We start from the raw sequence: 117,950 nt of genomic DNA on the forward strand, positions 1-117,950 counted from the left end.
ATTTTTATAATTTGTATATATTTATTTTATCATAAATGCAAAACACCACCACAGAAAAATCAGTTTAAGCTTAAATAATAAACCATGATAGGTGAACTGCAATATGGCAAGGGATTACTGTATAATTATTTTATGATATCTGTTCTTACTAGCAAGCAGATCATCATCATCGTTTAACGTCCACTTTCCATGTTAACATGGGTTGGACAATTTGACCGAGGGCTGGCAAACCAGATGGCTGCACCAGGCTTCAATCTTGATCTGGCAGAGTTTCTACAGCTGGATGCCCTTCCTAATGCCAAACACTCTGAGAGTGTACTGGGTGCTTTTACATGCCACCAGCATGGATCCAGTCAGGCGGTACTGGCAACGACCTTGTTCAAATCTTTTACACATGCCACCAGCACAGGTGCCAGTACGGCATTGCTGGTAACAATCATGCTCGAATGGTGTCTTTTAAGTGCCACCGGCACGGAGGCCAGATAGCTGCTCTGGCAACGAGTATATTTTGGTAGCAATATTTGTCATGCTTAAAAAGTGAATTATTTATTAAATGTATTAAAATATTTAAAAAGAAGTGCCAGCACCATGTAAAAATCACCCATACTGGCACCACATAAAAAGCACCTGTGCCGGTACAATGTGAAAATTACCCATGTTGGCATCATGTGAAAAATACTTGTGCTAGCACCACATAAAACCCATCCATGCCAGTACCTGTGAAAAGCACCTATGGTGGTGCCATCAGTAAACATTGTAAAGTGGTTGGTGTCAGGAAGGACATCCAGCCATAGAAACCATGCCAAAACAGATGATTGGAGCCTGGCGTTACCTGCCTTTCTGACTTGTCAGCTCCTGCCAAACCATCCATCCATCCCATGCCATCATGGAAAACAGATATTAAATAATGTTGATTAAGTTAATCCTATATTCAGATGACCTAATTCTTCATCACAGAATCAACTTAAAAACACAGGGATGTGAAACATGCAAGATTACAAGGCATTTGGTTGAATATTACATCTGGATTTAATGGATTAGTTAATGGTAGGAAGATCAGGAATATGTCCAAATTTAAGAAACTAAATAGGAACTTGATAGTGTATCAGCCAATAAGCTGAAAATTTGGGGGCAGTTTCTTTTATGCCTGTTTGTAGGACAGTTCTAGAGCAGTGATTTCCAGCCTTTGCTATCCCCAGCACTACTAGGAAATGTTTTTGCACCTCTTTCAAAAATAATTTTTTAACTAACTGGCAACAATAAAGGGTTCCAGTTGATCTGACCAATGGAAAAGCCTGCTCGTGAAATTAACATGCAAGAGGCTGAGCACTCCACAGTCGTACATACCCTTAACATAGTTTTCAGGCAGATTCAACATGACACAGAATGTGACAAAGCTGGCCCTTTGAAATACAAATACTACTCATTTTTGCCAGTTGAGTGAGCTGGAGCAACATAAAATAAAGTGTCATGTTCCAGGACACACCACACCACTGGGAATCAAGCTTATCACCTTATAAGTACAGGAAGCTAAGTGCCCTAACCACCAAGCCATGCACTTTCGCAAAAATAATACTATATTTAAAGATGGAAAAGTCAATTTACTAATAATGAAGTTATTCTGTTTTTTAGTTGAACCACATACATTACTGTGGAATAATAAAGTTCTTGTGCTTATTAGGACAAAGTTATGTTTAACCCATATATATCCCTGGTTGCATTTTTGCAACGCAAAACCTGCTCCTACTTGTTTGGACATGAACTTGCCAGGAAGCATCTGACTAAGCATACAAAATGTTCAGTTGGTAGTCGGTACCTGTAGTTAACAGTTGCATACTGTCCTTCTCTTCCAGATTGTGAAAGCTTACCATAATATTTAATCTAAATACAGTGAAATTTTAAGACTTCATTTTTTAATGAGCATATATGGGTTAAGAGTAAGCCAAAAAGCTATTACAATAAAGTATATACTTTCTCTTTGCAACTCCACCCCCTCCTGAAATGCTATCTTGCACCCCTAGAGTGTATGGGCACTCCAGGTGGGGAACCCCTGTTGTTCGTGAACAAATAAATTTATATCCAAATAGCCCATTTTTGGCATTAAAGGATACGTTACCGTACCATATCTACAACACTAGATTTACTGAAATTAAGTCAACAAATGAGTTTCTATGTTGTTAGTCAACTGCTTGATAGAGTAACTAAATCTCCCTCAGTAAGTGTTCAGTTGTCTTTAAAATGGGAATTAAGCATTTAGATATAAATGTTTAGATCTTTGGGAAAATATCAATTGTAAGGATGAAATAGCCACAACTAAGTCACCAGAAAATAACTGAAGTATTGAATATCTAAAAATATCCCTCTCATGCTATAGACTATTCTTCTTTATGGGTCAAAAACTTGGAGGGTTACCAAAGCCATAAAGAGTAAGCTACATGAAATGTCTGTGCTACATGCTCAGGATCTGGAAGTCAGACAAAATTTCAAACAGTGGGATAGAACGAACCAAAACTCTCAATAATCAAGAAATTTTGGAAAGGAAATGGGGCTGGATTGGTTACACTTTGAGGAGACCCCCAAGTAGCATTTCAAGACAAGTGTTAAACTGGCAACTTGAAAGAAAGAGGAAAATTGGATGACCTAAGAAGACTTGGAGAGGATGTGTGGAGAATGAAACAAAAGCAATTGGTCTCCCTTGGTCTGAAATCAAAGAGGTAGCCCAATATTGGAGCACCGCCTTTAGTCGAGCAAATCGACCTCAGGACTTATTCTTTGTAAGCCTAGTACTTATTCTATCAGTCTCTTTTGCCAAACTGCTAAGCTACGGGGACGTAAACACACCAGCATCAGTTGTCAAGTGATGTTGGGGGGGACAAACACAGACACACACACACATACATATACATATATACGACGGGCTTCTTTCAGTTCCCATCTACCAAATCCACTCACAAGGCTTTGGTTGGCCTGAGGCTATAGTAGAAGACACTTGCCCAAGGTGCCACGCAGTGGGACTGAATCCAGAACCATGTGGTTGGTAAGCAAGCTACTAACCACACAGCCTCTCCTACGTCGAGTTTATTTCAGATATTCTCACTATAAAAATCATCTCTTGCTAATCGTTGAGAGGACATTGGTGTTGTCTTGGTGGAGGTTTGCGCTCTCTGAGTGCCTTGTTTATTTTTAGAATGACAAGAATGTCCACTTTACAGAAGTTACTGGGTTCAACTATCATGGAATTTAAAGTTTTGATTATATTCTCCTCATTTGTCTGCTATTAATATTTGTATATTTGGCCAGACATTGAACCTGAGACTTTATTTTATCAAGTGGGTCTGATGTTCTAACCACTGGACTAAGATCCTTAAATGATAGACTGAAAAATTCTCTCCATATCTGTTAGTGTATTAGACTATGTTAATAATATCCAATACACTTTTTGATAAAATAAAGGATCTAGGTCCAATCTATATCCTAGTTCATGAATATCCCCTGAAAATAATGAAAGAAAATATGAATTAAAATTTTGTGTAGATAGTCAGGAAAACAGACATGTCTACAAACACATCTCAGAAAAAATATATTGACTGCACTGTAATCCACTCCTTGTATATCACCACCATATTACAATAATATAAACAGTACATTATACTATCAATATACCATTAAACTATTCATTCCTGGTCTATTCTGTTTCCAATGACCTGTACTTTCTGATTAGAACTATTCAACAACAACCCTAGTTATAACAGCAGGATTCACAAGAAAGATTATCTGAGTGGCTGTGTGGTAAGTAGCTTGCTTACCAACCACATGGTTCCAGGTTCAGTCCCACTGCGTGGCACCTTGAGCAAGTGTCTTCTACTATAGCCTCAGGCCGACCAAAGCCTTGTGAGTGGATTTGGAAGATGGAAACTGAAAGAAGCCTGTCGTATATATGTATATGTATATATATGTGTGTGTTTGTCCCCCACAACATCGCTTGACAACCGATGTCCCCGTAACTTAGCAGTTCGGCAAAAGAGACGGATAGAATAAGTACTAGGCTCACAAAGAATAAGTCCTGGGGTTGATTTGCTCAACTAAAGGCGGTGCTCCAGCATGGCTGCAGTCAAATGACTGAAACAAGTAAAAGAGTAAAAGAGAGAGAGTAAGAGAGTGATCACTTGATCTGAAAAATCAGCAAATGTCTCTGTCTCTCAACAAACATCTGAAATCATAAACTCTATATTAAGTTCTAAATTTTAGAACATGTCCTACAATAAATATGGTTAGACCACTCATAAAACTTTCTAGTTTATTTTATGTGCTACTCCAGCTTTGCTATGCCTGTACATCAGGTTGATAATCCTGTTTGTTGAGTAATTTATCTTTGTCAGACTGATCTGTTCTACCAGATTTGATCATTAGTATTTAACAATGTTATCAAGAGAAATTCCGAGAATAACCTAATTTCTATAATCATTCAGGCAATATTATCATTCTTTTAAAATCTCTTTTACAGCTTCTCAATGTTGGAATTTTTCTATTATTCAAAGAATATTTTGAGAATAATATGGTTGATGTATTCTTGTTAATATTATTTGAAAGTAAGGCAGCGAGCTGGCAGAAACATTAACACACCGGGCGAAATGCTTAGTGGTATTTTGTCTGTCTTTACGTTCTGAGTTCAAATTCTGCCGAGGTCGACTTTGCCTTTCATCCTTTTGGGGTCAATTAAATAAGTACCAGTTACGCACTGGGGTCGATGTAATCGACTTAATACCTATGTCTGTCCTTGTTTGTCCCCTCTATGTTTAGCCCCTTGTGGGTAGTAAAGAAATAAGAACTACTAGCACAATGGACAAAATGCTTGGCAGCATTTTGTCTGTGTTCAAATACCACTGGGGTAAATAAAATAAGTACCAGTTGCGTACTAGGGGCGATATAATCAACTAGCACCCTCCTCTGAAACTGCTGGCCTTGCGCCAAAATTTGGAACCAATATTATTTGAAAGTGACAGTTGGGTGTTTGAAATGTTAGAATATCTGACAAATTGCCATGACAATATTTAATTTTATGACCTCAAAGGTTGGTGTACAAGTTCCATAAGAAATCAATAGGTTTAGGAACAAGTGAGGAGAAAATATAACTGAGAAGATTGTCATGACATGGTTTCAGTCCAAAGTTGAATTCCTCACACATCTGTAAAATGGTTAATGCCCTTGAGAAAAAAACAGGAATGCTATATAAAAATGTTGTGTGTTCTCTGAGACTAAATGTCTTGCATTATTCAGTTTTGTTTCTCTAGATTCTAGCTGCCAATCAAGATTAAACCTTGCCTTTCCTCCCTCAAGAATATAATAATAACCATAGAAAATAGAATCAATTCTTTCACAAAAACTGATACGGAAATCAATGCTTTTCAGGGGAAATAAAAGTTGAGAAAATAACATTAAGGCTAAGAATTGTGAATTTCCATAACTTATTCTTTTTACCAAGTACATCTTTTCAACAGCAGGGTTAAATGGATGTACTTGTTAAAGAAGTCAGGAGCAACAGTTTTTTTTTTTAGAAGTCATTGATTGAAATTCTTTCTTTATTTCTTTGCTTGCATCTTTGTTATATTTCAGTTCAGAATTGTTAAAAAAAGAAACTTTGATTCTTTTGAGTATTGCACTTTGTCTGAACTCTCTACAGTAAACACAATGTTAAGCTATTAATTCTTGACTTAAGAGCTTGTATAATATCACAATATCACAAGCATTTAATCTATACCTTTAGGCCAGTCACTCAACTACCACTTTCCTCAAATTATCAGCCTCCAAAATAAAGATATTTATGGCAGGGAAAATGTGTGTGAGAGTGCTATGAAGGTAGTCTATAAATGTTGAAGCAATCATCTAAAAAGAGTTTTTGACTCCATGTTGAATCTAGAAGGCCTTATAGAAATAGCATTATTGCTGTGTAAATGTTAAATGAAATAATAATGATTCGGGGAAGAGAAAATAAAATATGTTCGTTAAAAAATTCTTCCTAGTTGGCATTTTGGAGAGAAAATTTAATCAATTTATTCATTCTTGAAAAAAAATCCTTTTTACAACAGCCATCTTTTTTCCCCCCAACAACCGTCTGCTGAATATTTCAGTAACAAAGAAACATCTGGCAGAACAGCAAACATTGATCTGCATTTCATTTGCTAAAGACGTATATGTATTCGTTAGGTTTTCCTAATACCCGTTCTTGAGTTTTAATACCGAAATTGAAATTCAGAAGAGACGAATTAGAGAAGGGAAATAAATAATGGTTATTAATCTTTTCCCCCAAACCTAAAAATAACAAATAGTCATTTGTCTAACAAGGGAGACAACTCTGAGCCTGTTAGATGGCGGCAAGTGGTGGTGAAGCCATTTATTATATACGTTCACCAGTCACTCCTATTAAAATATCGTTTTATTACACATTTTCGACTTTATTCGGTCGTTTTCCCTACTCTTTATTATTTTCAAAAAATAAATCATTAATCTAAGTATACATATGAGAAAATAAAAGACAATTTAAGAACGATTTCAGTTGCTTTATGGTATTTGTATGTGTGTATGTTTTTTAGATTTTAGAAACTGTTTTTTAGAGGCTGACGACATGTGTTCTTATTACTCACACATTCTGACTGAATTTCTGATTAAGGCGGTTAGGTTAGAGGAGAATAGAGATTGAAGTATGGAAGCTAGGAAACATTTTTTAAAAAATAAAATAATCGAAAACAGGTCATTTAATAATATTTTATATAAAATATTCAAGAATGAATACACATTTTTTAAATATAATTATTTATACCAATATATGCTTATATATATATATATATATATATATATATATATATATATATATATATATTATATATTGTTATATTGTTCATATGAAAAATTTCATTATAATTCTGAAGTCTGGTTATAAAACCTTGATGGAAAAATTTGACCATTATATTTTATTTCTACATATTTTCTCCCCATCTGCCTTGAACAAACAAGGAAACATATAAAGAAGGAAGTCTGTAGTTTAATATATGTCGATTAAAAAAAAGAAATATTTTCAGCAAATAGTCTTAAAATGTAAAGAAGTAATTTATGAAGGAATGGTTAAAGGGAACGAATTATTACAGGATTTTAAACAGATTTACGCAATTATAACGTGTCACTTTAGCTCTATTCTAGTCAATTCTTTTCTCCCCTTCCTTTTTTGTTCTCCATCTGGAGATTACCAGACTAAATTTACAGTTTGAGGCAAAAAATAAAACTAAATAGAGGAAGGAAGTAGCTTTATTCTTACTATTATCATTATTATAATTTTGAAATTAAGAGAGGATGAGTTAATTAATCACAAAGCACACAGACACACACACATATATATATATATATGTAAATTTATATATATATATATATGTTTGTGTGTGTGTGTGTGTGTATAAATGATTTCTGAATCCCCAATTTATTGACTGATTAATTCTAGTTTCGCTTGAGCCCCTTCAAAGTTTTGAGCTCTTGCTGACCGGCGACAAGCACAAAATATATGTATGTGTGTTTATCAATAAAAACGGTGTGTTTATGAATTTCGTGTCTTCACACTTATAGGCGTATGTGCTGTATGTGTATGTATATGTGTGCGTGTGTGTGTGTGTTTCAGCGGAGCCACATCGGCCCAGACACATACACACACACACACACGCATATACGCGCAAAGGCAGCAGATAGAAACACATGAGTTACACACTAACACACACACTAATTGACGCACATGCGCAATTTCATATCCTATGCGATCATGGCGTCGATGGAATGACTTTCCTATTTCATTTTGAGGATATTTGGTAAGTAATGTTTGTTTCAAATCGATATACAGACTTAAGAAAAAACAAGTAGAAACATTGACAATTCAGCGGTGCCCGGTCTTATAAACTATTGTCCAGTCTGACATTTTTTCCTTTTCAGTTTTTCTCTGCACATAAGACACTTGGAAAAAATTTTTTTTGTCTCCCTTCCTACCTCTGTCTCTTTCTCTCTCCTCTTTCTTATTTATCCTTATCTTCATTCCCCCTCTCTCTTATATATCCTTATCTCTATTTTCCCCCTCTCTCTTATTCATCTATCTCTCTTTTCCCCCCTCACTATCACGCCCTTTTCTTCCTATCTCTCTCTATATTTTCTTTTTTCTCTATTTCCGTTTCTTATCTTTGTCTCATTTCTCCCTTTTCTTTGTCTCATTTTTTCCTCTCATCTCCCTCAATATATCTCCACATCTATATATCTCTTCCTCTTTTTATCCTTTGTCATTCTCCCCTATCCCTTTCAGACCCCTTTACTCCTTTATTCTTTCCGGTGTTTTGCTGTTTCCCTCTCTCATACTTTCTTTTCCTCTCTTAACCATTATTAAAATCTATCCTCTCACTCCTCCCCGTCTTTCTCTCTCTCTCCCTTGTGTCTCTTCTCCAGCTTTGTCTCTACTTTCCTCCCTTCCTCTCTCTCACTCTTTCTTTGTTTCATCTCTCCGTCTATCCTTTCCTCCCTCTCTCTGTCTGTCTCTGTCTATCCTTTCCTCCCTCTCTGTCTGTCTCTGTCTATCCTTTCCTCCCTCTCTCTGTCTATCCTTTCCTCTCTCTCTCTGTCTGTTTCCGTCTATCCTTTCCTCCCTCTCTCTGTCTGTTTCTGTCTATCCTTTTCTCCCTCTCTCTGTCTCATTCTCTCCGTCTATCCTTTCCTCCCTCTCTCTGGTTCTTTGTCTCGGTCTATCCTTTCCTCTCTCTATGTCTCATTCTCTCCCTCTATCCTTTCCTTCCTCTCGCTGTCTTTCACCCTCCCCGTCTCTAACCTTCCCCCATGTCTCTTATTTACTTTCTCTTTCTTTCCTTTACTCTCTTCCTCACTCTCTTTCTGGTCATTACCTTTCTATCTCTTCCCTCCCCCACTAATTCTTTCATCTCTCACCTTTCTCTCCTCACTCTACTTGTCCTTCTCTTCCTCTTTCACTCTCACTCTCTCACTCATTACCCTTTTCTTTCTCTCTCTATCAATTCTCCATCCTCCCTTCTTCTCCCTCTCTCTCATTATTTATCATTATATTCGATCTAGCGCCTTCACATCTCTTCCGTTAAACCCACCCTTCCATCGTTCCATTCCAATCCACCTTAATCAAATACCCACCTCCTCTCCTACAGTAGCCCCACCAACTAACCGGCCGCGACTCCTTCAGATCGAACCTTTGCCGTTTCGATCTTCTTGACAACGGTCGTTACTCTTATCCCCCTCCCTATCTCCACTGTTGCTCTCTTGTGTGTGTATGTGTGTGGTATGTATGTATCTATGCATGTGTAATATATATATGTGTATATATATATATATATATATATATATATATATCATACGTAAGACTCCAGTAATCATTTATAAAACGACTCCAGTCGAACATCATTACCACCAGCCACCAGGAGGGGACGACCAACGGACTCACTCCTACCTGGTACTTCACAAACGTGTTCTAATAGTTGCAGCAACTAAAGCTGGTTACTTTGTACTTTGTCACTTGTTATCTCTCACACCTCAGTCTTCTGGCTTTTGTTTTGATGACTGATTTTCTCTCTTATTCTATCTATCTATCTATCTATCTATCACATACAAATGTAATATGTATATATTTGCATATATATATATATATATATATATACATACATACATATATACATACATAATATATACATATATATATATATATATATATACCGGAGTAAACACATAAATGTGAAACAAGGTGGAAAAAAGAGTACTCAAATATATATATATATATATTATTACATTATATAAAAGGGCTTAGTAAAATAAATTACTTTGCCACATACTGAACTCATTAGAAATAGTAGCTAAAAAAACTTTTTAAAAACTATATATATATATACGTGTGTATATATTTGTATAAATATACACGTGTATATACGTGTGTGCATATATGTGTGTGTATATACATGTGTATCTGCGGTACACTACACACACACAAATATTCAAACAGCTCACATTAATCTCCGGATATATATATATATATAAGAAAGAGCGATATATCAAACTGAATTTCTCATGACCAATATCTAAATTCAACATCAGTTATTCCCAATAAGTTTACAAGAATCCTGTGTGTGTGTCTCTATCTGGCTGGTCTCTGGGAAGTTATCTGAAGTTAATCCGACTGTTAGCTAACCACAGCTGTCAATAATAATAGTTACACTATGACAATAATGTCAATTATAGCATAACGAAAACATCAGCTACCGACTTCCGCATACATCATCCAACGACCCCCACATCATACACTTCACTTCAACGTTATAAAATACCCCCTTATATCTTTTTGTACGGTATCGACTACCCCACTACTGCTGCTGCTCATATATCTTACTTCTCATGAAGAATCCAACCCTTATTTTTTATTATTATTACTAAAACATCGCCTTACCCACACATCAGTACTATGAAATCAACTAACCCCTCAGACATCTCTATCAATTCAATTTATACAGTCATGGGGAAATTTGCGGCCCGTGGGACTGTCTAACATGCGGCTCGCTTTTCGTAACCTGAAATACTCCCTTTTCATACAACAGTAACTGGTACATTAAATATCCCTGCTCAAACATCACCTACACACCATACATAACTATTATAACATTAACCACTTCCCCATACACCAACTCTTTATAATCACCTACTTAATTGCCATACATTTGTAGTATAACATCAACTGCCACCCATACATTATTACTTTAACATAAACTAGTCTTAGTAAGGCAAACTGCAGCCCGCTGGACTTTCTGAATAAGCACGCCTAACGAAAAATTTACCTTGAATTTTTCGAGAGCCCTGTCTCAGGCAGCCCGCTTCTCGAAAAAGGTTGCCCATATCTGAGATAGACGATTCCTCTACTCATTAATTACCGTTAAAACAAACTACCCCTCACATCACGAACTCGTTTCCCCATACACATTTTATTATAACATCAATTACACCTCATACATGTCTACCACATTAACCATCAACTACCCTCTTCATACATTACTACTCTAACAATACTGGCCTATTCTCATTCATCACCATGGCAAATAACTCCCCTTCGTACCTCACCATTATAACAAACTATCCCCACATATATCACAACTGTACACACAAAAACTATAGCATAAACTCTCCCATTCACTCACATTTACTGCTCCCCACACATCAGTACATCAACTATTCCCCTATCACTACAAATCAGCTATATGCTCACATATATACATACACCACACATATCTCACTTCAAAATCAACTACCCCTCCCAACAAATATATTTACAACATTAACTATCTCCCAAACACATTACAACTACCTCACACGCACACTGTTACACCAACTACATCCCATATACACCACCCTATGTACCATACAACATCCCCTACCTACCTACCTACTTAGGGGACATCTGAGGGTGCTCGTCCTATTAGAAATAACAACCAACTATCCCCCCAAATAGCACCCTACTTTTTACACGGATAAAAGGAAGCATCGCATAATGTAGTCATGAACTTGGATGGGTTGGTCGCGGCTAGATCGCTTTTGCTCCTCACATGGCTACTCGGTCAGGGTATATTTAGGGCTAAGCACATTCTCTAACATCAGTTTAGACTCTCCCGCAGGCTATCGTTACTTTCCTCACTGAAAATCCAGCCGAATAGTCGAGCTTCTCATAAATACATGTTGCTTCCCGTAATAAACGTATGTTTTATATAATATAATATATAATAATATAATCTAAGGAATTGGGAATCGATCCCCAGCCAGCTAAGATTGCGGCCCGGTTTCCATTTCCAGTTAAATATATTTCACCCCAAGATCTCAGTCCTGTCCTTTAGATGCATGTATATGAATAAATTCCATTTCCCTGTGTACCTTTAAAATGTTGAGGTTTTGTGTGCCTGTAATAAAGGAAAGAGGTTTACATATCGTAACCCTAACCTTTTTCGTTTCTGAACACAAAGGAAGCAGTAAAAAAAAACGAAAAAAACCTCTAGCTATTAGAAATAATCTATAAAATAAATTGTTTGCTGAGAATGTGTGTGTGTATATATATATATATGCGTGTATATATTATATATATATATATATATATGCGTGTATATATATATATATATATATATATATATATATATATATATGCGTGTATATATGTATACATATATATGCGTGTATATATATATATATATATATATATATATGCGTGTATATATGTATACATATATATGCGTATATATATATATATACATATATATGCGTGTATATATATAATGTATATATATATATATAGATATAATATATATATATATATATATATACATACACGACGAAATCAGGCTTTGAACCCGTTTCAGCTCCCAATTAGAATGGCATTCATTTCCGCTTCTCATATTTTGGGGAAAGGCATAAACGTTACAACAGCCTGTTTTCTGTTAGAAAATATCTCAAGCTTTTCAGAGGATTTTTTTTAATTATCCATTTATCTTTTTTTTGCTTCCCTAAAATTCATATGGTTTATATATTTTTTAATTTTTGCTTCATATTAAAACATTCTTTATGATGTATAAATATATATATATATATATATCATATGAGGAAAAAATATCTTGAAAGTCTTTCTTGTTTTATTTATTAACTTATTAAATTGCGCGGGTAGAAGAAGACTTGTTTTCCTGCCTGCTATTTTTCTCTTCTGTCTTTCCCCTGCTTTGCCTTGGCTGTGTATGAGTAAGTTTTGCGTGTGTGTCTGGTGGGAATGTGTTTTGAAAAGCCTTGCTCTACGTACTGAAATGAAAATGGGTCATCACTGACTGAACTGACATGAGTGAGAGCGTGATCCGAACCAAAGCTCTTTCTCTTTCTATCTCTCTCTCTCTTTCTATCCACTTCTCTGCTTCAACCACTGTTAACTACTACCACCATACTATTTCCTGCTATTCCTACTCCTCTTTCTTCACCTTTTGTTCTTCGTACGTTCGCTCGATCGCACATTGTTTTTTCATTAAAACATTTACTAATTTATACAAGTCATGTGTGTGTCTGTATATACACTGCATTATATATATAAATATATATATTTATATATACCTACATATACATATATATATATATATATATATATATATACACATACGCACTCAAATGCATCATATATTATATACATATATTTTCTATATATATATATATGTATATTTTAAATAAATAAATATATATATACACACATAAATATATACGTGTGTGTGTGTGTGTGTATATAAAATTTATAATGGAAAATATCCGAGAGAAGCCCGCCCGGGGTAAAACAATTTAGCGTGTGTGTGTGTGTCTGTGTGTTCTATACAACAGAAACCGACGAAAATGGGTCAGGCTGAGATATAACCAATCGGCACGTTTTTTTTTTCCTCCTATCCTGCTTTTGTGTTGGTTATATTTATTTATCACACACACACATACTACACAATTATATATATTATATTATATTTATATATATATAGGCGCAATAATAGGTAATATATATTTAATAGATATTTTGCTTCGTGAGATCTGAAGTGTGTTTCAATTAATTGAGGGAAAAATACTGTGCGACGGGGAACCCAAGTTACAGCAGAGAAAAACCCTTCACTTCTCTGCATATAGAGAATAATGTGGTGATAGTTAGTTATAAAGTAAAATGCACCCTAAAACATGTTAGAAAGTAGGGGTTGGTGGTGGTTTATTATTAATAATTGTAATTATATTTAATAATAAAAAAACAAAAAGGCCCTTCCTCTACCCACTCTTAAAGTCAAAGTGAGTGCCGAGTCGCTTCCGTCGATTGATTTGTCTTTCTCAACCATGTGATATGGTGAAAGCTCTCTGTGTAATGTGTGTTTGTGTGTGTGTCGGTTTTTCAGAAATGTGGCCAATATGTTGGCTCTGGTTGCTGACTGTTTGATAAAGAGATAGCGACTGAGTGCGGTAGAGGCAGAGAAACAGCTCGATATATAGTGTAAAGTATGGTGGTGGTGGTGGAATGGACTGGGAGAAAGAAGAACCGATAAAGAGAAGAGAAAATAGCAAGATTTACAGGCACACACACATATATATATATATACACATATATATATATATATATACACATATATATATGTATGTATGTGTGTTGGTTAAATGGAAAATAAAGATTGAGCGTTGTTGGAGTAGATTAGTAAACAGTGGTGATGGTGGTGGTGGGGGGAAAGTAGGTAGAGATAGAGTGAGAGTTTGTTTGTCGGCAGCGAGGGGGGGGAAGGAAGAGAGAGATGTGCTTGCCGATAGACAGAGAGGTAATAAGAGAGGATTGGTGGGAGAAGTAGCTAGATAGAGTGATGGTTAGTACGGAGTAGTGGGAGGAAATAGCTAGATAGATGTTATGCTTGGTTATATAGACAGCTAGATAAATAGGAAGGAGTAGTAGTGAGAGAAATAATAATAGCTAGAGGTAAATAGTGACGAATAGATGGTAAGTGTTGGTAACTGGAGATAGCGTGAGTGTAGTGTGTATGTATCTATGTAAATATTATATATATATATATATTTCGTATTACTCCTTAATACATATTTTACGAATTTAGTAAGGGTGATCGAAGAACAGTATGAGGGAGTAAAGTATGTAAGATTGTTAGGGAGGCGGTAATAGCTTGAATCATAGGTAATGAGTGAAATAGCTTGCTTATTGCCGAATTAGAGTGAGTGAGATATCGTCTGCAAACACTAGAAAATATGAGTGAGTGAGAGAAGGAAAGAGTATAATAACAGATTGTAGGTGAGATTTTATATGAGGGAGAGAGAGAGTAAAGCTAGATAGATAAGGTAAGACGGTAGAGAAATATTCTGAGTGAAAGGGTTTTGAAGCAAGAAGGGAACGTAGAAATGTGCTGAGTGACAAGATAAAGAGAGCGGAATGGAGACGTAGTATGGGTGAGAGAAAGAATAGTCTGAGTAGGGAATGTATGAGAGAGAGAGAGAGAGATTAAGAAATATGTTGCTGGGAATTGAATAAATAGTTGTTAGAGAGGAGGGTGTGTTCACATAGAATAAAAAATACTATAAAGTATCTTGAGTGAGAGTTGATTAGAGATAGTTAGAGAGGATTATCTACCTATCTATCTATCTATCTATATATATATATATATATATATATATACACATACACGTACATATATATAATCTCACCCCTCTCTATCTCCAATGTGTATTGTGTGTGTGTGTGTATATATATAGATATATAGTGAGAAGCGAGAGAGAAATAACACTATATTATGATAGAGAGGTAGGATGATAGGATGAAAGAGACATCAATCAAATAGAGTGATTAATGAAGCATTAGAAATGAGAAATATAAATAGAGACGAGGAGAGAGATAGCATTGCTTGTAGAACTGGTAAGAGATAAATGAGGGTGCCAAGGAAAAAGATTAAAAGTAGTGCTGAAAGGAGGGAGAGATAAAGAGAACATTAGCGAGAAAGAAGTGGAAAGTGAGAGATTACAAGGAACGCTAGAGAGAGAGGATATATAGAGTGAGGGATAGAGGAGGAGAAGAGAAACTCGATTGGGAGAGGAGGAAAGAGTGATAAAAGTACGGAGAGAGAAGGCGGATTACAGAGTATACAGAGAGAGAGAGCGAGTGGATGTTAGAGAGTATATAGAGAGTGAGAGCGAGTGGATATTACAGAGTATACAGAGAGAGAGAGAGAGAGAGAGAGAGTGTGTGAGTGGATGTTAGAGAGTATATAGAGAGAGTGAGTGAGTGGATATTAGAGAGTAACAGATGTATAGAGCGGGGGGGTTAAGGAGAGTGCAAGCTAGAAGGAAGGGTGATTAAGTGAGTGAAGCTTGCCTGCTGCTTGGCTGGCACGTCGGGAACGTAGTACTAGTTTATAATAAAACACCAAGGTTGCCTTAGTCGACGACCAGACAAATGGTGGGTTGAGTGGAACAACACTTTATACTACTGTTACTGACGACGACGACGTTGCTTCTACCTTCTCGCTGTGGAAAGTAAGTTTGTGGCTTGCTTTGACTTTTTTCTATTTATTTATTTATTTTCTGTTCCATGTATCTCTCCTCTCCTCTCTTCTCTCATTCTGCTTTTCTTTATTGTCGCCCTTAATAATAAGAAGTGGAGGAGCAGAAGGCGGCGGCGGCTTGTTGCCGGCTTGTTTTAAACGGTGATCACAAGAGATCTGTGACAGAAAACGGTCATTTATTATCATCGTCACCAACAAGTACCACCACTAGCACACGAACATCAACAACAGTACCACTAGCATTACCGACCACCACTACTACCAACTAGCACCAACACTACAATCTCCTATCTCATCTGTCCCAAATTGACCTCTCTCTCTCTCTCTCTCTCTCTGTTCCCTCCATGTTGGTCCTCCATGTGATGATGTGAGCTACATAACAATGTTGCATGTATACGTGCGTGTGTGTGTGTATATAGTGGGGTCTATCGAAACAGGAATATGTTTTAGCAAAAAAGTCTAAGTACGCAGATTGATTTTATATTTTTTTACAAACAGTCTTGAGACAGAGAGAGAAAGAGAAAGAGAGAGAATGAGTGATGTAGGTAGCAAAAAGCAAGACTTAGATATATTTAATATTTAAGGGGTTGAAAAGAAAGGACTGATTTCTTTTAAACGAAAGATGTTAATGAACAAGGGTGCCGGAGGGAAAAAGAAAGCATGTTTTTTTCTTCCTCTCTCTCTCTGTAGCGTGGTGGTTCTATGATTTAGTCGTTTTGATTATTTACAACGAATCTCTTTATATATATATATATATAATATCGCTTCTCTCGTCTTCCTCTCACTCAATCTTCTCACTCTATCGCTATTTCTCTCTCTTTCACTTCCTTTCCTCTCTCTCTCTCTCTCCGTTTCTTTTACATACTCCCATCCCTCTCTATCCTCCCACCCTCCGTCTCTGTCTTTACATACTCCCATCCCTCTCTATCCTCCCACCCTCGGTCTCTCTCTGTCTTTATATATTCTCATCCCTCTCTATCCTCCCACATTCTATCTCTCTTCCTGTCTTCCACCTCTACTATCTACCCTCTCCTCTCTCTCTCTATCTCAGAGAGAGACAAGTACTATGTATCTGTGTCTCTAAGTTCAACGAGTTCTTGTTTTGTTTATTTAAGATTTTCTTGAGTTTTTCTTTTTTAAAGTTTCGGGGGTCTGTTTTATTGTTACTCAACTCCTCACACATTCCGTACTTAAATATTGTGTGTCACATATTGGGAGCAGTGGGGGAGGAGACTATTAATTATTATTATAATAAAAGAAACCATTATTATCAATATTCTCCAAGTATATTTTGTTAAAAAAGGTAGGTGAGGGTGGTGATCGCGACCCGAACGAATGGCCTTACTTTTCAGCATGTGCCCTGCAAACCGAGGAATATACAGCTGAGAGAAAGCACTCTTCTTGGTAGTCATTGTGTTCCTGGATCTGTAGGGTTCCTTGATTGGCCCTAGACGACGGGCTCCTTTATGGGTTTTCATCATATATATATATCTACATTGTGTATTTTTTTTATTCCATTTCATTCGGGGTTTTTTATGTACCCTCCCTTAACTTTATTTTCTGTAACCTTTCCATATAACAATAATACCTCCTTCTTCATTCGCCCAGTTTGTGGCAGAAATAAAGAAAATATTATCAGTTTTAAATTTGCAGACGGTATATGCAAATAATTGTCTTGATCGTGTGTATTTATGATGTCCCTAATATAATGTTGCCATTTGAGTCTTAAATCTGAACTAAATTCTCTCGCACCCCCCTCTCTCTCTCTACACACACACACTTATTATAATGGTTTTGAGTATAACTCTGAAGATCGATCTAGATAAATTCAATATACACATGTTAAAAGTGATCATATATATTTCACTGAGAATTAACACAAGCACACACACATATACGCGTGTAAATGTGTGTGTGTGTATATATGAGTGTATGTATGTATATATAATATATATATATTATATATTTATTTTATATACATACATATATATTACATATATATGTTGTATGTGTGTATATGTATGTACGTATGTAAGTTATATGTGTGTGAAAGTTAAAGGAGAGAGCAGCCATGCCAATGAAACAGTACAGTTAGATTTAACAAACCGCCTTCTTTCTTGCTTTTTAAAACAGCTCAAAATGAAAAACGTTGCTCATTTTCTACACTTCTCATCACCCCAATGAATTACACAGTACATTATATATACTTATATATACACACTATATATATAGTGTGTGTGTGTTCACAGAGTTGTGAAGGTATGCAATAGGCAAGCTTTTCAATGAAAGCAATGCTTTGCTACTTTCACCAAAGAACGGTTTCTCTCTCTCACACACACACAGGCGCTCTTGACTTGGCTGCCTTGCTCTGTCTCTTGGCTTTTCTCGACGAAATATCTTTCCATCAACTCGACTTCTTAACTGAAAAATTAATTATTTTAAGCTATATATTTACAAGATTTTATCACATACACACACGCGCACAAGACTATGCTTGTATGTATGTATATATCTTTATATTTATATGTATATATATATATATTTATCGACTTATTGCCGTGCCTTTGCGTACAGTCATTCATACACCGTGTTACGTATCATACATATATTGTTGCTGCTGCTCATTGTTGGTTCTGTTTGTTTTTATTATTTACCGCGATTAATATCGCTCACACATTTCCATCAACAATCGCACACACGCATGCAATTATCAGAAGATACTCCCCTCCCACTTTAATTACAGTATGTAAATTAATTACCAAAGCTTGGTAGAAAACTGTATATGCGTGTACACGCACAAACGTATGTATGTGCGCACACACACGCACGCACTCGCGCGCGAAGTCGATGATTCATTCTTCTGAGCTACTCGGAGTTTCTCGCAATATGCTTGCTTGTTCGGGTTTTTTCTTTCTCTTATTGCGCAAAACTCCGAGTTGCCACAGAGTGAATCATCAACTTTTATACAAACATATAAACTCTGATTTTATTGTTAGAACCCTCTTATTTTTCTCGTTTTGTAACCCCCAAACGTGGTGCGTGTGTGTAATCACGCACTCACGTTCAGAATAAAACGTTCCATGATTTTAATAATAATTATTAAAAAAATTATTCCCCCAAAATATTTTTTTAATCTAAATTTTCTTTTCATAGGTTTTTTACCTATCTTGTTACTTGTAGGTAATGATCTAAGTTACAGCAATAATATCTAGCTTGTTTAGTTTCCCAGGTCAGCTATGTCTGAGCGAATCTACGATCAAAGGCATTCCAGAAATGACAATCCCGTCCTCCTCTCGTGCTTTGTGTATCTAGGACTACATTCTCTAGTATGTGTTTGCCCTTTCGAGACACCTTAAAGTGTAATTTCGGTGCTATTTCAGGCAGGTTCAGCGACCACATAAAGCTCTCTCGTTGGCCAGTAATACATTATAATAATCAACCACACTAATTATACATGGTCATGGAGATGTTTAGCTTATATCATCATTATCAAGAATGACTTTGGCTGGACAACACAGTGTCTCTCGCCTCAGTCATTCATTATGTGATATACAATAGAGAACAGAACCCATCCGAAAGTTTGTTGTTTGTGCGTGGCATGGTGGCTTTTACAGTTGGACGCTTTTCCTCTCACCAACCATTTCCACTGAGATGTGCTTGGTGCATTTTATCATGTCACCGGCACTGGAGGAATTGTTTGCGATAGGAATATCAGTTTTTCTTCAGAAATACTGCTGTCCTTATCAATGTATACACGCACGCACAATTATACAGACATTTAATTGTGTTTAGAGTTCCATTTATTGTATAAAAAGGTTACTTTATTTTTCAGAGTTATTGGAATATTATGAAAATGAATCCTATTTCTGCCCACCCTTACACACGCCCCCTTTGGTCCCTTCGTATTAGCTGTGAGTGGCTGTGTGGTAAATAGCTTGCTTACCAACCACATGGTTCCGGGTTCATTCCCACTGCGTGGCACCTTGGGCGAGTGTCTTCTACTATAGCCTCGGGCCGACCAAAGCCTTGTGAGTGGATTTGGTAGACGGAAACTGAAATAAGCCCGTCGCATATGTGTGTGTGTGTGTCGGTTTGTCCCCACCCCCAACATCGCTTGACAACCGATGCTGGTGTGTTTACGTCACCATAACTTAGCAGTTCGGCAAGAGACCGATAGAATAAGTACTAGGCTTACAAAGAATCAGTCCTGGGGTCGATTTGGTCGACTAAAGGCGGTGCTCCAGCATGGCCACAGTCAAATGACTGTAACAAGTAAAAGAGTAAGGAATTGGTTAATGTTTGGTTGTAGCCTTAAATATAAAATCAAGAAATGTGAGTACAAGACATTAGGATGTTGGCTTGGTATCACCATGGTTACTAGATGATAAAAAATTTAATTTTTATCATATTTAAATAATCTTGTTTTGTCCCTTTGTGTTCTGAATTCAGTCCTTCCTCAGATCAATTTTTCTATCTTATCCTGTAGTTCATTGTCAATGAAGCAACAGCCAAGTACTTGTTTTGGTTAATGCTGTTGATGTCTCTGATGATGACTGTCGGAAGTCTTGTTGCTTAGCCCCAGGCTATGGTCACTGATCAAAGGCACACTAGCCATACCCACTCACTGATGTGTGCTTCCCTCTTTCAAGAAGGTAGTGTGATATGAGAGAGAGACTTGCTGTTATTTCTAGCTAGCTGTACAACCACAGAGAGGTTCATGTCAGACGTGTGTCAACCGTGTTCCCACACCTCATTCTAATAAACTGTTCTAAATATGTTTTATCTGTTGTACATAATAATGGTCAAAACAATCACTGTTTAGGGGGTTCAAAGCTGTGCTCCTAAACAAATGATGCATTGATGTCTTCCTCCAGTATTGATCAGCTTTGCAGGGTTCAGCTAAAACAATCCATTTTCTTTTCATGTTCAAAGTATTTTAAATAATTATTGTCATGTAGATTTAAGTGCAGACATGGCTGTGTAGTTAAAGAAACCTGCTTTGTTACCACATGGTTTCGGGTTTGGTTCCACTGTGTTGCCTGTTTGATAAGTGTCTCCTGCTACAGCCCTAACTGACCAAGGTCTTGTGAGTGGATTTGGTTGATGGAAACTGTTTAAAAGCCCGTTGTGCACATGTGTGTGTGTGTGTGTCTTTGTGTTTATGCCCCCATGTCGCTTAACAACTGGAACCGGTTTGTTTACATTCCTATAACTTAGCAGTTCAGCAAAAGAGACTGATAGAGTAAGTATTAGACTTCAAAGAAGTACTGGGGGTGGGGGCAATCCATTCAACTGAAACCCTTTAAAGCAATGCCCCAGCATGGCCGCAGTCCAGTGATTGAAACAGTAAAAAAGTAAAAGAAAGCTGGATTGATTATGTTTTGTAAGACTTCAAGTTTAGGCTAAGATCCTGCTTTTGTTGTATGGGTGGACAGATCGTAGGAAGTGATTTGATTGATTTACTTGTGTTAGGTAGAGAGCCGATATGTTGGAGTGGCTGGAATATTGGTTAGTGGCTCCTTCAGTAAGCTCAGAATGTAATGTAGAAGCTGAACTTCTATTAGTTCAGCTATGGTTAAGCTATCATACTCTGCTGGTTGATGAAGTACTGTGTTGACTGCGGTGTGTTAGCATCGAATGGTTAAAAACTGGGTTGTCATCTCATCACAGACAACACCTCTGTGTTCATTGACAAGATTGATTAATATAATTACCTCAGTCTGCTTTACTGTAAAGAAAGAGTGGAAATTCTTCATTTGTTCCATTTTTTTAGTTTCTTTTTTTTATTGCTTAGACAGGAAGGAAAAATAGATGCTAATAAACCCAAGGTCTAGGAGACAGGTGAAAGGAAAGGTTGGCTGGAGGAGAAAACTTATCCACAGACCAAAGACCTGGCTCAAATATTTGCAATGGAATTCCTCTAAAGACACTCATGGACAAAAGGGTAGTACCAAACGACAGATCAAGTCTGCTACCCAAGAACTGAGAAGGCAAAGAGTTGGAACAAATATTGTCTGTGCCGGTGGCACGTAAAGAGCACCAACCGATCGTGGCTGTTGCCAGCCTCACCTGGCACCTGTGCCAGTGGCACATAAAATGCACCCACTACACTCACGGAGTGGTTAGCATTAGGAAGGGCATCCAGCTATAGAAACACTGCCAGATCAGACTGGAGCCTGGTGCAGCCTCCTGGTTTCCCAGACCATGGTCGAACCGTCCAACCCATGCTAGCATGGAAAGCGGACGTTAAACGATGATGATGATGATGATGATTGAACTGCATTTATCCAAATTATCTAACAATTTCTTCAATCCCTCTCTTTGTTTTATTAATCTTGAAAGAACAAAAGGCAAAAGCGACTGTTTACAATGATTTCCAACAAATGGAATGCAATTGTTGTGAGGGTAGATTGCACAACTACAGATCACATTATCTGGAGTTCAAACCTTGTAGCTAATGAAGGTACTCTGCTTTTCTCAGCTCAGTTTGCCTAACTGACAGTAGAGATTAAGAAACTCTCTCATTTCATAATTGAATGGTAGGCATCCAGCTGTTTGGAAATATTTACTCTTCTGGCAATCCACACATGATGTTATGTTTTTGTTTGCCTCTGAATGGCTTACAACAGGTACCATTTCCATTTCAAGCTTTACACACAATTGCTTCCACCCTTTAGGGAAAATGATCAAATTTTGAAGAACAACCTTACTCATGTTAGATTCAAAAATGTCCACCATCTTGTACAAAGTGTCATGGTATGTTGGAGTTCGTCTATATTGAGACATCTGCCCTCCTGGGTGGGATGATAGTATATTATAAATTTTGTTCTTATGAACATTTTACTAATGAAATACCAGCTTACTATAGAGAATCTTTGTCTTTTCACAGTGGTGCATTGTGCCTCATCATGATGCTGCCTATTTTGTGGTTATTTGGGAGTTACCTGAGTAGACCAGCAGTATTTGTGGTTGATTGATGACAATACTCTATTGGTTTGATCAGCTCTGACTCTATCACAGGAGAAGCTGGTTCTAAGAAGGCTACAAAGGAAATTCAAAATGAACATAGTGTTGATACTGATTTTAACCCTTTAGTGTTTAAACCGGCCAAATCCAGCCCAATATATTCTACATGTTTTATATTCAAACTGGCAATATCCAGCCTCTCACTCCTAACCTACAATGCCATTCTGAAAATTAACAATCACATCATTGAAACCTCAAAGCTATAAGATAATGCATGATTAATTCAAAACAATTTGAGTGAAAAATTATTACATTTAACAGAGTAATCTGAACACTAAAGGGTTAAACAACCCTTTTCATTCTAAAGGATTTTATTAATGATGTTTAAAGGTTTGACCTTTCTTTCCTTAGTCTGCAGGACTGACCTGGAAAGAAAACTGAGTCCTGGTTCAGTAGTTAGTGACCTCCTAGGGGAGATCTTGCTGTTAAATTAGTGCTTCTTTGCATTTGTGCCTGTGTTAGCAGTGACAACTTAGTATAACAGTATGAAGAGGAGTAGAAAAAAAAAGCTTGGTTCTTGTTTTGTTAGTCCTTGATATAAGAAGCTGGTGCTTTAGAGGGTGAGTTGTGATGATGTGATCTTTCCCAGTGGAATTAATAACCGTGTGTGTGCAGCTGTTCCAGCCAGGAACTAAAATCTGTTTATTGACTCCACACAATGACACACCTCACTGCTCATCACAACTAGCAGCTTCCTTTGAAGGTGAGCCACTGAAATAGCCTTTTCACAGTTGGTCAATCTTCTAGGAATAGCAATCAAATAAAGTCTTCCTGTCTTAAAAAAAATACATTGGATAATGTAGTCATGTCTGGATAAAAGATATGGGATGGTCATGAGTGAAAGGTCTTTGATTCTAGATTTGTTCAACCAGAGCTGATTTAACCCTTAAGCATTTGAACCAGCTATTTCCAACCCAAATATTCTACCTTTTTATGTTCAAACCAGCCACATCTGGTTTCTCACACCTACTCTTACAATGTTACTTTAAAAATAAGCGATTAGATCTTTGAAATCTAAATGCTGCAAGATAATACATGATTAATTTTTTAAAATGCAAACAAATATGTATTACATTTGACAGAGTAATCTGAATGCTAAAGGGTTAATGGTAAATAATAACTCTTTTGTGAAAAGCACAAGATACCCCATCCTTATTGAGAGAGAACAAGGGAGAATGTTATTGATTCAGTGTATTAATAGTACTTATTGACCATCATGTTATGGAAAACAACGTTAGTTCCCAGCATACTTATTCTCTGTTGCTGGGTAAAAGTGAGACATGTAGACTAAACAGGACCTCTTGACAAAAGCTTGTTTTTTCAAACCATGAGAGTTGCTGGTCCTTCACTTCATCTGTTTGGCCTGTGTTATATTTACATATATATTTTTCTAGTGGTGTTCTCTTACGTGTCTGGACAGCCTGCAAGTCTACAGGTTGTTGTTTAAGGCCAGTCTTGAAGGAGAAAACTGTGTGACCAAATATATTCTGTCCATGAACATCTTGTCTTATTTCTGACATGTTTTATTTACACATTTAGGACAGTTGATATAGACTTAGTTAACAACTCTCAGCAAATATGTCTCTTTTCCACTTGATACTTAGCATACAAATATAAAATTGTACATTGATTACCATATCCTAAAAATCAAGCTGTTTATTACAGTATTTTATGAGACATGTGGCTTAATAGGAATATATTTGCTTTGGTCCTTGTATATTACTGTGTGTGCTTAGTGGGAATACAATTTGAACCCCAACTTTTGCTTATCACTTGTGTTTTATTGCCTCTTTTGTAGCAATGTAGGTAATTTGAACTCAAGGTGGTTCTAAAATTGTCATCCAAATTTCATTCCTAAGAATAAATAAAATATAAATAGATACAGGTTATTGGATTGTTTATAAACAAATTGTACAAGGTGAACTATCTGGTTGAGTGGTTTGGTGGTGGTGGTTGAAAGTAAAATATTAGGTGCTTTAGTAATGGTTGGTCACAAGTTCCCATCCCATGTCTCAGTTTACCCGGCTGCAGATTAGACACAAATTTATGTATTATTCTCTTTAAACTGATAACCTATATATTTCAATGTAGCACACATAGGTGAAATAAATATTCAACACTGGGTTTCTTGTATTGTTGTGTTCTATTTGGCTGTTTTATATAATAAGTGGCTACAGGTATGGCTGTCTGGTTAACAAGTGTGCTTTGCAACTGCACAGTTTGGGCTTTAGTCTCACGGAGCGGTACCTTGAGCAAATGTCTTCAACCATAACAGCTTTGGTTCAACCAAAGCCTTCATTGAAAATTCTGTAGAAACTGTGTGGAAGCCCATCTGAAGGACCACTTCTGGTCTTTGTCCTTAGCTACCAAGTGTTAAGGTCTTTGGTCTAAGGATAATTTTGTCTCTCTTTCTCACCATTTACAAACATCTTCAGAAGTGTTGTGTTGCTCTTTTGTCTTAGAGTCAGTCTCTCTCTTTCTCTCTTCTCATGTATGTATATATGTGATAGCTGGTATTACGAAGGGCATCCAGCTGTAAAACTCCTGCCAAAACAGACAGTGAAGCCTGGTTCAGTTTTCTGCCTAGCCCCTGTCAAACTATCCAGTTCATGCCTGCATGGAAAACAAAATCATTATTTAGCATCCTTTATCCGTGTGTGTGTGGTGTGTGTGTATATATATATTTATATATATATATACATACATACACACACACATACACGTATATATACATATGTATATATAAAGTAAAAGCCAACATTGGCTTGGCTGTTTGAAGCTTGCATCCAAGCATAGAGAATCTTCCATCTGACCCATGCAAGCATGGAAAATTGGATATTAAATGATGAAATATTCAGTAATAGTCAACATTATCTTACTATTTATAATCATTATACCCATCAATGGATGTTTTCTTCCATTAAATTAAGTGGAATGGGAAATGTAATATTCCTGTCATTTTCTAGATAATTATTAGCAATATATATAGGAATTAGCTGACTGAATACAATTTGTCATAAGTTGGGGCTGGATTTGAACATTCGATCATAAGGTTAGTAGGTTTTTAACTTAACCATTTGATACCAACCTGCCTGAGACTGCCTGGTTCTTGTTTAAAACTGATCTACATTGAAATCTTCCATCAAAATTTCATGTTAAATTCTGTTCCAAATTCCAGTTCCACAGTGAGTTATTTTACTAAATTCTTTGTTATCTCCAAAATTAATTTAAACAACGACAGCATACTTCAACCAAAATATGGGAACAGAAAAGTTAAGCTACATCTAATTTTTACAAATTATGATTTAAGATTCAGTTTGTTAAATTTTAGTTATTGTCTCTCTTCATCTCATCACCATTAAATTCAGTTTACATGTAATTTGGGGGGGGGGGTGTTAGAGAAATAAAAGAGGATATTGTAGTATTATATTTTGATCTACACTTTTGAGTTCAAATCCTGCTGAGACAACTATTGATATTTAGTGATCCCCACGAAATTAAATAGAAATTATTTTCACTGAGATCACTAAATATCAATAGTCAAATATTAATTTGACTATTAATTTAATTTGCTTTACCTTTCTTTCTACACAATATACAATTATGTGCCAATATTGCTTATCATGGGACAGACCAGACTATCAGATGTTAGACATCACTGACCACAATACACTTTGCATCATTTTAGCCTTCAAATGATACCATCCTGCTGGCTAGGTGGTGAGCAGGCCAACATTTCCCCTCGGTCAGAAGGGGGACTGTAGCAATGTATAATAAAGTGTTTTACTCGAGAACACAACGCCACTGCTGGTCTAGGAATCGAACCCACGATCTAGCGAGTGTGAGTGCAACAGCTTAACCACTGGACCACAGTAATAGAGAGATAAGATACCTGATATTTTATATTTTAGTATGATTCTTCTGAGTTCCTATTTGAGACAGACCCAGACTTTGTATAGAAGATAAGTGTCATTTACATTTGTTTAGTGAGATCATTTCTTTGTTTACCTTTTATCAGTTCCTGTTGCATTTCAGCGGATGTGTCTTACAGTGGAGATTATTTATCAGAATGTTTGATTCCATCTGGTCATATCACTTTTGGTTATGAAGATGGAATGAAAAAAGAAAAAAAAGTATTGTATTTCGTGTACTGACAAACACAGTTTGAATGGCAGAGAAAATATGCATTGGAATTAACGAATATAATAAGCTGGTATGGTAATGGTCATACTGAGGGCCACCATCAGTTTATTAAATAATTTAAAGAATAGGCACAAACGTGGCTGTGTGATAAGAAGCTTACTCCTCAACCACATGGTTGTGGGTTCAGTTCCACTGCCTGACACCTTGGGCAAGTGTCTCCTACAATTTCTACAATAGCCTCAGCAGACTAAAGCCTTGTGAGTGGATTTGGTAGACAGAAATTGAAAGAAGCCTGTCATATATATATGTTGTTGCTATTATGTTAAACTGTTGTATGTCCAAATTTGGCCAGATGCATTTTTTTTTTCAATATTTATTTTTGCTTGCAATAGCCGGTTCTTTTGGTCAAACTATCGTATTTCAACCTTCTTCAGATGCTAAGATATCAAAAATTGTCAAAATGTAGCACAATGGTTTTGCTATGGAATGGGGAAACTATTTTTTCATCTTCTGAAAAAAGCAACATTTTGGACTTATGACACTTTTGAATAATAGCAGCGATACATCTATATATATAAAACTGAGAATGTCTGTCAGTCTGTCTGTATATGTGCATCACTAAAACTCAAGAACTACCTAAATGATTTCATTCAAATTTTACACATGGCTTTACTTAGAGTCCATGGAGTGTCATGGGTCAAAAAAAATTTTCAACTACTTGAGTAATACATGCCCAGAGCGATCTCTTACCTCTTACACTGTTTCGGTATTATGTGTCAAAAGTGAAACAATAACATCTCTATTGTAATGTGATATAATACTTTTACTAATATATGATTTCAATTACTTTCACTATGTGTGTGTGTGTGTGTATATATACACACACACACACACACACACATATGTGTTTCAGTATGTATTTATTTACATTTGTATACGTGTGTATGTATATGTGTGTATATATGAGTATGTATGTATATGTATATATGTGTATGTATGTATATGTATATGTGTATGTATGTATATGTATATATGTGTATGTATGTATATGTATATGTGTGTATATGTGTGTATATATATGTATATATGTGTGTATATATATGTATGTATATATATATATATTCATGTATGTATCTGTATTTATGTGTATATATATATGTATATATAAATGTGTATATATTTATGTTTGTATATATGTGTGAATGTGTGTGTGTATATATATATATATATATATATATATATATATATAAGCGGGTATAGCTGTGTGCAAAGAAGCTTGCTTGCCAACCACATGGTTCTGTGTTCAGTCCCACTGTGTGGCACCTTAGGCAAATGTCCTAGCTTGTTCCGACCAAAGCCATGCCAGTGGATTTGGTTGACAGAAACTGAAAGAAGTCTGTCGTATGTTTGTCTGTGTTTGTCCCCACCACCATTACTTAGAAACCAATGTTGGCGTATATACATCCCTCTAACTGCTGTTTGGCCTGAGGCTTACAAAGAATAAGTCCCAGGGGTTGATTTCTTCAACTAAAAGGCGGTGCTTCAGCATGGCCACACTCAAATGACTGAAACAAATAACAGAGTAAATATGTAATATTTATATATATGTATATCATCATATATATATACATACATATATATATATATATATATATATATATATATACACACACACATACATATATATGTGTGTATATATATATTTATATACACACATATATGTGTGGATGTATATGCATATACATATTTGGATGTATGTGTGTGTGTATATGTATATATATATATGTGTGTATGTGTGTGTGGATATACTCTTACTCTTTACTTTCTTTTACTTGTTTCAGTCATTTGACTGTTGTGGCCATGCTGGAGCACCACCTTTAGTTGAGCAAATCGACCCCAGGAATTATTCTTTGTAAGCCTAGTACTTATTCTATCGGTCTCTTTTGCTGAACCGCTAAGTTACCAGGGATGTAAACACACCAGCGTCGGTTGTCAAGCGATGTTGTGGGGACAAACACAGGCACACATACATGTATGTATATATATACATATACATATATATGACAGGCTTCTTTCAGTTTCCATCTACCAGATCCACTCACAAGGCTTTGGTCTGCCTGAGGCTATAGTAGAAGACACTTGCCCAAGGTGCCACATAGTGGGACTGAACACGGAACAATGTGGTTGGTAAGCAAGCTACTTACCACACAGCCACTCCTGCTCCTCAGTCAAACCATCCAACCCATGCCAGCATGGTAAGCGGACGTTAAATGATGATGATGATGTATATATATATATGTATAGATAGATAGATAGATAGATATGTGTGTGTGTGTGTATATTATAGTGTCAGGCGGACCAAAGCCTTGTGAGTGGATTTCGTACACAGAAAGTTAAAAGAAGACTGTTGTATATATGTGTATATTTGTGCGTGTTTGTTTTTGTACCCCACCATTGCTTGACAACCCATGTTGCTGTGTTTGTGTTCCCGTAACTTAGCGGTTCGGCAAAAGACACTGATAGAATAAGGTGGTGCTCCAGCATTGCTGCAGTTGCATGACTGAAACAATGCCATTTTAATCCCGAGCAAGGCCCGGTATCTCTGCTAGTAGATGTTCTGTGTGTTTGTGTCTGTGTTTATGTTCCTGTAACTTAGCAGTTTGGCAAAAGAGACTGATAGTGTACGTACCAGGCTTAATAAGGAAATAAATACTGTGGTCAATACAATTCAATTTTTTTTTAAATCCTTCTAGGTGGTGCCCTAGTATGGCCACAGTCTAAGGAGTGAAACAAGTAAAAATAAAAGTAAAAGAAAGTAGAAAAGAATTTAAACACACACACACACACACACACACTTATTCGCGCGTGCACTTTGTTTGATGTGAGAATATCTTGATGTAAAACATATTCTTGATTTCCACAAATTTTCGTCTGCTATGCAATGATTAAAACTACACATCTGTGTACAGTTTACTCTGGGGAATGTTGTGAAAAGATCAAGCTGTACAGTTGTTGTGGATGGCTCCTGTGTGATTGATGTGAAGGGCAGTCAATCCCATTCAAATTGTTGCAAGAATTAAAAAAAAAACATGGGTGACAGGTTGACAATGATGACTGGTGTTTTAAGAAGTGCTGTTGCTATTTGCTTTTCTTAGCCTTAGGTTTGCCCTAATCCAATAGACCTATGATTAAAGGCATTCTAGCTAGTGACCATCCCATCTTATATTCAGGCATAGTATAGTTTTAGATGCATTATTTAAAGTAATGGTTGTCAACCTGTTGTTTTTACACTTTCTTTCTTTCCCTGAATACCATTTTACAAATGCCCCGCCACCCCATCTTTTAAAGCCCTTCCCCTCAGGAAACTGCAAATCAAACAGGTTAATTTTGCACAGTAGCTTATTGTGCTTATGTTCTTAGGCTCTCCCATTCAGCATATTTGCATGGATTAGTGTCCCCTATGTTAAATTTTTATGGAAAATTTTTTTTAGAAATTTTTACTAAAGAAGATAAGGACTTGAATAATGAAACTATATTGGATCTTGGCACATTATATATGCCAATATATACAGTGTTTTACTCATTTTGTAATCCTGCCAAAGATTAAGAAAAAACATGTCCCTTCTGCCCCCTTCTAAGCTCACTCACATTGCTCCCCTCCAAGAGACTCTACAACCCAGGCTCAGAACCACTGATATAACATATCATTCATCATCATCGTTTAACGTCCGTTTTCCATGCTAGCATGGGTTGGACGGTTTGACCGGGGATCTGGGAAGCCAGAAGGCTGCACCAGGCTCCAGTCTTATCTGGCAATGTTTCTACAGCTGGATGCCCTTCCTAACGCCAACCACTCTGTGAGTGTAGTGGGTGCTTTTTACGTGCTACCCGCACAGGTGCCAGGTGAGGCTGGCAACGGCCACGGTTGGATTGGTGCATTTTACGTGCCACCTGCACGGAAATGAAACTACATTGGATCTTGGCACATCATATATGCTAATATATACAGTGTTTTACTCATTTTCTGATCCTGCCAAAGATTAAGAAAAAACATGTCCCTTCTGCCCCCTTGTAAGCTCACTCACATTGCTCCCCTCCAAGAGACTCTACAACCCAAGCTCAGAACTACTGATATAACATATCATTCCTGTTTTTAAATGGTAAGGTGCTATTTGGGGAGCATATGGTTGTTATTTCTAGCAGGAAAATAAACCACAAAGAAAGAGGCTTTATTAAGTAGGTGTTTCTTAGTATCGTTGATTAGGTTAATTCTATGAAGAAATAGGTTTTGTGAAAACGTTACTTATGACAGACTGATTGGTGTCCTGTCCATGAATAATTTCACAGGCAACTTATCTCGTTTTAATGTTATAGAATCTAGTTATAAAAACTGTCATTATGAGCTTCTATGACTTAATTCAAACACTGTTTTATCATTTGTATGTTAACACTAACGTTGGTGTCTTCAGATTAAACACAAAACCAATTTTTGTGGGGAACTATTTTTCCATTGTTGTTGCTACTCTCATAAAACTCCAAAGATGTGAAACAACCCCTCCTCCTCACCCCCATACACACACCACAAACCACTGCTAAATTTAAACTCAAAACCACAAGGGATGAAACCAACAATTAAAACTTATTCAGTTCACACTATTTCAACAATGTTAGTATGTTATAATTATAGTGTTATGCAAATATATTCTATAGTAATTTTTAATTCTAATTTATCTGAATAATATTTTATACCCATATTTTTGTTTTCTTTTGAAACCAGCAATAAATGCCACTCATTTATGAAGTAGGATTGGTGTATATTGTTAGCTAGGTAAACTGAGGCATGCAGGACCATGTATGTCTAACATAATAGCTGTAGAAAGATTTGATTTAATTTTATTCAATTCAATTTTTATTGGCTCAAAAAGCAAAAGCAAGGCCATGTAGGGGGACAGGCAGTTATGTACAGGGAGGGTGGTCATACAAAGAGTTCATGCCATTTTGGTCAAGAGAGACTGAACCGAGCAGTCGTCCGCATCTTCACCATCTCGTCCGGCAGCTTATGATCATCGGCCAAATACTTAGACCTTTGGTCAAATACTTAACCATTTGGTCTTTAACTTGTGTACATGCACGCGCGTGCACACACACACACACACACTTCTTTAACACAATATTTAACTATCTGGTATTCATACACTCACACCATCATTTTACTTCTAACTGTACGGAAACCCAAAATGAAATTCTGATAATCTGGAGATTTAATAAATAAGCCAGCTAGCAATTATGTAAACCAACAATTTAAGATACAGTACCAATAACAGATTATACGATACCAATAGCAGACTATACAGTACCAGTAATAGATTATACAATACCATTAATTGTATATTCATCACTAGTATTAGTATACAGTACCATCAAACAATGTATGGTGCCCCTAATAACTGAGTGTACAATACCAATAATACAAATGACACATAATTTTAAGGAATTCGTACCCAACAAATGTTGCATTTCACACTTTAGAATTTGTTGACCACCAATGCTGTTTTTATCTGATATATGATGTGCTGTTGTTCTGCTGTGGGCCTAATATATATTCTACGATATGCACGAGCACAGGACTCGTGGTTTCACATGATTTTAGTGTTAGTAATTAATGTAATAAATAGTATGTGACAATTATGGAATATCCAATACTACATTCACCACACAACAAAGAAATCGCATTAGAAGAAATGTCAGATAGTTAGTAATTTGTGACTAAAACAAAACTCAGCAATTATCCATGCAAACTATAACAAAAAGCAGTCTTTTTTTTTCTTTCTAATTATTAGGACATGTACAATCATTCTAATAGGCTGGTGCTCTTTTTTTGCTCTATTAGAATTGTTTGTTGTAACTGTATTAGTTGAATTGATACATTCTCATCATCTCCTGTTTCCAAACTTATCTTCACTGCTGTTACCATTATTATTGTATGAACTGTTGTTTTTGCTTAAGTGAAGGTTTTGCAGTTTTCAGCAGTTATTTTAAGTTTCAAATTCAGGGTCTCGAGATAAATCGCTTGAGACTCTATCACAGCACCCTGTTGTATAGTGAGTTAGAACGGCAATAGGAGAGTCTTGCAATCACTGTAAGGCAATAATCTAAGGTTCATTAAAGCTAAGGTTCGTCTCATTGCTTTACTGTCTTGTTTTGTCTATAATAAGCTGTAACGGAGGTAGTTTTTCCATCTCACTTCATTATATAGTTCATCTTGTCCATTTGATTATGAAAGGCAAAGAGTTATTCTGGTTATATTCTCTTTTACTCTTTTACTAGTTCTGTGGCCATGCAGAAGCAAGTCGAGCAAATCGACCCCAGGACTTATTCTTTGTAAGCCTAGTACTTATTCTATTGGTCTCTTTTGCTGAGCCACTAAGTTGCGGGGACATATACACACCAGCATCGGTTGTCAAGCGATGTTGGGAGGACAAACAAAGGCACACACACACACGTATACACGACAGGCTTCTTTCAGTTTCCGTCTACCAATTCCACTCACAAGGCTTTGGTCAGCCCGAGGCTATAGTAGAAGACACTTGCCCAAGGTGCCACGTTGTGGGACTGAACCTGGAACCATGTCGTTGGTAAGCAAGCTACTTACCACGCAGCCACTTCTACGCTATATTATTTAAATACTTCTATTGACTTAAAAACTCCCAAATTTCAGAGCTTCAAATTGAATGCTGTGGTTACTATGAACAGAACTTGGAGTACTGCAGCTAGTGAATATTAAGGGAAGGCATTGAATGATAGCTTGAGAAGTTTTTCTTAAGGCAAATGCAGAACGATACTCATTGAATACTGTCAGAATGTGAGAGATGCCCATGCTAGTATTTGGTTTTGGAACTACAATATCAAGTCCTGATTTTAATGTAGAATCAGTCAATATTAGATATTTTGAAGGTTTGTTAAATATATTATATTATATTCAGATTTTCAGATTAACACATGCAACAGAAGCAATGATTGAAGCTTACCTTTAAATTTAATTTCAAATGATTTAAAATTATGATAATGTAAAGAATCCAAAGTTCCAGATATTCCATAGACAGCAAAAAATTCAATTACTGAGGAGCAATTGTTTGTTTATTTCTGTGTTTGTGGTTTTGGGGTTCTTTTTCTAATTTTGTTATGGTTGTTTTCATCCTGAAATGGTTTGGAATATGATTTGATACCAAGCATTTTTGATTTTGCTTATTTATTGCGTCAAAAGGAATTTCTACTTAGGTGTTTGACAAGATGATATTGCTAATACTGCTGGCTTTCAACAACCTTTATAAATGGTTTCCAACCTACCTTTGCAAAATGTCCTATCATCTTTCAATCAAGAAATCATTTATTCATAGCAGGATATTCTACGGTTGTGTAAAACAGGTTTTAATCTGAATAGAAGTAAATTTTTCAACACAAGGATTAATGTCATTCGAAGTAATGCTGTCAATAATAGCTCTAGTGAACTCTTTTTGCCTGGACTATAAGAACAGCATCCTGCAAGAGACGAGGCAAAGCTACGGCAAACTGCCTTCAACTCTTTAACATTCAGATTTCTTTGTCAAATCTATTGCTTATCTATTCACATTGTTTTGAATTAATCATTCGTTATTTCGTAGCTTTAAGATTTCAATGGTGTTTTTTTGTATATTTTTAGGATGACATTGTAAGGTAGGTGTGAGAGATTGGATCTGGTCAGTTTTAACATAAAACAGGTAGAATATTTGAGCCAGATATGGCTGGATTAAATTAGTCCCCAAGTTTCATTTTTGGCAAAAACTTATTTCTAAAAGGCCCTTCTGCTAAGGATATAGGAAATTTATGATTTAAAAAAAATATGTTTCCAAGGCAGCTCACTAGGTTGTTGTCCAAACTGTTGTTTCAGTGTAGTCTCATCCATTATCTTTGCTCTTTTAGTAAATTTAGATGCAATGGGTTTTTTTTTTTGCTCTTGAAAAGTAGTAAGGTCAGCTTCAGCCTCCTCCTTTTTTGTAATTTCAGGCCACTTTCTTTCATTCTATTAACTAGTTCCAGTATCTTCCAGATTTAGTCCTTCAGCATTCAGATTACTTTGTCAAATGTAATTCTTATTAATTTCACATTTTGAACCAGTCCTGCATTGTCTTGTAGCTTTGAGGTTATGATGATGTGGTTGTTTATTTTTATAATGATATTAAAAGGTAAGTGAGTGAGGCTGGATCTGGCCAGTTTGAACTTAAAACAAATAGAATATTTGGACCTGATATGGTCAGTTTGAATGCTACAGTATTAATGAAAATAAATCTAGTTTGTCATTCTCATTTGTTTTCTCTGGTTTAAGATATCTTTCAAACTTGGATAATAGATTTATCAAAGACTTCAGGAGAACTATCCTTTAACATAGGAGGGCTGATTCTTATTTGCAATATAGTTGAAATGTGTAAATTGTAATTGGTAATTTCAAGGAATCAGTACCCAACCACAGATATATTTCACACTAAATGATGTTTTATCCACTTTTTGTAGTAGATAGCAAGCTGTTTAACTATATATAGTCCAGTATGCATGGGTATAGGCATCTCCTAATCTCATGTAATTCTACTGTTAGTATATAATATAACAATATTATATGACAATTCTAATATATCCAAGGTTACAGGACCAATAACAGACTAACACACACAGGACTAATATCATCAGTTTTGAGCTTTCTTCTGTGGACTTTTGTGAAATTATTATTAACAAATGATGGCGAAGATTTACAACTTTAATAATACACTAACAGCACTAAGACAGACTCTAAGAAATACTTAGATCTTCGTATTGCTAAAGAAATAGAAGCACAGTTAGGTCAGAGCTGGCTAAGTCAAAATTCCATGCATTTATGTGGCAGCAGCACAATCATCATCATCATCATCATTGTTTAATGTCTGCTTTCCATGCTAGCATGAGTTGAACAGTTCGACTGGGTCTGGGAAGCCAGGAGTCTGCACCAATGATTGAATGAAAAGATATCTGATGTCCTATGACAATTTTGTTGGATTTGAAAATTTAAAGTGTTCTGTTAGTGTGGCTGTGTGCTGAAGAAGCTCACATCCCAATTGTGTGATCTTAGGGTTTCTTTTATAGCCCCAGGCTATAACTGGATTTGATAGACAGAAACTGAAAGAAGCCTGTCGTGTGTGTCTTTGTGTTGGTTTATGTTCCCATAACTTAATAGTTCAGTGAAAGAGACTGATAGAAAAAGTACCAGGCTGAAAAAATAAGTACTGGTTGGTGATTTGTTTGACTAAAGCCATTGAAAGTGGTGCCCCAACATGGCCATAGATCAATGAATAAAACAAGTGGGGATAAAAAAAGTCTAAAGATTTATCATCTCAAACATCTTTAAATTCTTGGACCTAGAGCAAATATAAGAACCAGTTAATGATTTCCTACTAAGGGTCAAAACGCATATTTCTTCATATAAATTCTCTGCAATCAAAGAAGATCCAAAAGCAGGGTTTACAAAATTGGCTTTTATTTAATGAAATCAGACTTAGAACTTTGCCTAAAGTATCCATCTCCGATTTGGTGACTCTTGTTGTAGTATGTAGCTAGATCCAGTACTTGTTCTTGAATCAGTAATATAGACTTGTTCTAAATACAAAAGTATTTTACATTACTAGCAAGGACTATTCAAGAGAATTTAGTTACTAAGTGAAGCTAGGTTCAAAATGGCAGCAGTTGTAGTAAACTGGGACATTTCAGTGAATTCCACTCTGTATTCCATTAAATATTGTCTGCAAAATAAATGTGAAGACTGTGCATCCTAATGAGTCTGATAATGGGGAAGTAATAATGAATATTAATTGTGCAATAAATGATAATTTACATGGGTTAATTGTAAGTTGATTAGACACTCATTTCAGATGCAATTGGCTACTGATGTTGCCTACTCCACCATTTGCCGTTTACAATTATCATTCATCATCTAACTAACTGAAAAATATTGAACTCCATATGATGATTCAAAGCCTGAGATGCCCCTATAACCCCAGATTAATAGGCACAGATATTCTGCAGTGTACATCATTACTATGTTTGTTTCAGAATATTTGCTACCAGTAGATAACATGCGAGTGGCATGTAAAAAGCATCTTTAGAGTGTTGGGCCTCACGGTGGCAATGACAAATGACCAAGATCTTTGGCAATATGCCGTGCTTGAGAAGACCCATCAAGCCAAGTGAAATTGTAGTCATGGCAGGTACTGGTGTCGTGCAATTGGCACCCATGCCGGTGGCATGTAAAAGCACCCATTACACTCTTGGAGTGGTTGGTGTTAGGAAGGACATCAAACTATAGAAACCATGCCAAATCAGACTGGAGTCTGGTGCAGCCCCTCAGCTTATCATCCCTGGTCAAACCGTCCAACCCATGCCAGCATGGACTACAGACGTTAAATGATGATGATGATAAGTAGAAAGATTGTAAATACTAAGATTCGTCCAGCATTCCCAGTTTCAGTACACAAGAAGGGAGGTTGTAAATGAACTTCACAATCTTGAAGTAATGGGATTTATAACGACATGTATGAAGATGTCAACAATGCATCTTCAATTGTTTCGGGTGGAGAAGAAAGCAGGTAATTTAAGGAACTGCACCACTTATAAAGAACATTTAAAGACAAGATTCAAACATTTCGTTGTCCAACCCTTTCTCAAAATATTGTAAACTGAGATGCAAGAGCAAACAACTATTTTCCCTCCATTGTCTTGCAGAATGCATTCTGGAAGATTGGTGTGGACGAGGACACTGCCAATCTTGTTAAGGCAAGTTTTATGATATGGGATTGTATACAATAAGGCTTACAGGTTGTATGCAATGAATGCAGAAGAATGGTCAGTGTGAGCAACCTATAGCACATTGTAGAAGGCTCTGCAGTGGGTCTTGAAGACTTAATTTCTGTATATCCAAGGGGGAGGGAGTTTCCCAGAAGCTTTTATATTCAATAAGATCACTTTAATTTTAGACAGCAACTAGTTGCACACCACATGAAAGAGTCTTATTTCAACTCATACTACAAATGATTCTTTTAAATTTTGGTACAAGGCCAGCAATTTTGGTGGGGAGAGGCAAGTTGATTACACTGAGATTGGTACATGACTTTATCGATCCCAGAAGGATGAAAAATAAAATGTACCTAGGTGGTATTTGAACTCAGAACGTAAAGAACCAGAAGAAATGCCACTGAGTGTTTTTCTGATGTGCTGCCAATTCTGCCAGCTCTCCTCTTTAACCATTTAGCATTCGGATTATTCTATTAAATGCAATGCTTATTTATTCACATTGTTTTGAATTAATAACAAATTATTTTGTAGCTTCAAGAGTTTGATGATGTGGTAGTTTATTTTTATAATGACATTGTAGAGTAGGTGTGAGGGGCCAGAGTTGGCCAGGTTTGAACATAAAACAAATAGAATATAGCCTGTTTGAATGCTAAGGGGTTAATGCATACAACAAATAATGAAACTGAACCTCTTTGGATGCTGCCTGGTGGAAGCGGTTTCCTGAAGATATATGTTCACAAACTGAAAGGTGAATGCCAGTTCATATTAATCAGCTGTCAGGTTTAATGTAGGAGAATAAGATATTCTAAATTGCTGGCATCTTTCATCTTACTGTATTAAAAGTTATAAAAATGAATAAAAAAAAATGTTATACAGTGTGAAAGAAATTTAATGAATGTACTCCTCATAATTTCTTTGAAGTCTGACATTGAGCCTCAACAGGACACACGAGTTCCGACTTCAGATGAGAATGTTTTATGTTGAAGCCAGCGTACGATGCATCCTTCTTTGCACTTGAATCTCTCAGATGCGAGAGGATGTTGCAAAATGTGAAGGTTTATCATGTATATGCACTGGTGTGGCTGTGTGGTTAAGCAGTTTGCTTCCTAACTGTGTGGTCTTCGGTTCAGTCCCATTGTGCTACACCTTGGGCAAGTGTTTTCTGCTTATAGCCCCCAGGCTGACCAAAGCCTTGTGAGTGGATCTGATAGACAGAAACTGAAAGAGGTCCATCATGTATGCTCCTCTCTCTCTTTATATGTATGTGTGTGTGTGTGTGTGTGACTCTCACTACCTTGTCTTGTCTTGGGTAGAGCTGGCTTCATTCATCTTCAATGCTGCATCTCTCACAAATGCCGACCAGACCTGGCGATTTGAGGCTAACGACCGCATGATCTCCAATCACTCCTTATTCTAGCGGCGAACGCCGTAGATATGGGGGCCTAGGTTGGGTTCCAGATCCGCCTTGACTGTCATCAGCCAGGTTTTTCGTTGTCCACCACATCACTTTCGCCAACCCTCTCTCTACCACTTGACAACTGGTGTTAGTTTGTTTATGTCCATATAAAGTTCAGCAAAAGAGAGACTGGCAGGATAAGTACCAGGCTTTAAGAATAAATACTGGAGTTGAATAGTTCAAATGAATCTATTAAGTTGATGTCCCAGCATGGTTGCAATGGAATAGGTAAAACGAATAAAACATAGAAGATACATATGATGTTTAAACTGTACAAACAAGCTCTGTGTGCTTGTGCTGGCTAAAATAGCCACCTATTTTTTTGTCTACATGACACTACACAATGCTAATAGCTGGCTATATAATACCTGACAGATTATGCAATATCAGTAACTCAATACAAATAATTGACTGTACAATGCCACTAACATCCTAAACAACTAATGGCAATTCATTATGCAAGTAATGAGAAACTAAAATACACAGCATCAGGCAAAATCCAAATGAAGATATTTTGAACCATTCAAGAGGAATGTGTAGGCACTGAAATTGCTAGAAATAGCCCACTAAGCTCTTTTGGAAAAGGACATATTGGATAATGTAGTTACAGATAGACTATGCCTGACATGGTGGGATGGTCATTGGGGGAATGGTTTTGATCATAAGTTTGCTTGACCAGGGCTGATCTGTGGCTAAGCAATAACAATAAATGAAAATATTGAAGTGTTTCTATCCTTGTTGACAAATGGGACAATCTTGAAAAAATTTTTTTCTTAAATATTGGCCCCAAATTTCAATTGTGCAGCTTGAGGCTAAATGTGTTCAGATATTAAAATCAGATTATAAAACAACACCTAGCAAGGTTTGTCTTGTGTAGCAGAACATTGTGTGCATACAGTATGTTTACTAACTCCATGGCAACTTAGAGGACAGTTAACTATGATGATGATACTGGCCAAATTAGTGAAATTAATTTTAATGAGGATGTAGTTTTCATGAAACACTAATGACAAAGTTGTTGACATTTGTTTATCTCTAAACCATCGGTACTGTGTCAAAATAACATTTTTCTCCAAATTTCTTGGAGTTACTTGAGCCACTTTACCTCTCGTTCTAGCATGGAATTGGTGATTTTATAAAATGAATGATTTACTTGGGGTGTGCTAACATGTTCTTTGGCCCAGTTCAGTCCTTCTAGAACAAATCATTGCAGCTTTTTTGTCTATGACTATCCTGTCTCTCTGGCTTTGCAAACCTAGCATAACATCCAATATATCCATCCTTTTTCAACACTGCAAGGTGTGATTTGAGGGACATTTGGTTGCTATTTCTAGTAGGTTGAGCAGCTTATGTATGGGTCACCATTGGCTTCTTGTATGTTTTATTTGGCATCAGGCATGTATAGTAGACCTAATCTGTCACCATCTTAGTCGTGGGTGCCTTGTATTTATTTTTTCCTTTAGCAAATATTCTGATCAAAACTCTGGTTTGGGGAAAGATGTGCTGCTTCCATTTGCAAGAACACAGGTGCTTTTCTTCTCCACTCTTTGAGGCCTGCAAAGTTTATGGATTGCTTCCTTCTTCTTTTAACTTAAAAAGTCGTTACCTATCATATTAAAAACCAATGAAAGACCCTCTAAGTAGTTGCTCATCCTGCTTGAAATAGTCAAATCTCACTCAACTCACACTCTACCATCTTAAAAAAGGAAGGAGGCATTGAATAATGTAGTCCCAGATATTAAAATAAGGATAATTGTGACTGGAACACCTTGATCAAAGGCCTGTTCATCCAGAGCTGACCTAGCACGAGCAACAACAAACCAACCATGAAATAAGCAAAAATGAGCTTGTTACAAGTATAATGTATTAGTTGTTTGTGATGTGTATTTGACTTAAAAGCTAGTAGTGTAGCAACTATAATTAGTTTCTCATTTAGCTTTTTATCGTATCCCGGTTATATAGCTCCTACTTGTTCCACATCAACTAAATGTTCTGGTTTCACTTTGTCATAGAAACTGAATTACTCTGGAATCACACCATTATTATTTAAACTGGTGTTCAACTTCTGAAGATTTGTTGTGCATCTCCTGTAGAGTCGTCATGCAGCCTGTGTCAGTCTGTTGTGCTAAATATTTCCAACAGCTGAAGTGATTATAGGGAGCAATATGAAGGGCAAATTGCAAATGTTGAGGAAAATAATGAATTTTAATTTTACAAATTCAGAGGTCTGTACCCAATCACATGGAGTAGCAGTAATTAAAATGTTAAAAGACATTAATTAACTAGCTTGAGCTTATAATATTTTAAATATAGTACTCTGGAATACCAAAACACCGAAAGTACTACGGGTGGTAGGCAAAGTTTTAAACCTTTACTAAAGTGAAAGTGTAGAATTATGCTTGTTAAATTACAAGGTTTAGATGCATTTTTTAAACTCACCTAGACATTTTTACCTAAGGTATCAGTCGAACCTTTGTCACGGCAAGCAATATAAATGAAAGTAGTGTTATCCAAAACCCTCACTCTCCAAAAACCTATCATAGAGAGAAGATTAGGCAAATAATATGAAAGTAATGTTAATGGCTATAATCCAACATGGTTACAGCCAATAAGCTGGAATGGAATAAGAGGCCTGTATTTGTCATAATCTGGACAGATTTTTTTACATCATATACAAGGCATATTTGTTTTGCATTAAAATTAATATAGAAATTTTGTTTCTATATGTATATTAAAGAAAACTTATGATTTGACAAAACTAATGCAGCACTTTCACTAAACTCGGAAGTTTTCAGTTCAAAAGCTTTGACTTTTGTTAAGGATCGGAGTGGTTGAATTTCTGACTCCAATGTTTGGATAATGTATGTGGCTAGCAATATCAAGCAGAAGTGTAAGATTGCATAACAATCATCATCATCATCATCACCATTTAACGTCCTCCTTCCATGCTAGCATGGGTTGGACGATTTGACTGAGGTCTGGCGAACCAATCTTGATCTGGCAGAGTTTCTACAGCTGGATGCCCTTCCTAACGCCAACCACTCCAAGAGTGTAGTGGGTGCTTTTACGTGCCAGTTTGGTGTTAATCTGCAACAGCCACGCCCAAATGGTGCTTTTTATGTGCCACCTGCACAGGAGCCAGTCCAGCGGCACTGGCAACGACCTCGCTCAAATGTTTCACGTGCCACCAGCACAAGTGCTAGTAAGACGACAGTGTTTGGTCCTAATTTAGTAACGGATACACCTTCAACATTCACGAGGAAGCACTTAATCATGCACTCATTTCTTCACCAGTGAATGTAACATTGGTGCAAAAATCTTTCTGCAAAGTCCTTGAAAATTTTTGTGATTTCTCTCTTGTTCAATTCTTTTTTTTTTTTAATGAAATTAATGCATTTTGTCACCACTTTCATCATGTTGCTCATTCTTCGAGAATGTGCACGTAAATTTCAAACAAAGATGTACTATTATGCTCTTAGAATAGTGTTGATAGTTCCCCAATTCTTTTTTGATCAAAACGCAAGTATTTTTCAGATCTTATATTGACATATCATAGATAACTATGCAAACTTTTTGATGCTGTTTCAAGAATTCTGTTTCAAGTATATTAAATATCATTAACCTTCCTCCAGGATAAACTAATGTTCTCAAAATATTTTTCTGGGGGTTAAAATTCTCACAAACACAGCTGTATATTCCTTACCAAACTTGCTTTCAGTGTTTAGTTTCACTTTCTTTGCAGTTAGCTTATACACTTCATAACTTGCTTTACAGAAGTTTTTTAATTAATACATTGGCACAGATGTGGCTCTATGGTTAAGATTGCTTTCCAACCGCATGGTTTTGGGTTCGCTATTATTGTAGGCTGACCAAAGAAAAAGCCTTGTGAGTGAATTTGGTAGACTGAAACTTAAAAAAAAAATTTTTTTTAAACCCTGTTATGTGTATATGTGCGTGAGTGTTTCTTTGTTTTGACATCAAATAGTAGTTGTAAACAAGGATCACCTTCAAACAAGCAGTGTTGTTCAGTTCCAGTCTTCCATAAAAAATGTTTGGCAATAGTAGAAACTCTAACTCATGCAAACATGGAAAAGTAGACATTAACCCTTTTGTTACCGTATTCCTGTTGAGATGCTCTGTGTTTCTTTCAGTTACTTTAAATATAACAAAGAATTTAGTGAAATAACTTAGTTATCATTAAGCTAGTGTTAGGAACATAAACTGTGACTAAGGTTTGGTGGAAGATTTTAATTCAAATCTTATGAAAACATAACATTTGTATTGCAGAGCCAAAGGTGGATTCAGCTGGGTTGATATCAAAAGGGTTAAAATGATGATGATGATGATGATGGTCTTTTGATGATAGATTACTGTTGCCATAAAGATTATTTTAAAGCTGCTAATCTAAAGGCAGAGTTCCTCTTATTTTTTAATATTCTTTATGTTCAGTCAAATAGTAGTAGCATTCAAAATCGTACTTTATATGCTACAGACCCTTCCAAAACTAGCATTATAAGATTACCAATGAAGACAATCAAAATAATACATATTGTCCTATTATAATGAGTAAGTAATAAATATTGCCCTAGCATAATAAGATTACCAACAAAGACAATCATACAATATCAATATATGTAATAATACAAACAACAAAACCTCCATAAGCCATGAACCCTTTGACAAGTTAAGCCTTATGAGAATGAAGGATAACTCAGAATAACAAGATATAAAAGATTCACAGACAACAAGTATGTCAAACATATACTCCCATCATCGGCTGCCTAATGGATGTCACTATGGTTTTGATACCTGGGCAGTACCATTTAATCCAGTGGTGTCAACAGTGTTAAAAATATTAACACTGCCTGGGAATCAGTTGACAAGTAGCAGGAGTGAAACAGTGTAATATGTCGATTACATCTACACAAGGGCTTATTATTACAAATACCAGCATCAAATGTAAACAAATTCTGACAAACACTTTAGCATACAAACCGGCCATATCCAACTCAAACTGGCCAGATCAGGCCTCGCACCTGCCCTACAATGTCATACTAACAGTAAACAATCATATCATTGAAATCTCATTGCTGTGAGATAATGCATGATTAATTCAAAACAATATGAATAAATGAGCATCATATTTGACAGAATTATCTGAATGCTAAAGGGTTAAACCTGTAGCTACAAAGTATATCAAATAAAAACAAAGAAATATTTCCCTCCAAAATAACATGGCTATTTCAAAAACTATAGACTGTAATCACACCTTTCAGAATAAGGCATACTTTTCATTTACCTCTTTGCAAAAATAATTTGCTGTCCATTTTTATATCAAAGAACTTTTGCCAGCAACAGTTATTCTTTCATTAAGTATTATCCTTTGCAGAAAGGGTCACTTACTGTTATATACTTAACAATTTTGATATAGAATCTGTAAAAAGAATAGACAAATGAAGTGGTAAGTACTAAAAATGTTAATTAACTGTAAATAAAGGTGTGACTAATACATCTTTAAATTCATATGAATTTCAACATTATGGTTAATATCGCAAAACAAGCATTACGGTTGACAAAAATGAGTTTATTTACGAGTTGTTGAAATTATATTAAATTACTGCTTTGATCTTAATGATTAAACATTTTATTTTTTGTTTTGTTTTTCATGTGGGTGTTTTAAAGAACTTTCTTAGCGGACAGTTTCAAATTTTGTCTGCAGGTGATGTTTCTCTATCCTTCTCCATCTCTTTCATCCCTTCTTGATTTCTAGCTTGGTCTCTACAAGAAGAGTATTTATTTTATCTTTCTGAGTTACTATTTGGCCTTTGATGAACATAAAATATTTTAACCTAATTTCCACGTGGATTATCCTTTACTGGAATTGAAAGATTGATTTCTTTGGTTAGTTTTCAGAATTTAGAGTCTCTAAAATATTTGTCTAGGTCTCAGTGATTTTAATTGATTCAATCCATTTGAAATATACTTCAGATCTTTACCAATCATTTATTTATTGTTGGAAGATATTTTATTCCAAATAACTGCAGGTAAATTGCAATGTGATACATATATAAGGTTTGTGATTAAAGTACATGATACCTTTGGTGAGTTCAGTTAACTCTTTCCCTGTCTGCAGCTGCTGACATCTTTGTGTTATGGTTACTGCTATACATAACAGTTTTGCTATTTTCTTTTGTCAGTTGTTATTTCTTTTGTGTTAACAGTCTGCAGCCAATATTTAATTGCTCTTATTAATTTAGATTGGTAGAAAGGCAAACAAAATGTCTTGGGGTACTTAGTTCTTTGTTCTGATTTCAAATCCTGTTAAAGTCAGCTTTGCCTTTTCACTTTTCCAAAGTCGATAAAAAATATTTATCAGTCAAGTTGATGTAAATGACTATACTCTTCCTTTAAATTTGAAGCCTTGTACATATATAAGATATATTGTTCATTGTAATTGTTCTAATGCAATGATTTGAGTCCAGAATTTGAACTATAAAGATGGGATTTTATTCTATCATTTGGAAATTTTGTTGCAGATAATGTATTGCGAGTTGATTTTTATCTTAAAAGGGTTAATAAAATATAGCTAGTAATGCACTTGTTAGTCACCAACATTACCAGTTACTAATAGCTAGCATTGCCTGTTGATAAAAACAAAGACAAGCGTTGTCAGTTGATACTCACTAGTATTGCCATTTGATACTTGCAAACATTGTCAGTTGATACTTACCAACATTGTTAGTTACATTTGCTGGCTCTGCCAGTTATCTTTACAGCATTGCTGTTTTATACTAGCTAGCATTGCTAGTTGATAGTCACCAACATTGCATTTACTGATAAAAACTAACTAGTTTTGCCAACTAACAACACAAGTTGTTATTACCGGTTGATACTTCTCAGCATAACCACTTGATACTTGGCAACACTAGTTGATTGTTATGACATCTGTTTGATATTTACTAGCATTGCCAGCTGCTATTCTGCACTGTTGATATAAGCTGGTATTACTAGTTAATAGTTTCTCTCATAACCAATGGAAACTAGTCGGCATTACCAATTACCAGATAAATATTTGCTAGCCTTGCCAGTTGAATATTAGCCAGCATTGCTTGTTGATGCTCATGAGTGTTGCCAATTGTTACCAGCTTGCAGAGCTGTTATTAAAAAATGCTTTGTATAAGATCTTCCTTAACTTTTAAAATACAAATTTAATTTCTATGATAATAGTGTAATTATACTGTACTTACAGTCCATTACAGTACTTCAGTTACATTGTCTTATATAGTACTTTAGTTACATGTTGGTACTTTATATCTCATCAACTGTGTCTTGTAAATTAGTTCACTGTTTATTGTAAGGCAGTGAAGGGTGTATATAATCTTGCAGTAATGGACTGAATCTTGGCCAAATTCCTTGATAAACCACAGTAGACTCAATGGTTAAATAATGAATACACTAGTAGAGAATAATGACATGTAATGTCCAAGTGTATGAATGTATTAGTCTCGTTTGTGGGTTATCTGTTTGTAATATGTAAACATTTGTTCAAAATGTTTTGTGGCATTTCATCCACTTTTACTTTCTCAGTTCAAAATTCCACTGTGGTTGACTTTGCCTTTCATCCTTTTGGTGTCGATGAAATAAGTACCAGTTGAATGCTGGGGTCAATGTAATCGACTTACACCCTACCCCAGACTTGCTGGCCTTGTGTCAAAATTTGAAACCATTAAGTGTGCATTTGTTATTCTCATAGAATATTGAATTATTTTTCACCTCTGCCTGCTTAGAAAGCAGTTGTTATTGTCAAAAGAAGTCACTAAATTGATCTGAGGGTGTTTTTGAATTCTGCCAATAGTCTCCTGGCCACTAGAAGAGAATAGTACTAACAATACACTCCATCTAATAAATTTTCTTGGTTTGAAATTGAAGGCAAGTGCATACGTATAAAATAAGTGAATGCATTAAAATGAATGGAGAGAGACAATGAGATATGAATTATTTCTGAAGAGGTTTATTTTTGAAGAAATAATCATTTTGTGAATCTTTTTAGTCTTAACAATTTGGAGAATATAATTAAGATTTCTAATGAAAATTGATGTCTGTTGTCATTGTTTAAAATAACCAACTTGAGGCTCATTAGTCAGAAATCTGTCTGTACAAGCCATATATAATAATATTTCACTAGATTATCATGCAAATCTGTAGCATAGTGTAAATGGTAAGCTGTTATTAGTATTGAGGTTTCCATTTGAAGTTGCAGTCATTGACTTTGAGGAAGATGTTTGTTGTCTTAACCATCAACTCTCCCTAAAACTTTTACACTTCATGCCTTCTTGGCAATGGGTAACCACTCCAGTGAACAAAGTTTTCCTTGAGACATTGATATAGAATCACAATAAACTGAATTTCTTTCTGTTTCAGGAAGTAACATCTATATCAGATTTTAAATCAAATTTCCTTCATTAACAGCTCTCTAATTAAAACATGATTTATTCAAACATTAATTCATATAAATGATAATGAAGCAACATTAGAGTAATCAAGCGATCTGAAAAAGTCCAGTTATGAAGTTATACTATGGGAATATCAAGTTAGTAGACTTGTGTTTGAGGGTTAGTAGACTTGTGTTTGAGGGTGTATTGAGGAGGGTGTAAGGGTTTCAAGTAACATACTTTGAGAATTCCACCTGTAATGAAATTAACCAAACATTAGAAATGAACGATCACAAAGCAACAACAAAAATAGTTCTATGATATATTGTCATAAAATTCACCAAAGACCAGAGTTACCTCTAGTTTTCATATTTGCGGTAAAATTAGTCCATGGCTTTACAGATTAGGGATTAGATAAAGAAGGGAGCATGTTTAACCCTTTATGACCTTGTTTCTAGTGAAAAACACTCAGTATGTTTCAGTTAAATTTGATAATAGTAGAAAAAATTTGGAATCATTTCGTAGAATAACAATTTAGCTGTAAGCATGCTGGTGTTTGGATCCTAACTTATCAAAAAGTTCTTGTAGATAATAGTGATGGACGGTTTTAATTTAGATATGAACTCTTGAAAATCATAAAAACACATGCCACTCAGATGGATTGCTAAGAAAAGAGTGATGCCTGTTTCTACAACTAAACTTTTATCAAGTTTTTGATAATGATAATCATCATCATCATCGTTTAACGTCCGTTCTCCATGCTAGCATGGGTTGGACGGTTCGACCGGGGATCTGGGAAGCCAGAAGGCTGCACCAGGCTCCAGTCTTATCTGGCAATGTTTCTACAGCTGGATGCCCTTCCTAACGCCAACCACTCCAAGAGTGTAGTGGGTGCTTTTTACGTGCCACCGTTGTGCCTTTTAGTTTTGGTTTGTGCCTTATTCTTTGTTTCACAGGAGAATAGCTATCCAAACTAATGTACCCCAGTGCATGTGTGTGGGTGTGTGTTCATTTGTTTTTACGCCTGTCTTTTTATGCCTGCATGAGTTAGATGAATATATTATCGAGGTATTGTTTTTATAGCCAGATGGTGTTCCTGTTGTTACCCCCCCCTCTCTTGCTCTCTCTCGCACACACACACACACACACAGAGGTGTAGTGGTGGTGATGGTAATAATGGATAAGACTGATCTATGTATGATATTGTTTTTAAAATCTTCTGAAGTAAACCTTACAACCTCATTACTCACATGAAAGGCAATTTATAAGTGAAGAATGTTTATGTATTTAAAAAGTAACAAAACTTGTCTATTTGATATTTTGAAATTAGTTAATTAGTTGTCTGTTGATAAGGTTGGTAATATGGTTATATTGTCTCATTTTTTGTATTTCTAAAATATTTACACTAATGTTGCTGTTGGGTCAGTTCAGCTCTTAATGGGCTGCCCAGCTGTCTATATACTCTGCAGCGTCTTTGGTAATACTAGTGCTTTGCAGTCCACATCAATTGTCAACAACACTAGTTGCTACTAATAGTACTGCTGCTACTGCTACATTAAATTATTATTATTATTATTGAGTGAGAGAGCAGTGCATGCCATCAAAGTGACACTGGGGTAAAATATACGAAGCCCAGTATACCCATCATGACTACCCATCTGATAAGGGTACACCAGGCACATGCATCACAACCATATGTGTGCGACATGATGATAAACAGCACATGACCTTGTAGGTGGTGCGCAGTTAGAATTTTCTTCTGGTCGAGTAACCCATCCTGCTCAAAAGGTCCCTGAATAAGGGTTGTTTAAGGATGTTGAACGAACCACCCATGTTTCCAAAGGTGAATTATCCAAACCTCTAAGAATTCTTTCAACACACGGCTATGATGCTCCCCCACTACTTCTGCTCATGATCAGAGATGCACATATCATCAGCCACCAAGGGACATGCTCAACTGGTTACGGTCAAACAACTGACAAGCAAATCTGTGGTATTGAGCAGAATATTTGCTGTAGCCCATCTTTTATACCAAGACAAAACAATGTACATGATAACACTTCCAATCAGTTAAGATCAGAAGCCATGAGAGCCACTGCCTGGTACTGCATCAGGGCATTTATTATTATTATTATTATTATTAAGAATGCGGTGAACTGGCAGAATTGTCAGCATGCTAGGTGAAATGCTTAGCAGCATTTTGTTTGAGCTTTTGGTCTGAGTTCAAATTCTGCCGAGGTCGACTTTGCCTTTCATCCTTTCAGGGTCGATGAAATGAGTACCAGTTACACACTGGGGTTGGTGTAATTGACTAGCCCCCTTCTCCCAAATTTGAGGCCTTGTGCTTCTAAGGCAGGCTGGCAGAACTGTTAGAGCGCTGGGCAAAAGGCTTCACAACATTTCTTGCAGCTTTACATTATGAGTTCAAATTCCTTTCCGGGTCAGTAAAATAAGTACCAGTTGTGCACTGGAGTCAATACCATTAACTGGTCGGCTTCCCTCCCAATATTTCAGGCCTTGTGCCTATAGTAGAAAGGATTGTTATGAATCCTCTTTATTGTTTTACGGTGTTGTTACATCAAGCTGTGGAGTAATGTGAAAGAAAATAGATTCATTTTAGGCCATACTGCTTAGAAAGATGATACCAGCAGTTACGGACTTGCAGGGGTCCAATGGCTTGTTGGAGTATCTATATTGATAACCTATCAGCTCTTTTATACTGTTAAATTGCAACAGTAAAATTTGGTTCTCTGAGAGTGGCTGTGGTAAGAAGTTTGTTTCCCAACCACATGGACTGCATGGCGCTTTGGCCAAGTGTCTTCTACTGTAGTCTTGGGCTGACTAAAAGCTTTCTGTGTAGATTTGAAAGAAGTCCATCATATAGGCGCAGGAGTGGCTGTGTGGTAAGTAGCTTGTTTACCAACCACATGGTTCCGAGTTCAGTCCCACTGCATGGCACCTTGGGCAAGTGTCTTCTACTATAGCCTCGGGCCGACCAAAGCCTTGTGAGTGGATTTGGTAGACGGAAACTGAAAGAAGCCCATCGTATATATGTATATATATATATATATGCGTGTGTGTGTTTGTCCCCCTAGCATTGCTTGACAACCTATGCTGGTGTGTTTATGTCCCCGTTACTTAGCGGTTCGGCAAAAGAGACCAATAGAATAAGTACTGGGCTTACAAAAGAATAAGTCCCGGGGTCGATTTGCTCGATTAAAGGCGGTGCTCCAGCATGGCCACAGTCAAATGACTGAAACAAGTAAAAGAGTAAAAGAGATATATATATATGTGTGTGTGTGTGTATTGTTGTGTTTGTCCTCACTACCATTTGACATCAGTGTTGGTTTGTTCATATCCCCATGACTTAGTGGTTTGAGTGGGTTGGCAAAAAGAGACTAAAATAGAATAAGACTTAAAAAGAAAAAATGCAACAAGTACTGGGGCCAATTCGGTCAAGTAAAACCCTTCAACACAGTGTCCCAGCACAGCCACAATCTTCTGAAATGAATAAAAAATAAAGATACCTATTTCTTTACTACCCACAAGGGGCTAAACACAGAGAGGACAAACAAGGACGGACATAGGTATTAAGTCGATTATATCGACCCCAGTGCGTAACTGGTACTTATTTAATCGATTCCGAAAGGATGAAAGGCAAAGTCGAACTCAGAACGTAGCGGCAGATGAAATACTGCTAAGCATTTCGCCCGGCGCGCTAACGTTTCCGCCAGCTCAGCACCTTAAAAATAAAGATACCGGTTCCTCTCTCTCTCTCTCTCTCTCTCTCTCCCTCCCTCCTCTGTCTCTCCTCTCTCCCTCTCTCTCTGATCTCTGCATCCCATTTGTTCTTTAATAATTATTAAGTAAAATCATTATTGCTGTTTTAAAGCACTTTTAATCATTTTGAGATATTGCAAGATTGTTTTTGTTTGCACAGTCGAAATGTTTGCATTGAATTCTAAGTTATGTCTTTCTCTTTTCCCTTCCACTTGTAGGTTTTTTGTGTTGCTATTATTGCCATAGCTGTTCCTGTGTAAGCAGCAGGATCATTGTACAGTATGACAAGTGAAGACAGTCCAATAATGACTGCCCCACCACCTCAGCCACCCCCAGTTTATCCACAGGACAATATGAAAATGTTAGAAACTGTAAGTATCTCAACTGCCGAATCTTTCTTTGCTATTTGTTGAAATCAGCAACAACAGAACTTTGATTTACCTTACATATATATAGTGGAGGCGCAATGGGCCAGTGGTTAGGGCAGCGGACTTGCGGTCGTAGGATCGCGGTTTCGATTCCCAGACCGGGCGCTATGTGTGTTTATTGAGCGAAAACACCTAAAAGCCCCACGAGGCTCCGGCAAGGGGTGGTGATCCCTGTTGTACTCCTTCACCACTCTTTCTCTCACTCTTTCTTCTGTTGGCCTGCTCGCTTAGCCAGCAGGGTGGCGTCATTCGAAGGCTAAAACAATGCGAACGCATTGTGACCAGCGATGTGTAGCAACATCTGATGGTCTGGTCGGTCACGTGATCACGTGATATATATAGGCACAGGCATGGCTGTGTGGTAGGAAGCTCGCTTCTCAGCCACATGGTTCCAGGTTCAGTCCCACTGTGTGGCACCTAGGGCAAATATCTGCTACTATAGCATTGAGCCAACCAAAACCATGTGAGTGGATTTGGTAGACGGAAACTGAAAGAAGCCTGTTGTTGTATATGGTATAAGTGTATAAGTGCTCTGTGACCACAGTAAAGGCTGTAAGACATGACATGGACAGCTGCAATGGAAACTACAAAGCCATGACCAGCTGCAAGGTGATGGTCTTTGGGTGTGTCTTGAGGTAGAGTGATGCCATGCCTCCTTACATCTTTGAACAGGGCGTTAGGCTCAGTTCAGATGGCTATGTGAAGCTGTTGGAGAGGGTTGCTGCTGGAAAGCCATATGTGTAGCAGCAGGATTTGGCTCCTTGCCATACCTCAGGAAATAGTCAGAAGTGGTTGTCGGAGAATTTCTATGACCTCCCCAGCCCCCCAGTGTCTGGCCTCCTAATTCCCCCGATTGTAATCCCATGGATTACTGTGGGTGGAGGTGTGCCTGAGAAAGACACCAACCATTCAGCATGCAACACCTAGGCTGAGCTGGTGACCAAGAACAATGGGGGGGTGTTTGAAAATCTTCCCTGAGAGACAGTGAGGAATGCATATGCTGGGTCCCAGAGCTGTCTTGAGGCCATGGTGGAAGTGGAAGCTGGTTTTCTCCCAGCCATTATCTAGTTAATATTTTTTTGATTTTTAAAATACTTTTATTTTTAGATGAAATATTGTGGATTTGGTAGACGGAAACTGAAAGAAGCCCGTCGTATATATGTATATATATATGCGTGTGTGTGTTTGTGTGCCTGTATTTGCCCCCCTAGCATTGCTTGACAACCGATGCTGGTGTGTTTATGTTCCCGTTACTTAGCGGTTCGGCAAAAGAGACCGATAAAATAAGTACTGGGCTTACAAAAGAATAAGTCCTGGGGTCGAGTTGCTCGATTAAAGGCGGTGCTCCAGCATGGCTGCAGTCAAATGCCTGAAACGAGTAAAAGAGTATTGTGTTTTCTTTTCCTTTTATGTACAACAAGTGTGTGTACAGTGGTTCCTGTGTGTACAGTTAAATGTACGATTGGTTCCGTATTAACATAATGTAATGCATAGTTCCTCTGAACTGTTGTGTGTCTGCATCCAAATGCACTATGAACACACATTGCAGAGGATGTAGCCCTAATGGCAAAATGTGTATGGAACAGATGGCATAAACTGCCTGTTGTGTTAATCAACCCCCCCTCCCCCCTCTCTCTCTCTCTCTCTCTCTCTCTCTCTCTATATATATATATATATATATATATATATATATATATATAATGATGTGGAGGTGCAATGGCCCAGTGGTTAGGGCAGCGGACTCACGGTCGTAGGAATGCGGTTTCGATTCCCAGACCGGGCGTTGTGAGTGTTTATTGAGCAAAAACACCTAAAGCTCCACGAGGCTCTGGCAGGGGGTGGTGGCGATCACTGCTGTACTCTTTCGCCGCAGTTTTCTCTCACTCTTTCTTCTGTTGGCCTGCTCGCCTAGCCAGCGGGGTAGTGTCATTCGAAGGCTAAAACAATGCGAAGCGCATTGTGACCAGCGATGTGTAGCAACATCTGATAGCCTGGTCTGTCACAGTGATATATATATATAATGATAGTTGTCCACTTGTGACTGAGGAGGGCCATCACTGGCCATTGTCCATGCAGAGTGTCAACAATATCTGTGCATGAGATTATTGCACTTGTGGCCAGCTTAACTCGGATTCACTCCTACAGCTTCCATGCTCGCTTTGGTGCCCTCCTACTCATCCTCACTGGCGATTGCACAAACTAAAATTTTAGATCCAATGTCTTGCACATCTCACAGATCCTCTCCACTCCATTGGTATGATCCAGAGACACGCCAGGGTGAGATATCCAGTGCCAATAGGGTTGCAGGCTCAGGAATGTGAGAATGCCATGATCTCAGCACAAGCACTAGATCCCTGAAATGTTCACACACACACACACACACACATACACATACATATGAAAGAATAATTCAGATTAGATTTTGGTTCTTTTTCTTAACCTGATTCAACACATAGTTGTTGAATATCAAGAAAGTATATTGAGAATTGCAATCTCCTCTGTGAATTTGTCACTGCTGGGAATATGTCTTTGTGTTAGGGAGTTGGATCTTTAATGTCACAAGCTGTGGCTGGCTAAGCACCAATTTTCGGAGCCCCTTATACTTTTACTATCATAAAAGTTGAAGTATTTTAAGAAACTGGTTTTTAGTTTGTAATTTTGAAATATTTGTACTGAATTCTAAAAATGCATTTCCCTTTTCTTTGCCACTTGTAGGTGTTTTGTGTTGCTATTATTGCCATAGCTGTTCCTGTATTAGTAGCAGGATCATTGTACAGTATGACAACTGAAGACAGTCCAATAATGACTACCCCACCACCTCAGCTACCCCCAGTTTATCCCCAGGACAATGTGCAAATGTTACAAAATTTTAACAGCATTATTAAGACTTTACTTACTAGCTACTAAGTTTGTTGAAATAGTAGTTACTACAAACTTTGTAAGAGATATATTAGTATTTAGTATCTAATACGTTGCACAATTCAACACATGCCAGGTCATTGACTCCTTTTACTAGAGATCAATTTGTTAGCATTTGGACTGCCCACCCCACCTACATTTTTCCTAGAGACATTGACCTAAGCTGGCTATCAGCTACCACTATCACTAGGCTAGAAGAACCTTCAAAGATTGTACCTAAGTGCTCTTCTGCCTTTAAACTAATTTATAAAAAAAAAAAGAGAGAGAATTTATATGCTAATTAGATTTTTATTGTTTTTAATGATATTGCAATTGAAAGGATAAATGAGTTTATTGTATGTTTTTTACCTGAGGAAGAGGAGGGAAGCTAGCTGTTTTCAAGTATAAATAAAAGATATAAAATATTCAATATCACCCTGCGCAAGATTGCCCCTGGTTCAATGATACAAGCTCCCTGTTTTAAAATATCATTTTAATTTCTGTTCCTAACACTAGCTTAAAAATGACTGAGCTATTTTACTAAATTTTTCATTATTTTCAAAATAAATTGAAATAAAGATAGGCGCAGGAGTGGCTGTGTGGTAAAAAACTTGCTTACCAACCACATGGTTCCGGGTTCAGTCCCACTGCGTGGCATCTTGGGCAAGTGTCTTCTGCTATAGCCCCGGGCCGACCAATGCCTTGTGAGTGGATTTGGTAGACGGAAACTGAAAGAAGCCTGTCGTATATATGTACATATATATATAAGTGTGTGTGTATATGTTTGTTTGTCTGTGTTTGTCCCCCTAGCATTGCTTGACAACCGATGGTGGTGTGTTTACGTCCCCATCACTTAGCGGTTCGGCAAAAGAGACCGATAGAATAAGTACTGGGCTTACAAAGAGTAAGTCCCGGGGTCGAATTGCTCGACTAAAGCCGGTGCTCCAGCATGGCCACAGTCAAATGACTGAAACAAGTAAAAGAGTAAGAGTAAAGATGGTGAGTTTCAGCAGAAATATGGTAACAAAAGAATTAATGAATTTGCTATTTATTTTATAGACTGTCCATGTATCTGCAAAGTAGTAAATATATTACAAGGGCTTTGTATAGGAGAGTAGTGAGTAATTTTCAGAAATAAAAGACAATGTTAATCTCTGTGAAATTTGAGTTTGTTGCAACCTAATAGACTCTTTCATCATTATCATCATCGTTTAACGTCCGTTTTCCATGCTAGCATGGGTTGGATGGTTCGACCGGGGTCTGGGTAGCCAGGAGGCTGCACCAGGCTCCAGTCTGATCTGGCAGTGTTTCTACAGCTGGATGCCCTTCCTAACGCCAACTACTCCGTGAGTGTAGTGGGTGCGTTTTACGTGCCAGGGGAGGCTGGCAGTGGCCACGATCGGTTGGAGCTTTTTACGTGCCACCAGTACAGAAGCCAGTCAAGGCAGCGCTGGCACCGGCCACGTTCGGATGGTGCTTTTTACATGCCACCGGCACAGGTATCACCAATTTCCATTTGATATGTATTTTGATATTGATGTACTTGAATCAATAGGTCTCCTCAAGCACAGCAGGTCATGTGCCACCAGCACAGAAGCCAGTCAAGGCAGCGCTGGCATCGGCCACGTTCAGATGGTGCTTTTTACGTGCCACCAGCACAGAAGCCAGTCAAGGCAGCGCTGGCATCGGCCACGTTCGGATGGTGCTTTTTACGTGTCACCGGCACAGAAGCCAGTCAAGGCAGCGCTGGCATCGGCCACGTTCAGATGGTGCTTTTTACGTGCCACCAGCACCGAAGCCAGTCAAGGCAGTGCTGGCATCGGCCACGTTCAGATGGTGCTTTTTACGTGCCACCAGCACAGAAGCCAGTCAAGGCAGCGCTGGCATCGGCCACGTTCAGATGGTGCTTTTTACGTGCCACCGGCACCGAAGCCAGTCAAGGCAGTGCTGGCATCGGCCACGTTCAGATGGTGCTTTTTACGTGCCAACGGCACAGGTATCACAACTACAATTTCCATTTGATATTTATTTTGATGTTGATGTACTTGACTCGATAGGTCTCCTCAAGCACAGCAGGTCACCCTACAATATGTTATCCTGCCCCCCCCCCAGCTCCTTTGCCCTTCCTGTTGCTCATTTTTCAATATTTGATGTTTATGTCTTATGCTTTGTGTCTTCTTGTACAGGCTATTAATTCAATGGAAGAGAAAGGCATGCAGGATGACCCTCGATACTCTCACCTAGTGATAATTGCAAATCGAACCAAGGGAGTGGTGAGTGGAGGAGGTAATGGCACTGCAAGTGGTCCTGGATCACAGGGTTCGACAGGCCCTCCTAATATGGGTGGCCCAGGCCAAGGAATGGGTATGAGTGGACCGGGCATGACACCCGGAAACAATATGAATGGACCAAATATGAACAACTCAAACAGCAATATGTCGAACCCTAATATGGCCGGACCAAATGGTGGAAACATGAACAGTGGAATGGGGGGTAATCCTTCATCTGGTACCGGTGTAGGTGCTGCTGGATCAGGTAACCCACCCAATGTCTATGCCAATATGCAAGGACCTAATTCATGTGGTCCACCTGGGATGAATGGGCCGGCCATGAACAATATGTCCGGACCTAATAATGCTATGGTTGCAAACATGAATTCCAATATGAATGGTCCACCCGGACCCCCAAATTCCTCTGGAGCTAATCAGCAAGCTATTGAAACCAGTGAACAAGGACCACAAGGTAAGTGTTTATTTTTATATAACACACACACACACACACATATATGTTCGCCATGTTGGACCACTGAACTCAACATGTTTTTTTTTTTCATTCTCTCCCTATTTGTTTCCTCATATTCCTTTCTGTTGAAGAGTGTAGGCTCGTAATGTAAAAGATTTTTCCATTTTTCCCAACCGTCAAACTAATGCACTTGCTTGTTGTTCCTATACCTGTCTTTGTTATATATATACATATATATATATATATATATATATATATATATATATATATATATATATATATATATATAATATATATATATATTGGTAAAAGCGGTAAGATAACAAAAGAAAGAAAGAGACCTTGATATTATGTAAATAGAGGAAATTTATCTGTAAAATAATATGTAGCATTATTCGGTAGCCAAGATAAAACTCTGAGTTTCGGATGCCGAGGTGGAAATCCACAACACCATCTCTTCGGTTATCTGGCCAGATAACCGAAGAGATGGAGTTTTATCTTGGCTACCGAATAATTGTCACATTATTTTATATATATATATATATATATATATATATATATATTTAACATAGTGTAATTCAAGAAACCTGAGACATAAAATATAAATAACTTTACAGATATTTATTTTAAAGTTTTAATTGTGCTTTTGTTTTCTTGAAACATAATTGCATATCTTAAAGTCTTTGAGATGCTGTACCACTATTCTTCAGCTACCAAGAAAACTTCTTCTCCAAATTGTTATGTATATGTCAGTAGCTTATTAAGATGTAGCATTAACAGCTACCTTGATGTGTTTTATATTAGTTGAAATATATATAATGTAGATAACTCTACAGCTATTTATTTGAAAGCCTTATTTGTGGAGAGAATAATTGAGTAACTTACAGATCATTTTTTGGGGGACAGTTGTCCCTTGTCAGAGAAGATGTGCCATAGAGAACTTTTCATCTAAATTACTCTATAGTTTTTGTGTATGTGTATTTTTAAAACTTTCCTTTGATTTTCTTGTGTTTTATTTAAAAAAAAAAATATTGATGTATTCAGTTGGTGTTTGCAATACAATTTAACTAAAAGGTGTTTACATAAAACTAACACAAACTTCTTGCTTGAAAACTTCCTTTAATTAAAGGTAATAACAGGTAGTGAAATTAAACTTGGTATTAAAATTACTGGTGCAGGAAGGCACCGAGCTGGCAGAATCGTAAGCATGCTGGGCAAAATGTATTGTGGCATTTCATTCGTTTTTACACTCTGAGTTCATATCCTACCTAGATTGACTTTGTCTTTTATCCTTTTGGGGGTCAGTAAAATAAGTACCAGTTGAGCACTGGGGTTGATGTATTTGACTTTACACCCTCCCCGGAATTAGTGGCCTTGTGCCAAAGTTTGAAACCAAAATTACTAGGTGCCAGTATGGCTGTGTGGTAAGAAGTTTGCATTCCAACCACATGGTTCTAGGTTCAATCCCACTGCATTGCACCTTCGGAAAATGTCTTCTATTATACGCTTGGGTCAACCAAATTCTCGTGAGTGGATTTGGTAGGCGGAAACTGAAAAAAGCCTTTAAATGATGACAATGATCACACACACACATGTGTGTGTCTTTGTGTTTGCCTCATGCCACTGCGTGAGAACTGGTGTTGGTGTGTTTACATCCCCCTAACTTACCAGTTCTGCAAAAGAGACTGATGGAATAAGCACCAGGCTTAAAAAAATATAAAAGAAAGAAAGAAAAATAAGTACTGGAGCCAATTCAACTAAAATTCAGCAAGGTGGTGCCCCAATATGGCCGCAGTCGAATGGCTGAATCATAAGATAAAAGAAAGTTATACAGAGTTGTTGTCAATTGTTGTGTTCGGTTAGATAATATAATTGTAATATAAAGACGTCAGTGGATAGTTGTGTACCTTGATGGATTTACGATTTCTTTTCAGTGACCAAAAAACAGTTATAAATCACAAAAGGGAACAAAGGTAGTACATAATAGTGGTGATATTTACGAAAATGTTTGAAGAAAATTACAAAAATAGTGTGTGTACATTATATATATGTGTGTGTCTGTGTGTGTGTGTATATATATATTAGAGTAAGTTCTTAAATGTGAAACGAGGGGGAAAAAATAGTACTTGAATGCCAGAGATAGAGTAATATGCTTTATTAAAAAGCAGCAAAAATATCACAAAAACTGTTACTCAGAGTTTTGCTTTCCCGTTCATCAGACAATTTTGTTTAGAAAACTCTCCGATGAACAGGAATGTGAAACTCTGAGTAACAGTTTTTTGTGATATTTTTGCTGCTTTTTAATAAATTGTGTATTATATATATATATATATATATATATAAGCATGGAAAGCGGACGTTAAACGATGATGATGATGATATAAATAAATTATATATAAGCTAAGGCACATGGCCTAGCAGTTAGGGTGTTAGGGTGTTGCACTCACAATTGCTAGATTGTGGGTTCCTGAGCAAAACACTATTTCATGTTGCTCTAGTCCACTCAGCTGTAAATGGATAATCCTGCAACAGAATAGTCTTTCAGTCGAGGGGGATGTTTGCCTAGCCTAGTGAGAGTGGATTCATTGGAAAGCTAAAACAGTGTACAGCACACTGTGGCTAGCAGTGTATAACAACATCCTGTAGTCTGTGAGATATATATAAGGCGGTGAGCTGGCAGAAATGTTAGCACACTGGGCGAAATGCTTAGTGGTATTTCATCTGTCTTTATGTTCTGAGTTCAAATTCCTCTGAGGTTGACTTTGCCTTTCCTCCTTTTGGGGTTGATAAATTAAGTACCAGCTGCGTATTGGGGTCGATTTAATTGATTCCCCCCCCCCCTGCCCTAAAATTTTGGGCCTTGTGCCTAGAGTAGAAAAGAATATTGTGAGATATACATATATGTATATAGTTTCCATGCTTGCTTTTCCATGTTGGCTTGTATAGGGTAGGTTTGTTTCAAAGCAGCAGCAACTCCACTCATTGTGGTCCTTTACCATCTCCTTTGTGAGTGCAGATATCTTGAGTTCAAACCTCAGCACTTCTATGATCTTCTTCAGTTTTCTTTCATCGGCTCCTTTCACTTGCATCTTTTGAATTTTTCCACCCAACTATCACTCTTCATAACTTGTTCACACTTACATAGCCTTCTTTGCTTCATGCCTAAAATACCTAAAATACCCAAGGTTTTTTCACAACTCATTGTGCCCTGTTGTTCATGCATGCTGACTTCACGCATCCAGCAAAGCCCACTTGCTTCATTTCTTTCTAGCCTTTACATATCCCTCACATTCTGCACTTAATGTCTTGCTAACACGATATATCACAATTTGTACACAATTCAGTGTACCCTTTACTCAGAGAGTTGTTGTTTTGCTCCAAGTGTGTCTTAATCCAGTAGATATACAATCAAAGGCACTCCTGTCTTGACGCTTTCATCTCATGTGTCTGGGACCATATTTTTGTGTCCTTCCTGTTTTAAGATGGTAGGATGTGATTTGAGGGAATTTGGCAGTTATTACTAGCATGCTAGTAGACTATGTAAGTGCATAGAGGCTCTGTTGTGTCCAGAGAAATAACAGCTGCTTCATCAGTTTCCACTTCATTGTTACTGAGGCTGCTTTGTTATCTCAGCACCCACCTACACTGATGAAATCACCTTGGTAACAGAAACTACCTACTACTTTTAGCAAGTTTTCTGTGCAATTGTAAGATTTAATGTCTCATTTGCTCTCACTACTTTTGCATCTATTACGTTTTGAAATCCTTCTCTGTCAGATGGCCATGGCTGGAATACTTTTTGATCAAAGGTTTCTTCGATCAGAGCTGACCTGGGACGGACTAAGCAACACCCTCATTAACTCGCACAAATAATGTATCTTAGCATGTATCTTAGTTCACCAGATAATTTCAGCATCTTGGTGACTCTCCTTCAGGCTTATATTTTCCCTGCCTTAATATCCTCAATGGCCTTTTCCACTGTGTGGCAGCCAACCTCAGTAACTGGATCCACTTAGAATAACCTCTTTTTCCCCCTACACATTCTCATCATTCACTAACTGCTTATAGCATCATTTCCATGCTTCTTTTTTCTTGGCGCTAGTCGATGAGGATGCACTGTATGCACTTCTCTCTTTGCAACATATGCTGGTATCTATCTAGCTGCTCTTTTACCTACTTGATATTGTTCCTTGCTCCCACGTATCTCTTTTGTGATCTCCAGCCTCTTTTCACCATGTCTTACTTGGTCTTCTTCCACGCATCATTTGGCACTTTTTTTTACCTCACTCTCATTCTCCTTGTTCATCTCGCATCCATACCTGCATAGTCTTCTCTCTTGCACACCACAACTAATTCCATTTTTACTCTGTCTTTTTCTCTTAGCTCTTTTGTGCTGTGTTGTTCATGCACACTAAGATTACACATTCAATTCTGTGTCTCTACCAAGCAACATTGCACTTCATTCAAAATGCATTATACATCCTGCTTTTCAATCAAAACAGATTCCTTTCTTGTTGTCAGAGATGATAACTCTCTACACTTTTTCCCACCTCATTCTTACTCTGGCCAGGATGTCTTCAAGAGCTCTTGTTTTGTTCAACTGCTGATTAAGTCACCAATAGTAACTATCAACTACTTTTAGGGAACATTCCAAACATTTGAGAGAAATTAATTTATGGATGCTCTTTTCTGTAAACTACTCTTGTGCATTTGCTACTTATGAAGTCTTCTTTATCATCTTAACTGCGATTCCACTACATTTTGGTACCCAATATTGAGTTCCTCCTAATTTCTATCTGCATATTGAGCATGGCTATATCTCTAAAACTTTTTGCTTTACTCAGTTTACTTCTTGAATCTAGGCCTTGCTTCCATTTTTGGAATTTCTTCTAATTCTTCAACAGATTCACCTATGAAAACTAGATCATTGAATCAAGGTCTTGAACTTCTCTGTTATGGCCTAGAGAACTATAATGAACAAAAACAGTTAAGAACTCTCAGAATTCCTTGTCATACTTTCTGTTTCTTAGTATTCTTAGTGACCACCAGGCTACAGAGAGAAGCCATCTGGCTTGACAAATGTTAAGCTACAGTAGTTTACTCTATTACTCTTTACTCTTTTACTTGTTTCAGTCATTTTGACTGCGGCCATACTGGAGCACCGCCTTTAGCCGAGCAAATCGACCCCAGGACTTATTCTTTGTAAGCCCAGTACTTATTTTATCGGTCTCTTTTGCCGAACCGCTAAGTGACAGGGACGTAAACACACCACCATCGGTTGTCAAGCAATGCTAGGGGGACAAACACACACACACACATATATATATATACATATATACGACAGGCTTCTTTCAGTTTCCGTCTACCAAATCCCCTCACAAGGCATTGGTCGGTCCGGGGCTATAGCAGAAGACACTTGCTCAAGATGCCACGCAGTGGGACTGAACCTGGAACCATGTGGTTGGTTAGCAAGCTACTTACCACACAGCCACTCCTGCGCCTATGCAGAGATCTTTTTTTTTTTCTGTAATTTTCTAACTAGGAAGATAACATTAGTGGTAGAGCATGCAACAGATCTGAACTGCATGTCAACTAAGCTGATTCTCTTCCTAATCTGTTGTATATAACTCTGTTTCTTACATAACCAGGTCCTTAAGCTTCTTGCTCTTATAACATCTCCTTTGTCCCTGTAGCAGTTTTTACAATACTGTTACACCTGTTGTTAAAAAAGAGACACCTGTGCTCTCTGATTATGGGAGTGATGTGCTAGTAACTCTCATAGCCAATCAGGTGTTGTTCTCTGTTGTTCACACACTCTAACATTATGCATTATACCCTTTGTATTGTTTGTAATGTGAAGATCTGATGAATTCAAGCAAATATCTCTTGAAAAGGCTCTTGCCTTGCTTTCAGTAGGAAGTAACTTGCAATCGTTTGATTTAATCAGCTTCTAATTGCATCACTTCTTGTACTTTATGATTCACTATATAGTGATACCGTGTGTATTATACCTAGTCTCATCATCAGATTCGAGTAACCTACACCTCTTGTATTATTTCTAATTGAGATTTACAGTGAACCATTTCCATTTGCATGTAGTGGTGGGGGAGAATTCAGTTTGCCACTTTTTGAAATATGTGGTCACTGGCAAATTTCCTTTTTTACTATTGGGTTGTTTTATTATTTCTTTTTAACTTTGTTTTTAATGTTTTTAATATCCAACATAGCAGCTCATAATTATCCCTGTGGCTCACATGTACGTTAACATGGCTTCTAGTTTTTCCATAAAAGTTAGACTGAATCACATTATTCAGGAAAATGTTTATTTCTGTATCACATTCTACCCACAACCATACAGCTTTTTCTACTTTGTATAAAAGTCAGATCTAACAGTAACCCCTGTCTATGTCATAGATTTCCATAATTTTTACACCCCAACATGAAGTGCGAATGTTGGTGGAGCTTTCATAACCTTGCATATTGTACCTGTACTCAGATATTTCTTTGTATTCCATTTGGTGTAAGTTTCCTTTAGACAATGACCAAGAGGTGTGTTATCTGTAACTAATTGACCAAAGTTATTTCCTTGCATATTACTGTATAACTGATGTTATACAAATGCAAATATTGTTACAATTCCAAAAGCTGGAAACATAGGAGGTCATTGAAGGGCTCTTGTGCTCCAGTTAATTGATACTCCTTGCTAACTTTCAAATGCTCATTATTATAGTTATAGAGAATGAGTATAGTTGATTGATTTTTACTCTTTCAAAATTATGGCTGGGTTCAGTTTCTTTGCAGAGTTTGCAAGATCTATGTTCAATTCTGTTACTTTTACAACCATTATTGTTGCCCAAATCTGCATCAGTGTCAGAAATCTGATTATTGATCAAGCTACATGATTATCTTCACTAAAGCTGAAACTAATATCCATATTTAAAAGAGGTAGAAGATAAATGTGGAAGAAATAGTGGAAAAAAAACAAACAAACAGGTGCAGGAGTGGCTGTGTGGTAAGTAGCTTGCTTACCAACCACATGGTTCGGGTTCAGTCCCACTGCGTGGCACTTTGGATAAGTGTCTTCTGCTATAACTGCGGGCCGACCAAAGCCTTGTGAGTGGATTTGGTAGACGGAAACTGAAAGAAGCCTGTTGTATATATGTATATATATATGTGTGTGTTTGTGTGTCTGTGTTTGTCCTCCCAACATTGCTTGACAACCGATGCTGGTGTGTTTACGTCCCCGTAACTTAGCGGTTCGGCAAAAGAGACCGATAGACTAAGTACTAGGCTTACAAAGAATAAGTCCTGGGGTCGATTTGCTCGACTAAAGGCGGTGCTCCAGCATGGCCGCAGTCAAATGACTGAAACAAGTAAAAGAGTAAAAGAGAGTAAAGAGTAAACAAACTAACAGAACATTCAATATATGTTATAAAGATGGCAGATGACACAAGGTCAACGTTTAACCTTTTTGCATGCAACACCACATCATTAATGTAGTAATGAGATCCTTGTTGATGCTTCCTACTTTATATATATATATGTGGCTCTTAGTTGCCAGCCGGACTACCTAACATTACTTTTATCAGGGTGGGCTGCCAGGGCTGTTAGCACATGGCACGAGATGCTTATAGGGATTTCTTCTGGCTTTACATTCTGAGGTTGATTTTGTTTTATGTCCTATTTCCTTTTGGGGTTGATAAAATAAGTACCTGTTAAGCATTGGGGTCAATAAAATCAAGTTAGACCCTACCCCAAAATGTAAAGCTTTTGCCTATTGTTATCATGATCATCATTCAAAATGGATGTTAAAACGCTGGTTGTGGTAGTAGAGGTAGCAGCAATGTCAAGTGGTTTGATAACACTGGGTAGGTAAGAAAGTAGGAGCAAGGGACTTGGGTTGATAATGACAAGATTAGTGAGTTTACATGTGTATACGAAAATAATAGAAAGAAGAGGAATAATGAAGATAAAGACAGTCAATTAGAAATTGAACTCACATTGTTAAGATGATTGCTCTTTGTGTTATTAGATATTGGACAATTCGCTCATGAGTCTGGAGTATTTATTCTTGTGTGTGTGAAGTGTGTGTAGCAAACTAGCATTGAATTACGAAAATGAATGAAATGAGAAATTAGGAAAGCTTCGAACAATGCAGAAAGTCTAAAAGACCTTTATATTTCAGGCACAAATGCCTATCTTCAAAGGAAACAGTTAAAGAATTGTGTATTTACATAGATCCTGCCATTTTTTATATAATCCGGTATTTGACTTAGTAGCAGCATTGGATTTCTTTGGGAATGTGCAACTCTTGTCTTGGTGTTTGCTTTTCGTATAGTCCCTTGTGATGGAGAGGTTGGGAAGTGTGGTTAAGGTGCTGGATCCGTTTGTCACTTTAGACCGTTTTGTAGCCATTGTATTGCATTCTGGACTTAAAGTATATAATCTTTACTTTACTCCTTTCACACAAAAAGAATAATATGTAGCCATAAGAAATATTTGATGTTTAATAATATATAAATTTCTGTATATGTATTTCAGGTAACAATATCCCACCTTCTGGTATGGGAGGCAATCCCAATATGCCAGCACAAGGACCGCCAACTGGACCAAGGACTCAGTTTTCTGCATCACAGCTTGCACAACTCAGAGCACAAATTATGGCATACAAATTGATAGCTCGCAATCAGAATTTACCTGATAATATACGTTATGCTATTGAAGGAAAACGCAGTGGTTATGGACCTCCATATCAAAGACCTGGTAAGTGGTTACCGTTTCATGAACAACTAGGTTTGTTAGTGATTGACTCTAGCCGACTGACTTATAATAGTTTGCACACAAGTGTTCAGTGCAGTTAACAAAATGCTGTTCATTTGGAGACTGGAGTTAACTGTGAGTTTCTGCTAACACCAAAATCATAAGTTCAAGTTACACATCAACCAGTATATTTTACTTGTTCCTCAGTGAGACATTTTTCTTGTGCTTGTCTATCTTGTTGAAAAAAGATACTAACCTTATGACAAAGTGGATGGTTTAACCTTTAGCATTTAAACCAGCAATATCAAACCCAAATAATCTGTTTTATGTAAAAAAAAAATTTTTTAATAAAAAGAAAAAAACTGACTGGATCTGGCCTCTCACACCTACTTGACAATGTCATTCTAAAAATAAACGGTAGCATCATTGAAATCTTGAAGTTATAAGATAATGCATAATTAATTCAAAACAATATGAAAGAATTAGCATTACATTTGATAATCTGAATGCTAAAGTGTTAATGTTAGGGAGAAAGAACATGTAGCATCCATGAGAAAGTTGTTCTTTGTGGAAACTCTGACCTATCTCATCTCATGTAGAACACACTTTAAAGCAGTTTTAAATTTATCAGATTGTATTGCTGAGGACACATATTAATAGACAAAAACGACAAACAATAATAGTAAATGCGTATTCAGGCTTTTATAATCTGTTGATCCAACTAGAGTTTGGGTTTTTCTGGGAAGACACCTAGTAAAAAAATCCGCAGCCTTTTGAGAGGGAGAAAAAAAGTCATTACTTTATGAAAAGTTGGTGATGTGGTCAAGTGTTTAACATGAAGAAGTGAATTACTGGTGTGGATATTGCAATGAAGTAAAATAAATAGAATTTTGAACTTTTGTTAGCTTTTCCAGTATAAGATCCTTTTAAATATTATCTTTCTTTGCTATAAGACTAATCTGCTGTAATGCTTATCAGATTCTGATGTGATATATATTTATATGTGACAGTGTTTCTAGATCAAACGCTATCATATATCTCTAACAATGGATCTGTGGAAATTGATCATTCAACCAATTAGTAAAGTGTTGTATGCTTGCTTGATTGGTAAGTGTCCTCAGGGCTAGCGACAAACACTTATGAAACAATGAATTAGATAAGCATCAAATCAGCTCATCTCTGTCATGGTGTCACTCCTTGTTTTTTTCTGTATTTCAGTTGATCCCCATCAGATGCAACAAATGAGGATGAACCAGCCGCAACAGCAACAGCCACCACCGCAAGGCATGGTACCTGCTGCTCAAAACTATCCTCCTCAAATGATGTCAGCTCAGAGCCAACCGAATGTTCAAGTTCAACAACGAATGCAACAACAACAGCCGACGTCAATCCAAGCTATTGTATCTCTTCAACAAAGACAGAATCGAGTATCGCCTGTCGGCAAACCAACAGGGCTGGATCCCATAGAAATTCTGAACGAACGGGAACACCGGTATCTAGATTTGATTTCATTATCAACTTTTTAATTACTATTTGACAACCACTTTGGTCTTCCTAACTATATTATTGTACAGGAAGAGTGGCCAATTGGCAAAAATAGTGGTTTTATAGAATTTGGTTCCATTCTGAATTTAAATCCTGACTCTACTTTTCGTTCACCCCAGGTTGAATTTATAAGTACCAGTCATATACTGGTGTCTGTTCAATTGATTCTGCCCTTATCCTACAAATTTGTCGTCTTGCACTAATTTAAGGATTGCAATCATTGGCAATTTTGTGTTACTGAAAACTGTGTCTTTGGATTCACCTGTAGCACATTCCTATTAGATAAAACCTGTTCAAGGAACTGACAAACTCTATTGGATATTTTATTTTATTATTTCTGTTTTCCAATTAATTATAATCAGAAATATTAAATTTCTAAATGTCTGAAAGAGACATGAGCGGTAGAAAATGTGTCAAAGCCGACAGGAAGCGTTCAATGCTTCCTAGGGCTAAACAGTGGTGGTGTAATTCCCATACAGGACTGTCACGTTAGGTTGGCAGTATACAACCACTCCAATTAATTATAAATTAATACAAAAAAGATTTATGGGTGTGTGAATCTTTGGACATCTATCTCAGAGACAAAGCTTGTCACATGATATGAGTGATTATTTTAAGAATGTAACTAAAACTTCAACAAGATAGAAGCTGATGAATTTTTAAGGCCTAAACTGTTGTATAAAATGACTAAACCTATTTTGGTAAATTTTTTTCTTCAAATAATTCGTTTTTACATTGTTCTGTTTTATTATAATTTCAGATTAGGAGCAAGGATTGCTCAGCGAATCCAAGAACTTGAGACTTTACCAGCAACGATGCCTGAAGACATGCAAATGAAGGCTATGATTGAACTTAGAGCTCTGAGACTTCTGAATTTCCAAAGACAGGTTGAGTTGTCTTTCTATCATCTTTTTCTGTTAGGAGTCAGCGTATGATTAGCTGTGTATTGTTCCTCAAAGCTAATTATGTGTTTTTGTGTAATAAAAACAACAATAATTTTTAGTGGTCACAAGGGTTAAACACATAAGATGCAAAATCTGTGAAGATGTATTTATATGTAATATGCAAGTTAGGGGCATGGTGTATTAAAACGGGTTAAAAAATTTAGTAATACAAAGACAACCCACCCACACAATGATGAGAAGCTGCTACCTAGATAGGATCAGGGTACCTCCTGATTTGAATTGAATCTTCTGTTCTAGGGCCTATGATCTCACTCATGCGTTATTCATTACCATTTAATACATTCTGAGGATTTTAGAGCAGCAGTTTCATAAGCTGTTCATGCTTTTGTGAAAGGTATTTCCAACATAAAATGCATGAAGTAGTTCCTAGTGAAGACTGAACGTGGCCTGTAGACACTGCTTCCACAACCAACCACCACCACCACCATCACTACAGTAGCTTGTTAATTGGTCAGGTCATTCGTTATGTAGAATTCTCTGTGGTATTCAGAAATTGGAGGAATTTCTTCATAGTTAGTAGTGGTGAGTGAAGGGAAAGGACAGAATAAAAGAGATTTTGTTTGCTAATGGAGAATTGAAGGTAGAGACACTTGTCTGCAGTGAGAGAAGGGAGACAGTTTTTGCCTTCTTTATATTAATGGGTGACACTTTCTGGGTTTTGAAGTGTCCTTTTTGTTTTTAACAAAAACACTTGGTCTCGTTATTTAATAAACCACTTTTGAGCATTGGGATTTTTGCCCCATGAGTCTAGCATGAAATTGGGACATGGCAGTTTATGTACACTGTATTAGTTGGACTGGTGTCCTCATTTTCATTGACAATTTCACTACATTTCGGCTGGCTGTTCACTCCAGTCTTCTTCAAGTGTCTTGAGTTGAACTCGGTTGTTGCTTTGGAATTTCAAATCTAATCCTTTATTTGAGCCATGGGCATCCACATCTCATTCTATTCCCTGCATTTCCTGACAGTTTTTGCCTCAATTGATTTTTTTGTGAATTATCATTTGTGCCTCGCCTGAGATTGAACACAGAACCTCTACATGACTGCACTGTATTGACCAACGAAGTGAAAGCAACAATCACTATAAAGATACTAGTCTGACTAATATAAACAGTATACATAATATAAATTTCTCATCTCAGAAATATAGAATTGTATTATAGCAGTTTATCTTGTTAATATTTCCATATACAACATCCTGCTTTCCTGAAAGCAATGTACAGCCTATATTCTTACATTTGATAATTCTTATTTTAAAACCTGTTGAGTCAGTAACTGTATTACAGCCACCTAATCATCCTCCAGAAAACTACTTTGTGAATTAGTTAATTTATTTTAATTATATCTAATGTTGTTAATTCTCTTCTGTTTTTAAAAAAGTTATCTGCATATTTTCAAATGTGTTCCTTGATCTGTTTGTTTATATTTGAAAATTACTCATGCAGTTTACTACATTGTCAACCATCTTTCTTTTCAGTTAAGACAGGAAGTTGTATCATGTATGCGTAAAGACACCACTCTGGAAACGGCACTAAATACAAAAGCTTACAAACGTAGCAAGAGGCAGTCTTTAAGAGAGGCGCGTGTCACTGAAAAATTAGAAAAACAACAGAAAATGGAGCAAGAAAGGAAGAGACGGCAGAAACACCAGGTCAGTATTTGTTTCTCTGCCAGCGCCGCCTCGACTGGCTTCTGTGCCAGTGGCGCATAAAAAGCACCATCTGAACATGGCCGATGCCAGCGCCGCCTTGGCTGGCTCTGTGCCGGTAGCACGTTAAAAGCACCAACCGATCATGGCCGATGCCAGACTCCCCTGGCACCTGTGCCGGTGGCACGTAAAAAGCACCCACTACACTCGCGGAGTGGTTGGCGTTAGGAAGGGCATCCAGCTGTAGAAACACTGCCAGATCAGACTGGAGCCTGGTGCAGCCTCCTGGCTTCCCAGACCCTGGTCGAACCGTCCAACCTGTGCTAGCGCGGAAAACAGACGTTAAATGATGATGATGATGATAATATTTCTGTGTAAAAATATGAGACTGCTTGGTTCTTTTACCGTTGAAGTATCTTTATTTCTTGGCAGTGGGGAAATATGATTTTGGATCACTGTCATCATGTCTGTTTCTCTGTGCATTGTAGTGCCTGTATACATGTGTGTTTATCTTTGAGCCCTCCATTTTGTAAAGTACATTCTGATGACTTTACTCCGAAGTGATTGAGGTGTCTCATGGCACTCTCTTGCTTATAGAACCATATCACTGCAGACTCTTTTCCTGCTCGATTTGCTCAATATTAATATTTGAACTTAAATCTCTTTCATTTAACCAGTCTCTCAGCTTGACATTCTCTCCATATCCTATAATTAATTATTAGCATCTAGTCTGGCTGTCATATAGAGAAATCTCAGGTTTCTGACAGAGACAGCGATTCTTTAATCTGTTACTAAGATGCCCAAAACCTTTCAACTTCCCCTATTCACACTTAATTTTACTGGATAATCCCTAATATTCATCATCTGACATTCTTACTATGTAATGTTTCTCAGAAATTTTGGGATGTTTTTATCAATTTTTTTTAGTACTTATTTTTATAATGCTTAATCTTTTTTTTTTGTAAATTATATAAAATCATATAAGCTTCAGATATTGTAATAACAGTTCTGAATTGGAATGTTTTTCGAATGCAGCAAATAAATTAATGTTTTCAAGGAAAAACATATTAATTTTAAACTGGATGTTTCAATTTACAAGTGTGTAAACAATATCAAACAACAGTAGTTAAAACATTGATTTCAGAAAGGGAATGAAATGAAAATTTTTAAATTGGTTCTTTTCAAAAACTTTTAAAACTGAATCCAGTCTGTCATCACACTGACAGCTATATCCTTTTTATTCCAATTCAAGTGTTCTATATAATAAAGATAAAATAAATAAAATAAAAAGGCAGGTAGACTAATCAAAATTGAAACATTTTTATCATAAATACAACAATGAGCATTTAGTAAGCTATATAAAAAAATATAGGTTAATATCTCATTTGATAATATTATAGTTAAACAAGATTTAAGTAGCTTTATATTTCTGAATTTACCTGAGATTAAACAAAAATTCCATAATAGATTTCTGTAAGAACTTTTTATTATGTTTCAAACACCACTTTAATAATTAAAAAAAAGCTAGTTGTTTTGTGGAACTTCTCTAAATTAACAATTCTTTTAACATTTAATTGTAACATTTGATTAATTATATTTTAGTATAGTATAGTAATGTAAAGGTTAAACCATATATCATACATTCTCTCTTTTCATCTCTTTACTGTTACTATCACTACATCAGGTATTCACTGATTATTAGAGATAATTAACTATACTAATTAAGTGCTAATATTAATGATTTAAATGATTCTTTCAGGAATATTTGAATGCAGTCTTGCAACATGCTAAAGACTTCAAGGAATTCCATCGCAATATGTCTGTGAAGATTGGCAAGTTGAACAAGGCTGTTATGACTTACCATGCCAACACTGAACGGGAACAAAAGAAAGAACAAGAAAGAATAGAAAAAGAGCGTATGCGACGCCTTATGGTAAGTGCCTCCTCCTTGACTATCTGTACGTGATGAGCCGATGAAGAAGTTCCTACTTCAAATCACATCCTAGATTTTTAAAAAGCACCCCTGCTGGCATCACATAAAGGGCACCCATACTAGCACCATGTAAAAGCATCAGTACACTCTGTGAACAGGTTGGTGCTAGGAAGGGCATCCATCTGTTCGAAATCATGCCAAAACAGACGACTGGTGCAGCCCTCTAGCTTGTCAGCTCCTGTTGAACTGTTCAGCCCATGCCAGCATGGAGAATGGATGTTAAATGATGATGATGATGATGATGATGAAATAATGTAAATACTAAATACTCATAGGATCATTTCTCTTCAACAACTCTGCTCATAAAGTGTGTCCATTGGTTTGATCACAAGGTAAACTTATCCTTAATGGAGTTGTGCTGGAACCCTTCCGAAGAATGCATAAATGATGAAGTGGACTTAAAGTCTTGAACCACTCTCTAGCCCTTGTGATTTCAACAGCAGACAAAATATTCATAACTGATTTCTGATCCCCACATCATATGTCTGCCATCATTGGGTGTATCCAGTTTGTATTTGTGGTGGTTGGAGCCAGCTCAACTCATCCCTGCTGGAAGCTGACACTTTCCTTTGCTTAAGTATTCAAATCAAGTTAAGATGATCTTTATCTTAATCATCATCGACAATATTATCAACATTATTCTTATCAACTTTCAAGAACTTGTAAATTTGTTCTGACTGAAAGCCTTAGGCCAGCTTTGATCCCTCCTTGGAATGGTCTCATTTGGAAAACACAGGGCACCACAGCTTCCTTGAAAATCTTTTTTTTTCTTCCTTTGGTTTATATGATTTCATTGTGAGTAAGGATCTTAATTCTCCTCTTTTACTGCTTCAGGCTGAAGATGAAGAAGGCTACAGGAAACTTATTGATCAGAAGAAAGATAAGCGTTTGGCCTATTTACTACAGCAAACTGATGAATACGTGTCTAATCTAACAAAACTTGTTGTACAACATAAGATCGAACAAAAGAAAAATAAAAAGAAGAAGAAGAAAAAGAAGAAGGCTACTGTGAGTACCTTTAAGAAAATGTTAAGACAATGATTTCTATTCACCGCCCATCAATGGTCTTTCCATGTTTCTGTTTTGCTTCGACATCAGTCTACTTGACTGACAATAAGTACTGCACATTGGCTTTACAGCTGAGTGGTTAGTAGAAGAAATGCTGTGACAGATATTTCTGTGTAACAAGATTGGTAAACAATACCTCCTGATCTTGCTAGCATGGAAATTATTATTGTGAGCTATAACAGAATATATCATTGTTTTAACGTCCACTTTTTTTTTGTTTGCATGAGTCAGATGGAATTTGCTGAGGCAGATTTTGTATGGTTGGACGCCCTTCCTGGTGCCTGTTGCCAACCTGCATCTGTTTCCAAGCAAAGTAACATTTCTTCATGGCTGAATATCTTCTCATGGTAGATTTTATTTCATTTCATTTCATTTGAGTTTGAGTCCATGCTCAGGCCAAGTCGAAGACTCCACCCTCAGAGTCTGGTGTGGTTGCCAGGTTGTATTCTCTGTTTAATTTTGACATGTGTAGGAGCGAGTTTGAGTCAGTTTGTGCTCGTTGTGTATATCCTGGGAGATGGGGTTCATCTCTAATGGTGCTTAAGTATCTATCCAGCTGCAATGAACAGCACCACTTGTATGCTGGTCACTCTTGTCCACAAATGTCATGTGATGTCAAAAGAAGGTGACACAAACTCATACTTGTATACAAGTTTCTTTCTGTCTCCATCTACCTGATCCACTCACATGGCTTTGTTTGGCCCAAGGCTATAGGAGAAGAACATTTTCCCAGGGTACCATGCAGTGGGACTAATCCTGAAACTGTGCTGTGGAAGGGAACTTCTTATCTCTACAGCCATCCTTGTGCCTATTAACGATTTAGATAGACACAGGCGTGGCTGTGTGGTTAAAAAGCTTACTTCCCAACCAAGTGGTCTTGGGTTCAGTCCCAGCATATGATACTTTGGATAAGTGTTTTGCTACTATAGCCCTAGGCTAACCAAAGCCATGTGAATGGATTTGGTAGGCTGCAACTGAAAGAAAATTGTATACGTGGGTGTGGGTGTGTACCTTGGTTGTAAATGAGCATCACTGTCATACAAGCAGTATTGTTTGTTTTTAGTCTTCCATGGAGAAATATGTGTGACCATGGGAAATATTAATGTACTTGGATAAAGATGAGGGTTAGCAACAGGGAGGGCATCCAGTCATAGAAAATCTACCTCATTAAATTCCATCTGATTCATGTAAGCCTGGAAATGTAGATGTTAAATGATGACAATGTTATTCTAAAGACCTTTGATTTATGAAATTTAATTAGGAAAAACCAGTTGAATTGGTATTTTATATAAGTATGCTCAAATTAAATGATGCAATGTCAGCAACTGTTATGCTCATACTCTACAAATAAGATGAATAGAAGGGGGGAAAAAAGGACTACTTTGATGATTCCTTGACAGAGGACATGACGAAAGTGATGAGTATGGAAAATTGATGTTAAAATGATGATGATGATGATAATTTATGCAATTTGCTTAATGAGATGCGCAAACTTTTATCTTTTCTTATTTAATTAGTTATTATGAGAATGATAGACAGCAGTAGTAAAGATTCATTTTCTACTAATATTTGATAAAAGAATGGAAATATCTATGATATTAATGTGGTTAATGTGCAGTTTCTACAGGAGCTTTTTTTTTTTTTTTTGAGGGGTTGGAGTATTTGGTGGAGTGTCAGAAAGGTTCATAGATGCATAAGTTATATGTGGGAATGGCATATAATTGATATGATTATGTGGCCGTTGCCAGCCTCTCCTGGCCCCCGTGCTGGTGGCACGTAAAAAGCACCATCCATCCGTGGCCGTTTGCCAGCTCCGTCTAGCACCTGTGCGGGTGGCATGTAAAAAGCACCCACTACACTCGCAGAGTGGTTGGCGTTAGGAAGGGCATCCGTCTGTAGAAACACTGCCAGATCAGACTGGGCCTGATGCAGCCTTCTGGCTTCACAGACCCCAGTTGAACCGTCCAACCCATGCTTGCATGGAAAGCGGATGCTAAATGATGATGATGATGGAAATGATGGAAACCATTAAAGCATTGGTAAAAGAGACACAATATAAATGGTAAATCTGTTGGGTTTTGCTCATTCCTGCATTAGCTTTTCCTTTGGTGCAATATAGAATTATCTAGAAGCTGCCATATGTATCAGCAATGAAATAAATGTAATACATGTTAAACTGGAGGTAATGGATGAGAAAACATAAAACCATAAGTAAGTTATGAAATTGTTTATTCAAAGCCAGTGTTGCTTTTTGTTTTCAGTGAGTAAACTTGATTTTTGGAAAAATTATTTCAACAATAACTTTTATTTCTTTTTCAGGATTCTGATAATCCTGACAATTTAAAAGAAGCTGTAAGTGTGTGGTTTCATTTATTTTTTATTTCAAATTGATCATTATTAGCAATTAGAATAATATAAATCTGTTGTAAATTATCATTTACTCTCCATATCATTGAAATCTTTTCATTTTTTTATGCCATCTTGTGCATCCTTTGTGTTATTTCCCAAGTTGTCCAAGCAACAAAGGAATCCAATTATAGAGTCAAACCAATAGGTGCTTTTATAACTTAATATGTTCCACATACGCAAGAAATACAAGCTTTCTTAACCCTTTCGTGACCAACCTGGCTGAAGCCGGCTCTGGCTCTGAGTATAAATGTCTTGTTTTCATAAGTTTTGAATTACAATCTTCCACCAAACCTTAGACACAACTTATGTTCCTAACACCAGCTGAATGATAACTAAGTTATTTTACTAAATTCTTTGTTAAATTTAAATTAATTGAAAGAAACACAGAACAAAATAAATACAGTAATGAAAGGGTTAAATATTAGTGTATTCACTGTTGAAATTTTATCATGTATATATAAAAAAAAAGTGACTAGAATTAACTGTTAATGTAAACAAATTACTAATGACTTGTTAAGTCATTAACTAAATACAAGAACATTCAATGAGTAAAAATACTAATGTTAATAGAACAATACCTGTGCCGGTGGCACATAAAAAGCGCCATCCGAATGTGGCCGATGCCAGCGCCGCCTTGGCTGGCTTCCGTGCCGGTGGCACGTTAAAAGCAGCAACCGATCGTGGCCAATGCCAGACTCCCCTGGCACCTGTGCAGGTGGCACGTAAAAAGCACCCACTACACTCGCGGAGTGGTTGGCGTTAGGAAGGGCATCCAGCTGTAGAAACACTGCCAGATCAGACTGCAGCCTGGTGCAGCCCCTGGCTTCCCAGACCCCGGTCGAACTGTCCAACCCGTGCTAGCGCGGAAAACGGACGCTAAACGATGATGATGATGATGATGGCCATTTTGTTGATTTTTTTTAAAGAAATGACTTGCCTGGGATAAATGTAAGTCATTAGTAACATTTCATTTGCTTTAGTTAAGGAATACTAGTAACTCTTTTTATATACAAGTGATAAAGTTCCAACAGTTAATAATGCTGACAGCTAAGAAAGCTTGTAGTTTGATGATTGCTTAATAGACCAAAATGTCAGTGTTCAGTAATCTCCAATCTGTTCCAGTGTGGAAGATAATGATTCCACATGCTTAACATGAGAGAAAAGGCAGAATTTATCCATTCATCACAATATATTGCTTTTACCTTCAATGTGTGTTCTGGTGAGCTGGCAGTTAAATTTGTCACTGTTTAACCCTTTAGTGTTTAAACCGGCCATACCAGGCCAAAATTGTCTCCCTGTTTTATGCTCAAACCAGCCAGCTCTGACCTCTCACACCTACCCTACAAAGTCATTCTAAAAATAAACAGGGACATCATCAAAATCCCGGAGTTACAAGATGCTGTACAATTAATTTAAAACAATGTAATTAAACAGGCTTTACATTTGACAGAGTAATCTGAATATTAAAGGGTTAAATGCTGAATTGCTACCCTCTGGATTGATTTAAATCCAGATGTGTTTATTAGCATTCTAACTGGCTACTCTGTGGTTAGAATGTTGAGTTAAATTATAGAATTTCTAACATGTGGCCTGCAACAATTGAAAATGTTATTGGATTGGTTTTGAATACAAAGAAAATTTTATTTTGTTACTGTATTTACTCATATGGCTTTGTGTGCTTGTATTATACTAATATAATTGTTTTGTGTTACACTTTTATAGCTTATAGATGAGACTTCAACAGCCAGTGAAACAAGAATTAGTGTTCTTGAAACAAGTACAGGTAAAATATTGTCTGGAGAAGAAGCACCTCTTTCTAGTCAAATTGAAACCTGGTTAGAACAACATCCTGGGTAAGTGAATCTATTATAATTTGCCTTTGTTGTTGTATTGAGTATTATTGTAGTTGTTGTTTAGCTATAAGCTAACTTTTCCATTTGTTATAACAAAATTTCTGTTTGTATTCAGCTTCGAAGTTGCTCCACGTGAAGAAGGGGAGTCAGATGATGATGATGATGATGATTCAGATGAGGTAAGTATCTTTAGTATTGATATAAGTCTTACTAAATACTGCAATGTATTTTCACTCAACCCATGCACACTTAAACTTATTTATCTTTCTCTGCATCTCTTGTTAGTGAGCTTCTGCACAGTTTCTGTGTATCTTTGGCAGAAGATATTTGTAAGAAGATACAATGGTTTAAAATTTGGCACTGTGTACCCTGCTGAGCCAACTTCTTGACCATACAGTTATATTTGTGCTCTATGTTAGAAATTATTAATTACCTACTGAAAGATAGAGAGAGGGGTAGGGGTCCTTAGGGTTTCATGCTTCTAAAACATGCCTTCATTGAATTAACTTTTTGTTTGTTACAGGAAGAAGATGATAAGCCAAAACTACCAGGAAATCCAGAGTTACCTCCATCGTAAGTAGAATTTGTTAGGAAGTTTACTGACACCATCATGTTTTGAGAGACTTGTTAGATTTCTAATAAATCTTGTTTAAGTAAGTTTTAATGTAATATTTCATTCCTCCTTACTTTCTGCACCTGTGCAGGAAACTGCAGATTCCTTGAACAGAAACCCCAAAAACGTCCAAGGCCCTTCTTGTCACCTTCAACAGTGCATTCATACAATCACTATACACTTTTCACTTTTCAGGGAAACAATATTGTACATGAACAGCACACACACAACTAGGACCCTCAAATTTCCAAAGATTTCGACAGATGCTAGTCCTCAATATATCACTGATATCTCCTAGCAATCTCATATTCTCAACATAGCAAAGACTGGCCTTTTCTGCTCCCAAAACTATTAATTCCCCACAAAAAAAAAATCATTCACTATAGAGAGTATGATTTCCACATGTGGTATGGTTTTGTTGCTACACATGTAGACATCCTACATTGCCTCCAAGACAAAAAAGGGGTATGTGTCATACAGAATGTATAACACCAATTCCAGCGCTGATACAATTGTCTTTCAGTTTTTTCAATCACTTCTAGAGAAGCTCCTGTTCTTTGGAGCTTGTTGGCTGGTCTCATGTTTGCACTTTGGTATTCCTGATTGACTCATTCTCCACTTACCTTCCACACACCATGTCCCCCAATCAAACTGTGCACTAAACTCCTAAACAAAGTCCTTCCTCTCTTGGACATTGTCTCTCTGGAATATCCTATCTTCTCAGTGTTATCCCTACTGCTGTCAGCATGCAGCTGTTCTAGAAGAACCTAAACATGTCGGTCTTACCAGTCTTGGAATACTTACAAAAGCTGTGGGTACAGTCCCTTCTTCTTGATCAAACCAATGAAAAGAAATATATTTATGGGTGACTAAGCAGTGTTTTCTGTATTGGTGTTAATACTGTTTAACTTTCAGGTCAACTGTAAGTAAATCTATGATCAAAAGCTTGCTAGAGTTGTTGCTAGTTGATGGGAGGTAAAGATTTTCTGCAAACAACTCCTGAATTAAATTTTGAAACTTCTATCTTAAATAATTTTAAGGTAATTGCAAGCTAATGAGGGAGCATCTACATGGTCTCTCAACCTGTTAGAAATAGCAACCAAATCTCCCTCAAACTATGTTCTACTCTTTTAAAAGAAGAGTACATTGTTAATGTCATCTGAGGTGCACTATGCCTGAAGAAAAATATAGAATGGTCATGACTGGAATGCTTTTGATCATAGATCTACTGGATCAAGACTGACCTGGGGCTAAACAAGAAAATTGCCAGAATAATTCAGTGAAGAAACTGGATATTAAAAGTTGATTTATTCAATAAGTTTGATAGAATCTTTGTAGTCTAGATTAAGATTAAACAAACTGTGTCTACGAATTCTATGTGACTAAACCTCTTGATATTGTTTGTCTATTTCAGTACGCAAGATGATGATGAATATCGTAATGATCTTACCAACTACTACACTATTGCTCACAGTGTCCGTGAAATTATTACCGAGCAAGCATCTATGTTAATTAATGGTAAACTGAAAGAATATCAGGTATGATAATTCTAAAAAGAAATTCCTTGATTCTTTTAATTTCTCCATTGGAAGTTGAGAAAAATTAGTACTATTTGAGTACTGGGTCAATGTAATTAACTTGCACCTCTCTTGAAATTGCTGGCTTTGCCAGAATTTGAAAGCAATATATTTATAGTCTTGACTATAAAGTCACAGGGTCAAACTTTGATACAAACATGTAACTCTGCTTGCCTCAATAAAACAAACTGAAGTGAGCAGAGTTTCACTCTTACTTAATAGTGAAAGGTTTAGCATTATTTAAAGTGCCATGATAACTTGATAAGAACAGTCTAATTTCTAATTTCATCAATACATAAGCAAACTTAGGCCATTCTGTTATGATGGTTGAAAATCAAAAATGTCAGAGTTTGATGAAAGTCTCTATCTAGAACCTTTTAATCTTGTTTCATGACCAAGGCTTACTTCTTATTTTCAATTCTTTTTTAATAATATTCTCAACATATATTTGATGGCATTTAAGATGCACCTTTCATCCAAGAAAATGTCTCAAAACCTCACTCTGGTCCTATATGCAAAGTTGGGCATCCCATAAGTTTTAATGCACTAAAAACTTCCCCCCCCCTGAGTATGCACTGCTGGATCTGGGGTGTGTCTATCTTGTATGCAATCAAATATGGTATGTCAATTGATGGAATCAGTTTGTTACATTCTTGAAATGTTCTGCTCTAAACTATTTTTCAGGTTAAAGGCTTGGAATGGTTGGTTTCGTTGTATAATAACAACCTAAATGGTATTTTAGCCGATGAAATGGGTCTTGGCAAAACTATTCAGACCATCGGACTCATTACATATCTTATAGAGAAAAAGAAAGTTAATGGACCTTTTCTGATCATCGTTCCACTCTCGTAAGAACTCATTTTCTTATTGTTGTATTGAAAAACTTTGATAAACTTTATGCATTTATGTCAATGTAGTAATGCTTTTACAGACCAAAGTGGTTGATAACGTTATGTAATGATCACTAACTATATATAACTATCCTAACTGTAAATAAAAAATTTTCAGTTAACACCTTCATGGACAAATTGTTGGCAACACTTTGTAGTAATCACTGTAAATACTATTCTTGGGTTAACTTGTTTTATAGAACATATAAAAAAAACACATTCTATGAATTTCCTTCAAACTGCAATTGTCTTCATCTTTAATGAAATGTCTCACTTCATAAAATGTTTCATTAATATGTCACAGGTTATATCATGCTGACAATTTCTAAAAAGAATGAAACAGTACTATTCATGATTATCACTGACTAAAAATGTTAAAAGTTTGTAATAAGTAGGAAAAAAAAGTAATTAAGTGTTTTCTATGCATTTTTTCTTTATAATTCTATGCTTTCAAATTCCTAATCCCAACAAATGTTATGAAGAAAGGATTATTTCTCTTGTAATAACTGTGACCACTATGGAAAGGCACGTGTTATTTATATCATAGTAAAAATGAAAAATGACTGACATTTTGACTCAGCAATTAGTAGGTAATTTTACTACAAATAAGACTTGGTAATTTGTTTGGTTTAACAAACTGTTGTGTTTTAGAGAGAATATATGTATTTTCTGGTAGATTTGTTACTATCATATTTTTTGGCATACACATCAGTGTAGTATATAATGTAAACATGAAGTGTAAATGTTCAAACTTCCTCACTATCTTCCCAAATCCTTCTGCATTCTATGTAGAAGTTTTGGTTCTCGAAAGTTGTCTTGGTGTATAAGTCCTTTGTAAAAATTGGTCTGAAAAATTTGATTTGTATGCTGGAAAATATGGTGCATAAATATTCTTGTTTGTAAAATCTTGTATTTGGTTTTATTTGGCAGGACATTATCCAATTGGATGTTGGAATTTGACAAGTGGGCCCCTAGTGTTATTAAAGTAGCTTATAAAGGTTCTCCGAACATGCGCCGTACTCTAACACCCCAATTAAAAGCTGGTAAATTCAATTCTCTGTTGACAACTTATGAATATATTATGAAAGATAAAGCAATTTTATCAAAGGTTGGTGTTTCTCTTTTAGACATTTTACCATATTTTTATTTGAATTTATGTCTGTTTATTTAACTTGTGTAATGTATTTTTGGTCTTTCTCTGTATTGCCTCAGAGGTTTTTTAAAAAATTTTTGTCTAACTTGCAGTTTCTATATTTTTATAAATATTTTTCACCAACTTATATTTGACCACAATTTCTTTTTTCACAATTTCTTTTTTCCATTGTTGTTCTTTGCGGTAAAATAAAGTGGCAAAATTGTTAGCACATTGGCCGAAATGCTCAGTGGCATTTCTTCCGGCCCTTTACATTTAAATGAGCGACTTTGTCTTTCATCCCTTCAGGGTTGATAATATAAATACCAGTTGAGCACTAAGCCCCCCCCCCCCCCCAAATTGATGACTTTGTACCAAAATAAGAAACCGTTATTTTGCAACAAATTTTTTTTAAAAATCATCATTATTACTTCTGTTGTTAATGATGAAAAGTAAAAGTAAGTTCCAGTTAATCCTTTTCAATCTGCTAGCAATTAGACAACAACCCTCACAAAACTGAAGTTTTCTTGTTTTGTCTATGTATGAACCAATTATTATTGCTATTATTCATATAATGTATATAGGTGCAGGAGTGGCTGTGTGGTAAGTAGCTTGCTTATCAACCACATGGCTCCAGGTTCAGTCCCACTGCGTGGCACCTTGGGCAAGTGTCTTCTACTATAGCCTCAGGCCGACCAAAGCCTTGAGAGTGGATTTGGTAGACGGAAACTGAAAGAAGCCCGTCGTATATATGTATGTGTGTATATATATATGTATGTATGTGTGTGTCTGTGTTTGTCCCCCCCCAATATCAATTGACAACTGATGCTGGTATGTTTACGTTTCAGCAAAAAGAAACCGATTGAATAAGTACTAGGTTTACAAAGAATAAGTCCTGGGGTTGCCTTGCTCGACTAAAGGTGGTGCTCCGGCATGGCCGCTGTCAAATGACTGAAACAAGTAAAAGAGTAAAGAGTATAAGAGTGGTGGATTGGCACAGTCATTAGAACACCAGACAAAATACTTGGCAACATTTCTTCTGGCTCTTTATGTTCTAAGTTCAAATACACTAAGGTTGACATTGACTTTTATCCTTTTGGAGTTTGTAGAATAAATACCAATTGAATTCCTAGGGACAATGTAATCAGCTTTCCCTCTCCCTAAAATTTATACCAAAATTTGAATCAAGCAACATATATATATATATATATTTATATTTTTTGTTTGTTACTTTGCAGATCCGTTGGAAATACATGATAATTGATGAAGGTCACCGTATGAAAAATCACCACTGTAAACTAACCCAAATCCTTAATACATATTATAGTGCACCATACAGATTGCTACTAACTGGAACACCTTTACAGGTGAGTTACTACATTGTTTTCTGCCCCTCTCAGAAACTTGTTGACATCCTCTCCTCTCTTGTAATTTAATATCCTCCCTGACATTGATCCTTATTGCTGATAGTTGTTCACCCCTTCACATATTTAAACCATTGACCTATGACTTTCACAATACAATGCATAAAAATATAACTTTGATTTTCCCCCTCACTTTGTTTCATTTTCTCCTTCATATCCTCTCTGCATAAATTATTATTTTTTTTATTATTAAAATACATCATGTCCAAGTAACATGGATTTGAAAGCAAGGTACTTAACTACTTGGCTTAGGTTTCACTGTTTTCGATCTCCCCACCCCCATAAATTAATTTTAATGTTTTTATTATTAACCCTTTTGTTACTAACCAAGCCGAAACCGGCTCTGGCTCTGTAAAATGTCTTGTTTTCATAAGTTTTGAATTACAATCTTCCACCAAAGTTTAGTTACAATTTATGTTCCCAACACTAGTTTAATGATAACTAAGTTATTTTACTAAATTCTTTGTTATATTTAAAATTAATTGACAGAAACACAGAGCATCTCGAAATAAATACAGTAACGAAAGGGTTAACCCTTTAGCATTTAAACTGGCCATATCCGGCCAAAAGTATTCTGCTTGTTTTATGTTCAAACTGGCCATATCTGGTCTCTCACACCAACCCTACAATATCATCTTAAAAATGAATAGCTACCTCATCAAAATCTCATAACTACAAGATAATGCATGATTAGTTCAAAACAATGAGGATAAAAAAACATTAACTTTGGCAGAATAATGTGAACACTAAAGGGTTAAACACATTATGTCCAAGTGATATGAACTGAAGGCAAGGCACTAAATTCCTTGTGTAAGGTTTCATGCTTTGTTATGAAAGTGCTGTATTTGTTATTTTTATTACTTAAAAACTTTTGTCTCTGCTGCTGTTTTCAGAACAAACTGCCTGAACTATGGGCATTATTGAATTTTCTCCTGCCAAGTATATTTAAGTCATGTATTACCTTTGAGCAGTGGTTTAATGCACCTTTTGCTATGACTGGAGAAAAGGTTAGTTCTTTCTTTCTTCCTTTCTTTAATAATCTCTCATTGTTTTTCATTTGAAGTCTACATACTTCATTTATATTGTTATTATTGTTGTTGTGATTCAAGTGTTTATCTATTTATTGGTTGAAATGACAAATATTAAATTTGTGTCTTTTTATGGTGTACAAAGTCCAAGTTTGTTGTAGAGAACTAGAACACAAACAAGAGAACATTTTAGGGTTTTTTTCTTTTCTTTTCTTTTTCTTTTGTATTTTAGATGACATATTCATGCTCACTCATGTGAAACATATACATGCAGAAGCACCTTTCAGAAATTCTAGATATTTCCTTTTTAACCAAATTCTAATGAAATTCATTGTGTGGGATTTCTTAAAACAACTGTTTCATAATCAAGTTGGCATTTGGTATGCAATAGGCAATAGGTTCTCACATAAAAATTCTGAAAGGTTTCAATTTAGATATGAACACTTGAAAGGAGGTGGTTTTGTGTTATGGAACAAAAGACAGCCTCAGGTGGATTGATGTCCAAAAGTTTAAATCAGTGGTTCATGACCATTTGCTGTTTAAAAATGTCCTACTATATTTTTATAATTAAATATTATTAGATATTGTATAAAAAAATTATTCAAATATTTTGTGTATTGTAGAAGTATGACCAGTCTAAAAATTGCTGTTAAAATTTAAATGTTAACAACAAACTGTTATATAGACCTTTAAGGGTCATGTGGACCCTGGTCGAGAGCCAAAGGAGGTGGTTTTGTGTTATGGAACAAAAGACAGCCTCAGGTGGATTGATGTCCAAAAGTTTAAATCAGTGGTTCATGACCATTTGCTGTTTAAAAATGTCCTACTATATTTTTATAATTAAATATTATTAGATATTGTATAAAAAAATTATTCAAATATTTTGTGTATTGTAGAAGTATGACCAGTCTAAAAATTGCTGTTAAAATTTAAATGTTAACAACAAACTGTTATATAGACCTTTAAGGGTCATGTGGACCCTGGTCGAGAGCCACTGGTTTAACCCTTCAGCATTTAAACCATCCATATCCAGCCCAAATATACCTGTTTTATGTACAGACAGGTCATATTCAGCCTCTCACACCTACCCTACAATGTCATACTAAAAATAAAAACAATCACATCATTGAAACCTCAACACAAAAAGATAATGCTTGAGTAATTCAAAATAATGGGAATAAATAAAGATTACATCAGACAAAGTAGTTTGAATGCTAAAGGGTTAAATGATTGAAGGAGGAATTTCAACCGTGTTTCGTGGTCTGCTACCACAACAGCTCCTTTATAGGATCCAGTTAGCTCAAGACATCATCAGGAGGAACCACATCCGGTTTCGGTCCCCACTCCTCTACCGTTTTGACGTGGTGGGGACCCCCTTTCTTCAGCTCTAGTGTTGGGTGCATGTCTTCTTTCTCCTGTTCCCTGGCCTCTTCGATGTATCGTCAATGAGTGTCAGCGGCTGACTGACTGACTTGTCAAATTTTCTCCCTTTAAATACCTGCTGCTAGGCTCCAGAAGGCAGCCCCAGCAAGTTGTCACGTGACACTGTCTCAACTTTAACTGACCAATGAAGGTGCGTAGTCTTAGCCCACGCATTCTCTAAACGACCGTCACCTGTCAGTCAGCGAGGCTAATTCAGTGTCAGCCTGTCTCACCTAGTGATGTTATTTTCTGCCGGCATGTTATGACTTTCAAGCCATTTTTGGTCTTTCATCTGAAAAATTTTACCAAATATTATCCAGATTTCTTTGTTATTTAATAAGTTAAACCTGTTCCTTATTTGTAAAACAAACAGAAAAATGTCTGATAATTGATTTTTGCCATAGTAATCCACTATTAACTTTGGGCATGTTGTTATTGAATAGGTCAATAAACTGTATTGCTATTATGTAGGTTTATTGTATAGGATATGTATTGTTATTGAGTATGTGGGTTAACTGTATAGGACTTGTATTACTTTATGTAAGTTACTTGTATTAGAGTTGTATTGTTAATGAGTGGGTGGGTGGGATGGTTAAATGTGTAGGTGATGTATTGTTATTGAATATGGTAGTTAACTTTATAGGTTTATATTGTTATTGGGTAAGTTAGTCAAATGTATGGGATTTGTGTTATAGAAATTTATTGACATTGAAAGTTGGGTTAATTCATTTTAGGGTTTCGGTTATAGTTACAACTTCCACTTATGAAATTGTTATTATTATTTCCTGCAAGGCGATGAGCTGGTAGAATTGTAAGTGTGCCAGATAACATTCTGACTTCAAATTCCACTTGGGTCATCCTTTGCCTTTCGTCCTTTTGGAGTTGATGAAATAAGTACCAGTTGAACACTGGGGTTGATGTAATCGAATAACCTCTTACCCCTAAATTTTGGGTGCCCCAGTCTGTAGTAGAAAGGATCTCTAGTATTCCGTATATGTATATATTAAATTAATGGTTTTGTTCTGTTCTAGGTGGAGCTCAATCAGGAAGAAACGTTACTCATCATTCGACGTTTGCACAAAGTGCTAAGGCCATTCTTATTAAGAAGACTGAAAAAAGAGGTAGAATCTCAGTTACCAGAGAAGGTAGGTTAACGATTCATTCTCTCAGTATGCAACTTTTGGGGTTCACACACCTGCAGGTCTTCTACACCCTCACTCCCATCCTGTATTACAATCCCATTTGTTTGTATAATCTAAATGTCTATATCTACTGGTCATGAGGTAATGACAATTAGCACTTTGAAACAATGTTATAAGGTGTAGTAGGACCTTTTTTTTTTTTATTAAGAGATAGGCGCAGGAGTGGCTGTGTGGTAAGTAGCTTGCTTACCAACCACATGGTTCCGGGTTCAGTCCCACTGTGTGGCACCTTGGGCAAATGTCTTCTACTATAGCCTCAGGCCGACCAAAGCCTTGTGAATGGATTTGGTAGACGGAAACTGAAAGAAGCCCGTCGTATATATGTATATATATGTGTGTGTGCATGTATGTTTGTGTGTCTGTATTTGACCCCATAGCATTGCTTGACAACCGATGCTGGTGTGTTTATGTCCCCGTCACTTAGCGGTTCGGCAAAAGAGACCGATAGAATAAGTACTGGGCTTACAAAGAATAAGTCCCGGGGTCGAGTTGCTCGACTAAAGGCGGTGCTTCAGCATGGCCGCAGTCAGATGACTGAAACACGTAAAAGAGTAAAAAAAGAGTATATAACTCAATTTCACCTGTTCTACCAAATTCAAAAATTGCTTCTGTTTCTATTTCACAACTAGTTAATACTAGACAGATTCAAAAGTTAGTAATATTTTACTTTTAGAATAGTTAGAAAAGATTTTATTGTTATTTCTATTATATATATATATTATGTTATGCTGTTAGTAAAACTTACTGTATTAATCTGTTTCAGGTTGAATATGTTATTAAATGTGAAATGTCAGCGTTACAACGACTACTTTACCGTCACATGCAATGTAAAGGAGTTTTGCTGACTGATGGATCAGAAAAAGACAAAAAGGTAAGGAAGTTGATGAGGGTAATGATGATGATAGCAGTGGTGGTGGTGGTGGTAGTGGCATTGATGACGAAACTAGAAAGTGGTTATGTGTTGGCAATTAAGAGAGAGAGAGAGAGACTGCTACATGAGTGCTAATATAAATACATCATGATCACCAATCTGTGTCTGCTTTTCCATATTGGCATGAGTTGATTGGATCATCTGTCTCAAGGGCTGTAGCTCTCATAAAGAATTGCTGCCCTCCAAGACAGTTTGGACATCACATCTCATATCTTCCAATTTCAATCATGGTTTCTATGGTTTGATGCCTTCCTATCAGTAATTATTTTTCAAAGTATACTGAATGCATTTTATTGTGGCATCATTTGTTGGAGAAGTTGCCTTTCCACTAAGCAACATAGGAGAGTCCTCTCTACCCTGTTTCGTTTTGGTTATCAACTGCTTTAAGAGTGGATTGGATGCATTTTATTGTGGCACCATCACTCGAGGTTGCCTTGTTTGCAGTAAAGCTAGAGAGTCTTCTCCACCCTACACACATTATATATGTTAGGTGAATAATTGCTGTCTTGTTTCTGCCACTGTATTCTTACTTTCTTGACCCCATATCAATACCAGAATAAAATACAAGTGAGATGTGGAAAAGGGAAGTTTGATCAGTGGTATTGTATAAGAGACATTCAAGGTGAGGCTGGGCTATTTAAGTATCCACCGTGGTAGATTCTTCTATAAGAGTATGGAACTTTTCTCACTGTAAATCTGTTTGAAAATCTGGAGATAATTCTGGGCAACCTCTAGTACAGCATACCACAATGGTTTCTGTTCCCTTGGAGCAGTTCAGCCGGCAGCTAAAAAAAGCATCTTGTCTCGGGAAATCATTTGTTAGCTATCAAGCTTTCCAATAATATTGTCTAAGAAAGAAAGATATATGAATCTGTATGTGTGTCTGTGAATAAATCCATCCATCCATCCATATATCTATCTATCTATCTATCTATCTATCTATCTATCTATCTTATAAAACTCAGTTTTATGACTGTGTTGTAACTTCTGTTGATTTAATCTATTTGTATGGTGACTGCTTTGTTGAGTGTTGGTGTTCAATTTTGTCAGTAATGTGGTTATGTTTTCTTTCTCTAAAATTGGTGTCTTTGTGTATTGTGTATATAGGGTAAAGGGGGTACCAAAGCCCTGATGAATACTATTATGCAGCTGAGAAAGATCTGTAACCATCCATTTATGTTTCAACATATTGAAGAGGCATTTGCCGATCACTTAGGAATTCAAGGAGGAATAGTAAGCGGGTGAGTATTTCTCTTGTTTCTGATTTTATTTGCAAACAGAAAAAATGTTTCTGTCTATTTAAAGAAAAGTAATATCTTCACTTTTATTGGTTGTTAGAGTAAAATGTGGATATTTGTATTAAATGAGAACAAGATACATTTTTTTATTGTCCTTTTAGAGTCAGATGTATGGAGTGCTAGCATAGGTTTTACTGTTACTAGTTAGCAGTGTCCCTTGTTTTGTGTTCAAATTGTACTGTGGTGACCTAACTGTATCCCTTGCACTCATTTCTAGAAAGTAGAACTCATTTTTTGTTATAATTATTATCATTATGGGCTACTACTGCCCTTCTTTCTCCCATTATTGCCATTTTTGTTATTGTTATTATTAATGTTGCAGGCCGGAATTATACCGAGTATCTGGAAAGTTTGAATTACTTGATAGAATACTTCCAAAATTGCGTGCCAAAGACCATCGTGTTCTTCTTTTCTGTCAAATGACGTCCCTCATGAGCATCATGGAAGATTACTTTGTATGCAGAGGTAAATTTTAATTCAGTATCATCACACTTGCTTCAACAGTTGCTTATTTCATTTGGCATAAGAAGATTTCATTGAATATCGTATTTTGCTTAACATAAGAACACATCACTCATCATTAGCACATCTCACTCAACACCAGCACTTCACTGAGTGCTAGCACATGTCACTTGGCAATAAGAATGCTTCTCTCATCTCTAGTACGCATCAATGTCTATCTGCACTTTGCTCATCTCTAGCCACCTCTTCTTACTGAGAAAGAATATTTTCATGTGTCTATTTGCAGGTTTACGCTATTTACGACTTGATGGAACAACAAAGTCAGAAGACAGAGGCCATCTTTTGGCTTTATTTAACCAAGAAGAATCTCCTTATTTTATTTTCCTGCTCAGTACTAGAGCAGGTGGTTTAGGTTTGAATTTACAAGCTGCAGACACTGTCATTATCTTTGATTCTGACTGGAATCCACATCAAGTAAGTTAACAAAAACTGTTTCATGTTGATGTATCAGTATGTGCTAACTTCCACCGAAAGATAGTCTTGTCTGTGACTGTTGTGTAAATCTCCATGATTTCCAGTTGATAGAGACGTAAGCGTCACTCAGCTCAGCAAGGTATTATGTTGAAAGGAAACACATGTTAGATGCATCATGGTACACTTTCCTTATGGAAAGTGTAGCAGATGAAGCTATGTTCTTTCTGAACAGTCCATAGCCATATCTATCACAGTGATTTAACTCTTCCTCAATTTAGACATGAAAATATTTCTAAACTCATTGTTTGACCTTTTTTCACCACATGTTGTTCTTTTAGTCTTTTAAAACAAATCCTATATTGACCAATGTTATCCATTATGACCTATATTGGTCATAATGGATAACATATATATTGACCTATATTGACCAATGTTATCCATCATGTCATTTCAGGATCTGCAAGCTCAAGATCGTGCGCATCGTATCGGTCAGCAAAACGAAGTGCGAGTGCTTCGTTTGATGACTGTTAATAGTGTTGAAGAACGAATTTTGGCAGCTGCGCGTTACAAACTTAATGTTGATGAGAAAGTGATCCAAGCTGGTATGTTTGATCAGAAGTCTACTGGAACTGAGCGCCGACAATTCCTACAAGCACTACTTATGCAAGAGAATGATGAGGAGGAACAGGCAAGTGAATGCCTTTATCTCAGAGTGAGTCAATCTAGTGTAACGGTTGAGTGGGTTTTTATATTTAGTATTGACTCCCAAATTATCTGCCACATCCAAGAGGAGACTTGTCTCTTAATTATTCTTCTTTGAATCCAGTCCCGAGTTCAGACCCCTAAAACTTTGTTGGTATTCTGCAGGCACTATGATTTATGTAGTGAGCCAAAGATAATTTTTAATTAATTGAAATTACTTCAGGGAGAAGAAAAGTGATTGAAGTTAGCGCCAGTTGTGAGCAAGGGAGAGAAATCCGAGATTTCAATTTATTATAACTTAGACAGAGGCACACAGAGTCGGAAGTGCGTCGACGACTTGAGATTTGTTTCAGTTTTATTAGACCTCATAAGCATATATCTAGCACACTACTACCTGACTTTAGAATGACTTTGACAGGAAATTTTAAATAACAATACTGGAAAATTTCCCAGACAATTACTATGACTTGGATGGTCTGTAATAAAAATAACCTTACACCATTTATTGCTATCTTTTTATCCAACAATGTTGATAGTCAAGTGGAATGGCATCAGTTTATAACCTTTTTGTGTCCAGAATATTTAACTTCCAAATGGCTAAGTTCATTTGGCTATAAATACAAACTGTAGTTAAGAAAGATGTCAGCTCTAAGTAACGGCAGCACTGTGATTTTGACGAGTGTTTCAGCTGCTACAGAACCAGTTTGGCCCAAAGGCATTCTAGCCAGGAATACAACATCCAATATGTCTTGTTTTCAAAAGGATGGCTGCCCTCTTTCTAGCAGTTTGTAGCTACAAGTTCAACCTCTCCAATGGGTCTGGAGGAGACAAAATGAAATCATCCCAATGTATAATCTTGCCCAGAATTGGTGTCTGAAGACCAGTTCTTCTTATTATGGGACTCTGCTGTTGATGACATCTAAGCTGTTGAGTCAATAGATGATGAAACATTTACATTAGTATCCAAATATGTATGTGTGTGTGTGTGTCTATATATATATATGTATATATATAGCCAAGACATTAATATATATATATATATATATATATATATTAATGTCTTGACTATCTTTGCTTGTGAAAATAACTGTCACTCATGGGTGGAGTATTTTAGACTTTTGCTATCTTCCTGTCCTGTTCTAAGATACACCATTTAATGTCTAATAACAATTGCTCCTTTCACATCATCAGTGAGTCAACTACTTAAAAGCATTCATTTCCCTTTCTGTCTTTCAGGAAGAAGATGAAGTACCTGACGATGAGACGGTGAACCAAATGTTGGCTCGAACTGAAGAAGAGTTTGATTTGTATCAGGTCAGTTATTTTTCTTAAATTTCATTTTGCATTTCAGCGACTAATAGTTACAGATATACTATGAGTGAATCACTGCTTCATTGTACTTACAAACAAAATACTATGAGATTACTATTATTATTTATTATTTTTTTTTTGCATGTATGTATGAGCGGACAGTTAATTGGTTGTAACATCAGTGTTTTTATCGTTTACTGTGTTGAAAGATATGTATGTGTGTACTTATATATTCATGTGCACACACGCATGTGTATCTGTGTTTGTTTGCATTTCTTTGGAATCTAAGGTTTTTTGCCTTTGCAGAATGCAAGTCCACCACTAACAAAGTGACAAGCCTCTTTTGTTAAGGTCAAGACAGCATTTGGGGGTTTGTGTGTGTGTGTGTGTGTGTGTAAATAAACTTGCACTCTTGTAATGGGTGTGCATATCTCTTTAATACTCAAGTGTGTGTGTGCGCTTTAGTGTGGAAGCAGTACTCATATCGCAAAAGCAAGACTACAATTAACACACAAACAAGACAAGCATGTCGCTGATGAAGTGTAACTGAAATAGACAAAATACTAATCTGATCATGTGGAACTAATGTTCTAGCAGCCAAATTCTGGTTGTAAAATCTGTTTAAAGAGAATTTTGGCTGTAAAGTTTACCTAAGCAAAACCTGTTCACTATTAAGAAAAGGGGCCAGTACATAAACCAACATTATTGTATATTCTGAAGATGAGGCTGAGCAAGTCTGGAAATATTGATAATGTTGGAAAATTTATTGTTTCAAACAAACTGTTAGGGTCTGACTGCACATATGAAAAAAAAAAAAAAAAACTCAATCAAAATAAGTTAAATGTAATCAGTTTTGTTTTCCAATATACCATGCCTAAAAGAAAATCTATTCATCTATTCCCCTATATATATATGTATATATATATATATATACAAATATATATAGTAGCCAATATAAATGGTTTTTTCAGTCGTGCTTTGCATCATAACAGACGTTAAACGATGATGATTTTATATATATATATATAGTGAAAGAGCGATTGGGAGAAAATTAACATAAGAGGCACAGGGATAAGTGTTGTGTAGGCAAAAATTAATCATTAGTTTTAATATACTCATTGTTTTTGTTGGTTTTTATTGCAGAAAATGGACCTTGAAAGGCGAAGACAAGAAGCTAGAGATCCAAAGCGTAAGCCCCGATTAATGGAATCTGATGAATTACCTGAATGGTTGAGGAAGGATGAGAAAGAGGTATGTATTTATAGAAGATATCTAGTTTGGAAGGACTGTACTTAAAAAGTTACCTAACCAGTGAGTTGTTAGTTAGTTCTTTAGTAGAGTAGTATAATGTAATAAAGTGTAGATAGTACCATCTTAAAAACCATCGGTGATGGTATCACATAAAAACACTCAGTACATTGTAAAATGGTTGGTATTAGGAAAGGCATCCAGCTGTAGAAACCATACCAAATTAGATAGTGGAATCTAGTGTGGCCCCTGGCCTTGCTGGCTCCTGTCAAACTGTCCAACCCATGCCAGCTTGGAAAATGGATGTTAAATGATGATTATAAAAACCTATGGTAATCATGGCACACTATGTCAGTGTGGTAATGGAATATCCAGGCAGAGTCACAAGAAAATTAAAACAAAAATGAGTATAAAGTTATGTATTTATGCTATGAGAAAGAACTGGTACTCCATCAGTTATGATGATGAGGGTTCCAGTTTATCCAACCAACAGAACAGCATGCTCATGAAGTTAGCATGAATGTGACTGAGCACACCACAGACGCACAATGTCACAAGGCTGGCACTTTGAATTACAGGTACCACTCGTTTGTGCGAGCTGAGTGGACTGGAGCAATGTGAAATAAAGTGTTTTGCCCAAGGACACAATGCATCAGCAAGTATTGAATTCACAAGCTTACAATTGCGATCCGAATGCCACAACCACTAAAGCACACACGTTCACTTATTTGAGGAAGAAATGGATGAGAACTCGGCAGCATTTCATCCAGTGGTCCTTTATGAAGAAAAAGAAACGAGAAACAAGAAGAGAAATGGTTAAATGGAATTGGTTTTAGTGAAGTAGTATGGTGAATGAAATGGAGTGATTAGTCTTGCTTAAACTTAAGATAGGTTTGTGTTCTGTTTACGTTCTGTGGGTCTGTGGCATTTGAAAAGAGGGGAAAAAAACATGAACTAAAATTTTCTCTCTTCTATACTGATATTCAAGAAAGTTCTAGGGTGTTCCTTTGAGAGAAAAAGTTGGGAAATTGAAACCAGTTGAATTATGTAAATGTGGAACTTCATGTAGTAATTAGTTGTGTGTTCAGTTAGTAAAAGGTGCCATCAGAACAGATAATATTTAACCTTTTGATGGGTAGGAACAGATCAATATATCTTCTGTAGAACCTACTGGCTGTATATTACTGAGATTGTTATTTTGCCCTTGTTCAACAATAATCGTCCCAGGTCTATGAAGTTAGATATTGTAGTAGTCACCATTCTCTATAATAAGAGAATCATCTATTGTGTCCATTTAGTATCTAAAACAGGTCGGGTTGCAAAATAGATGTTCTTATTATCTCTTAGCTGTATGCGATATTATTGTATTATGTTTCAGAAATGTAGCTCTGCAAGCTGTCTTTTCACTGGAAGTAAAAGAAAACCGTAAGGAATCTGTATGATCAAATAAGAAAGGAGTCTTGTAGATTATCCATGGTTATCTTTCTATTTCAGGTCGAACGTTTAACCTATGAAGAAGAAGAAGACAAAATATTTGGGCGTGGCTCCCGCTCAAGAAAAGAAGTAGATTACTCAGACTCTCTCACAGATGGCCAGTGGCTAAGAGTAAGTATTTTGTCTTGCTTGTAAACAGAAAACCTTCTGAGCAAGACACTTAGACTTCCCTGCCTCATTGAGGGACTTTAGTTATACAAGAAGTCAACACAGTGTCATTAAATGTTTGTTTCAATTCATCTTTGTAGGTTTTCTTTATTTAATGATAAACTTCTTTGAATCAATATTTTAAAATGACTGGATATTGAAGATGTAAGGAGAAAATGGTTAGATAAGATACATAGTGAGAATAAGTATTTGAAAATGATTATTTTGAAAAAAAAGCAAGTTTAAATGAGACTGAAGTAGTTTGATTTGTTAACAAAACATTCCTGTATCCACCTTGACTAGTGAAGATGTAAAATTCCAAAACTTAACAGTTGTTCTAACAAAGCAGTTTACAATGTTGTGTTTGTGTTAAGATCAGCTGAGTTGTGTTTGTGTTCAGGTCAGTCAAGCCATGTCTGTTCAGATGGACCGTTGTTGATCTTCAAATAGTTTAAGAAGCAACTTGTCTGTACAAGATTATTTCAGTATGTAATGACTTGATGTGAAGTTAATTCATCCTTATCTGCATCAGGCTCCAGTTGTCTGTAGAAACCATGCCAAAGCAGATGACTGGAACCTGGTGCTTGTCAGTTCCTGTCAAACCATCCAACCCATGCCAGCAAGGAAAATGGTTGTTAAATGATTATGATCTGCTGTTGGATTTTGTGATTTGCTACTGTGTGGCTCTGAACCTCCCCACATCAATAGTAAAACCCTAAGTAAACAGTATGATGTCACTTGGCAAAGTCAACCTCGGCAGAATTTGAATTCAGAATGTAGAGACAGACAAAATGTCACTGAGCACAGATGTGCCATTTCCTTGTATTTAATGAAACTGTTGTCATTGTTTTTGACGACACGAGCACACTAGTAGATTTCATGATGATGGTTATAAGTAGTTATGATTTTTGTATTTTTTTTCTTTCTTTTAACAATTTCACATGAGCTTAAGATAGAAATAAATCATTGCTTTGAAATCCATCAATATATATATATATCCAATGTGTTTATTATATACCTGGGTGAGAAGAATGGTTATTATAAAGCTGTTCAGTTGTGTGTTTCTTAATCTGACATAATCTTTTAATCTTTAAGGCTATTGAAGATGGCAATCTAGAGGAAGTGGAAGAGAAGAAAAAGGCAAAGAAAGCGAAAAAGCGAAAATACGTTGATGATGATGATTCAAATTCTGCCTCAACCCCACAAAACAAGAAAGAAAAGAAGCGACGTGGGCGACCACCCCTTGAGAAACAACCTCCAAATCCTCCAAAATTAACTAAAATGATGAAGAAATTACTGGATGTTGTACTTAGCTATAGAGACAGGTTCGTTTTGAAATATTGTATTGTCAGTCTGTTTGATTTGTTACTGTAGATGTATTATATACACTCTAGTATACATCTGTTGTTGTAATATACACTTTTGTGTTAGCTGTCATGTGCATGAGCCAATGAGGAAACCTCTTGGATTATCACATCCCTTCAAATCACATCCTTGCTGTCTTAAAACAGGACAGACACATTGGACAATGTAGCCCTAAAATGTAAAAGAAAGGTGGGATGGTCAAGGCTGGAATGCATTTAATCATAGGTCTGCTTGACCTTGAGCTAAACAATAGCCACTACTCATCCAGCACAGCTCCACTTGAGCTGTGACCCTCCACAATTAACATTACTGTTTCAGGAAACACCAATTCTGCCATCAACAACCTGTGACTCTGGTCACTTGATCTGGTGAAAAAAACAGCCTGATCTCTTTTCACTCACACTGTACCATTGTAAATAAAGGGCACTTCAGATAATGTAGTCCTTGATGCTTCTAAAAATGGAACGGTCATGTCGGAAATACTTTCATCATCATCATCATCTTTGATTATAGATTTACTTGATCAGCTAAACAACTTGGGAAGTACACCTATTCTAGATGTAGTATAGATTGTTTCATTGTCCCATCTCTGTTTCAAAAATTGTTGAGTCTGTATTTCTGTTGTTCTTCTACTACTGTGTATTTACCTAACTCTTGATTATAAATATTACATCTACGGTCAGTGGTGAAAATTAGTCAAAACATCCAGTTGTCAGACATTATTTGGAATTGTTTCCCTTACTAACTAATAACTGTAGCTATAATGTAGTTCAGTGATTCATCCTTGTCCCTGGACAGTTAATAAGCAATTAATAGATTATTTAAGTAACATGATCATGTGACTGACTAGACTGTCAGATGGTGTTATACATCGCTGGTCACAATGCGCTTTGCATCGTTTTAGCCTTCAAATGATGCTACTCCATTGGCTAGGCGAGCATCTAAATTTCCCCACTGATGATCGAAAGGGGAACTGGAGCAATGTGAAATGAAGTCTTTTGCTCAAGAACACAACACACCACCTGGTCTAGGAATCGAACTACTGATCTATGAATCATGAATGCAGCAGCCTAACCCCTAGGCCATGTGGCTTTGACTAAATAAAGTAATTTAAGTAATTTGGCAAAAGAAAGTTGAAGATATTTCTCTAAATATTTTATTGTTGACTTTATAGAATAAAAAGATTAACAGCATTGATAGGCTGAAATGGAGGAAGCTGTTGTTACAAAGGAATCTCACAACTGAATACTGTGTCATGAGTTCATATTTTTATCACAGGTGTTTTGCTGTATATCTTGGCCATTTAATTATTCTATTTGTGGAGAAGAAAAAATACCAGGTCTCCTCCAATAATCTTACCTGTTCATGCTACTGAATACCCAAACTAATCTGTATGGTTTGTGAAAGGCCCACTTACCGCCACCCCTCTCTCTCTCTCTCTCTCTCTCTCACACACACTTTAAAAATTGCAATAATGAAGGTGTCTGTAAGTGTTGTTACTGTTTCAATGATCTGACTTATATGTTTACTGTTGTATGTAGATTAATATAAGTTTTTATATGTATTTATTTTGTAGTGATGGTCGAGTCCTTAGTGAAGTCTTTATTAGTTTGCCATCACGTAAAGAATTACCAGAATACTATGAAATCATTAAAAAGCCAGTTGATTTTAGAAAAATTAAGGTAGGTCTACCTCTGTTTGTCTATTTCACATCATATTGTATTGTTACTGTTGTGTTATTGTTTATTAACTACTGCTTTAGTATTTAGTAACCATCCACCAGAGCAGATAGGAAATTGTGTACTGAAGACTCTTTTCCAACATTCAGGAATTTATACATAGTTGCTTTGAAGGGTTTATAGGTATTAGGTATTTCATCTGCTGCTATGTTCTGAGTTCAAATTCTGCTGAGGTCGACTTTGCCTTTCATCCTTTTGGGGCCGATTAAATAAGTACCAGTCGCGCACTGGGTTCGATATAATTGACTTAATCTGTTTGTTATATTGAACCCAGTGCGTGACTGGTACTTATTTAATCGACCTCAAAAGGATGAAAGGCAAAGTCGACCTCAGCGGAATTTGAACTCAGAACATAGCAGCAGGCGAAATACCTAATACCTATACACCTTCAAAGCAACTATGGATCTGTGTCCATTTAGCAACTATGTTTTTCTGGATTTGGCACCTTAGCCAAGGGTTTTCTATCATAGCCTCAGGTTGATTAGCACCTTTCTAACCCTTTTAATACTAATCTGCTTGAGACAGACCCTGGCTCTGTGATACAAGTTTCCTTTTGTAAAGGGATACAATTAAAACCTTTCCATCAAAATTTCCTATTAATTATAATCCAAACACTTAACGACAAATTTATTTTACTCAGTTATTTCCAAAACTGATCTAAGCAGAGGTAGCAAAAGGGTTAAACAATCTTTTATTGCTACAAACGATGCTTGAGTCTGGTGGATGGGTGTGTGATTGTATAATAGTGCATCAAGCAAAAATATTTTTACAATATATTCACAATATATTTATGAATATATTGTGCTGTGTATATATGTCTGGGTTATGTTTCTTGCACCCAGGTTATGCTTTGATGAAATACATTCCAGGCAAAATACTTAGAGCCAATGTATTCAACTAAAATCCTTTAAAATAATACCCGTGGATGGCCGCAATCCAATGACTGAAACCAGTAGAATATGGTTCTTTTGTTTCCTCTCTGACCCTTTGAAGTGATAGGCTGTCTACACTTGTTGTAGAGGCATGTGGCTTAATGGTTAGGGAGTTGGACTCATGATCTCCAACCAACTCTAGTTTTGTAACATAGTATGTTTGCAGTTTTTAACCCATGACTGGCCTAAATACTTTACCTGTTTTAAAAATATACTATCATATCATCAAAATTTCGAAGCTATGAGATAATGCATGATTAATTCAAAACAATGTGAATAAATAAACGAAACATTTGACAGAGTAATTTGAATGCTAAAGTTTTAACTGGGTGTTTTTATTTACACGTCTTTCAAATTTGCTGCTAATGACTCTAACGAACTTTGCAATAAATGGCATATTGGTTTCAAATTTTGGCACAAGGCCAGCAGTTTCAGGGCTGTGGATAAGTCAATTACATCAACCCTCAGTACTCGACTGGTACTTATTTTATCAACTCTGAAAGAATGAAAGGCAAAGTTGATCTCATTGGCATTTGAACTTAGAATGTCAGATTGGAAGAAATTCTGCTAAGCATTTTGTCTGGGTACAGTAACAATTCTGCCAGCTGGCCACCTTCTGCAGACCATACAATTAGGTTATTAACATGTTATTTATTACTAGTAAATGACATATTAGCCTAACTGTATGGTCTGCAGTAGACTCCATTATATTGTGTAAATTGAATTACTTTAAAATGCATTAATATTATTATTATATGTATATAAATGTTGTCTCTTCTTGCAGGCTAGAATCAGAGACCACAAATATCGAAGTCTCGATGATTTGGAACGGGATGTAATGTTATTATGTAAGAATGCACAAACATTTAATGTAGAAGGTTCTCTGGTATGTATTGATTACAATTCTATCATCATCATCATCATCATTGGCATTATCATCTGTTCATTTCTCATGTTTGCACAAGTTGGATGGTCTTCTCCATTACATCAATTCTTCTCTTTCGTCATCTGCTTTGTGAAGTCCAGCATTTCGAGACCAGCTTCCACTATTTCCTTCTCTTCTGCTGACTCTTCTACTTGGATCGTTTAGTGTTTCTTAACCAAATTGTCATCCTTCATTTCATACAACAATTGATTATGTGTGGCTGAGAGACACTGTGTGTGTGTGTTCACTGCTTTATTATTTGTGTTTTTGTTGATGTTGAGTTAATAAAGAGGAATAGTGACATAGATTTTAATACATTAACCCTTTAGTGTTTAAACTGGCTATGTCTGGCCAAAATATTCCACTTGTATTATCTTCAAACTGGTCAGATCTGGTTTTTCATGGCTACCTTAGAGTGTCATTTTAAAAATAAACAATCACATCATTGAAATCTTAAAGTCATGAAATAATGCAGGATTAATTTAAAATATTGTTAATACAGAAGCTTTACATTTGATTAAATAATCTGAATGCTAAGGGGTTAATATTGAATTTGTTGGCCCAAAGAAGAGTTTTCTGTGAAATGTTTTGCTGGAGTAACTTAAAGGTTTTACTGGCTATCAGTTTTTATATTATATATGGTCTGTATAAAATGAGCTGTTCAACATTTGTATATATATTATAAATGTTATACATGCTTATACTTTAATCTAAAGTTATTCCAAGTGTGTATATTAATTTAATTCTAGCTTGACTAACTTTAGCACAAATCAGTAAATGTTTTGTTTATTGATTTCTATTTTGGAACAAGCATTGTTGGCTTAGATTAGAATATCAGAGCTATTTGTCAGTTAGGGACCAAATTAGATTCAAACCTTGTGCCCAGTGATCCACTGGCATTCGGAACGAAGCCTTGAGTTTTGTTATACGTTTATATGGACTGATGTTGGATATACAATGCATGCATGTAATATGTTACTGCATATGTCTTTCTTGTAATGTGAATTAAGACTGTTGCTCTGTTTGTTTCAGATCTACGAGGATTCTATTGTGCTACAATCCGTATTTACTAATGCCAGAGAACGATTAGAAAAAGATGGCTACCTGCCATCATCTGATGACAGCTTCAGTGATGACGATGATGCTGGAAATCCTGATAGTGATGATGATCAAGATGACGATGATGACGAAGAGGAAGAAGAAGAAACACCTAGTATGTTTCATAATTTTCATGGTTTGAACTAAGATTGTTGTGTTAGATTACCGTTTTCTTGTGCATGTGGCATTGAACATGCTCACCTCCATTTCCAAGGATACTGCCTTGTAAATTTGCAATATATTGACTCTAAACCAGGGCTGGGCCAACCTAAGGCGTGCAGGTTGCATGTGGCCTGCAGACTTTTATCTTGCAGCCCACTTGATACTTTCTCGAAATAGGTTTATTTAAACAAACATTTAAAAATTTTTATTAAAAATTAAAGATTGTAATGAAAAGTAAAAAAAGAAAGATTCTATTGCTGTTGCAACAATAATATTTCGTGTTGAATCAAAGATCATTCATTCCTTATTGTAATAACAGCGTGAGAAAGCAAAATGCTTTCAGTTCTGTCAGTATACAAGCGGCCCTCAAAAAACTTTCTGTGATTAAAGTGGCCCGCAATGTAATTCAAATTGGCCAGGCCTGCTCTAAACACATTAATTAGCTTACAATTTGCCTCATCTCGTTAAGCTGTTTGTTCCTGAAATATACACAGTTATCTTTCTTTGAAGAAAATCCTAAATATGTGTAACTCTCTCTTCACACACACACACACACACACACACACACACACACACACACGAGTAGTTATATTCCAAGAATTTATACACTTTCAAAAGAATTTGGGATATAAAGCTATAAATAATAGCATGTAGATATTGGGTTGAAAAACCCTTTCGAATGGATAGCAGTTGTGTGTGTGTGTGTTTTTTTTTTAATCCAAAAGGATTTTTTTCAACCCTCTATTTACATGACATTCTACAAATATGTTTTAGAAAATCTAAGATAAATTTAATGTCGTTAGCCTAGAATCTGCAACACAGAAACAAAACAAATGTAAATATTTTCTTGTTAGTTTCCTCACACACGCAGCAATAAAGGAAATTATACTGTCAGGCAGCTTAGCTGCTCATTACAGGTGAGGTACTTCTGATTCCTTTGCATACGAGGGGAACTGAGTAGCAAATTGTTGTGGCAGATGCCCCCAGGTGAGAAGCGGGCTAGTCCACTACTAATAAATAGTAGACTGACACAGTCAGTGAGGTACGCTGTTCGGGCCAGTCCCACTGAGACAGCAAAATACGTCATCGTAATGTGGAACATAACACAAATGTTATTGAAATCAAGCACAAATTTGGAAGTAGGTGAAATGGATAATCTAATTTGCATATTATACCTTTGTCAAAGGTGTGATTATTCAATAAATGACTATTTTATGCACAAACAGTATGTATTAGAAAATTTAAGATTTACGTACCAGGATAGAAAACGGACATTAAATAATGATGATGATGTAGTTAGCCTACAATATATGGTTGATGATGGGGTTACGTAGGTACACATAGATAATCATCCCATCTCTCTTTCATTCACTCCATCTGTAAAATTTGCTATACGTTATTGTTTGACATTATATGTATGAAAAAATATAACTGTATTTGTCTTGTGTTTGATAAATGTATATTTGACTTTTCTTTACAGGTCAGACTGTGAAAGTAAAAATTAAATTAAATAAAGATGCATCTAGTTCAGCAAAGAAGGCTTGTAAAGAGGTAAGTTCTGACAGCTGGACATTGTCTTCCTTGTCATGTAATTCTGGAGCAGGTTTCAGAATTATGAGTCATCTTTCAGATACTGACAAAAGGAGTTCTGTGACAGCTCACCATATTGGGAAATGAGAAACTGGAACAGCAATTACACCATTAAATTGAGCAGGGTCTTTAAAAGATCAAAACTTTAAAAAATGCAGGCTTTGTTCCATGGAAAGAACACATCTTGTCTAAATCAAATAACTTAGAGACCTGTCTAAATTTCAGGAAGGAGGTTTTCACCAAGTGTTGCACATAGATAAGTTCATCCTGTCCAGTTGTTTAAACCTTAGCAGTACTGTGCTCCACCGTGTGTGCGTACACCTCTCAACACCCCTATATAGTCACTCTGACCTTCTTCCTGTCTATCTAACTATATAACTAAATCCTTCAAACAGTCCATAAAACTAAATCTGACATTCTTCGCTTAACTATACATACAACAGGATCCAAATGTAGACACTACCACAAGGAATCCATACAACCATTCTGAGGAACTTATAATTAAATATCTACCAAAATCTTTTGATACTTGTAAACACTGAAGCTAGTTTCCAGTAAAAACATTTTGATGCCAAAGTAATTCTTGAGCGTCCTAAGGACAACCTAATTTTTTGTAAATTGGAGTTTCTGCCTCTATCTCAATTTTATACTTCATTGCTAAAACATTTTCCCATGCTTTCTTACAAATTGTCTTTTGTCATGTTCTTTGATGTTTTCCAACAGCCTGATGTTTGAATAAGGTGATTATATTTTGTTTTATCCCAGTGGAGCAAAATATTTTGTTTGAACATGAAACTTGAGTTGCTGCAAGGAGTCCATTAAATTATTGTTTAATATAAAGAATATTTACTAAAAAAAATTAATGATTCTAATTGCTGAACCTTATTAGCAAATGAACAGAACAGCATATCTGTTTATGGATATATCAGTGTGTGTGTGTGTGTGTTGCATTTGTATATCTATGTGCATATGTGTGTGTATTCATGTCTCCTTGTCTTGGGATAGTGCAATAGTTATAACAAACCTCACCATCATACAATCTGTGATGTTCCTTTGCAATCATCTTTGCAAAAATGCCTGACCACTGTGCTGTTTGCGTTCAAAGTACAAGGTGATATATATTACCTTGCTTGGAAACAGATGAAGGTTTACAGCAGAAAAGGCATCTGGCCTTAGAAAAAAGTCTCAACAAATATCATCTGCTCATGCAAGCATAGAAAAGTAGATGTTAAAACAATGGTGGTGTCAATGGTGATGATAGATAGATGTACACACACACACATAATATATGGCTTGGGCTTGGTCGTGTGAGTAATAAGTTTTCTTTGCAACCATAGGAGTGCTATATTTACGAGGAAATGTAGACGGGACAGAAACATAAATTTAAAAATCTCAACAATAAAGATAATAGTAAGTGTACAAGCGTAAGATCCAGCCAGTGCAATTGTGCGAGTCTAGTGATGGAGGAATTTTCTAGTTTGATCTAATAAAATCACCTGTTGAAAACCTCTTTTATCAGAGTCCCCTGAGTTTTTTGATTAAGCAGAATATTTGTTCTTTACATTGTGCAAATCCTGTATTTTCTCAGTCTATTTATGTATGGCTCCCATTTTTCAAGGACCTTCTACTTGAAAAAGCTGTAGTTAATATTCTGGTCTCTTAGTTTCAAGATATGGTTGGTTAGTGCTGTGGAATTTCTAATGTTGATGTGTCTGAAGGATGATCCATTGTTGTAATATCTTTGTTTGAATTTGCCCTCAACCATGTCTATGTAATTGTTTTTCTTGATTGCCTGATTTGGCATTGTTCAGTTTACTTCAACTTCATACACTCTCAACTTTATACTGCACGCCTGATCTCAAGGCCAAGGATCTGCATTTGTGCTCACACAAACCATATTGTCTTGTTTAATATGGTTACTTGAGATGGGTGCTGTCATGGAAACCACAATTGTACATAATTTTCACAGAACACTCATTGAAAGTTTTTCTGTACCCAGGAATATTTAGGAGATGCTTATCTTGAAAGACCAGGAATTTTTTATGTACATTAGTCTTTACATTTAGAGAAAAAGAGAGTACAAGCTATATATTTTTCTCTGTCGATTCCTGGATTGTGTAGGATGTATGAAATTTTGTTTTTCTCTGTCACAGCCATGTTGTAGAAATCACATCCTACCAAAAATTTCGTTAGAAGATGATAGGCTAGAGATTATCCTAATTGTATTAGATATGAGGTTTCTAAGCACAATGGAGATTGAGTGTCATGATTATTTATTTATGAATCCAAGGTCTTTGTAAATATCTGATTTTAGGTCTAGTGATGTGTCTAAAATGTCATCATCAGTTAAATTATTAGCGGCAGTAATTTATAAGTCCTATGTTGTTGAAAATATTTTTGAAATTCTTTTTTGAGTTCCTAAAATATTTAATGTGCGGCCATTGCAGTTGTGTGACATGGCTAATCCATTGTTTCAGTACACACTCACTTAGCTTTTCACTTCATTCACAGGCACCTAGTAACATACAGGAACATTTTGCTGCTGTAAGTATTTTGTTCTCTGCTTTTCCACATCAATTGGCTTTCTTCTTTTCAGGCTTGAGACTTACTTAAAATATTTACACACTTGTAGTCACAACTTGATAACTATAACAAGTCAAAGGTGTACATACACACATAACCATCACACATATGTGTAGAGATATGTACTGAACAGTTTTCTCACTCCTAGTAAATAAGATGTGTACACTGGCCTTGCAACATTCACTCTTAGCATTTTTCTTCAGCTTTCAGTACTTGTTATATGTTCTTTACATTGTACACTATACAAGGGGGTACCCAAAAGAAACCAGAATTTTGTAAATATTATTTTATTAATTAGTTTTGCTTGTTTACACTTTTATGCCTTCAAAGTATTTTCCATTTGAAGCAATGCATTGGTCCAGACACGTTTTCCACTGTTCAAAGCAGTGCTTGGACTGTTGCTAAGTGATGCCTTTTAACACCTCTTCCACATCTAAAAATTCCATAGCACCAGCTCTCATCACCAGTGATGACCTTCGAAAAAAGGTCCAGATCAATTTCCAGCTGTTCTTTCAGTTCACGGCATGCATTCAGTTGTGACTGCTTTTGATCTTCCGTGAGCAAGTGAGGCACAAATTTTGCTGCAACTCTTTCTTTGCAATTCCTCACTCAAAATTTGTTAACAGCAGCTCCAGGGCACATCAGTTGTTTGGTGATTGTCTTCCAAGATAAGTTCATGAATTTTCCTGATGTTTCCATTCATTCGGGAAGTCGACAGACACCCTGAACAAGGTTGGTCTTCAAGCAAAAAGTGATCATTCCTAAAGCGTGCATACTTGTAAGCTGTTAGAAGCATGACAACTGTTTCAACCAGTTTTCCCCAACAGAAAACAGAATTTCACAGAAGCATGCTGTTCCTTTGTTTCAACCATTGCAAACATCGACAAACGGGAGAGAAGCCCTGCAAAACAAAGACACACTATTTGGCAGTAGGACTACACATGATGCTACCAGTTGGCATATTGATGCCTGAGGGTCGCATCAAGTGGCTCTTAGTGGCAGAAGCCTGAACCACAACAGGCCTGTCCCACAGAGAATGTTTCTGGTTACTTTTAGGTACCCCCTTGTACATTACATTATATGTTGCTCATCAATGGCCATTTGTCATGCAATCTAGGAGTTGTGAGGGATGTATTATTGCCATTTTGACTGCCAGCATTCCCCATTGTAACACAGTCTAACTACGAAATGAACTTGTGCCAAATTCAGGGAATTAGCCATAATCAATCATATAATAATAATAATAATAATAATAAACATTGTGTACAGTGCTCAGGTGCACTACAACTCATCTAAAGTGCATATATAATTAGGTGTAGTTTCGACGGATTTCGGAAAGCATGAGGGCCTTAAAGGATGCAGTGTCATGGCAGTCAACAACTGACGCAGGAAGTTTATTCCATGTCTTGAGAAATACTTTGTTTCTGGGTGATCCCTTTTCCAACTGATTCTGCAGGTAAACTTTTGTCAGCTGTCACCTGAAAGCTAATTGGTGATGATGTAAAACAAAGCTAAATGCATTCCTGACAACCATGCTTTTTGTTTTTGATATCACATGGTGTCTGGCAGTTGTAGAAAATGGATGTAGCTGAAACAACAGGAAAGGCTACACCACTGCTGTAAGCAGAGGAACTATCCTTCATATATATATATATATATATATATATATATATGTGTGTGTGTGTGTATATATCATTGTCATCATCGTTTAACATCCATATTCCATGCTGGCATGGGTTGGATGGTTTGACAGAGGCTGGCTTGGCAGAAAACTGCACCAGGCTTCACTTGTCTCTTTCACCAGTGATTCTGAAAGAATCGCCGAAAAGAAAAGTGCCATGGACATCTCTTTGTGATGAGAATGTTGTCATGCTGCAAGCCATGTGTCCAACTCATTGGTACAATTAGAGCATCAGCACTGAAAGTTTGGAACTGGGTTTATACCCTCCAAGTGCACACATGCATGCGCAGAGAGAGAGAGAGAGAGAGAGTATGTAAAATAATTTTCTTGGACATATTGGTGCTGACATATTAATTTTTGCTGAAAAACTACTCTTGACTCATTTTGCATTGTGAAATGTTCTTCATTTATATTTGTTATACTATGTTTTTGTTTGTTGTGATTCACTTGAACATTTGCCTTAGAGTTGTACTCCAGTTGAAATATTATAGAATGTTATTCAAAACTATATCTCTCACTTCATCTCATCTTCCATTAAACATCCCTAACCAGCTTCCACATATCTCTTCTAATACAGTGGAGTGGACAACTAACACTCTTTATTCATCAATAATCTACAAATATTATTAACACATTTACTAACATAGATACATACATTTCATGAATAAATCTTTCTTAATGTTTAAGTTCGTCCATATCAAAACATTTAGAAATCAACCTAGTGTAAGAAAGATAAGACTTCAAATGAATTTAGCAAAACAAATGCTATAATTTCCTGGAATTACTGAGGTTTATGGAATGGTTAGTTCTTGGTGCTGTCAATGTGAAGCAGACATGAGACGAAATGTCATTTGATACAATTTATTTCTATTTAGGCCCAAGAAATAAAACCTCGGAAAAGAAAAATGCGAGCGGCCAAAAATCGTCCTGTTATCAGTGATGATGAAGACACAGAAGGTAGTGTTGGTGTTAGTGTTTCCTGTGGTGAAATGAACTGAAAGTTATTTGTACTCAGGGACAGCCCTGGGACTTGAGGTTAGTACCACTCTTCTCTGGTGCAGACTGAACTGTAAAGAAAGGCATGGTGATTGTTGTTGTAGTGGCTCTCAGTAGAAATTAAAAGCTGTTTCTAGCTCAAGAAATGGTAGAAATAAGGTTTTCTTGCATAGAACATACAAAGCTGTTGGCAGTATTTGACTGCTACTGATTCCATCAACTGAGAACCCAAAGAGATGCATACTGCTGGGTTTTGTCTAATACTCCATCTATAAATATAAAAATAATATTTCCTAACTTAAAGACAAGGCCTCAAAATTTACAGAAGATACTTGATTATATCAACCAAGCAGTTGTTAACTGATGCTGATTTTATCTAAGCTGGTAGGGACAAGCCAATGAGGGAGCCTCAGAGTGCATGATCAACCTTTGAGAAATAGCAGCGAATATGCCCCCCAGATCACATGCTGTTCTTATTTGGGAAAAGAAAAGAAGCATTGAATAATGTAGGTCCTATTACACACCCCTTAAAAGGCTGAGATGGTCATGGCTGGAATGCCTTTGATCATAGGTCTGTTCAATCAAGGCCTGAACTAGAGCAATACGACAACCCTTCAAGCAGCATGAAAGGTAAAAATCAAACCTGTTGGGATTTGAACTCAACATGCAAAAGGGGTTTACCCAAAAACTACAATGCATTCAGTTTGATGTTCTACTGATTCTGTCAATCTACTGCTCTTCTTTCTCCTCTTCCTCCTCCTTCTCCTCCTCCTCCTACTGCCACCACCTCTACTACTACTTCTACTACCACTACTAGTCTTACTACTACTAATAATGATCCTTTGTACAAGAGGCATAAGACCTGATATTTTGGGGGACAGAGGCTAGTTGGTTTCATTGACACCCCCTAGGACTTGATTGGTACTATAATTTATTGACTTCGAAAGGATGAAAAGCAAAGTTGACCTCAACAGTATTTGAACTCAGAATGCAAAGAGTGGCTAAGCTATTTGTCCAACATGCTCACTATTCTGCCAGCTTGCTACGTAAATGATGATAACAATAACAACAATAATAATAATAATATGCATCTACTTAAATATTCTGATGATCAATTTTTAATTGTATTTGTATTTGGTTTTCATTTCTATGATACTAATTAGTTGAATGTAACGAAGTCACTGATGATAAGCTCCAATTTTTGTAACAACAGTTGTTTTCAGCTTTTGGGAAAGGAAACAAATGTTTCCCTTGCCAAAAGCCTGTTTAAGTCAATCTAGAATGAACTGGATATAGTTTAGTAGTTAACAATAAAATGGTAATCCTGCATTATAATTAACATTTTAGCTAATTAAATTGTGGTTTCAGGAATGTAAAATCATTGTAGTTATTCCCGAGCTATCTATTTATTAATTAACCAATACTGAGAAAGAATAAAACTTATTTCATTAATAAGAATAAAAAAAAAATTTAACAAACTGAAGAAACTCAGGTTTCTTTTTCATTGATAAAAAAAAAAAAAAATAAAGCGTCAGTTCACTCACATTTTATCTCATTAACAATCATTGATGATTTAATTAACTATTGTTTTATTACTTAACTTACTTTTTGTTTGTTTACTTCAGGAACTAATTCAAAAGAAGTGAAGCTGGTCCAGATATTCCCCCCCAACAAAAACTCAACCCGGATTTCATCTCCGGTGCTTGGTTCCAGGAAAAGATAGCAAAACTGACAGTGCAGGTCGTCTTCACCCTAGGTTCTGTTTAATCAATCTTCCTCTACTTCTTCCCTGCATTTTCTCTGCTCCCAACCTCCCCTCTTTACTACCCATTTCTCAGTCCTTTCATTCGCCAACCCCTACCGTCTCTCTCTCCTTACAGCCTGTACAATGATAGGGTCCTGTTTATAAGTGACACTTCATTCCTCTCGGTGCAGTTCAGATTGCTCCAGCTTGTCAATCGGCAGCGATTACTTTCACTGCTAAACTATCTTTTCTTTTAACGGGGTGTTAATCACTTCCAGTTTATTGATAAAGGGGTTATGTTCACAGACATTGCTACCCTCTTATCTACTATGAAGACATTTCCTTCCCTTAAACTAGTTTTGAGGGGCTGTTGAGGATATGATTTACAAAGAAGACAACAACTATGAACGTTAAACGTTAAACTTACTTGACATAATTTCTAACAATAGGTTCACAATAAAAAAAAAAAACCTTCAATTTCACAGATTTTTTTCTCAATCTTTTTTTTTTATCTATTCCATTTCATGCAAATAAATGTTTTTCTTTTTTTTATTTTTTTTCCCCTTCTTGTTTTCTGTTTTTTGTTTTTCTTTACCCAAATTGAATTTCCATTTGCTTGTCTGGGCAATGTGATTTTTTTCACAGTATTAATTTACATTGGCATTTGAGAAAAAAAAAAATCAATATAGCACTTGTCTAATGCTGTCTTGGATACTTCTCCAAAGAATTATTTATTTTATCAGTCCTCAAGCAACCCTTGCTGCAAGTGTGCAAGGAATCCTTTATTTTTTTTTCTCTTGGATTAAGAGACCATTCTAGATAGTCCTCTTGCCAAGCTCCTATCAGAAATGTCTGTTTAGCTGCTGTTTGATATCTGCCAATGCTGAAGATCTTCCCTCCATGTTTTTGAAAGTTTCCAGAAGTTAACAAGAAAATAATCTGAAAAGAAGAAAAAAAAGTCAGTCAAATGTCTGTTAATAAACTGTTTGACAAGTAACTTTTATGAAAACATTCCTACATAAAATATTGTATGCATGGTGTGTTGTGAGTGTACAGGTTGTTGAGACTGTTTTGGACATGAAACCCAAAGCTTTGATGTAATAAGTAGTCGGCTGCTATTACTATCTGAATTATAAAATAAAAACTGCATTGGCAAATTGAAATTGGCTCTGAGGAACTGTAATCATTTCCCTTGTCCTCCAAGGCCATGTTAAGCTTTGTGTGAACCATTTCTGGATGTCTAATTCCATATTTGTGTTGTTTTAAAAATGCCTTTAAATTATCATTTTGCCTGTTATTTTTTTTTTCTTTTATAATGCTTGAGACTCATGGCCTGAGAGAAGGCAGCTGTGTTGGAGTGGTCATCTTGAAGAAAAATAAGTTCTCAGTGTTGGCATGAAAGGGGGCAAATAGGTTTAATTTCTCTCACTCTCTTTTTTTTTTTTTTTCTTCATATATATATATACATATATATATACATGTATGTATGTATATATATATATATATAATATATATAATGAAGTTCTTTCTTGTGATTTTGCTTTCAATTGTAAAGAAAACTTCAGGAGGTGAGGACTTCATTATATTGTTTCTTACAAGTGTTATGTAAATATTGTTTTCATATGAATGGCATAGCTACATTCACCGAGGATGAGTTTCTGAAACACTAACACCAAGCAGGCACATTAATACACACACACACACACACACACTCACAGAGGAACACACACGCACACACACGCAAAATAATTTACGTAAGTTATTTTAACCAATCTAGTTTTTGGCTTTACAAGGAGTTACACGCTGTCAGTTATTTTGCAAAGTAGATAAACTTTCAAAATGGTTGGGAAATAAAAAAAAAAAAGACAAAATGCAGTGAAGAAACATTTTGGATATATTTACATCCCCTCTCCCCCCACCTTCCCCACCCTCCTCTTATTGTTTTATTTTAAAGATGGTTTATTTATTTCATTTCATATTGCTATCACATCACATCAGAACTGAGCTACTTGTCTAACATATCCTCCATTCAAGAACTTTTCACTTAATCACCGCTGTATCAAATTTTAGAATATTTCATCTCTGTGCATGTGTATATATATATATGTGTGTGTGTTTGTGTACATATATATATACATACATACATATATATACATATATATATGTGTATATATGTACACATATTCGCAGGCACTCGTGTGTATGTGCGTGGGCATAAATCAATTCAAGGAGAGATTGTTTGAAAATTATTTGTATCTAACTTTTTTTATATCATGGAAGTTCTAAGTTTTCCAAGACTATTTCAGGAGTATTTTAAATGTTCTCCCAGAATTTCTTTGTCTAGCAACGTGTATCATACGCCAGCTTATTACAACTGATCTCAGGAATATGGCTATGAATTATAGTGTATCTCTTCGTGCATATATTTTAGTGTATTGGGCTTTTATATATATATATATAATATGATATAATATACATGCACTCGTACACATACCCACACACACACATATGCATAAACATTTTCTTTACCTCTCAAGAATCTTGAAATGTATAGAATTTTAATAAAAATCTGAAATATGAAAATGTCATTTATCCCATAGACATCCATCAAACAAAAATATCTTTTGTTTTTTTTTTATTATTGTATTTCTTTCTAGATGACCCTAACCCTTCCCTGTCTTTTTTGTTATTTTTCTCCTTTTTTTTTTTTTTTTCCTGCTTTCTCCTTAAAATTACATTTGTGTTTTCTGAGAAGACAAAAAAAAAAATAATAAAAAATAAAAAAACAGAGACTGACCAATCTCCTTCCTTCCAGTTAATACCTCTCTACAATCATTCTGAACTGACCAACCTATTGCATTGTCAACTGCTGTTACCATGAACCCCAAATACACAGAAGATCCTTAACCTCTGCTCTCTCTTGGTCTGCTAAACCTGGCACCATATATATATATATAATACATATATTTATATATATGTCTTTTTAGTTGTCCCTCCAACACTATTTACATTTATATTGGGTGTTATTTATTGAGTTTTTTTTTGTAATCTTTACAGAAGAAAGGGATAGAAGACTTTATTTTAATTAGGTGAGACCTGATATTCTCAATTTATAATAGTATATAATATGTATGTGTATAATATATATATATACATATATAATATATAGAAATGTATGTATATATGTATATATCTATGTATGTATATAATATATATATATATATATGTATGTATATGATATGTATATATATATGTGTATGTATAGTGTATGTATATGATATATATGTATCTATATATGTGTGTATATATATGTATAATTTTTTTTTAAGGCTTGGTTCTTCTTTATCCCATATTCTCACTGCTGTAACACTTGTACTTTGCATGATACTAATGTAAGCATCCGGTAACCTTTTTACTATTACTACAAGTACTATTACTCTACTACTACAACTGCTATTGCTAATAAGACTACAACCCCCTGATTAAAAGCTGGACATTGTGTACAAGCCATTTCTCATCCTCAATAAGATTTCATCCCACATGACCAGACAATTCTCATCTCTCTACTACTACTACTACTACTTCTACTACAACAACTACTACTACTACCACCACCACTACCACTTACTAAGTGCCATTTTAAGTACCGGCATCAAAAGTTGCCATTTATCACCACCAACACCAACACCACCACTACATGTGCTTGTCAAGAAGTTTTAGATTTCGTCAAGCATATCTATATATATATTCCATCATATGTATACAATATGTATATATACATATGTACATGAGTATGAGTGTGTGTATATATGTATGTGTGTGCATCATGTCTCTATATATATATGTATATGTATATAAATTGTCATATGTATATGTGTGTATATATATATATGTATGTATATATGTGTGTATATATATATATGGTGCATGTGAATGTTTACGAGAGAGTGTATGTTGATATCATTGTTTGCGTAGATAGTCTCAGCAAAGTGTTCAATCCACAGGCCTTTGCTGAACTGGGTCATTTGGTTGTCAAAACAAATGGAAGTCAATAAAATGTTTATCCTTTTCTGCTTATTTTGTTTTTTCTTATTGCAACCTGGTGTTATATTTGTGTGTCAGTGTGTCCATCCAGCGATGTTCTGATCAGCAGGTATCTTTTTTATGTCCTTCCACATGAGTTATCTCTTAAGTTATTGTTGTCTGTGCTAACCTTGGATTGGTAGAGTGACCCCCAGTGTTCTTGAGGAGACCTATTGAGTCAAGTACATGAACACCAACATCAAAATAGAAATCAAATGAAAATTGTAGTTAAGATACCCGTGCCGGTGGCACGTAAAAGCATCAACTGATTGTGGCCGTTTGGCAGCCTCCCCTGGCCCCCTGTGCTGGTGACACGTAAAAAGCACCGTCTGAACATGGCTGATGCCAGCGCCACCCAACTGGCGTCTGTGTTGGTGACATGTAAAAGCACCAACTGATCATGACCGTTTACCAGCTACCTCTGGCCCCTGTGCCGGTGGCACGTAAAAAGCATCCATCTGTAGAAACACTGCCAGATCAGACTGGAGCCTGGTGCAGCCTCCTGGCTTCTCAGACCCCGGTCAAACCCATGCTAGCACGGAAAACGGACGTTAAACGATGATGATGATGATGATGATGATGATCTACATAGAAACTCAAGGACCTGTGTGTTGAGTTGAATGGCAAACAAATTGGTTGAGACAGATTCATGTAATGGATTGCTCCCCCACATCTTTCCTTAAGTTTCTGGAGCTTGAACATCTGCCTCTTCACACTTCTGTTGACCCATGCTCTTTTTTTTTTTTTTTTTTTTTTGCATGGGATTTGTCTATTACAACTTACGAGAGTGTGCTAAAAAATTCCTGGCTCTAATGGTATCGCAAAAGGCCTGGCTGGAAACCCAACCTTCCAAGTTCTACTACAGGGCTTAGAAAAGCTGAAGGACTGCTACAATAAATGTGTGGATCGGAGAGGGGAATATGTTGAATAAAACCATGATTAACCAATCCTCCTGTATTTTCTTCTACCCAAAGCCAGGAACTTTTCAGCACCCCCTCGTATATTTAATAACTTGCACTCCATCTGTTATGTTGGTGAATGTTGCAGTTGATTTGATCAATGGAACAGCCTGTTCGTGAAATTAACATCATATAAGGTGGCAGAGCACTCCACAGACACGCGTACCCTTACATAGTTCTTGGGGAGATTCAGTGTGACGCAGAAGTGATAATGTTGGCCCTTTGAAATACAGGTACTACTTGTTTTTGCCAGCTGAGTAGACTGGAGCAACCTGAAGTAAAGTGTGTTGCTCAAGGATACAACATGCCACCAGGAATTGAACTCCTGACAATATGATTGTGAGTGGAATGCTCTAACCACTAAGCCACTTACCTTCCCTGCAAGCTATATATAACTCTATTCTGTACAACAAAATACCCTGTTCAAGGTATGTCTGTCACTTGCATTAATGAACCACTGCTTCTTCCATTCCGCCACCAAGTTGTGTAATTTTAACCCAAAGGTGCCAGTAGCATGTGTAAAAAGATTCAAGCGAGGTCATTGCCAGAACCGCCTGACTGGCACGTAAAAAGCACCCACTACACTCTCGGAGTGGTTGGCATTAGGAAGGGCATCCAGCTGTAGAAACTCTGCCAGATCAAGACTGGAGCCTGGTGCAGCCATCTGGTTCGCCAGCCCTCAGTCAAAATCGTCCAACCCATGCTAGCATGGAAAGCGGACGTTAAACGATGATGATGAGTGGATGTTGCTTAAGTTTTTTTTACCACATCCCTGCCTATTGCTATCAGACATGAGAAGCAAATGTCTCTGTAACTGACTGGTTGATTTCTACGAGGGCAAGTCAAAAAGTAATGCCATTTTGTTTAGGACAGATATAATTACCAACACAGGAATATGTATCATACATCAAAATGAAGCTGGTCCTCTGTGGATCACATCCTTACTTCTCAACATAGTCACTGTTTCTCTCAATAGCAATGTTCCACCTTCAAATGAGAGCATGTATCCCTGCCCTGTAAAATTCTGTTGACTGTTCTTTGAGCCACTTCTTCACTATAGTTTTCACTTCGTCCTCACTGGAATAATGTTTGCCTCTCAAACGCTCTTTCGTGGCACCAAAGAGATGATAGTCTGAAGGCGCTAAATCTGGTGAGTGTGGAGGTAGTGAAGAAGTGGCTCAAAGAACAGTCAACAGAATTTTATGGGGCAGGGATACATGCTCTCATTCAAAGGTGGAACATTGTTATTGAGAGAAACAGTGACAATGTTGAGAAGTAGGGATGTGATCCACAGAGGACCAACTTCATTTTGATGCATGATACATGTTCCTGTGTTGGTAATTATATTTGTCCTAAACAAAATGGCATTACTTTGTGACTCACCCTTGTACCTCCCCTACAGAGACCCCTTTTCATTAATCTAGTCCAAGAAAGGTAACATATAGAGATACACTAGCAGTATCGCCCAGCGTTGCTTGGGTTTGTTTCGACCCTTTAGAATTGGAATTTTTGAAAAGTAAAAATTTTGCATTATGTAGCTTGTTATTCTCTTTAAGTGAACATTTTTCTGGTTGAAATACGCCGAAAAATGGTGACAGTAAAAAGTAGGGATTTTCATAGAAAAAGCACCTTTTTAATGTAAATAATTTTTGGTCTTAACATGGTCTGATTTGAATTTTATCTTCTACGGAAGGAAGAGCAGGCCTTCTTCTATCATATTCTCAATTTTGGTCAACTTGCACCGCAACCAACGGAGGAGATAGTGTTAGTTGAAGGCTACTATACACAGACAACTTCAGCTTTATATATATAGATAAGGCTCTTGTAACTTGTAAGACTATTGATAATTTCATTTGCCTCCCGATCAATTAATCTACTGTCACCTCTCAAAAGACATCCACAGCCATTTTATGATATCATTTCATCATGGGACCTTATTTTCTATTGCAATTGATGAACAATAACATCATTGATTATAGATTTCAAACAAGCTAATCACTGACAATGTATTTCTGGTAACGTATGAGAAAAGAGTGTTTAACTCATTACACATCAAATATGTCTCAAGGGACTTAGTAAAACACTGGTGGTTCAGTTTCCTCATGTTTGTATATCAATAAATATTGATGAACAGTATTATACGAGGGGCTGTTAAAAAGTTCTTGGCTTCAAGGGTATCGTGAAAGGCTTGGTTGGAGGCCCAACCTGATGAGTTCTTTTACAGGGCTTAGAAAAACTGAAGCACCACCGTAATAAGCATGTGAATCTGAGAGTATGTTGTTTGTTCCTTCTCGAGCCATGCCTGGCTCATAAGGGCTGGTTTCCTTGGCGTATAGGTTCCCCACCTGGACGGGATGCCGGTCTGTTGCAGGTGAGCTGCAAGATGCAGGAGGAAAAAATGAAAGAAAGAGTCAGCAGAAGTTCGCCATTACCTTCTGCTGGAGTTGCATGGAGCTTAGGTGTTTCACTCATAAACACACACATCGCCCAGTCTGAGATTTGAACCTGTGATCCCTCGACTGCGAGTCCGCTGCTCTAACCACTAGACCATGTGCCTCCACAGAGTATGTTGAATAAAATCATAATTCACTGATCCACCAGTTTTCTTATACCCAAAACCAGG

The 117,950-nt window shown here is 36.4% G+C and overlaps 1 protein-coding gene across 7 annotated transcripts; it reads left to right on the top strand.

The window, feature by feature from the left end:
• Nucleotides 1–7,751: 7,751 nt before the first annotated feature.
• LOC115218519 (probable global transcription activator SNF2L2) lies at nt 7,752–112,207 on the top strand. 7 transcript variants are annotated; one of them, XM_029788381.2, is made up of 35 exons: nt 7,752–7,847; nt 52,025–52,177; nt 57,319–57,874; nt 66,416–66,637; nt 67,853–68,126; nt 68,940–69,066; nt 70,622–70,795; nt 72,552–72,725; nt 73,620–73,793; nt 76,173–76,205; nt 77,985–78,115; nt 78,231–78,294; nt 78,639–78,688; nt 80,143–80,266; nt 80,990–81,153; nt 82,126–82,303; nt 83,566–83,694; nt 84,645–84,758; nt 87,233–87,346; nt 88,167–88,274; nt 89,442–89,575; nt 89,955–90,097; nt 90,381–90,568; nt 91,023–91,280; nt 92,507–92,584; nt 93,725–93,832; nt 95,324–95,434; nt 96,566–96,795; nt 98,412–98,517; nt 100,291–100,392; nt 101,464–101,644; nt 103,172–103,242; nt 105,793–105,825; nt 108,421–108,580; nt 110,167–112,206. In XM_029788381.2, exons 2-34 carry the CDS (start codon nt 52,088–52,090, stop codon nt 108,541–108,543), a joined length of 4,866 nt encoding a protein of 1,621 aa, XP_029644241.1. In that variant the 5' UTR covers nt 7,752–7,847; nt 52,025–52,087; the 3' UTR covers nt 108,544–108,580; nt 110,167–112,206. The 7 variants fall into 7 exon arrangements, with proteins under 7 accessions (XP_029644241.1, XP_029644244.1, XP_029644243.1 ...); XM_029788384.2 differs by having other exon boundaries at nt 91,023–91,256; XM_029788383.2 differs by having other exon boundaries at nt 67,856–68,126.
• Nucleotides 112,208–117,950: the final 5,743 nt, after the last annotated feature.

The sequence above is a fragment of the Octopus sinensis genome, linkage group LG13 (genome assembly GCF_006345805.1).
Source record: "Octopus sinensis linkage group LG13, ASM634580v1, whole genome shotgun sequence".
Lineage (NCBI taxonomy): Eukaryota > Metazoa > Mollusca > Cephalopoda > Octopoda > Octopodidae > Octopus > Octopus sinensis.

What these genes read in the sequence shown, in the direction of transcription:
- LOC115218519 (XM_029788381.2), top strand. Translation starts at nt 52,088, where the DNA reads ATGACAAGTGAAGACAGTCCAATAATGACTGCCCCACCACCTCAGCCA. An exon ending in AGAAAAAGAAGAAGGCTACT is followed by an intron (nt 73,794 to 76,172) that starts GTGAGTACCTTT and finishes TTTCTTTTTCAG; the next exon opens with GATTCTGATAATCCTGACAA. An exon ending in CTGACAATTTAAAAGAAGCT is followed by an intron (nt 76,206 to 77,984) that starts GTAAGTGTGTGG and finishes ACACTTTTATAG; the next exon opens with CTTATAGATGAGACTTCAAC.